This window comes from Protomyctophum parallelum (assembly GCF_964188405.1).
Source record: "Protomyctophum parallelum genome assembly, chromosome: 1".
NCBI lineage: Eukaryota > Metazoa > Chordata > Actinopteri > Myctophiformes > Myctophidae > Protomyctophum > Protomyctophum parallelum.
The window spans coordinates 42345664-42461806 of NC_139697.1; the positions used below are offsets into that span (position 1 = coordinate 42345664).

The 116143-nt window shown below is 42.4% G+C and overlaps 3 protein-coding genes across 9 annotated transcripts; all 3 read right to left on the bottom strand.

Annotated features, from left to right (window-relative positions):
* Positions 1 to 643: 643 nt before the first annotated feature.
* Positions 644 to 35932, bottom strand: LOC310860703 (tropomyosin alpha-1 chain-like). 5 transcript variants are annotated; one of them, XM_083767806.1, is made up of 10 exons: positions 35652 to 35932; positions 31473 to 31598; positions 19867 to 20000; positions 18992 to 19109; positions 17316 to 17386; positions 13936 to 14011; positions 10639 to 10701; positions 8533 to 8602; positions 8114 to 8192; positions 6319 to 6930 (listed from the first exon to the last, which is right to left on the bottom strand). In XM_083767806.1, exons 1-10 carry the CDS (start codon positions 35763 to 35765, stop codon positions 6927 to 6929), a joined length of 855 nt encoding a protein of 284 aa, XP_083623932.1. In that variant the 5' UTR covers positions 35766 to 35932; the 3' UTR covers positions 6319 to 6926. The 5 variants fall into 5 exon arrangements, with proteins under 5 accessions (XP_083623933.1, XP_083623932.1, XP_083623934.1 ...); XM_083767808.1 differs by lacking the exon at positions 13936 to 14011 and adding an exon at positions 16097 to 16172; XM_083767807.1 differs by lacking the exons at positions 6319 to 6930; positions 8114 to 8192 and adding an exon at positions 644 to 2328.
* Positions 35933 to 42460: 6528 nt separating this feature from the next.
* Positions 42461 to 88059, bottom strand: arhgef2a (Rho guanine nucleotide exchange factor (GEF) 2a). 3 transcript variants are annotated; one of them, XM_083777262.1, is made up of 23 exons: positions 87978 to 88059; positions 70848 to 71010; positions 68551 to 68618; positions 67828 to 67891; positions 67565 to 67697; positions 66887 to 66996; positions 65515 to 65658; positions 64192 to 64442; positions 63297 to 63422; positions 61832 to 61949; positions 61432 to 61508; positions 58985 to 59156; positions 58148 to 58224; positions 57543 to 57715; positions 56079 to 56146; positions 54075 to 54263; positions 53392 to 53490; positions 53096 to 53145; positions 52102 to 52143; positions 49988 to 50038; positions 48305 to 48640; positions 47493 to 47649; positions 42461 to 45013 (listed from the first exon to the last, which is right to left on the bottom strand). In XM_083777262.1, the coding sequence occupies exons 1-23, from the start codon at positions 87999 to 88001 to the stop codon at positions 44943 to 44945; spliced, it is 2763 nt and encodes a 920-aa protein (XP_083633388.1). In that variant the 5' UTR covers positions 88002 to 88059; the 3' UTR covers positions 42461 to 44942. The 3 variants fall into 3 exon arrangements, with proteins under 3 accessions (XP_083633388.1, XP_083633387.1, XP_083633386.1); XM_083777261.1 differs by lacking the exon at positions 87978 to 88059 and adding an exon at positions 83491 to 83750 and having other exon boundaries at positions 52102 to 52137; XM_083777260.1 differs by lacking the exon at positions 87978 to 88059 and adding an exon at positions 83491 to 83750.
* A 1206-nt stretch (positions 88060 to 89265) lies between these two features.
* Positions 89266 to 94840, bottom strand: LOC310871051 (uncharacterized protein; the record flags this gene model as incomplete). The annotated part of the gene is made up of 4 exons (XM_083782500.1): positions 89266 to 89303; positions 92537 to 92630; positions 93090 to 93255; positions 94575 to 94840. 4 exons carry the CDS (start codon positions 94838 to 94840, stop codon positions 89266 to 89268), a joined length of 564 nt encoding a protein of 187 aa, XP_083638626.1.
* Between the last annotated feature and the right edge of the window lie 21303 nt (positions 94841 to 116143).

Genomic DNA, 116143 nt, shown 5'->3' on the forward strand with positions numbered 1-116143 from the left:
AATCCTGGGGCACGTTCGGATAGTGCACTGAGCACACTGTGCAATGCAAACTAATAGGCGAGTGCGCTCCGGTGCGGTATTTCCGAACGCACCCCTGGTCTCTAAACTACCTCCCCCTGGCCAGCCGGGTCGCCTGATGGAGGGGAACTGGTTGGAATAACGTGTTCCTTCTACACACTATGTCCGGCCGGGGAAACTCCCCCCTGGTCTGGTGAAAAGAAGCAGCTTGGACTCCTCATGTATAGAAGGAAGCATGAGGTCAGTCCGCTGCCCCCCCCCTGGTTGGCAGAGGAAGTGTAACGCCCAGGATTACATCAGATAATTGACAATGGGTGAAAAAAAATGGTTTGCAAAATCATGGGATAAAAAATATATATAAAAAAGGTCAATGTTTGTCACAATATCTTCATTAACCATCATGACACAAATTATTAAACAAAGAGGACATAGTTGTACAACAGTAAAAATCTTCACTGTGTAAAAAAAGGATAGTGCCAAAGCATGTATTTTTCAGTTCAAACGCTACAAACATGAATCGATGCACTTCCGTGTTACTTTTGACTGACTGACACTGAGCTATATAAAATATGTTAACATATAGAACAGAAGAATGTGCACCATTACACCATATAGTCTATGTATGTTTCAAAAGAAGTATTCATTTATTTTCCATTTGAGGTTAATGAACCACCAAGAACAGAAAACAATGAGTTGATCTGAAGTGTTAAAGATGAACAGAGCAGCATGCAGAGGAGAGAGAGCCCATGTCAACCGAATGAGACACATAAAGCAAAAGGGCTGCTGTGTGATTATGGTCACTGGTAGCCACTTCAAACCAATATAGTGAATATACCATCAAGGAAAAATATAAACATTGCCAGTCCTCAAGATAGGTTAAACAAATGCATTTTTAAACTGCGACATGTTGACATGGTGAACATTCATTGAGTTGGATAACTTAAACGCAAGTATAATATGCCTCCTAACATTATCCTTGTAGTATTAAGCCAAATTAATACTCCGTAGAAAGACGGTATTGCTTGCTGATGCAAATTGATTTCCAAGCTCAGTTTGTGTCAGCAACACTATTGTGCGATCGTCTGTCAATTAACCTTCTAAGGTCCGTACAGACTGGAGGTGTTATTTTGTGCAATGAATTCACGTTTCATTAGTACATCCACAAAGAATGCAGATATTAGGCAGTGATAACAGATTTTATTCAGGACAAGGATGATTTTTCATCACGAATAAAGGCATCAACCTGAATGACGCATTACCTATGTGAATGAGTTTTGATGTAACAAGTATTTGCAACAGATATAGGAACTTGTCATGCCCTGGTGTGCAGCGACCTTCGGGCACAAGGTACACTCAGGGTTAAACTGAAGAAACCCAGGCCTGATATAGTCACCACTATCAATGCTTTACTAATGCGTTCAAATGACCTCAACTCTTCCAAACATCCTGTAGAAAACATAAGGGGGGCTGTGTTCACAGATTTCTTCAAGCTGCCAGCACATTGCTGTCATGCATTTCCATGGTAAAGACTCAGTGGGGCACTCTTCTTACCAGCACAGTGCCTCACGTTTCAGCATTGTCACATTTCAGCATGTTTGACATTGAGGATCGAGCACCGCTCATTAATGTCACATTTGAGCCTGCTGGTCATTAAATTTACTACAACCTAGTCACATGAGTCAGACTGCCTCTCACAATTTTCAAATGTTTCCGTGACAGAGATTGAAGCACGGAATCGCTAATTGAAGCACGGTAAAATGGATGCCCCTCTCCTGACCTCTCCCCGTCGCGCTTCCGTCTCGTCTTTGCGTTCGTGTAGATTCGGTCCGGTCATGACACCACACACGGTATTTTGTCACTGTAACATGCGATTACGGATATTTGGCTCTTCAAAGTAAGTGTTACGCGCGATAAAACCTTGGCAATACGCTATTAATTAATGGCGGCGGAAATTGTGTTAAGAAGCACTGTGGACATGATATCCAAAGTGCTCAAAAACGTACTGTGGAGTGTGGACACAGCCCCTATTAGTGTAGTGTTATTCTTTATGCAACTCTCATCTATCATACAGTATAATCGTGGTGAATTACACCGACCCACTGACCGACAACATTAAAAAACAAGACAGTCAACAGGACATAAAGGACGGGTGGGTTCATTGGGGGGAATTCAGGAGGGTGGGGTTAGTGAGGGGTGGGGTTGTCTCCAACAACATCCACGCATATCATCAGAAGCTGTTGAGTTCGGCCATGGTCTGGTTGAGGTCTTCACTCAGCTTCAAGTTCTCGACCTTGGCGCCTTCCAGCATGTCTGGAAGAGACGGAGTGGTGCATGGAGACAAACGTTCATCTTCAGTCGTCTCAAATATCCCACACAGTGCAAATAAAACCGCATATTTGCCCAGGCTCATCATGTGACATGCAATAGAGATGGAAAGTGTAACAGTCTCGTAGGCTGAAAGTTTGAATCAAAAGTCTTCAGCTATCTCAAATACTCCTATACTCCCCACAATTCGGTGGTTCACTGCCTTGCCCAAGGGAGGTCTGATTGTTGGTCACTCACTTCCCCATCCAGATTTGTCCTACTACTTATCTGGGGAATTGAACCGTGATGTTTCTTTTTGTTCTTTATTGTATTTTCTCAGATTGTGCCCACACAAAATGGCAGCTTCCACTAAACAACTCTGGGAGATGATGAGGTCCTGAGATAAAAGTGAACATATAAAATATCGGTTGACAAAGTCACCACAAGACAGCAGAGCAACTCAAAGCATGGTGCGTGAAGTGTGCATGTGGACTTTTGCGTGTGTACGCTTGCGTGTTCTTGCATGCGTGCATGTGTGAGCGTGCGTGCGAGCCTTTGCATTTACTGGGGGACTTGCCAGCTACCTGTAGCAACCACAACATTTTAATGTGTTGCATCACAGCATGTCATGTTTCATGATGTTTGCTAGTTTCTGTTGCTTTCAGGCTGCTACATGTATGATACCTGATATGCTTACAGCTGAGCAGGGGGCAGAATATCCTACTCAAATATAAGCAAAATTATCTGATTTAGATATTACTCAGGTATAAGTAAGTTAAGTTGAAAGCAACTCAAATAAAACACAGCAAACACAGCTGTTCATTTCATCCCCCCCCCCCCCCCCCCCCCCCCGTTTGTGCCAGGGACCCCCATAAGAGTAGACTTTTCAACAATAGCCGATCTACAAGCTCACAACGTAACATCATGCTGTTGCGGGTCACTTTATTCTTTTTGAAAGAAAAGGTAAAAGCAAAAGTTGACAATGGCCAACTGGTATTGTATAATTTGTATCCGGTATTGCAATTTTGGGCCCACAGCCCGGAAGAAAGTTCATGGGTCGCCCAAAGTGCCTGATACGTGGGCTCGCTATACCGGAGGTAGTCATAGGACACATAAGGGTCACTAATGTTATGTAAAGGAAAGGAAAGGTACTATGTTTACCCAGGGTAACTGGACTAAGCTCAAGAACTTGTTTACAGCCAGGCCCTGCTCATAGAACATTTCATGGTAGAGGTTCAATGCCTTGTCCAAGGGCACTTCAGCGGTGGTAATTTTAACGTGCCGGTCCGGGGGATACGAACTAGCGACCTTCCGATATCAAGACCGCTCCGCAAACCGTTCGGCCACCGCTGCCACCATGTATGTTTGTGTATGCTCTATATAGCCAGGTCCACTTCTAGAAGGACTCAGGAGAAACACACTTCTGGCCTGGGGGAGTATGAGCTTGGTGAGCAATGAGTAGGCGGTGATTTTCTGAGCCTTCTCCATTTCTCATATGGCTCTAAACTATGCACACTCCTCCCTGCCTTCTTTCTCTCATTATCAACTGCTATGTTCTCTTTCTACTGTGCTATTCAGTCCTCTGCCTCTAACCTAATGAAGCGCTTTGCCTCTGTGCTGATGGAAGCTTTGTCACCTACTTACAATTACAGTTTAGGCATTTAGCCTTTCCAGAGCAACTCAATAAGCCAGGGAATTACATACTGTACATAGAATGCACAATGCAGAGAGAACAGTGTAGGCCGTAGGGCCTTAATAAACAAAAAAAACCCTGGTAAAACAAAACTTTAATAAGAAGGTTGACGCTCTCATTTCCCCACCAATCCCAGTGTCTAACTAATCCAATGTGATCCCCCAACATAAATAATCATGACGGTTCTCCTTCTCTCCAGTTGATGTCCTAAAACTAATGACACAGACCAACAGTCTGTGAAAATAGCCAATCTGCAAGCTCAACACATTGAATCGGGATTGGTTGTGAGCTTGTAGATCAGCCATTTATGAAAATCAATTATTGTATTAAAATTGATCATTCTTTTTCACACGTAATATTCACAATACAGACCTTGTCAGACAACTATGAAGGCAGCAAATTAAATCGTTTCTTTAATCTTAATCGAGGCATGAGTTTGTCCTTATTGCGACATTGATTTGAAGACATATCACCCCAGCCCTACAGCCCAGTCTTATACAGGCCTCAGTCATGCTCCATGCTTAATACAGGTCTGTCTGCATGTTCTCCCAACCCTCTAACATCTGCTAAAGAGTAAATTGTATACATTATGGTCACATCCTGAGTGTAACCATTTCAGCATGAAGAAACATTGTCAACTAATCCCTCCCCAGCGATTCTCTCCAAAGTGTGGGGCATATCTTCTTAATCAGAAGTCTTTATGAAAGAGCAGAGCTTCAAACCAAATGTAGCTAGCTAGGCTACTCCTGACATAACAGCATAACTGTAGGTCACCAACTGTCATCAAATGAAAACTTGATTATAAAATATACTAAATGCATGGAAAAACTATTAAGAGTACTTCAGTGGTGGAAAGGGCATTACATTTATTTTCTTAGGTCAAAGTACAGTATCAATACTGCAATGTAAATACAAGTAAAAGTCCATAATTCAAAATGTACTTGAGTAAAAGTACACAAACCATTGGCAGTGACACCAATATGTATCAAAAGTAAGTCCCATTTAAAGTATTCAAATAACAATGTTTTGAAAATAGCAGATCTACGAGTTCACAATGTGTCACAACTCACGATGCAACGAATTGTGAGCTTGTAGATTAGGTATTGTAAGAGCCATTTGAGCCACCATATTGTTTAAGTTTTCATTGTCATTTGTCAATCAAGTTCAGGTTTCCATGGTTACAGGAAGGGTATTTAATACTGGCCCTAATCAGGCGCAGGTGTTGCCAGTAGCAGAGGCAAACCGTTTTTAGACTGTGTTCTGATGACATGTATCCTGTGTGCACCTACAAATAGCCAAAATGTATCCTGGGCTGAAGTGGTTAATGTACCGGTATGTTTTGTAATAATAATCGAAATCTTCAAAGTATCAAATAAATGTAGTGGAGTAAAAGTACAATATTTGGATCTGAGATGTAGAGAAGTAGAAGTAAAAGTATTGGAAAAGGGAAATACTCAAGTAAAGTACAAATAACTTAAACTTGTACTAAAGTACAGTACTTAAGTAAATGTACTTAGTTACTTTCCACCACTGGAGTACTTGTAGTTAAATACTTTCCACCACTGGAGCTAGTTTGTGATATCACAGTATTTCCGATATCCTGTCTGAAAAGACATAATGTCACGTTTTATCTTAACGTCCATGTTTACACATTTCAATATATTTACTATGACTGTGAGACAGATTGTTGTATTTATTTGATGATTTTAGGATAAGTGTGCATTGCAGAAAATTCAAATTATAGTTCTGACTTTCTTTCTTTCTTCAAAAAAGCAATATACAGCTCTGTTTCTTTATAAAAAGGCATCCAGTGTGAAGATTGTAACAGATTCAGTATTCTGGATATCTTATGTAAACTTAATCTTATGTGATGACCATTACGGAGACAGAGAAAGCACAGAGTGTAATAGAGTGTATGGCGGCTATGCGTGTGACATCATCATCATACCCGGAAGTTATGCGGGAACGCCTACTGACTGAACAGAAAAGTCCTATCTGATTGCATTAAACAACGTTAAACTCCCTTTGCCACTGCCCTGGCATTGCCACTCCATTTGCCACCTACAGTGTATGCATGCACATACCCACTATAGTCACATTCATGATGGTTCATCATTGCAAATAGCAAGCACAAAGCTGAGATAAGTGTCACTGCTATTGAAAGAATACACTTAAAATGTAAATAATGAACAGTTATAGTGTATTTATTACTATATTATGTTTTGATTATATGGAACTGTGTGGGCCAACATTAAATTGTGTTTTTGCTTTCAGTTGCGTTGTAAAAATCGATTGAGGCAATCTGGTATTATCAAGTCTTTAGCTAATCAGCAGAAAGAATGAAGTCGGACAGAAAAGCAAGTGAAGACAGATTTAACATTTATAGAGGAGAAGAAGAAGAAGAAGAAGAAGAAGAAGAAGAAGAAGAAGAAGAAGAAGAAGAAGAAGAAGAAGAAGAAGAAGAAGAAGAAGAAGAAGAAGAAGAAGAAGAAGAAGAAGAAGAAGAAGAAGAAGAAGAAGAAGAAGAAGAAGAAGAAGAGTTACATAGAAGACAAAGCAAGAGAGCCTAGATAAGGGAGACAGAACATGATTCACAATCCTTGATGATTTGTACTCGCTTAGGCAAGTATCGGTTGACAAAAACATGGGGCTATGAACAAAAAAGGGTGAAAAAAAGAAAAGAAAGGTGCAACTAAAAAATTACAAGGAGGCCAACTTTAAAGGAGAAAGGCTTTACAAACATTAAAAGGAATGAGCAAAGAAAGACAGAGCAAATTAAAGGGAAAAAAGGCAGAATTGGGGGAAGAGACAAACTGAGAACAGAAATGAAACCAAGATGGAGGATGAGTTCAGTAGCAGAGCTGCGAGTCTTGAAACCATATCTTGAGAGAGTGACACGGCTTCCTGGCTTTTATCTGGAAGTACAGGAGGGTAAAGTAACTAAATCGGTTTACGGTTTTAGCGCGGTTAGGGTCTATGATATCTGGCACACAGCCATGCAATGACGGTGCGTTAAAGTTTTAAAATTAGTCAGTTTGATCTCTGTGACATTAGGCTACATGAACTCAGTAACCAGTCAGAAATCTAAATAGCTGTTGTTGATGTAGAAAGTAGATCGCTGGTTCTCAACATTGGATCTGAGGACCATTAGGAGTCCAAAATTCCAAATAGACCATTAGGTTAGTCTGATGGCAAAATTTACTTTGAAAATTAATTCAACTAAATAAAACCATCTAAACAAAACCATTGTCTAATCTTAACCATCTCTAAACTAATGTGTAAACACAACCATTTTGAACTTTATACCCACAATTAACCACCTCTAACTGAATGTTTAAACATAAACATTTCCATATAAATGTGTATCGTGATTGTACACAGTTGACATACCACTACACAAGTCTTAATGAAGGCCACTGTTTCTACAGTAGACACTAGACAATAAGCTTCCAGATATGGGTGTTCAAAAATGTGTGATGATAGCTGCCTTGGACAGTGCATTACCATGCCGACTATCTACAACTATTATCTACTATTGTGATCTTCTGCAATTTGTTTAATTTGTGAGAGTTTTAAGTGCATCAAAATCACACCAGTATATGAGAGAGAGAGAGAGAGAGAGAGAGAGAGAGACAGACAGAGAGAGACAGAGAGAGAGATTAATGTTGCCATGTCAACACAACAAAAAAGATGCAGCTGTTGGGGCCAAAAACAAACAATTACACTAATATGTATAGTTGCTCACAAGGTATTAAAGAAACACAAACATGTGAGCTGAAGCATTCCACTCAAATCAGATCTAAAAGTGGATTAGTTGAAACAAAGTAGAAAAGTGAAATTAATACTGGATGTTTCACTGCAATGCAAACTGTTTAGTAAAGTGTGCATCTTCCAGTGTATAGCATGCACACACACACACACACACACACACACACACACACACACACACACACACACACACACACACACACACACACACACACACACACACACACACACACACACACACACACACACACACACACACACACACACACACACACACACACACACACACACACACACACACACACACACACACACACACACGGTATTTACATGGAGGTCATATCATTGAGGGCATGGTCCAACTCCTCACTAATGGCTTTGTACTTGAGTTTCTGTGCATAAAGCTCATCTGTGGCACAACCCCAAAGAGGAGAGAAGACAGTGTTGCAAAGAAATAATATTAAAATATAGGTATTAAAAGAAAAGCAATAAAATAAATAATAAATTCCATTGGCTTATAATCTAGTTGTCATTGTTGGCGTATAATCTTCATCTACTTGTTTTATCAGCCACCTGTCTACTTCAGTGTACATAATACACTACACAGTGGTTATTAATAATCTCTTAAAACTGTATAATTGCATTAAACAGTGGAATGGGTGATGAGGATAACACTCTGAAAAGGTGGTTGGAAGGTCTCATCATGAAACTGTGAGGGGAAAAAAAAAGGTACAAAATTAAAATTCTACCTTCCAGATCGTCAATGGTCTTCTCCAGCTTGGCCACAGACCTCTCAGCAAACTCAGCGCGGGTTTCAGCCTAAAGCAGAAAATAAACCAAAGAGTTCAACAGACAACTGTTTGTTGTCTCCACCAGGCCGAAGGCATGTGGGGAGAGTATGTTTTGCACTCCGTCCGTCCGCGTGTCCGTCCGTCCGTCCGTGTGTCCGTCCGTGTGTCCGTCCGTGTGTCCGTGAACAGCTAATCTCGGCCACCGTTAACCCGGTCAATGCCATATTTTGCACACACACTCCCTGGATGCCAACCATGAACCTCTGCCCCAAACTTTCCAGAACGGCCTGTTATAGCGCCACCAGGAGGCCGCTTTGTGCAAAACAAGTTTTTGCACAGTACACCTACAGATTTTGTCCAAACATCACGCAAATTGGTACACAGTCTCTCTAGAGCCACCGTTAACCCGGTCAATGCCATATTTTGCACACACACTCCCTGGATGCCAACCATGAACCTCTGCCCCAAACTTTCCAGAACGGCCTGTTATAGCGCCACCAGGAGGCCGCTTTGTGCAAAACAAGTTTTTGCACAGTACACCTACAGATTTTGTCCAAACATCACGCAAATTGGTACACAGTCTCTCTAGAGCCATTCAACGAAACGGGTCTTTCAGATTTATCAGACTCCATCCTGATTGGTTAAGATTGGCTTCCAAAGTTCACAGGAGTGCTCAGTTTCAAACAAAATGCTGCAAATCATGAACACATCGCGTGATTTCCCTGAAATTGTGCACCCACATTCCCACTAGGCCGAGGACGAAATGCCACATGAACAATTTCAACTCAGCCTCAAGGTGGCGCTATAACTGGCCGAAAAGTGATTTTACCTCTAACTGCACGGATCTGTGGATAACCTGGTGGAGACCTGTGCCCGGAAGGGCACTTTTTCTAGTTTACATTGTATTTTCATACTGTGGAGGTGACATAACTGGTTTCCTAAGCAGTAGGCACCAAGTTTCTTTTGTTTGTTTGTTATGTGGCTGTTCTAGCAACTACAGTACCGTAATCATATTAATTAGACCCATTTGAACTCACATGGGAAATTCAGTTTTCAGCTTCACCCAGCTGATTGCTTCATGCTAAAGTGGTCAGCGTCAGGGGGACGAGCACATAGGGGTTAAAGGGTAAGACCACTTTTTTTGAGGTTTGGGTTGTGTAGTTACTTTGCCATGATGCAACTCCAAATGTGGACAAGAAATTAAAAATAACTGCTCCAGTGATTAGAAATTGATAATTCAAAATATGCTCCTCATTGACTTACATTGTAGCTAAAACAGCTCTCAAAGTCACTCTTTTAGTACGTAAACAAACACAAACAATGTTGATTCAGACAATATAGAGCATCACCAAAACTCATGTGGTTTTATTTTTTCATAAAAATGTTATCTTCCTGTTGATTTGTCCATTTTATTGGGAAGAAAACCCGGACTGGATCCGTGGATCCGGATCCAGATTTTCAAATAGTAAAATCAACAGGAATCTAACATTTTTATGAAAAAATAAAACCACATGAGTTTTGGTGATGCTCTATATTGTCTGATTCAACTTTGTTTGTGTTTGTTTACGTACTAAAAGAGTGACTTTGAGAGCTGTTTTAGCTACAATGTAAGTCAATGAGGAGCATATTTTGAATTATCAATTTCTAATCACTGGAGCAGTATTTGTTTTATTTCTTGTCCACATTTGGAGTTGCATCATGGCAAAGTAACTACACAACCCAAACCTCAAAAAAATCTTGCTCAGAGATACCTTGAGACATTACTGGGGCCGGGAATCGGAACCTGGGACCTTCTGCTTCCTAGGCGGGTTCTCTACCCATTGCATTTAGAGGTCAGAAATATCTGGCAACGCACAGATCTGCACCATCTGGGGTGCACTTTTCTATTCTCTCTACAATCTTCATTTCACAAATCTAATCTTTCATGACACCATTGCTTTTAATAGTTCCCACGCCACATTTAAATGTGCCCCTCCTTTTTCCCCTCCTACCAAATCTTTTCACCAAACATAGCTGATCAGCAAGCTGACTTCACACTTCACGCTGCTTAAGTGGCCCACTCACCTCCTTCAGTTTGTCTGTCAAGATCTTAATCTCCTCCTCATACTTGTCTTCCTTCTGGGAGTACTGTGGGGAGAGAGATGCAAGAGCAATCAGTCTCCTACCAGAGAGAGATCATTCTCCCTCTAGAGACAAGTGTCCTGTGAGAGAGAGAGTTTCTGCCTGTGGTCGAGAGATACGAGAGAGATCAGTCTCCAGATAATCTCTCCCAGACAGACACAATAAGACACTCGACATCAGTCAACGTTGTTGTTTCACACACTCCTTAACACCTCATGCTGAACGGATCAACACTGTCAAATGAGCAACGCAAGGCGTGAGGTCTGACACAGACCTCATGAGCTACACCACACAAAAGATTATCAAAATGATCTAAAATTGTGGTATACATTTTTTGTTTATTTTATTTATACATGTAGATATTTATTTATACATTTAAATGTTTGAATCTTGCCCCTCCCCTCCCCGGTAGAAAACAGCAGACAACATTGACATCTCCAAATTTGGAGCGACGCCCATCTGCACTGTAGTTCACTTCACTCCCAGGAAATGTGTCTCGTTTCAGCAGGCTTTTCTTTTTGAGCCAAATGCGAACGAAAATAAAAGCCTGGGTACAGAGGCTAGTGCCCTAGTAACTCTGTTCCGTAGAATAGACGTGTCTACTGAAGGTATTAACTAATTAAATATTCACCCACCAGCAACGTGTGAAGCAGAGCCACCGTGCTCTCAGAATATACCCAAACAACTGTAGAGCTTTGTTTATGAACAGAACAGATTTGGACCAGCATAATAGGCAGGAATGTTTGCTTAATATGATCATAATACATCATGTTTTCATATTTTCTACTGGAGATCAGGTGAATAACAGACTGGCAAATGACCCAGACATAGTCACTGTTGGGCAGAAGCGTATCTCAATTAATTTTATTATTATTTTGTAATAGTTTATTTCAATAACTGCATGCCCTACTGTATGTTACACTTAGTCGCATGATTGCGTTGCGGAAACGTAGCCAATCTACAAGCTTTTATTTCCGCTATTTTGGAAAACATTTTGAAAGATTTTGCAATTATTTAAATTTGAATATAAAACCCAAATGTCCAAAATCGGGTCACCAAGTTCAAATGGTTAAGTCTGTCTGTGAGTTTTATAAATATTGCACCAAATAACCAATGAAAAGTATTAACAAGAGCTTGTAACTAAAATAATAACACATGATCCATTGGAACACAGGTTATTTCTTTCAATTTCCTGTAAAGTAACAGTTTTGGACACGCAAGGTTTCCACCTGACAGCGACGATATGTGGGAATACTAACGTGCTTTATTTAATTAAATTTGACTGGAGGCTCAGTAAGTAACGGAATGAAAACAAAAGCGAACCTGACATGTACTTGTCCATGTCATAGGGAATCAAAGCAGCTCTGCTCACCCAAGCCAAGGCAATGGCTGAAATCGCCCATGCCCTTAATCCATCGTAAAAGTATCTCCATCACAGACACAGCTGGCATCTGCATCCGTCATGAAACAGTTTGACCTTTTTAGAATCATGGTACAAAGGGCATGCATGGCTAGACTAATGCCTTAATGGTTAACCCATTGAGTAAATAACCACGATTGCAATCAACTCCACTGGAATGAAACCAAACCTAGACAGTAGAGTAGACACCACATCTCCTCTCGTACACAGCCACATCCTCATGTTTAAAACAACAATCTGAAATGTTATTTCAACCAACTCGTATAATGGTAGAGCATGTTAATACAATACAACAACATCTGCCGTGGCTTATTATTACTGAGACACTTAGACCCTTGTGTCCGGTTATTGACCTAAAAGGTTCACAGTGGTGGAATGTACATTTACTCAAATACTGTACTTTTACAGTTAACATTTTTAGGTATCTTTTACTTTACTGGAATATTTCCAATTGTCAGTACGTTTACTTCCAAATATTGTAATTTTACTCCACTACATTTATTAAACATTACAAAACATACATTATAACCACTACAGCCCTATACAATTCAGCCATTTGACAATAGCATACAATGGCTTGTAGATCTATTTTAGATCTATTTTCAAAAGATTTTCTTTTTATTTTTTATATTGATTTGAAAACTTTAAATGGGACATTCTGTATAATGAGCACTTTCACCTTTGGTATTTTAAGTACATTCTGATGTCAATACTTTTGTACTTTTACTCAAGTACATTTTGAATTCTGGACTTTTACTAGAGTATTTCTACATTGCAGTATTCTCACTTTTAAAGTAAAACATTTGAGCACTTTTTCCAAGGTTGACAAGTAGTACAGCCTGAAGCTCATGAGTTCAAAATCAGCAGGGATAATGGCTTGAAAGAGCACTAATGTATGTACAGTATACACGTACACTCGGGTTTGAATCACAGTGGACAATATGGTGATAAATATTGTCGAGGCGATATCTCCACAATATGCCTTTTCAGAGATATCGTAGCCTATATATCGTGATAAGAATCGTGAATGCATATTCTATGTTCTATACGGTTAATTTATATTTCTGTAGAATGGTTTGGTTTGCCAAAGATAATATGTATTTTGGTCTACTCTAAATGGTCCGTTACACCTCGTTCTTTTAGTTTTTGTAGGTGGCTGTACTGTACTAAAGTTGAAAAATAACCATAAAAACCAAAATGAAAAATAATTGTGATAATATTGTGGATCTGTGATACTGCTTGAAAAATATATTATATTTTTCCATATTGCCCACCCCTAGGGGGACGGATTGCACCCAGAGTGTGTCAAAAGCAGACCCTCGAGGACCAATTTTGACCCTGCCAGAGTTAAACGAATACTGAGGATTTGGCCGTGTATTCACACACAAACATCAGGATGTAACAACCTCCCAAGTAGACTCATCATACATACTGTACAGTACAATCATCTCCGAACAACCTTAAAGAAAGATCTCATGGATGTTATATTATTTGTACATTGTACAGAGCAAAATTAATAAGTAGGCATGTAATTCATTAATTCACTCAACTCACTATATGATTCGATCACAATACTAAGATGTAAGTGTATTTTTTACAATACTGGATCTCTTATCCTGTTTTCAATACAGTAGCAAATGACTGGAAACTATTTTTTCATAAGTTCTCTTACAAAGATCCTGTAGTTTCTTCTCTTTGTATTAAATAGATTTATTGGATCGATTTGAATCGATTTACGATAAATCGTTACATGCCTATGAATAAGACATGCTCACGTGCAACCCCTGTCTATGTCACTCAGCCACGCAAAGACCCCCTACCTTCTCAGCCTGGGCTTCCAGAGACTTAAGGTTATTGGTGACGTTTTTCAACTCTTCCTCCAGTTCAGCACATTTACTGGAGTTGGGTGAGGGTGTTTGGGACAGAGGAAGAGGAAGGTAGACAGCATATGATGGAACAACAAGACCGGCAGGACAGACCAAGAGAAACAAGAGAATTCTTATGAGATAAAAGTGAGAGAAAGTGTGTGAGGGAAATGTGGGATATTTATATTCACATATCTTCACAGGGCTGAGAGTTTGAGTCGTAAATTGGAAAACAGCGATATGAGTTGCAGGAAGAAATGAAATCACATTAATGTTTCCAGTGATTGGTGAAAGCAGATTTCAGCCAGCAGTGCCTATTCATAACACAAATAAGCAGCTAGCTTGCTGATATTTAACGAACTTGAGCCACGAGGGCCACCGAGTTGCCGTGGCGAACGTTGTGAAGTTAGATTGAGCCGACTCAGCCCAATAGCACAGAACTGTAAATAATGTCAACCTGATCTCACCCAAACATGGATTGGCAATTCCATACATACACTACTAGTGAAAGCCATGCCTCCGTCGCGGTCAAAACAGTAGTAGTGTAATGTGTACCGATTTTTGAGTTTTCTAGTAGTGTTTGTACGGAATTGCCAATCCGTGTTATTGAGATCGGGCTGGGTGCTAACGTTAGGCTTCCACAGGACATTTTCATCCTGTTAGTATTGTGTAGCAATGCTAAGGTTAGCCACCATCTAGCCGACCCCATTTAAGTTTTAAGTGATATAGTTTGAACAGTCCTGTACAGCACCAATTCAAACAAATAACAAATAACCACGGGAACCCAAATGTAAAACGCTGAAGTATGCCGTATGGCGTATGCAAACAAATCCCAAACGAACAACTCAAGATGCGTCCAAGATAAGCAGGCATGACCCTAATTCATGCGACAGTGTTGTAACAAGCTCTACAAAAATGACTGTGGCACTGGTCGTACAGAAGAAGTTAAGAAGTGCAGTCCTTTAAACACAGTGTTGTTGGACGTGTGGATAAAACGGTAGTCATGCAGAGGCAGGAAGTAAACCATGCAGAGTTCAGAGACATGCAGGATGAGGCTGGGGTCGATGCCCAGTAGGTGGAAAGGGGGTGATGGGGGGAGGTGATGGGGGGAAGGGGTCTTACCCGCAATGTCAGACTTTTCTCCGGTAAGCATTTCTTGCTGATTTCCACATGTGTTTTCCAGTCATACACTGCCCTATCTGACACACATGCATGTTGATCTGTCTCGTAAAGCACTGGTTCTCAACCTTTTTTCAAGTCAAGGACCTTGCAAATGTACTTTATATGGCCTGGGAGTCTTGACCCTCTTCTGAAAAGGTGTCATGCCAGGGACCCCCAGAAGAGAAGATTTATGTTTTGTAAAAAAAAAAATCTAAATTATAAAAAAAAGAAAAAGCATATTCTCAAAGAAAGTCTAAATTTGCAAATTCGTACAAGCTCGCAGCTGTGAGCTTGTATATTTGCTATTTTTGAATAGCCAACACATAAATGGATAGATGGTTTAAAATTATTGTGATGCAGTATTAACTGGTTCTGCCTGGAACCCCCTTGCATTTTAAATAGCGGATATATCTGATTTACAAGCTTACAACGCGCCACGAAGTGATGCATTGTAAGATTGTAAATCTGATATTTCTGCTTCCTTTTTAAGTTGACGATTATGCAAATTTAAGCGATTATCTCAAATAATCGTCAGCTGGCAAAAGGGGCGACCTGGACATGTGGGCCATGTTTCACAACCAAATAACTTAATTTCCCAATACGAACATTTCCCGGCAGTCACATGGAAACTACAAAATAGAATAAATCACAGGCTGTCAGCGGCGTGGGACAATTCCACGGAAATAGCAGTGACGATCCCCTATTATCCGAATCTCAACAACATCAACCATTTTTACTACTTCAGTAACTGCCACAAATGTTGATCAACTGACAGACAGACAGACAGACAGACAGACAGACAGACAGACAGACAGACAGACAGACAGACAGACAGACAGACAGACAGACAGACAGACAGACAGACAGACAGACAGACAGACAGACAGACAGACAGACAGACAGACAGACAGACAGACAGACAGACAGACAGACAGACAGACAGACAGACTTCTACCTTGTCCTCAGACGCTTGCAGGGTCTTCAGTGATTGGTCATAGCCTCTCTGCTCCTCCTCCAACGTCCTGGCTTTGCTGTTAGTGGGGGGACGGGGCCACATCATGCCACGAGGAAGGGGGGTGGGGGGGGGTATTGTATGGGGGTTGTGTCATGCGTTGGAATGCAGGAACGGACCCCCAGGACAGACCCCAGGGCGGGCACAAAAATGCACACACACACACACACACACACACACATGGAAACGATTTTTTTCTTTTTGTTGTTTTGGTTACGGGATACACAACCATTGTTATGCAAATGACATGATAACCCAACATGCTATAGTATTGTGGTTGACCGTGGGAACCGTCCGCCAGGGGCTGGGAGGGGCAGGCAGAGTTCACATGATGTGAGGATCCACTGTGTGTGTAGTGGAGCAGTGGTTCTCAATCATTTTTATGTCAAAGACCAACACATTCATGTATTTGTCTGAAATGTTTTTTTCCTCCTTTTTTTGGCCAGGGACCCCCATTGATGATGTGTGTAAAAACGTTTTCTAAATCTTTCCAAAATATCAGATCTACAAGCTCACAACATGTCACAATGTGATGAGTGTAGATTAGCCATTAGCTAATTTCAAATAGCCGAAGTATAAACTAGGGTTGAAGGGGACAGTAAAGCCCCTTAAGGACCCATGGAGGTCCCTGGACAAACAAGAAACTGCAATGGAGACTGCTGTTAGTAAACATTAAGGTCCATCTAAAAACCAGCCAATGAAGGAGCGTGTGGATGTGTTTAAAACAATACACTTTTCAACCAATACAAAATTGATTGAATATGGACTGCTCATGTGTTCATGTGTTATGGCCTGCTCATGTGTTCCATTATTCAATAAATTGTGATAATTCATTTGCAAGCTGTGTGTTCAGTAGATGTGGTCCCATAGAGGTCACGACCTCTCCGGGACAGCTCTGCACAGAGCGTCGACGGAGCACACGCATTTACATTTCTGGCACATTGTCATAGCGGTACATTTTCCAATTCATGACACTAATAATGTATAGCCCTGAAGTTGTTAATATAATTATATTCCACATCTTATCCTTTCTGGTACAATTTGAAAGGCTTTTTATAGGTTGTTGTATTGTACTTGCAGTAGCTATGTGTATAATTATGATGTTGTGTGCAGTGGTATTGTTGTACTCCGTATGTATGCATTTGTAAGAAGTTGAACTTACGCCTCTGACACCTCCGCTCTCTCTTCTGTGCGTTCCAGCTCACCCTCAACAATAACCAGTTTACGTGCCACCTGCACATGAACAAAACATACCACTCAAAACCGAATAATGTGACATTTCCATGAATATTGCAATAATTGCATGAAATCAAACATTTTTAGAGCTCATTTAAAACAACAGAAGCTGACCAAAGTGCTGTACAAGGTCAAAACAAACAGGCGCCCATCAGACACGTATACATAGTTAAAACACATTATGAGTGCAAATAACAGCCAAAGAGAATATACTGTAGGTGGGTTTTAAGTAAGGATTTGAAAACCTCGGGTAGATCGGATGGGGAGAAGCAGGTCGTTCCAGAGCCTGGAAGCAGCAGCCGCAAAGGCGAGGCCACATCTTGTCTTTTTGCTAGTCTTCAGAACGACCAGTATCAACTTATTGGCAGACCTCAGAGCCCTGCCTGGGGTGTATGGTTCCAGGAGCTCAGAGAGGTATAGGTACAGCGGAGCTAGCCTGTTTAAAGATTTAAAAACTAATAGCCCAGACCCCGGGGGCAGACCAAGGCACAGTTGGAGGGATTACATCGACTCATTGGCCTTGGAACGCCTCAGGATCCCCCAGGAGGAAGTTACTAATGTTGCTCTGGAGAGGGAAGTCTAGAGCTCTCTGGTGGAGCTGTTGCCCCCACGACTCGACTATGGATAAGCGGTGGAAGCCACTGCCGCCCCACACTAGATAAGTGAGTCTGCTAAATGCCTAAATTTGCTAGTTGCAACAGAACTTTAATTCAGTGTTTAAAGTGAAAGTAAAATAATGTTTATGGCTGGGTGATTTTGGTCAAATCGCAAATTTTAAGTATTAATTGACGATTTCAGGAACAAATTATTTCTTTATTTTGTAACTGTAATCATCTACTAACTTCATCCAACAGCCAGGGTGTGTTCGATCAAATAATGCACACATACTAGTATGGAGGCTTTATTTGCTCTTGGCGAGGGAAGGAGGGGTTGATAACTGATATCGGCCCCTGGCACTGACCAGGCAGTAGCTGACCAATCGGTGCAAGCTAAAATAGCACCACGTGATGAACTGTCATGGTGAGCGACCACATTGCGGAAGGAACCATTCATGTCAAACACACGCTGTTCAAACACTGAGTTTCTGTTGACTAAATAAGACAATGAACACGGCATCACGGCATGGATGAAAGATCACCCAAACTTTCATCCATAACCTCAGGCAACAACGAATGTCTGGGTTATGCTATACTGCACTGGTTCCCAAACTAGAACCTAGAATTTATTTAAACATACAGTATGTTGTGCGTCCCTCAATGAAAGGCAGTAGGAAGAGGAATACATGTGATGGTCTGGACAGGTGGGGTGTCTTTGGTAGAGGTTTGTGTTGTTGGTGTCGTGATGAAACTAGTCCATTTGGTCATATATATAATTCTCCTTTGCTCCCTTTCCCCTCATTGCCCAGTGAAGCAGCTCTCAAAGTCACTCTTTTAGCAAACACTAACAAATTAGATTCTATCAATGTACGTACACTATAACATCTCAAAACCCACTATGGCTTTTTGGGCTCGATTTGCGGATCCGGATTTCCAAACTGTGGAATCAATCAGGAAGTTGAGATGTTAGGCTATAATATAATATGCAGAGGGTTTAAAACTTCACCTCCTCATATTTGCGGTCGGCCTCCTCAGCGATGTGTTTGGCCTCCTTTAGCTGGATCTCCTGGAGCTCCATCTTCTCCTCATCTTTCAGGGCCCTGTTCTCAATCACCTTCATCCCCCTGGAAACATACGCACACGCACACACGCGCACACACACACACACACACACACACACACACACACACACACACACACACACACACACACACACACACACACACACACACACACACACACACACACACACACACACACACACACACACGGTCATGAAGACCTGACATTGACTTTAAGCGCCACTAAATCCTCTAGTGTTTGGTCTATGTACAGTGTGAGATGAAAATAACTATGCTGCACGTGGCCTAGGGCTGTCCTCATCTAAACTACTACTTTGACTACTTGTACGGTAGTCATAGGAACTTGACAAATAATTGATTAATTGACCGACACATCTATAAAATTGTGTATGCTGCATATTTACTAATAATTACTTGACTGGCTTTCGAAATTCTAGAAATGATAGAATACTCCTCAACTAAAAGTCTTGGCTAAAACTGACCAAATCGACTACATTTACTACATTTGAAGTTGGTTCAATACGTCCATGACTCGGCTCTCATGCAGTGTCCAAACTACATTTAGAAAAGAAAGAAAATTTTCTGCACAAACAGTTTAATGCTTGGAAACGTTTAGACCAATCTCAAAAGTTTCGGTCAATACTGGTCTTCCTCAACGAAGGACTTTTTTTCTTTCTTTTGATAGATTCACTTTGTCATCAGCGATAGTCGAAATGATGGATGTGCATACCAACCCCTTTTGAACTGGTAACATTTTTACAATGGACAGTCAGAGTACGTTGTCAGAAGGAGAACAGACCTCTCGCTCTCGTCGGCAGCCTTCTCAGCCTCCTCCAGCTTCTGCAGGGCCGTGGCCAGTCTCTCCTGGGCTCTGTCCAACTCCTCCTCTACCAGCTGGATACGTCTGTTCAATGACGCTACCTCCGCCTCAGCCTATACGGTAAGCAACAACATAAACACAATGAACAGAAACTCAATAAACACGCTCCTCTACCAACTGGATGTCTGTTCAGAGTACAGTATGTACAGTTCCCTGCAGGGGCCCTTGACTACCATGGACTGTGCTACAAGGCCCATCAACAGTTACTTAAATGTCAACATTGACATTAAAGGAGAATTCCATACTAGAAGGCTTTTTTACCTTTATTTGTAGTCGTTACGTCACCACCAAAGAGGTCCAGGTGTTATTTTGGGCAAAAGCGTATTATTGCCTATTTCCCCTACCATAAGCCCTCAATGAATTGCATTGCATTGAATTGAATGGGGCAATGGGGTGTTGTGCTAATTCGCTCCATCGCTCAAATAAGCAAATTAGCACAAAAACCCAACCCCCATTGAGGGCTATATTAGGGGAAATAGCCAATAATGCACTTTTGCACAAAATAACACCTGGACCTCTTTGTTGGAGACATAACTACAAATAAAGGTAAGAAAGCCTTCTAAGCATGGAATTCTCCTCATAGTCACTTTGAGCGCTGATGGCCTAGTCAGTGGCTAAGGTGCATGCCACATATCCTCTAAGTCTAATGCAATGACAGTGAGTTGTGCGTTTGATTCCTGAACCCGATGACCTTTGTTGCGTGCCACCCCCATCTCTCTGTCTCTCTCTCTCTATAATATATGCAGAAACCCCCCCCCCCCACAAACAATTTTAAGGACCCACTATCCACTAGTCCACAGACCACCATAACTCTGAGTGTATAAATGTCCCTGTGGGTCCATTTGATAGTCATGACTGCCAGTTAGAGGTATATATTATATATATATGTCCACCAAGACAGTTACTGTCATTATAAGTGTATATCTATCTATGAGGTAATGTTTTATCCCTCGAAATCATGAAGGCAAAGCCAAAGTGCATGTAACAACATTTTTGGACACTTATTTATTTGTCTCCAGAGATGCGTAAGGGTCCGGGTTCAGATCAGATTCTATTACCTTGGATCCTCAGTCTGTTTATCCTTGTGTGAAATACCGTCAAAAAGCCGCTGTCAGAAAGATGTCAACAGAACGTTGTCATTGTTAATTATAGGCAGGGTATTGTTTTTAATGAATACATCAGGTTTACAGGGGTTTGGTGTCATCACCAATCTGTGGTTTAACTAGGCTTCGCGACTAGTATAAATCTAGTAATCGATTCAATGCACTTACGATTTACACAGGAATAGACTGGCGCTCAAATAGGATAAGCTAATTTTTTTGTCCATTACACGACTGTGTAAAATAACTAATCTTTTCGGCAAGTATAATTCGGGCATCAGCTAGTGCAAGAGCCACATCCAGCTCTTAAGCCCTTATATTTTTTTGTTATTCTCCAATTGTACAAATGTATAGCCTTAGCCTAAACACAAAATAAAAAAAGTAGAGTACACCTCCAAATGGATGCAGGATATAACAAATGTGGAGAGCTTTTCACGTACAGTGAGTGAATAGATTATAATGAATGTATCAGAGCAATGTATTAAAAAAATACAAATTACTAAATTAAGCCTATTACACATATTCATAGACCCATTACTAAAGCTGATGTTTTACAGTACCTCCATATTAGGTTCAATTTGGTTTCGCGGCACCATTTTATTAATTTGTTGACTATCCTTTGATAGTAAAGGTTGCCTACCGCTGAGCTAGTGCTATCCAGCAGCAGAGTGAAGTGCAGCCGCACACAGCCATACATGGATGTGGAGCGAGAACCACTGAACTGTACTGTGATCAGTGTGATGGAAACTGTGACACTGCTTGTAAAGTCACTGTGCCTCTACTGTATGAAGGCTCTCTGAAACATTTTACACTGTACATGGCAGGGTGGAAAGGAACTAAGTACATTAACTCAAGGGCTGTTACTCGAGTACAATTTTGAGGTACTTTACCTGAGTGTTTCCATTTCTCAATAAGCCTACTTGATACATCTGTACCCAGTACATACTGTGAATATTGTGCTTTTTTTAATCTAGAAAGTAACCAGTAACTACAAATGATTGTAGTGTTTATTGTTATTACAAAACCAATTACGCCCTATTTTACACTTCCATCTGTTTGAATAGCAGATCTGCACATGGTCACAACGCAATGCGACGACCTTGTGAGCTTGCAGGTCTGCTATTTTCAAAGTATTTTGTGACTTAAGTTTGAACTTTTAGAGAGTATTTCTCTCAGTATATTGTGGTAATTAGTTAAAATAAATAAATAAATAAATAAATCTGAGTACTTCTTCCACTCCCACTGTATTCGAGGGCTCTCTGAATCACTAAATGATTCATAAACGACAGGAAGAAACACCTGGGATGGGGTTTTGCAGACAGGAAATGAAATCACTTCTGGTGATTGAAATGTTTGCGGCCCGAAGGTCTTTCACGTCACCATGCTCATGTACAGAATGCATGTCATGGCTGTCGGGTGGAAAGCTTGTATGTCCAAAACCGTTACTTTTCGGGAAATGAGAGAGAAAAAGTACATGCATCTATCTATCCCCAGAATTCATTTAAAAGTGTGAGGGGTTCAACACAAGTTGAGTGCACGCACGCACACACACTGATGCACTCGTGACCCTTCGCTTGTCATTTTTTGTTTTGTTTTATGAGGACAACACACCAGAGTCAGAGCCCGGTGCCAACAAAAACAAGTTGCATGCGACTGGATATACAGTGATTTTCTGCTGTTGTTAATCTTGGACCACAGTATACGTTCTTCAACTCATCAAGTAATCGCTTCGTTTTTGGATTTTTCTGTCATCAGGAAGGAATGCAACAAAAACATCCAGGCTGGAGCCACTGTGTCAAACTGAAATTAAAACTTTATTAACCACATGAACCCTATAGCATCCCCTATTCAGGGGGTGAAGATATGGTGAAATTATCTGATCTACATACAAGCTCACAACGCGTCACATTGCATTGCGAGCTTGTAGATCAGCTAATTGTAAAAAAAAAAAGTACAGAGCCCTGGGGGATTCCGGTCAATGAAGTAGCCTAGGGTTTAAGTGGATAGTCTAATGTTCTGTTATGTTTGTAATAAGTTAAAGTATATCTTGTTACACTTTGACATGAAGATTGATTGTTTGAATATTTTATTTGACAGAAATGCTAAACAGTACGAGTATAGTCAAATAATACTTTGTCTAAAAGGATTACAGCAAAAAAGTCATTGCGGTCGTGTTTCGAATGAGAGTATGTAATGTTAGTTTATTCATATAGATTATTAAAGTTAAATGGGACGAATTCAACATTTCTTTGGAAAGGAAATCTCAACTCTGACCAAATGAGCGGCGCCCATTCTATCTGTTTTCAGTTATGAAAGTTTGGCATTGTTCTGTCCCGTTACGTCATAGTGCATTTTGATTTGAATGAACTCATAACATCTGCATACTGCTGCATGGATACAGTGTGTGATTGAGATGCATTATGTTTCTGTGGTGAGATAGTCTGGAAATAACACGGCAGGATGAGAGTTATATTAGAGTTTAGACAATTAAAGTCAGTCAGTCAGTCAGTCCGTCACAGACACCAACTACTCTATGATTGGTTTGCCCGCCTGTGCAGAATTTCACACCTGAAGCACTGTCTGAACAGCAGCAGTGTCTAGGCAACAAGGAAGAGCACATTGTCAGTGTTTTTGAATGGGAGATTCTGTAAAGTCAGTAAAAACTGGTTTCGCAACCCTGTTGCTACGACAGACATCCGTACGGCAGACATGGAAGGCATCAATACCTTTCAATACGACTTTGAAACATTATGTCAACTCAAACATTACTTTTCGCTCAGCACCCCAAGTCCTGGATGGCAAGGGTATGCGACCAAGCACCCCATGTCATCAATCAAATGTTACTTCACGTGAATCTAGTCTACAGCATAAATCTTGTTGAGGTGACACTGACCAATTCACCATCATCAGCGTTTCCTATAATTTTGGTTTAGGCACACACCTTTGGTGCGTGTGTGTGTGTGTGTGTGTGTGTGTGTGTGTGTGTGTGTGTGTGTGTGTGTGTGTGTGTGTGTGTGTGTGTGTGTGTGTGTGCGCGTGCGTGTGTGCATGCGTGCGACCTGTGCGTGCGTGCGCTCAGGGCGGGGCTAGACTATGCTTCCCTTCGCACAGTATTGTCAGCTGCTTGAGTCATGAGTGCAAATACATTACGCATGAATAATGACTTACGCTGACAAACTTCCGATACCAAAAGATGAAATTCTACACAGGAACTCCCTCGCTTGGATAAATCTGTATTGTCATGCAAGGCTGCATAATGAGAGGATGCAGGACTGCTTGCAATTTATACACACACACACGCACACGCACGCAGGTTTCTAAACTATATGGACTGTTTAACTACTTCTTAGACCACCTAGCTCCCCGCAACATAGCCGATCTACAAGCTCTTGGATTGGCTATTTTAATAGAAGAGATTTGGACTGTGGAGAGGGAAAATTGGAGGAGGGCGGCTATAGACCCTGGTCAACAGAGTTTAAGGGGTTAACAAGCTCTATGTTATAGGCCGAGTGGAATAGTATAAGAGAGTGGCGACACGCTTTGATCTCATCGCAAAGCGGGTGCCTATGGGCTATAGTTCCAAACACTGGAACTATCCCATTGAGATAGAATGAGCACTTCCGCATTCCATTGTTACAATGGGAGTCAACGCTAGTGCCGCCACTCTCTTACTATTCCACTCGGGTTATAGGGTTTATAGGCAATCATAAAATAGCTGATATTCAAGCTCACGTCACATCATGAATTCATGATGCAATATGTGAGCTCTCAAATCTTGAACTGAACTGTGTTGGGAAAAAGGTGAGTTTTGTTTGGACAAAACCAAATCTGGGAAGTCAAAAGAATACAGAGGCGGGAAAAAAAAGAGGAAAATAAATGCTGAGCAAACATCCTGTCCAATGCTATGTGACCTACAATGGAAGGATATGGAAGGAGGATGGAAGTGACATGAAAAGTGTCAAGACAGTGGCATTACATTACCAGCTGCAGCTGTCAGGGCCATACGTAGATGCATCATGTATGTTTATTTCTATTATTATTTGACAATTTGGCCAATATTTGACCAGGGCCAGATTTAATCACTCCCACTGAGAGGGGGCAGGAGGAAATTGTGGGGGGTGACTTGGCTTCATCACCCAAAGTTTTGGGGTGTGTGTTAAATGCATAGAAAACTATATCAGTAGGCCTAACTACTTTGAAGGAGGGACGGGCAAATCAGGGCAGAGCATTATTCAAGTTGGTCGGCTAGGTGCAGAGTAATCAGAGTCTTTTTATTTTATTTTTTGGGTGATTAAATCGTGTTGGTTTGGTGGTGACAGACTGACAGTTGTAGTAGCATAGTGTTTAAAATAGTTTTAAATATAAGCCTCTAATTTGAAATTCAGGATTTTTTGCACGTCATCATGTTTGATGGGGCAGTCAGGGCATTTAAGGGGCATTGCCTCTGTGCCCATAATTGCCTATATAACTGTCTGGCTCTGTGCTTGACCATGCCAGTTTTATAGTTTGTTGATTACTTTTGATTCAGTAAACCGTTTTTTTTTTTTTAGGAAAGTCATTGTCACTTGACTTAACTGTCGTGTCATCTGATAGCATGTGGGGTGGGGCCGGAGTCTAAATGTTTGGGCTAGGGCCGGCCCCATGGCCATGGGAGTCCCGATGAACCACCAGGGTTATGGGGGACGGGTCCTACCTGTTCCCTGTGTGACTTCTCCTCTTCCAGCAGTCTGGTGAGGTCCTGAGCCCTGTCCTCTGCCGCGTCCGCCTGCTCCTGGAGAACCTTAATCTTCCTCTTCACGGAGTCGATGCTGTTGATTCCTGACATCATGTTTTCTAGCTGTGCGTGCGTGCGTACGTGCCGTGGCCCGTGCTTGCGTGTGTGTGTGTGAGGAGTTGTAGTAGTAAGTAGACGATAACGTTTCAAGCAGCGACGCCCCAAGCAGCGAACAGCGGGGGAGGAGGAGGAGGGCGTGAAGGAGAGTCTCGATCGGTCCCAGATCAAAAGGATGAAGAAGATGAAAAATTGAATAGATTCTTCGGGTTGTCAAAGGCAAGCAAAAGATGAGGAAAATGTTGTTCGGAAGAATGAATAAAGTGAAGTTTTCACAGCCGGTAGCCGGCTTGTTGGAGCTGTAACAAATGTAACGAAAAGGGGCAACAAAGCTGCAAGTTCAGTTCCGAGACTTCCGACAGAACAGTTCAGTTTCCTCTGCGAGTGTCCGGATGATTCGAGTGAAACAGAATTAATTAATCTCTGTGGCTCTCTCTCTCTCTCTCTCTCTCTCTCTCTCTCTCTCTCCCCCCCTCTCTGTCTGTGTGTGTGTGTGTGTGTGTGTGTGTGTGTGTGTGTGTCTCTCTCTCTCTCTCTCTCTCTCTCTCTCTCTCTCTCTCTCTCTCTCTCTCTCTCTCTCTCTCTCTCTCTCTCTCTCTCTCTCTCTCTCTCTCTCTCTCTCTCTCTCTCTCTCTCTCTCTCTCTCTCTCTCCACCCAGTGTTGGCAGAGACAACGCATTGGAATGCGCTGATCTAGGATCTTCCCTGCTGTAGCATTACTTCATCATCTCTACGATTTAGTAACCTACAGGTCTGTAACTCTGCGAGACTGTACAAATTATTATTATTATTATGAATGTAGACCTATTTATTTATTATTAATTTGTTTTTTTCCTCTGGAGTTAACACCCATGCTTCTATTTTGGATTCATTGTTCTCGCCACAGAACCAACAAGTTTATGATGATGATTATGATGATGATGATTCAGCCGGCTTCATGTGGGTTGTTGTTGGTAGGAGAATGACCATAGTAGTAGGGACTGAGCAATCCTCCTGCTGCCATCGATTATAATTCATGGCTGTCATATATGACCCATGTATGTCGTCGTACGACAGTAAAACAGTCGACAATAGTCGATCGGGTAATGTGTTCATTACTTTAATGTTACTTGCAGCTGATTTTAATTAGGCTACTTTATGTGCTGCTTGTACTAGCAGAAACCCTGTGGATGCAGTACAACTCTCTTATGGTCTTAGGGTGACATCTAGTGGTGAAGACAGTCCACTGCAGACACAACACGACCACATAATGGGGTTAATGGGTACGCGCTAGACTAGAGTGACCCGCATCAACATAAAGCAAGGCTTATGTTAACAAATCCTGGTTGAGGAATGGGATGGATCCCGCAGCAAAATGTGTCTAGGTTGGTGCCCAGTATGAGGAGGAGGTGCCCAGCTGTTGTGGCTGCGTAACACTGAGTGTAATTTTTTTAATAAAGTGTAAAAATGACCAATATGTGTAGTCTTTTCTTTATTACTGTGGGAGAGTGCAAAAGGTGACTAACGAACGATAAAAACTATAGGCCTAATACCCGACCAATGTTAAGTTTCCGAACGTTTTGTGAAGAGTATGTATTGTAGCCTACTACCAATACATAGCCCATAGGCTAGTTACCGGTAGAGGTAACAATATTCCTGTTGTAGGCCTAATAACAAAAAGGCTCACAGCAAAAAAGGAAGATTATCTCATTGTTTATATATTTATTTTAATGTAAAATATTTGGGGTACAGTATTCTAATGGTCTGGAGCTTTATTTTATATATTGTTTTATTATTATTCTAAATATCAAACAAGCTTCTTAAAACACATCAAGGCTACTGCAGGCTGCAGTGGCAGGCTGCTGACAGCAGGTGGGAGCAGAGCAACAGCTGACACGTCTCTGAGCTACGAACAATCCTTTTTCATTTGACAGTAAGGAAATGAATTATGAATCCAATGATAACATTTTGAAAAACAGTAGGCCTATTTTAACATGTTTATTTAAAGAGTAATGTAGGCTAATTAGTAATTCGTTTTATTATTAGTCTTATTAAAAGACTGTATACTCTTCCTTTTGATTTTAAAACGTTCAGTGTTCAATATCTCCAGTCTGCAACTTCTAACAGTTTCACAGACCAGCTGGTTCTCAAAGTGGGGTCCTTGGTCCTAGCAAAATTAGGAACAGTTTAAAAACAAATTTTAGCTATTCAAAAATAGGAGATCTACAAGCTTCCAACAACATTGCAATGTGACAGGTAATTTCTTGACATTCTATTCAATGATAGCTGATCTATAAGCAATTTTGAAATATTTGAATACTTCAATGTAGTACTGTAAGTATAGTTATATATTGATACTTTTATGTAAAGTAAAATTTAGTATTGCTACTTTTACTCACAAATGTGATCACACATGTGGCGCAGCGAGGGCATTATTTACAGTATATCAGGCAGATGACGTCTTACGTTGTCATCACCCTAGGCTAAACAAACATTAAAGTCCATAGACTTGGCTAGCACAAATTACATCATAATTTACCCTCAACAAACATTCCGTAGACTTTTGCTGGGACGGGAAATTTATAATTAGGCTCTGACAAACATTAAAAGTTCATAGACGTGGCTGGCCTATGACGTAATTTCAGAAAGCCATGAATTGGAGGGGCGCCTCTCAGAAAGACAGTACTCTTTCCCCCTCTTGTATCTCAACTAGTTCTAAAAGGGGGTCCACTGATGGTGACTAATGATGCTGAATAGCTGCTTGGACACTTACAGAGAAGGATATCAAGTGAGGGAGACTTGAGAGGAGTAACATGTAAGATTAGCTAGAGTTTCTGATCCATGATAATGAATGAGTCTGTATCCATTTCCAAGAGTCATTCTCTTGGAACTCTGTGTTGAATTGGAGACTCAAGGCTTAGAAAGACCAGCCCAGTACAAATTATACTATTCCCGTCCCAGTGCTGGGGATTGACAAGGGCTTTCCAGTGGGAAAACTAAATGTCTGATATTGATAAATTAGATCAGTGGATCTCAGACGTTTTACTCTCAAGGACCCACATAACGCTGAGTGTTTAGCCCCATAACGGTGTAGGATACAGGCCTTGTCAGCCTTCTAAAAACCTTGAGTGGCCCTTGACCCTTGCATTTGACAGACACCCAGATAATGTTAGGATTAGGGTTTCCTAAAACAGCGGGTCGGACCAATTTATATGGGTCGTGTGTAGATATTCTCTTTTTTCGTTTCCTACATGAAAAACAGAAATGATATATATTCCAATTGCTCTCTTTTGGGTCATGAACTCTGTCTGTCTGTCCGTCATTAAAGTAGCCTACATGTATGTGGTCTACACAGCAACATTTGGAAGTGATAATTTTCAGTTAAGAGAGGAATGGCAGCTCAGGACATACTGTAAGTGGGATTCAACCCTCGGAATGTTTATCCGCGTGTGAGCCACTATGACACCGCTGTGTGTGTGTGTGTGTGTGTGTGTGTGTGTGTGTGTGTGTGTGTGTGTGTGTGTGTGTGTGTGTGTGTGTGTGTGTGTGTGTGTGTGTGCAGCATGTGTCCTGATTTTGAACCACTTTCAACTTGCCACCCCTATTTTGGGCATGTTCAAACATCTTCCAAAATGGTCTAAAATGCCACATCTACCTATCTCATGACGAGTCACATTATTGCTTTAAAGGTAATGATATATTGCAACATTATTACTTTTTTTGGACAATTGTAATACTGTAACGGCGTCCCGTTATCAATATGTCCTGTACATGATACTTATACACAGCCACAATTATGGCAACAAGTGTGACTTCTATATGGAGAGGCTGGCATGAATAATTTTATTTTGTATTACCCAAAGGAAATAGCAGCACAGTAAAATGACTGGTCTACTCAGTCATTTCTGTAGCTAACATAAAATATTATTATACAGTTTATACTTAGTTATGATAGTCTTGCAGGATTCAAAAAGAAAAAACAATGCCATCCTGTGAATATTTGAAGAAAATATAATGTCTCATCTTTATCACCCCGATACTGATAATGAAACCTTTGTATTTGTGTTGGAAGTATGTTTTTAATAGAACTACATTATACTGTATTGGATTGTAGCCTATATTCATTTTTCTTCACCCTAGGAACTTTGTAATATCTGACCTGTTGCTATCCTGTTTTCAACCTTGCTCTTCATTCTATCTCTATTCAGCTTAATCCACATATACTGGTCTGGAAACTACAAACGATATAAACCTGTGATATGACAATGACGTTTGTTCAGATTCTACCTTTCCTCACTGCAGAAGGTGGATTAAAACCTGATTTAGTTTTATATGTGCGACATCACAGCTATGAGTAGGCTACAAATCAAGCATCTGACGATAGAGAGACAAAGCTGTCACTATGATGAGAGGAGAGCGATCTTTGTCCCTAAAATGGGCTGGGACCACGGTGAGCTCAATGCCAGGCTGGCTGACGTCGGGACTAAAATAGGGGCTGTGAAGCCCCTCGACAGCTGGTCCATGCAGACTAAACGCACAGACATCTATGGAATCAGAATGGAGTTGTTGATGCTGTTGTTGCAGAGGCCTGTTATGATAGTGTGTCTCATAACATGAGTGCCTGCATACTGAGTTCATGTTAAGTTATATGTTGACAAGGGTGGCTTTCCCCTCTAATATGTTTCTATTCTCCACTTTATTTTATTTCAAGGTCTACAATTTGATATCATTGCTGTCAGTCAGCATTAGCAACCTTGTATCTCTCTATATTTAATTTTTGAGTAATTCAACCTACAGTTTAAGAGGAGATGTGATTTTCAAAAAGTTCTGTCTATAGCAAGTTTCATGTAAATGGGACAGAGTTCCAAACCTTTTGAACTTAGACCTAGGAATAATTCACTCAACTTCCAATGACTGATGAGAATGTAATCTCTACCATGCTGTGTATCTCATGGGGATTTTCTAAACTGCAAAGGGGAAAAATGAGCACAAAAGGATTTGATCCCATACATAATGTGTCACTAGGTAACCAGAAGGGATCCAAAATTAGCACCAGCTGAGCTGTAGTCAGTTGTCATGGTTACAATGTTAGACGTTTTTTTCCACATCACCACAAAAAAGTGCTCCTGGCAGAATTCTCTGCAGCCCCAAGTGCTGCATTATGTAACATACATTATGTAACAACATTAAGGTAAATACATCATAATTTACTGATACTGTAAAATTCATATTAATACCCCCTTCTTCAGGGCTGGGTGACACTACACTGTCCAATCACTCGTATACCTGTATGTCCATTCATAGGATACAGATTGTACATTCAAGCACATATATTCACTCATTTCACTAGTCATAGACTGTACATTATACTTATTAACTGATAAAACATCTCAGTCAGACCAAGTGTCCCCTTTGATCTCCCAATATGAAAGGAAAGTTAGATATTTAGAACATAGCCATGGCCTAATGACAGTGTGCACAAGAAATTTGCCACTGATCGACTGAACAGCACCAAACGTCTTCCGACACACGGTCATACGAACTAGAAGGCTAGAGCCATGCAGGCCGTACAAATGATGACTGAAATGAATTGCTCGGTAGGATGTAGGACTCACATCAGCAGCTTTCTTGTCGGCCACCTCCAGCTTCTCCTGAGCGTCCTTCAGGGCCTCAGAGTATTTGTCCAGCTCATCCTCTGTGCCCTTTAGCTTCTTCTGCATCTGCAGCAGCTCATCTTCATGCTAGACAAAGAGGAAGGTCACAGCGTATCAGAGACATCTGCAGCAGCTCATCTTTATGCTGAGCAACAGAGAGGAAGGTCACAACATATCAGAGACCGTGCACTATACATCTGTTTGGCGAGGGAGTTGGTGTTGTTTTAATTTGTAACCAGGTTGTTTTAGAATCCATCTCAAAAGGTCGAGGTTCGTCATAATGGAAGTGGTCTCTCGTATAACAACTTGGAAACACAACTTTGTGTGTGTGTGTGTGTGTGTGTGTGTGTGTGTGTGTGTGTGAACTGTCGGAGTTAATTCGCTATAGTTTCTTATGAAACGAAACCAGCTCAGTTGCCTTGAAGTTAGAGTGTCCGCCCTGAAACTGGGAGGTCGGGGTTCGATGCCCGGCAGGGTCATACCAAAGACTGTAAAAATGGGACCCAATGTCTCCCTGCTTGGCACTCAGCATCGAGGGTTGGATTCGGTGGTTAGATCAACTACAAATGATTCTGGCGCGCGGCACGGCTGCGACTCACCGCTCCAAGAGATGGGTCAAATGCGGATAACAAATCTCACATACAGCAATGTACTGTATGTGACAATGTGTGATTTATGTAGGACTTTAACATTTTAACCTTTAACCTAACTTGCAAGCCAATCCCCAAGTGAAATGGCATTTTAATTGTAGCCTATGCTTCTTCAAATGTACTCTCACATTCAGACAGGGGCGCTGTCAGCAGCTGACTTGCCAGAAAAAATACAATGCAATGCCAATGATTTCTCTGGCGTCCGGGCTGGAATTTCTTTGTTTCTTAGGCGCAAAAAGGTGAGCTTTTCGCCCATTTCCAAGTCTAGCTTCAGGGAGGCCTTCTGGCCTTGTCATCCTGTTAGAGACCACCATGATAGAAATACCTCATGAAGATTACTATAATGCACTAGGGGGTTCCAATGCGCCTCAAGCCAATTTTAAGCTGGTCCGGTGCATCTCAGGAACAGGACTTGGTATTATGGTCAAAAGGAAGGCACTGTAGCAGACTCGGACAGTTAAAGCCTTAATTTGGCAGGGTGCAAGTAAAAGAGACAACATTTTTGTAACTATAACATCTTTGTCAGGTCATTACTATATAATGCTTTTGTATTCAGGGTCATTCAAACCTTAAAGCCAAAATAAATTAATAGCACCCTAAGTCTCTGATGCTGCTACACGTTACTCGTTGTTTTTAATATGATTTAATTTAGTTTTCTAATTACACGGTCTGCTCTATGAATTATGACTTCAGGCCTTTATTGCTTCATCTATCTTGAAACCATGTCATTTTCATCTACAGTACTCCCATAATTATTAGAATTCTGTCTGTATACTTGATTTGTAGTGTTCCTCCAAGTAGTATGCTATAGTACTGTATAGGTATAGGCTGTGTATAATTGTATGGGGAAATGAAACGGGTAAGGAAACAAGTATACCACCTTCTGGAAACCTGGGACTACAGTTATACACAGCGCCCATGCTAACATACTGTAACTTCTGATAAGCCTTTGATTACTTGGTGAGCTCAACTAGCATCGCAGTGGCCAGAGCTCAAGTACTTCCATCACAGCAATCTGTGTCTCTTTTGTCCAAGTACAGCATGTCTACTTGACTATTAGCCGGAAAAGTCATTGTAGCCCATCGTCAGTTTCTGTTACTGCTGCTGGTTCGGTACGGATTGGAATGAAGAAGGCGAGGACAGAACTTCAAATTTGATAACTTATGCCCTCGCCTCCTACATTTCTATTTACTAATTGAAGGATTGAGCATCTAGTTTGTAGTTTGAATCGTGAGTTCTGCGTTGTATCTAGTTTTCAGTTGGGCCAAGGCCAGATTCAACATTTCACCGCACATGTTAAACAGCCTGGTGTGTACCGTATCATTATGTACATTTAGAAGCTCGACACCTCATGTATTAGCTGGTCAGCCCGATTTACAATACACATTTACAATTTAGGCATAGCAGAAGCTCTCATCCAGAGTGACTGACAAGTGTGAACATGGCCCCTGCCCAAAACAAAGCGGTTCTAAATTTATAGTATAATGGTTTACTTGAAGGTTAATGCAATATGTGTGAATGCTTCTGTCAATCAACGCTTACAGGGCAGTCATGCTTGGAATAATGGCCTAGATTTTATAAATAATATACCATGTGTGGACAATCTCCTGTCTCAAGGGAGATCAGCGATACATCACCCCAACAGACCTACCAATTTTATACTCTGTTGTAAGACGGAAGTCTGTTGTGCCAAAATAGCCACAGCTATTCACAGCCACAGTTCACAATATGACGCGTTGTGAGCAGAAGACAGTGATGGGCAAGTTGCTCAGCATGAGTAAGATGTTATTACACCTTTAAGAAGTAATGATATTACATTATGTATTACTTAATATCAAGAGTAAGAGTAACTACCGGTACAAGTACAATATATATTACTTTTGCTACCAGTCAAGTAATGTACACTGTACGTCTTCATTTTGGGAGAGCTACAAGCTAACATTTAAACGAATGTTGCTATCTGAGCTGTTCTTTTCATACATGTGATAATACATGGTAATCTCCTACTATGGAGTATACATTACAGGCTTAATATAGTCTCTGTCAAAAACAAACAAGATTCATCGTAACTTAGTAACTCAAAGTTATACTTGGATTAAAACTGTAATATAATGCTAGTTACTCTATTACGGTAGTTACTTGGGAAAGTAACAATATTACAGGAAAAACATTGTAATTAAATAATGTCCAACACAGCGTGTGGACTGGCTATTTTTGGCAAGCGACAGAAAGTATGAACTTGGCCGTAGCCTTGAATGCTAGACTGTCCTGGCTTTGGAATGCAAATAGCAGTAAAACACTAGCTGCTACTATAGTCTCATCAACCACACAGCCATGGGTATGCGGTTCGTTTGACCTCGCGACCTTTGGGACGGGCAGTTGGCGCAGACGGTCCTATTCTTGAAACTAGCATTCATCCAGACCATTGTCAGTGACACTATAATAGGTTTCTGAAATGTCCTGGACCGAATTGGGAGAGACAGGTGCAGCCTAGCCCCGATTGAACACTTTTATGTGTCTTCTTCGCACTGGAAAAATTGAAAGTGTGAAAGGGTGCCTTTTAAATGCCAATAGGTTAATATTGGTCCCCCATTGATTAAATGGTATTGCACAGGACCTTCGACAATTGACTGACAATTCAACAAGACTGAAAGAAATGCATATACTTTCTTTTGTTTCATGTTTTGAAACAAATTCAGTATACCGGTAGCAGGATAAGTTTACAAATTATACTTGTAAATTGCGTTGGTTAAAGAACATTTGACCTTTTTCAACTTCATCTCCATTTACAGGACTTCAGAAATGCTCACTAGGATGGCACCATTTCTGTCTAGATGCTCTGTGTTCTCTCTGTTTTAATGTGCCTACCCATGACATTATGGGTGGTCATTAAAGAAAATAATTTGATCAGCACGACAGCTTTGCCCCAAAAAAAATCGAAGACAGAGACCAGATATTCTCAAACTTAAAATGTACCTTTCAAGGATCCCCTGTTTAATAGGCATTAAGCCACGGACCTTTAAATTAAAATTAGATTAAAATAATAAGAACTCTGGAACACCAATCAACGCAATACAATCAGTGTAACTTTAACTCGGAGACAACGCAAATGTACAGTTTCTGATTTACAAATCCTAAATTAGTCAAGGACCCATGGGGTGAGGGGGTTCACCCCGCACTGCTAACCACTGCTAACCACTGGAGATATGGTGTCAACTTATAATGCTCATTGGTGAGAACCAATTATACAAAAGTGAGATTGAAAATGGGCAAAGTGCTCCTTTAAGTCCTAACAAAGCGAGAGCCTCTGCAGATCGTTGAACTGAAGACTCTGCGTGTACTCTGCTGTGTGGATCCATGTCCAGCTACCTGCTGACCAGAACCTATGCATTCGTAAAGAGCTTCGTAAGACAAACTCAGATTGAGGTTAGAAGGAGACCCGACACACTGCTGTCATGTCAGACCCTGATCCCAGACACCCAGGGCCCACCTGCTTGCTCCTCTCCTCGGCCCCTTTCTTGTCCGTTTCGGCCTGTTCCGCCTGGTCCAGAGCGTTCTCCTTGTCCAGCTTCAGCATAAGCATCTTCTTCTTGATGGCCTCCATGGTTGCTGTTTTGGGGGGGTCTTCGGCTGAGTCAAAAAGCGCAAACCGAGAAAAAACAAACTAAGATGGTAGAGAAGCGAGCGAAAGAGGCAGGAGAGATGAGGAGAGCACTGGCGACCCCCAGGACCTTGGAGAGGGAGAGGAGGAGAGTGAAAGGGGAGCAGAGGAGAGACCAAACTCCAACAAGGACAGAGGGAGAGCATTTATATGACAGAGAGGGGAGGGGGCAGGGACACTCCCACTCTAAAGCCCCTCGTCTTCTATCCCCCCCATTTTTAACAGGCACATTGACACTTCGACGCATTAACTTGAATGGCTGTATTCAAGTAATATAATGCAATTTTATATCTTATATACAGTGTATTTCCACACCACACCAACTATAAGGTACACGCACTGCATACACTCATGTATCCAACACTTATTTAAAAATCACACCTGTGTGAACTGAGCGGTGCAACTATACATTTATTGTATAGTTACTGTGTTGTGCTTTGTACTGTACTTTGATTATGTTTGGAAAATATCTTCGAGAAATGACAAAGTTACCGTGTGGGGGGGGGGGTCCTCTGAACATCCAGACCCCCAGGAACGTGCCCAGGGGGCCGGCCCCGGTTGCGACGAGCCTTCCCACGTCTGAAACGGTAGAGAAATGGCAGAGTTACCATGTGGGGGTCCCCGGAACATCCAGACCCCCAGGAACACGCCCAGGGGACAGACACGTACTGTACACATAGCTGCGTAATGGAGCTGAGGCACCGCTCAAAAAGGGCAATATCTCTGCTAATGGCTATAGGTCCTTTAATGTAATGTAATGTCAGCTCTCTCTGCTTCCTATCGTGAGGGTCTTGTTCTCTGCAGCGGGCAGCCCGATTGGCCGAGCCGAACATAAGAGGACAAAACAGACTAAAGAGAGGCAGGTGACAGGAAGTACCGAGACGATGACAAAAGCCATCATAAAATACGCCGGCCGTTTCTATTCCTGTCTTGACACACTGGACTCAAATGACACAGTAGACTTAATACTGTACCTACTGTATATACACAATACTGTACTCTGTACTGTATGCCATTGTATGGTACAGTACTGTATGGTACAGCAATGGTTCTCAAACCTTTCAGGCCGCGACCGCCCAAAATGATATTTTAACTGGGGACCTACAATGTTGTTTTTTTTCTTTCTTATGTACTGTAATACTTGACAATTTGGCAGATTTGGTATTAAAAAGATCTTAAAGTCATTACATTTTATCTTTAGAAATGTGTATATAGTATACCCTATAACATATTGTATGTTGGACTGGTACTGCTGAGTGAGAAAACAATGTTGCACATTAAGCTAATCATCTGGGGACCCCCGGAAAATCATTTGGGGACCCCCAGTTTGGGCACCACTGTGGTACAGCATTGTACAGTCCAATAATAATTATTACAGTTAAGTCCCCACTCCTGTATCTTTGTCACTGTATTTTTACCCACATGTTTTGCTCAGTTTGATACTTGACACATTTCTGAGGCGTGGAATCGAACCTATGACCTTTTATTCCTTCCCAGGCAGCCGCTCTAACCATTCAGCTATGGCAGTACAGTATATTACAATTACAGTATCGTACGGTACAGCATGGCAAGCATTTGAAGTAAGTAGGTAGTTTGTAGTGGCACATTTTCTCTATCAGCAAGGACTAGGGTATCATACCTCTTTGTTTAGACCACTGGGAGATGGATTGACGGGGTGGCTCATCATCACACCTGCTCATGTTGCTCATTGGCAGTGACACAAAACATGAAAGCATGACATGCCTGGTGAAGTAGAAATGAAAAGTGACACTTAATATAAAAGTTGGGTTGTTGTTGAAAATGTACATGATTTATTTTGCACAAAATAGAACCTTGAGTTACCAACATTGTTCCTACGATGGCCTAGTGTTCTTACTTACATTTGAATGAGTTACAGACTGTACACAAGTAGTGAGCAGTCAGTGTATATGTTGCAGCCTCGCCACTGAACACCATGTTATGATTTGTGTGGCTTCATTCACAAACTGTACACAACTGGTGAAGGGTTCCCTAGAACAACTCTACCCTTTCCTGTATTAACAGATGGCTTATCAAACAAAACTAAACTGTAGCCTACTGTATAAGACCATATGATTGGGTCAACCAAAGAAATCACAGTCTTGGGGGACTGTCTGCATGGTGGAAACATGGCAGAAGGAAAAGAAGGGGCAGGTACACAGTTGATTTAAATATAAGGGAAGGGCTGGAGAGGATTGGTGGACCAATGACTGGAGGACCAACCAGTGGTGAGAGGCGGAGTTGACTGTTTATTAACTGATTGAATGAGCTAGACCTGTAGGTGAGAGACAGACAGAGGGCAAAAACAGAGATGAGGAAAAAAGAACATGTCCCACATCAAAACACAACGCCTCAGACACAAACAAAATAATGTTTATGGCTACACAACAAATAAATTAAGCCCTCGAGGATTTCTTACCTCACCGTGCACAGCTCTGTAAACTTTCCCGTGGAAGAGAACTATCATATGTGCATATGTATACATGTTCTGTTGTGAAATAAATCAATAACAAACAAAACGTCAGAGAGGGAACACATTCTGATTCTCAGAACCATTCATGACAAGATCAGAATTCTACACTTCCTGGATAGAAAAACGAAGGTGTTGTGGTCTGTATAAAGCCGTGCACATACACCTCAACATGTTGTAATTCAAACAGAAGTGCCAGTGTTTCCTTCTCTACAGTCAAATACCTGAGCTGGTGTATGAGTGTGAGTCTGCCTGAGAGTGTTCTAAAAAGGGGCCATTTGTACACTCTCAGAGCTGCAGAACTCTGGATTTTACAGAGTAGGTTGGTTGGGTTCCCAGAGGTATCAAATCTGGGTCTGTGGCCAACACGTACGCAAATGGCACTCCTTGAAAAAGGTAGAGAAACCCTGGGCTAGGGTGTCCCGTTTATGTTGCACGTCGAGGAGTAGGGGCCATATATCTGCCCCTTATCACCCCTCCATGTAGTAAATTTAGAAGCAGACTTCGGAGGTATACAGGCCACGCCCACGGGAGAAGATGTTATTGTGAACTGAGCGTTAGTTGAAGGTTGAACAGAGAGGTATTTTTTTAACTAACAGAGGAAACAAAAGACCCTCTGAGTCCATTTGACCAACCCACTGAGGACATAACCTGAGTACTTGTGGCATTACACCGAGGTGAACATTGTGTTATAAATAATTTGTTGTAAATTGACAGGTATAATTACATGAACAGTTGACTATGCAATTCAACGACAGCTGTCCGTTCAGGGAAGGGGTGGGTGTGGCTGTTGAGGAGATCTTCACAGACGCTTCCATTTCACTGTAAAGTTGATAGCTGGAGACTCGGAAGACTGTGTTAAAACACTGACACCTGAAAAGGTTAGCATAGCAGCATAGCTGTTAACGTTAGGTCGAAGGTCAAAGGTCAAGTGCGTCAACACCAAGCTGCAGAGGTCAAACAAAGAGTTAGTTGTGAGATTTCAAGAAAAGGTAGTCATGTGTACATTTATTATGTGCCTTAGACCAATGATTGTGAACCTTTTTTTTGAGGGGCGCTATGCTCTAAGCTCCTATGCTCAGCTTTCCGGGTTTGTAAACACAAACATTGGCTTGTGATTGGCTGATCACCCCATAGCGATGATTTGATTGGCTGAGCAAAGTACATATTGAAGATAAAAGTGGGGGCAGAAAAGAGAAGACGCCAAAAGTGATTGGCCGGAATGACATTTGTGATGATTTGAGTGGTTGAGCACGGAATGTGATGTATGATGTATGATCATAAGAGCGCCCCTCACTTCGCACAGGTGTGATTAATTTTCATACCATTTGTATCTCTGGGATACTAATCTACACATACAATCTTCAGTATGAGTCTATTTGGTCCATTTGATTATCTTAGTCTTTTTCTTTGTCATAAGAATGATATTTCACTGGGCTTGAGCCAGTATTTGATAGCTAAAGCCTACCTCAGGCAATTGCTTTTCATAAACAGCCATAGCAATGGAGAGAGAAACACACACGCACACACACACACACACACACACACACACACACACACAAAGAAGGGAGGAATGTTGATCTGTGTAACCCAAGGCCTGGCCTTCCTTTCACAAGCCTCGTCACCTGGCCCTGCCAACGGTGACCTAGCTGTCCATAATGGGCCTGGTGGCCTAGTGACAGAGGCCGGGGAACAGCGGAGCCCCCAGGTCCACACACTGTAAGTCACTATGCCAGTTATGTACCCCACACCGCCCCACCAGTGATATTAATACACCTCTCTTGGCTGACATTGTCCTCCGGATTAGAATAGGGGACGGATGTTTGAATGTTTGTAAACGAACGCTGGTTAGAGAGTCTATGGACGTTTTCGCAATATAAAACAAAGTGCCCATATACAGTAGCTATATCTAGAAAAATAAAAAGAGCTTAACAATATATTTCTAATAGTCATACAATTTCACAAGTGTCAAGTGTCTTGTTCTTCCAGACATGAGGTTAACTCATTGACGACCGTTGCATCCAATTATACAAAGCCCACATGCAGTGGTGTAAATTAACTAAGTACATTTACTCGAGTAATTTGAGGTATTTGTACTTTACTTGAGTATTTCCAATTTCCAATACTTTTACTTTTGCTCCACTACAATTATTTGAAAACTTTAGTATCTAGTTACTTAGAAAAGATACATGAACCTTAACACTTCAACCCTATATACATTTCAGCTATTTGAATAAATAATACTGTTGGTCATTGGTCAATAGAGGCCCGGCTAAGGCTCATCAACATGTGATTCCAATTTGGGGATGATTGTGTGATGCCGGTGTTCCATTCACGAGCAACGGGGGTGGAGGTTCGCTTTCAACACTTTCGCTTGTAGTTACAGCGAGCCAGCCACTCCAACATAAATCAAACAAACTGCAGCCTTTCAGGTTCCTCCCCCCCCATGTGTTGGCTACAGTGTTATTTTAACTTCATCTATCTGTTATGATCGAGTCGCCATTGTCTGGCTTCTAGCCATGCATTCTATGTATGTATAATTATCCAGTATCCACATATCTGAATATCTTACAGTATCCACATAACCACCTCTATTCTTCTTCCTTTCCTGTAAGGTAGTCCTGCCAATGTTGGGAGCTTGTGCAAAAATGTATTTGTACCCTCTTCTTTATACCTGTGTAAACCTTTGATATTAGGGGAATACTTCTGCCACAGATGTCATGTTTGACCGACTGACCATAAGGCCGTTACCAGGGAATGCAGTGAGACACCATTGTCATGCAGTGTGTCTAGATACGGTAGGCTACCGTAGGGGTGGACATTGGAGGGTCCGTCGCACTCACCTTGTCCGACATTCTTTAGCATTTAATCATGTGGTAAATTAAATACAACACAAAACTTAATCAGACAGTGTGTGGGCACTGGGCAGGAGTGACCTAACAAAGGATTAAGCCATACAGACATGATGCAAAGCGGAGTGCCTATACAACCTTCTTTGCTGTTCTTGTCTAGAATCACTTTAAACGACGGCCTTGCGTTGTTGTTTTCTAATTCTGTGTAATGTTCTGTTATACAATTGTCCTGTTAAACACTTCCAACCTGGTCAGGTGTCTAAATGCTATAAAAAATAAACTCCTTCAAACATGTTTGAATATAGTGAAAACCCATCACATGGTGACACGTTATGAGCTTGTTCGTCGTACAACAAATTAAACAGGGCACAGTGGTTAATTCCTCACCGACTTTAGCCTGGCATTGATCCAAGACTTGATGGCTGTGCTGGTATCAGCGCATTCCTACGGTCCTGTCTGTCAACAGGACATCAGAAGGAGACAGTTAAGTCCATCCAGGCCTGGCGGCTCAGCCAGTGATCTCCTTGTCGGCCCGAGTTAAAATCCGAGTCCCTGGTCTTGTCTCGCATGTCCCTCGTCTCTCTGCCCTTGGTTTCATGTCTCAGTACTCTCTACTATCAGACAGCTGACGATATGTCTATTCAACGTCCTCGCCTCGGTCAGGGGAACAGTCTTGTCTGTAAGTGTCCTTTGCCACACAAGACGTCTCAGTAGGTGAGAATTTTGTCAGTTGTTTTGCTCAGTCATACCGAGCTCAGTATGCTTCTGGAGCCCACTTCATCCTGTAGGTGTGGAGAAACACTGATTTAATGTACACTACGAAGAGAAATATAGACTGGGGCAGACAGACAGAAGGGATGACAGTCCAGCTTTGACTAGCTTTTCAATGCTGCCTATAGCCTACAGATGTTGAAGCAGGTTCAAGCCAAGCAATGCTGGTACACAAACTTAGGCGGTTCGGGCATCTAGTATAAGGATGCCCCCCGACCTGACCTTGAGGATCCGATGGGGGATGGGGGGGGGGGGTTGTATATCTCCACACTGGCCTCGGAATCCCTCAGGAGGAAGTGGCTAAGTTGGGCTCTCTGTTGGAACTGTTATCCCCGCAACCCGATTCTGAATAAGCGGTTGAAATTGGATGGATGGATGTAAGAAATAAGGTTAGTTGCATCCAAATACAGTTATATTGTAAGAAATAAGGCAATTCTATATTGAGGAATAAAATAAAATAACATGGCACAGTCTTGAAAAGATTATTTATTTAGGGTAATTTTCTATTTCACTCCCCCCCCCCCCCCCTGCAATACCTTTGTGTCTCACTAGGGGGGGGGGGGGGGGGGGCACATACCACTCTAATTTGTCCCATACTGTCTTGTTATAAAACAGTAACACCTTAAAAATGAACAAACAAAAGAAAACATACTTTGTAAATTCAGTAATAGTCATTTCGGACTAAGAACTTAATACTTGACTTTATAGCAGTTGAAGACTAGAAGATACTTTATAAACATTTAATTTCTAGTATCACCTCCAGAGGGCGCTAACCAGTTCCAGACAGTTACCTTTGATCTCCTTAGTGATTGGTATACTATACATACAGTACATACTTACGTACATATTCAACAAACAATGAAAAATAAAGTACAAAATACCGGCAGGAAGAAATGCATATCATTAGAAGACACATCATTTATATATTTGGGAAATACAAAATGGCATCTTGTGATTTCTAAAGATCCAAAACAAAACGAAAAAGTATCCTTTCAAGATCAAAAACATGAATAAACTGTAAAGTGAATTATTGACCTTGTATGTGTTATGCGTGCCAGCCTGATACACAGTTAAACCGTAGTGTTAATTTAACTCCAGGAGTGTATGGGTCCATTTGGTTCTATTTACACTGACAAAGTGTACACAACTAAATTGAGTATTTTACTGTGTACGAGTAATTTTGTATTTGGTCATGTTTCAGGCCTTCCAGATCTGAATATTCCACGATCCAACATTTTAGGATGTATTAAACAATAAAAAATCCTAAGTAGCCTATATTCAAGGTCCCTGAAATCATGGCAGTGTTTCCAGTGATGTGACATATTTTAGTAGCAAAGAGGACATGATTGTAACAAATCCTTCTCTTTGGTCTCTTTGAACAACATTATTGAATGTTTTTTTTAACTTTATTATACTAATGCATTATTGCCATGCAGCTGAATTGTTATCTTGTTTCATTGTCTACATGTTTTCAATGTCATTGTTAGCATTTAGCTAATGTAAACAAGTTTGCAACATACTGCATCATGTCACCAAGTAAAACATTTGTTTGGTTCAAGGTTCAGTGTTTACTTGCATACATTGGACTGATAATATAGCTTGAACTGGTCTCAAATTAATTCAGTTGAACTGAATTGATAATGCATCACAAATCAAGAACAGCTAAGAGAATAAATAATCTCTTCAAACTTATATCACAACTTCATCAAAATGAAGTTTCTATATGCTAGTTGTCATTCAACTGTCGTCACAGGTAATTAGTTTGAAATAATATCTTGACACCAGCAGAAATTATGAGTTGCACACATTTCAGACAAATGGATTTAAATACTGCCATCTGTGTTTGGAATTAGAACTTCACCATTTTGTTCCCATCTAGAATATACAATTCAAGAATTTACTTATTTTTTAAGAATTGTTTCTTCTAAAATGTCTTCTACTAAGTAAAATGTCTTTCATTCTATGTACAACTCAAATAATATTTGAAGTCCTCACATATATTTGATCTAAGTGTACTGTATATTGACCTATTGCTGATAATGTTTGATTGCGGTTTACGTAGATAAATGCTCAACATACATAGAGAAGAGAATACATGTTTTTCTATGTGCTTAAATAAAATACAAAATAAATATAAATCATTTACACAATGAACATTAAAAAGGTTTGGATAATCCTAATTTACTGAAATATCAGACGTTCAAGTATCTAAATACCTATTTTGTGTGTGTGTGTGTGTGTGTGTGTGTGTGTGTGTGTGTGTGTGTGTGTGTGCACACGCTGCAAAATATACGCAGCATTTCCAAAACCTTTGTTACAAACTCCAGTCTTCCACATTGGTCCAAGTCTTGGTACAAAATGCATTTGCAGGTAATTCAGACACAGGTAGCTAAGGTTCCGCTACCAGGCTGCTCTTTGTGTTTCTCCCTCTCTTTTGCATAACTCCTCCCCTTCCTGTCACCCACAGACAGGGGGACAGCTCATTGGTGCAACGATTACAACGAAACGGAAGTGGTATGAATCCAGATAATCCACACTGAAGCTGAAGTTAAGGCCACACAGCGCCACGAGTCAAAACATTCAGACTGCCATAAGCCACAGAAATAATCATTCTATACGTGCAGAAAGGTTAAAAGTACTAGTTCCGAAGTCATTGTTTCAAAACAAACAGTTAAGCCTAGTTCAGTGGTTCTTAAAGTGGGGTCCAGGGACCCTCAGGGGTTGTAACACTCTGAGAGTGTTGCAAATAGAACCACATTTGGTTCCATTTGTACACTCTCAGGGTTATGGGAGGGTCTTTGAAATGTAGAAGTTGACACTGCAGCATACTACAAACAAAGCCAAGGCATTTCTCAGCTTGGGCAGGGTTTCATTAGACTCAACAATGTCGTTTTATTGTTATTGACCTGCCAAAGACAAAAGCATATTCTAGATAATTTGAAGTATGCTGCAGCTCTTTGTCTTCTGTAGGAACCATTGTGGGGAGTCTTTGTTTCGAGGGGGGACGTACTAGCAGTGTGACACGGTAGCCTGGCGTTGTTCAGCTCCGTTTTCACTCTCCTCTGGAATATCTTGAAGATCTGGAAACAGGAGACAGTAATTAAAATGTTATTCATTTCTGCAACTTCAATTTACCTCGTTCTAAAATATGTATGCTTTATTTAGATTGGGCAGTGAAAAACAGAAAAGGTTTGGGGACACAAAATATTAATGAAATCCACATGTCACACAAACATACACGATGCAATGCAATATAACTGTACAAACAAAATAACAGGTAACACAATTGCATGATGGCAACGAATGGAGTCTGTTTCCTGTTTCTGCACAAGGAGGGCGAGTGTATTTCAGTTTTTTATACCCAGCACCCTAATCAAGGGAACTTGATTCAGCTGGAGGGGCACTTCCTGACGAGGGAACCTCCCGAGAGCACTTCAAGTCAAGGGACTGGTTTCAGAAAGGGCCATACACACAAATAAAAGTATTCAATCAATCAATCAAAACTAAGGAGTGACATAACAATTTATCATAGTTTGTAACCAAACTACTCAAATTTCATTGTACGACTACTCGCTGGATATAGCGGACCTACAAGCTCACAACACATGAGCCCACAGGCTGGGAATTGCTGGTGTAGATCTGTAGATCTAGGTGTGGATCTTTTTTCTTTTTTTCCCCTAAATCTTTATCCCACAATTTTCGTAACCCAATGTTTTCACCAAGTGTCAATTGTCTAATGTAATTCTGGGCTCTACACTCTCTCTGCAAACCTGGGGAGAGCATGATCTCATGCTTCCTTTAATGCATGAGGAGTCCAAGCTGCTTTTTTTCACATGACAGGGGGGAGTTCCCCCGGTTGGACGTAACGCGTGGAAGGGACACGTTGTTCCAACCAGTTCCTTTCCCCTCCGTCAGGTGCCCCAGCTGGCCAGGGGGAGGCAGTATTAGAGGCTCTATCTATTCTAAACCTTTAGGCCGGATTACACTGTTTATGAAGAAATAACACATTTCATTCTTATTTTGTTTGATGGATGAAGAACAATGTCTCAATTGCAATACTGTATTGTCCCTTCAACCTGATATACTGTACATAGTTTGTGACAATTGCACATAATGATATTGTATTTATGCACATAATGATATTGTATTATCTGCTTGATCTATGCATGTCCTTATATACGTGTGATATGGGGGCATGTAGAAAACTGTGAACCGGCTTTTAAGTCCATAATGAACATTCCTAGCTCACATGAGAGGTAACAGGTCTGATTGAATGTCACCCAACTTTATTAATAGAGGAAGTGACACTGGAGGGAGGGGGAACAAACAAATCCAGGTACCTGGGTGAACAGGACAGAGAGGAGCTCCGTGGCGCCAGATAGGCCTACCGTTTAAATCACTGCACTAAAGTGTTAATGTGTAGTATCTGCAGCCGAGATAAAAGTTTGACAGCGGAAACAGGAACACGCAAGCCTGTTGCTGTCGTTGGATCACGGTCGTTTGGACTTTGGAAGCGGACTCTTCATGCTGTGTGGATTATAGAGACTATAGTGCGCGTGCACGCGGAGAGGAGGACCGACGCGAGTCGCGCGACTGCTATTTTGTTTATTTGAACTTGTTTATTGTTTATATATGATGTTGTGATCCTAAGGGGTTGCTGGGACTCATTTGGGTTTGGAGGGGGTTTGAGTAGTGTTTGATTTCTGTCTTTTCTGTTGTGTAAACTGCGTGTGTATTGATTGCCATTCTGTTTGCTCAACACCATTGCGTGGCTTCTATATAAAATACCACAGAGTTAACCCGACGATCCTGCTGTTTTATTCCTTTAGCGATAATTATCCTTTCAGTGGAAAAGGCCGATTGTTACAAGTTTACATCTAGAATGATTCTGTGAAACCATTTGCATAGTGGAGAGAGAGAGAGAGATAGAGATAACAAGATAGATGAGTGTAACACAGGAAAAACGGAAAGACTTTTCCACCCACACATCTGAGAGAGGGCACTCATTCTCTCGCTCGCTCGCACACACACACACACACACACACACACACACACACACACACACACACACACACACATTGACATTGTGTGCCTCATGGCAAATGTCAATGCCTTATATAAGCAGGTGTGTGTGTGTGTGTGTGTGTGTGTGTGTGTGTGTGTGTGTGTGTGTGTGTGTGTGTGTGGGGGGGGGGGGTACGTCTTTCATTCCTCACTAAGAAGAGTTTGAGATTCTTCATGTTATTTACTGTTATTTTCTTCCTTTGGTTGAGAGAGGCGGGACTGCACTGAAACCCACATCAACACATCCCATAATATACAGAAGTGTGGATGGGTCAGCCTGGGTTTAGCTGGACAGAGAGGGTCTCAGGAGGAGGAGGGGACAGTCCATCGTTGGGGTGAGAGGCGTCCTTGATGATACGAAGTGCATCATAATCCCTATTGTATATAGCAGTACTGATTTGGTATCTGGATGTGCAGTAAGAAGTGAAGTAGAAAGTACAAGTGTGTGTGTGTGTGTGTGTGTGTGTGTGTGTGTGTGTGTGTGTGTGTGCATACCTCTGGGACTCTCAGAGCGCGGGGACTCTTTCCCGTCGTCCTCGTCTGATGTCATGTCCACCTCGCCGTCGCTGCAGTCCTGGAGGCCATCTTCTGATTGGTCGATGGAATCCTGGCTGGCCAATTGCGAGTCGGCGCCATGGCCAAGTTCATTTCTCTGCAACGACAAACATACAAACAATAAAACAAGCAGGACAGTTTTTCCTTAACGATTAAATCTGCATCAGAACTGTAGATTTTTAGAATTCACTCCTTTGCTAGCCTGAGCTAACGTGTTAGGTTTCTGGGTCGCGACTGAGATTTGCGCACGCCCTGATTGGATCCCACCGATCTGTCTGTCAGCCGACGAAAATGAAAGCCAGGTACCGAGGCTACTCCTTTGCTATTCATAATCACACAAAAATGTTGTGTTCGTTGTGTGCTGCTTGTCTGCAGCATGCCTTATCTAACCTACCTATGGTAAGATAAACAAGTGCCTTAAAAGCTATTGCCGTGAGTGCTGGTTTACTTCTCTGTTTAAAATGTGGTGTCTGACCGTGCACCCGGTAAAATGATTAAAGTGAGTGAGACGAGATGGAGTCGTGCATGCTGCCTTCTATTCGATATAATATAATTATGTCATTGTCTTTTTAGAAAAAATTACAAAAACTATTATTTGTTGTAAATGTTTTTTTAGTGTTCAACAATAGAACAATAAACATCTTGACTCAAAATTGTTAGTGTCACCAATTAATCGTCATGTAAAATGTCATAATCGTGATTCGTGACATTTTGGTTCCAACAGATACTCATTTACAAAAAGCCATTCTAACCTCAGAGGAGTGCTCCCCCGCCGTCGTGGCCGAGCCGCTGCTGCTGGCTCTCATGTCTCGGACCTGCCTCTCCAGGTGGGCGCGGGCCCTCTCGCTGTCCTTCAGGCGGCCATCGGACCCCCGGAGCCTCGTCAGCTCCTCCTGCAGCAGGCTGTGCTGCCTCTGGAGCAGATTGAGCTCGCCCATGGGGGACCCGGGCCCCTGTTGTTGCTCGGAGCCCTGGGGCCCCGTGGCGTCACGGGACAGAGAACGCCTCAGACGGCTGGGGGGCGGTTGGGCCGAGGCCTCCGGGTGGAGGCACAGCTCTACGATGGAGTCCTGCTTGATGACCACACCCTGCAGCACACCGGAGATGATGATAGGAGGGAAATAATAACACCTAAACCCATTCTGACCTGAGATCAGATTCATACGAGGTTTCCACTGGACACACACTGGTCTGATGAACCCATTCTGACCCGAGATCAGATTCTAAAAAATGTCAGTCGTTCTTCGATTTTTCAAAAATAGCAGACCTACAAGCTCGTAGCGCGCCACTCGGTGGCGCGCTATGAGCTTGTAGATCTGCTATTTTTCAATAGCTAAAGCATGACATGATGCTAACACCAAAATGGGTCCCCGTTCAGAATGGGTTAACCCATTTAGACCAGGGAACCAAATGTCTTCTAAATCCTGACAGTTTTTTTGAAAAACCCATGTTTCTATGTCAGTGGTTCTCAAACATTTTCATGTCAAGGACCCCCAAGATTATATGTAATTGGCCGCCGACCCCCATCTGAAAGATTTGAGTTAAAAGCGTTGAAAGAATATATATTCAAATATTTGCACTACATTTTCACGCTTTTTCAAAAATAGCAGACCTACAAGCTCGAGCTTGTAGATCTGCTATTTTTCAATAGCTAAAGTACAACATAATTACACTTAAAACACCAAAAGGGGTTCCCGCCCAAAATGGGTTAAAGGACAATTCCGGATTAACCATTGTTTTACATTTAATAACGAGTGGAACAGGTGAAAAGTGACATTCATAGGCTCGTTTACAGAAGCCCCTTTGGGACAAAACACTGTGCATCGTATCTGGACATTATGAAAGACAGATGTGTAGTTTTGTTTTAGTTTTTTCTCAGAACGATCAAAATAAGCGATTTAGCGCATGACCCAGCACCGAGGTGGGCTCTGTTTGGAATGATGTAAACTCGTTATTGGATATAATAACATCAGATTAAGGTACGGACCTTAATCTGATGTTAATCCGGAATTGTCCTTTAAATCAAATCGCATCAAAATAAATGATGCAAGATTAGCTCAGACGCTTACGCGTTTTGGCCTCAGCCTTCCCCAGAGCAGATTAAAAAGTGATACTGTGTACTGTACTGTACAGTAGGTCCCTCTTTTAGACATACACATCATCATCCCCACCTAGGGGTGTAGGGGGGAGGTCCTTGCTTGACACTAGGTTACACCATATCACAGTCACAGTCAGATTAGCAGTTCACAACAATACAGTCAGTTCGCAAAGTCACTGAATAAAAACAGACTATTGTAATAAAACCTCGCGGTCATATGTACTGTATGGGGTATGATTGATTTCATTGGAAGGTACAGTATGCTGTAGGTCTAGAGTCAATAGCAATACTTCCTGTACAGTATATGTCATAAAATGTGATGATGAAAGCCACAAACCTGGAGCGCATGGAGATGAGCGCTGACATTCATCAGCCTCTGGCTGATCTCCTGCAACAAAGATTATTTTATATTAGCTGTTTATTCAAAATGCATTAATTGCATGCTTTAAAAATACTGCAGGCATAATAATAGCTTGTTAAAAACAAATTGTTAAAATATGGAGTCTCCATAATACACAAAGCCACATTGTGTCGGTATTTCTAGGTCTAAAAGGGACATTCATGGAAAGAACAACTAATATGGCACTTTAAAAATCGTCCACACCACAACTATATCGACGAGGATAATGGCGAATGATATCGTTTGGACCACTGTCAGTGATTTCATGAATGACATCAACACTGAAAGCCAATAGAAGGACATCTTGGTCTCACCCACCCACCCTTTAAAATTGTTAAAGGACAACTTTAGTTTTTTTCAACCAAGGTTCATGTTTTAGGTTGTTAATAGAGAAAGTAAAAGATGAGTGTTATTTTTTTTTCATTTGCTGCTTTCTTTAGTTTTAGGGATTTTAGCTGTTTTTGACAGGGGGGCGGGGGCATTCGAGCATGGGGCTAAATATGTATTTCTTTACAAAATGTTATAGTGATTTTATTTTATTTTATTTACTATAGTCCTACTAGACCTCAAGAAATTACATCTGGCCACAGAAGATCACGGGATCTAGTGAATGTGAAGGAGACCTACTGGGGGGAAGCCACACTGTGTCGTAGGCTCAATATGTCAGTTTGTCACATTCAGTAGATCCTGTGATCTTTTGTGGCCAAATGTAATTTATTTGAGTCTAGTAGGACTATAGTAAATAATAAAAAAATAATCGCTATCAAATTTTGTAAAGATATAAATATTTAGCCCTGTGCTCGAATGCCCCCACCCCCCCTGTCAAAAACAGCTAAAATCCATAAAAATATTTATAGTTATCGTGCTTGCTGTGAAGGGCTCTTTACTCTGTAATGCAGTGTGGTATAATTATTTTTGTTCATTCACCACACATTACCATATATTTGCCTAACGTGCACTTTTCCACTGGGTATATGTTAAGAATTGACAGCATGTACATGTGTACATGCTACATAATGTGTATAATATGTATATGTGTACATGCTACATAATGTGTATACAGTATATGTGACGTGTACATGCTACATAATGTGTATATGTGACGTGTACATGCTACATAATGTGTATATGTGACGTGTACATGCTACATAATGTGTATATGTGACGTGTACATGCTACATAATGTGTATATGTGACGTGTACATGCTACATAATGTGTATATGTGACGTGTACATGCTACATAATGTGTATATGTGTACATGCTACATAATGTGTATATGTGTACATGCTACATAATGTGTATATGTGTACATGCTACATAATGTGTATATGTGTACATGCTACATAATGTGTATATGTGTACATGCTACATAATGTGTATATGTGTACATGCTACATAATGTGTATATGAGTACATGCTACATAATGTGTATATGTGTACATGCTACATAATGTGTATATGTGACGTGTACATGCTACATAATGTGTATATGTGTACATGCTACATAATGTGTATATGTGTACATGCTACATAATGTGTATATGTGTACATGCTACATAATGTGTATATGTGTACATGCTACATAATGTGTATATGTGTACATGCTACATAATGTGTATATGTGACGTGTACATGCTACATAATGTGTATATGTGTACATGCTACATAATGTGTATATGTGACGTGTACATGCTACATAATGTGTATATGTGACGTGTACATGCTACATAATGTGTATATGTGTACATGCTACATAATGTGTATATGTGACGTGTACATGCTACATAATGTGTATATGTGTACATGCTACATAATGTGTATATGAGTACATGCTACATAATGTGTATATGTGTACATGCTACATAATGTGTATATGTGACGTGTACATGCTACATAATGTGTATATGTGACGTGTACATGCTACATAATGTGTATATGTGACGTGTACATGCTACATAATGTGTATATGTGTACATGCTACAGTACATAATGTGTATATGTGTACATGCTACATAATGTGTATATGAGTACGAGCATGAATCACTGTACCTCACTGGGGGTCTTGTCTCGACTACCGCTGTGGTCCTGCAACCACAATGTTATAACTGTCAGAAAGACTGCATTTCTGATCATTGATCTCCAAGCTCACACAATGCATCGCAATGCCACGATGCTTCACGATGACACTGCTGATATACAGTAGGCCTACAATAATAATAAGCACTTCAAATATTACAATAACTTCTGCAAAGAGGGATTCACGGAGACGGAGTTGCAGTTTCAGTAAACTAACGAGAGAAGTGTGATTATCTTCTGCTCCGAGCGTCTGACTGCACCAGCCCTGAGGCACGCAGGGGAGAGGGGTGGAGTTAAGAGACTGACTGCACCAACCCTGAGGCACGCAGGGGAGAGGGGTGGAGTTAGGGGCTTTCACAGACAGCCTGAGGCTGCCATGGAGTTGAGAGGTTCTTTCCGAAGCGGTTTTTGATACTACTTCATTTTCATATTTTCAAAACAACACACAGATGTAGAGGGTGTTTAATAGCATTGATTAATAAAAAAAATTAGTCTTATCCTTTTCAAATATTTTCCAATATCAATGAACAATACATCATATGAAAGCTTACATTCTGTAGTTTCATAATGTTGTAAAAATCAGAAAAATGACCATGGCCCTCAATTCGCCATTCACGTTATGCATGTGCATACCGTCTATAGGGTTTAACCCATTCTGAACGGGCACCCATTTTGGTGTTGGCATCATGTTATGCTTTAGCTATTGAAAAATAGCAGATCTACAAGCTCATATCGCGCCACCGAGTGGCGCGATACGAGCTTGTAGGTCTGCTATTTTTGAAAAATCAAAGACACTTTTAGAATCTGATCTCAGGTCAGAATGGGTTAATAATGAAACTGTCAGGATGTAATAGACATTTTTAGAATCTGATCTCAGGTCAGAATGGGTTAAGTAGTTAACAGTATGAGGTATGATGAAAATAATGACTAATATATGTCAGAAACGTCATGTGTATAAAAGGCTGACCTTCACTGCCGGGGACACGTGTGTTCCGTTGACCAACACCTCCTGACCATCTGTATGCACACACACACACACACACACACACGCACACGCACACGCACACGCACACGCACACGCACACGCACACGCACAAGCACGCACACACACACACACACACACACACACACACACAGGTGTGAAACTCTGAGTGTACAACTTTGTACACTCTCAGAGTTTTGGAGGTCCATGAAATCAAATGCCTAAATTGTAATTGTAACATGAAATATTCTGGGGTCCAAAAACAGTGGAAGTGAACTTACTGATCGCTAGCGCCCCCGTGTGGTTGAGGTTGCTGTTGGCGGTGCAAGGCAGAGGGATCTCCAGGTTGGATCCTAGCAGTAGATTACTCAGCCTGTCAACTGAACAACCCACAAGATAAGACACTTAAAAATGAAACAGTTCAGTGAATACTTCCCAAAGACAGACTCTGTACATTTGAACCCATTCTGACCTGAGATCAGATTCATACGAGGTTTCCACTGGACACACGCTGGACACGCAAAAATAGCAGACCTACAAGCTCATATCGCGCCACTCGGTGGCGCGATATGAGCTTGTAGATTTGCTATTTTTCAATAGCTAAAGCATAACATGATGCCGACACCAAAATGGGTGCCCGGTCAGAATGGGTTAAAAGTAAAGGATGTAAAATAGACCCCTGGGGTCACCCAGTTAACAAAGTAGAAGTATAAGATATGCTCTCACTGTGACGATCTTTATTTTTTATGAATGTCATTATAAAGTCATTACAGTATAACATACATTTAAGAAGTCTTTTGGACAAAACCAGGTTAGTCCAAGGCTTTATACCAGGTTTTCCAGTATATTATCCCTCTACACCAAATCTCTGCCGAAAGCAGCCAGTCTACAAACTCACAATGTGTAGAAGACTATAGAGCTTGTATTTCAAGTGGTTCATTTCTCTGTGCCGGTGCGTACTTACCCTCTGCGATGGCGTCCAGTAGGAGCCTCTCGGCGCGGGGTGCCTGGGGGGTGTCGGCCCTGAACAGGTTGCGAGTGTTGGGCGGCAGCGTTACCTCGTGACCCCCCGTGACCTCCACCAGGTCCGAGAAGAGGTTGACCCTCTCCTGTAGCAGCTCCAATACCTCTCGGTCCTTCTGCTGGATGTCACCTACAGAGAGAGGGGGGGGGGGGATTGATTGATTGATTGCATGATTTAATGAATACTTTAACAATGTGCAAAAGGTACAGAGGTACTGGCCCGGGCTGGCCTAGCGGTCCGGGCACCTATAGATGCCTAGTGCCCATTGCGGGTTCGAGTCCCGTACAAGTAAATGTCCGGAATTGGAAATGTGCTTGAGTGAAAGTACAAAGATAGAAGTTTTCAAATATAAAGCTATAAAAACCTTTTGAAAAGGTTTTTTCTTATAGGTCTACAAGCTCACAATGCGTTACAATGTGAGTTTGTATATCGGCTATTTTCAAATGTACTGTATAGGGCTGAAGTGGTTAACAGATTCTATACATAGGACGTCTGAGAACGTCATAAGGATCCCGAAATATTAGTACTATTGACGTGTGAGGACGTCCTAGCGACGTCCCAGCGACGCGGGGCGAGATAAGAATATTCAGAATTTTTCCTATTCTTTTTTTTGGCATTTCGCTTTTCGCTTGCCGTATGCTAACGCTCAGTGCAACTATTAGCTTGTCATTGACTCCCATGTTAGCGCGGCGGAAAGAATGACTCGTATCTCCTAATCCAGGGCGCTCTCCGTGGTGATGAATGGATCGATATGCTGGCGCTTCATTTCTGCTCCTCATCCGTCTCTCCCGCAAAATATGAACGCTTTTTGGAGCGTAAAACAATATATTAAGATGATCGGGGATGTGAGGTCCCTTTGTAAAGTCAACTTTTTAGGCAAGCGTTTCCTGTTTCATGGCTTTCAAAGTAAAAGCGATCAGACAACTCTGGCACTCTATAGCCTTTATTTTGAAGGCACTTCCTGTACTAAACGTGTTGTATATTTTGTAATCCATATCAAATCAAAGTAACTAAAGTACAATATTTACCTCTGAGATGTAGTGGAGTAGATACAAAAGTATTAGAACTACTCAAGTAAAGTGCAAATACCTCAAAAAGTACAAAGGATGCTTGTGTTGGCTGTTGAAAAACAGCAGGTAAACATGCACATGTACAATACATCTGCTACTTTTGGACATTTTTGAAAGATCTTGAACTGCAGGAGTGAGAACTACTGATTTTAGAAGGCATTTGTAGAATGGGCATCAGGTCTTAATGGGTTGATGTAACGGGTTAAAATGAACCAGAATATACGGTAGAGAGGAGAGGCTGAGCATTTTCACCAGGTCTGAGTAGGAGGCAGGATTCACGCGCGCACGCGCACACACACACACACACACACACACACACACACACACACACACACACACACACACACACACACACACACACACACACACACACACACACACACACACACACACACACACACACACACACATGCACGCACACGCACATGCACACAGAGTGTGGGCAGAGTAGAGAGCAGAACAGATGATGGAACAGCCACAGGGGGAAGAGAGAGAGAGAGAGAGAGAGAGAGAGAGAGAATAACACAGTACTACAGTACTTAATGGATTTAATTCGATTCAATTAAATTAGTTTTGGATTTGAAACAATTCTAAACCAATCCTACTAGATTCGATCCAGCGCAATTCATTCCGATCTGTTCCAATTCGAACCGATTTTGATTCAATTGGTCATAATGCCTGTTGTGCGAGTATAGAGAAGACACATGGTGGGAGGACATACTGGATTTAAACTATACTGTACATACTGTACAGTATGTGTGCTCCCCATGACAACTCCCTTTCCCCCACGGGGTCAATGAATGCCCGTCCGTCCGCCCGCCCGTCCGCCCGCCCAGGTCAAAGTGTTCCTTTCATCCAAAGTCTGTCTACTGACCTTTCAGTCTTCTGAGCAGAGCCTTATCCTCAGTCTCTATGAGCGGGAAGTCCTCGCGTGATGGACAGCTATAGAAAACACACATGACAAAACAACAATGTGTCCATAAGGGTTAGATCGGTCGATTGCATGGGTAGCTGAATCCATCGATTGGGGTGCATGGGTACAGTGGCGTGCACAGATAGACACTAGGGGGTGCTAGAGCACCCCCTGCCCTTTTGGCAATGTGCTAAAAAAAAAAAAAAAAAAAAAAAACCTTAATTTGTAGTGTGTGGACCATGCGGTGACATTGATCAAATCTTGATAAAAAAACGCTTCTACTATATTATTTAGGCCCCCCACAATCTAAAGCTATGTTTCTATGTCAGTGGTTCTTCGATTAAAAAATAAATAGCAGACCTACAAGCTCGTAGCGCGCCACTCGGTGGCGCGCTATGAGCTTGTAGATCTGCTATTTTTCAATAGCTAAAGCACCAAAAATGCGCTGCACAAGCAGCCCTTTTTTTTCACTTGAGCACCTGCCCCTCTAAATGTCTGTGCACGCCACTGCATGGGTAGCTAAATCCATGTCTCCACTATTGATATCCCCCCCCCTGCTCATGAATGTTTGTGGCAGGTGGGGATATGTTTCATCCCTGCTTCTGGTCAGACTGAAATTAACTATTTTACTGTTTCATTTTAAAACGGGATGTTCACACTGAACACAATTGGCCATATGTGTATACTGTAGGCCTATATCTAATATACTGTGTACTGTATATTTGACATTTCATGGACCCCCGGCCCTGTACAAGAGAGTACAAATGCCAACAAATTATAGACCCCCCAAGGGTTCAATTCGTTCCATTTGTACATTCCATTCCATTCCAAGTTTTGAGAAGAAGAGAGAGCAGGTTAAACAGGTTAAACAACACTGTACTGTAGCTGTAGCTGTACTGTAGCTGCAGCTCAACTTGGATTGTAGCTTTGTAGATTTTGAAGCAATCTACAAAGATTGCAGACCTACAAGCCCATAGCGCACCACCGAGTGGCGCGCTACGAGCTTGTAGGTCTGCTATTTTTGAAAAATCGTGAAAATATTTATTTCAGAAAACTGGAGGATTTATAAGATTTCTTTTAAAATTTTCGAGGTCAGGCCTAAATGGGTTGGTTTCCATATACTGTATATAATATACCTGTACGATACACCTTTCTGTCGGTTGGACACCTTGTATGACCAAAACGGTTACTTTTCAGGGTACAAAAAATAAATAAAAAAATGGCAAAAGCATTAGATCTACAAGCTCAAAACGCATCGCTTCACGCCACATTTCGAGCTTGCAGATCTGCTACTTTTGATGCTTTCGTGTGACGCTGCAGTGTGATCGAGTAGGGCATTCATTTACGAAAACAGTAAGAATATCTGCCCGACAGTGTGTGTGTGTGTGTGTGTGTGTGTGTGTGTGCATGTGCATGTGGACCCACTTGCTGACGGTGTGCTGGATGAGTCGCATCCATTGGTTCTTGTCGTCCTTGGAGGCGGCGTGGACCTCGTACATCTCCGGAGGGGAGGAGTCACTGATGAGGAACAGGCCTCTGTCCTGGCTGGCGATGTCCCTCACTATGAGATGCTGCAGGGACAGCACCGCTGGCTTGTCCTGGAGACAGGCGCACGCACACACACACACACACACACACACACACACACACACACACACACACACACACACACACACACACACACACACACACACACACACACACACACACACACACACACACACACACACACACACACACACACACACACACACACACACACACACACACACACACACACACACACACACACACACACACACACACACACACACACACACACACACACACACACACTCGTTAGGACGGCTTTGAAGATACCTGAAAATTGCCAAAGCATTGCTGAACTGTGAGTGACTTCGCCATACAACTGTAAAGTAGGAAAGCCCTAACTCCATAAATCTATAACCTCCATTGATTTTATTTTGTTTTAATTGTGTGTGTGCGTGTGCACACGTGCATGCGTGGGCACGTGCGTGCGTGTTTCCTACCAGACATGGGAAGATGTATCTCTGATCTTTCTCCTGCAGGAATACCATGATGTCTGTCATGAGAAGAACCTGCAAATCTACACGCACACGCACACGCACACGCGCACGCGCACACACACACACACACACACACACACACACACACACACACACACACACACACACACACACAGATACTTAGTAAAGATTAACATCCATTTTCACTGTAAAATTGAAGCTGATTAATAGGATCTCCTGATTGGATGAATTTTGTAACCCACCTGAAAATGTATGTTCTGTTTAGGACCCAGCCCATAGGAGTACGTGCAGTGACAAATATCACCCTCCCCCAAACACGACCCATGTGTGTGTGTGTGTGTGTGTGTGTGTGTATATATATATATATGCCATGTTGAACAACATGTCAAATATCGGCTGATGATACCGACATACGGTCGACATATCACTGCTTCAGAGCCAGTGAGGTTGCAGTGTACCTTTCAGTCTGGACCCGGGGGGTCAGTGTACCTTTAACACATTCTGACCTGAGATCAGATTCATACTGAGGTTTCCACTGGACACACACTGGTCTGATTAACCCATTCTGACCTGAGATCAAATTTAAAAAAATGTCAGTCGCTCTTCGATTTTTCAAAAATAGCAGACCTACAAGCTCGTATCGCGCCACTCGGTGGCGCGATATGAGCTTGTAGATCTGCTCATTTTTCGATAGCTAAAGCATGACATGACGCCGACACCAAAATGGGTGCCCGGTCAGAATGGGTTAAGTCTGTATTCAGTGTACAGTATACCTTTCAGTCTGGACCCAGGGGGTCTTCCAGAGCAAAGGACCCTTACCTTTCAGTCTGGACCCGGGGGTCTTCCAGAGCAGGGACCCTTCGTGGACGAGCGACCGGCGGAGCATCTCTCCCGGCCTGAACAGGCTCCCGTCCCGCACCTTGGTCTCCGCCCGCGGATCCAGCCTGGCCTGGATCTCCTGCAGACGCTGAGACTTCTCCAGGTCCACCACCTGTAACCAACAGGTCCACAGCGGAGGTCAGTTTGACACGCACATGTGGTCCCCCCCAATTCGCTTTAACCCATTTTGGGGCGGGAATCCATTTTGGTGTTAGCATTAAGCAATGCTTTTGCTATAGAGCACCGAAGTCTGACGTCACTTTCAGTAGAGGGCGTCAGTCCCCAGGTTCATGTATTTTTTTAGTTGCATTGTAATCCCCATAGGGGGGATTTTAGATCGCTTCATATAACAACTGTGTTTGAAAAATAAACATGTCACCCCGGCCGCTTCACTCATATGGATATGAAGAATCAACTGACTGAGAGAAAACGCTAATGTTACTGCTGCTGAATTAGTTAGATTTTCGCTAGAAGCAGACTGTATCATATATGAGTGACTGACTGTTGCAAACGATACAGAGACACCTCCCTGACAATAACGCCGAGACAGCTTGTTTATTTTTGGACCACAACGCTTATAGTAGACGATATTAAGATCACCCCATGTTATTCTCCATAGAGAAATTACTTCCGCGAAGTAGGGGAATCGAAGGGATGAGTGAGTTACGTCAGGACTTCGGTGCTCTATAGAAAAATAGCAGATCTACAAGCTCATAGCGCGCCACCGAGTGGCGCGCTACGAGCTTGTGGGTCTGCTATTTTTTGAAAAATCCAAGAACCACTGACATAGAAACATAGCTTTTTCAGAAAACTGTTCAGGATGCAGAAGACATTTTTAGAATCTGATCTCGGGTCAGAATGGGTTTAAAGGGGAATACCAACATTTTGCTATGTCATTAAAGGGACACTTCACCCTTTTTGCAAAAAAATATATGTTAATGACGTTTAGAAGCTTTAGAACACTTTCCCGGGGGTCTTTATGTGTGTAATATGTGGTTTTAGATATTTTAGATTGTAGCAGTGAGCCTGGTGTCTCTGATGTCATGGACACTGGGCTCACTTCCTTCCTGGACTACATGTTGTCTTAGTAAGACAGCCCTCCACCTATTCACAAGGAGGAGCAGTGCACCAAATAATTATGGGAATTGTAGTCCAGGAAGGTAGTGAGACCAGTGTCCATGACATCAGAGACACTGTGCTCACTGCTACAATCTAAAATATCTAAAACCACATATTACACACATAAAGACCCCCAGGAAAGTGTTCTAAAGCTTCTAAACGTCATTAACATATATGTTTTTGCAAAAAGGGTGAAGTGTCCCTTTAAACCTTAGAGTTGTTGTGTGGAAATAATAAAAAAGTCCCCCCATTCTGTGTTGCCTAGAACTAGAGGTCTGAAACAAATCTGTAACATTATGAAGTACATCTCAGTGACTTTCTCACTCAACAGTAAATAAACCAACATACGGTATGTAGCCTATACAGGGTATTTGCACATTTCTAAAGTGACAATTTAATGACTTTTAAGACATTTTAAATATCAAATTATTATGAAAGAAAGAGACAAATATTGTGAAAATACGCCTCGCTCTGAGCTTGTAGTTCATAAAAAACATTGAACCAATGGAAAGTATTAAAAAGAACTTTGGCGAAAACCTCCTAATTTCATTGGATCCTTTTTTTTTTTTTTTTTATATTTTTTGTCCCACGATTTTGTAACCCATTTTTCACCCCTGTGTCAATCATCCTGTGATGTGATCCTGGGCTCTACACACCCTCCGCCAACCTAGGGAGAGCAACGGACTTAACTCATGCTTCCTTCATGCTTGAGTGTCCAAGTTGCTCCTTTAAACCTGACAGGGGGGAGTTTCCCTGGTTGGACGTAGCGCATGGAAGGAGCACGTTATTCCAACCAGTTCCTTTCCCCTCCAGCAGGCGTCCCGGCTGGCCAGGGGGAGGCAGTTTAGAGACCAGGATTACTGCATGTTTTTGTGAGGGTACCTACCCTAGGGGACACAGGGAGAACATGCAAACTCCACACAGAAAGGCCCTTTCGCCAACCCCGCCTTCGGGTATGGGCACTGATGACGCGGAGGAGGAAACACGCCGCCAGCACCCACAGCGCCCCGAGCGGGAATCGAACCCAGGACCTTCTAGCTGTGAGGCGACAGCACTACCAACTGTGCCACCGTGCCCCGATCCTTAAACTATCTGTCAAACCAGCTAGCTCCACCCGTTATTATTTTTTTCTTCTTCTCATAAATCATTGCTATTGAACACCCTTTAAGTAAAAAATATTGAACCAATGAAAAGTATTAAAAAGCGCCTCGATAAAAACCTGGTTGGTTTCTTCCAGACAGCAGAGATATATAAAAGTTGAGGCGTACCTGTTGGTCTACTGAAGTAAGGAGTTCTCTGACCAGAGACAGAGCCTGGGCTACTGAGGAGGCCTCCTCCTCGTCATCTGAGAGACAAGAACAGACATGACATGTTGAACACTACTACTATCAGTGGTGGAAAGAAAAGTACTTGCATGTTTTACTTAAGTAAGTATCAATACTGTATCAATACTGCAATGTAGAAATACTCAATACAAGTAAGAGTCTGGAATTCCAAATGTACTTGGTATTGACATCAAAATGTAAAGTACAAAAAGTTAAAGTACTCATTATGCAGAATGCCCCGTTTCAAGATTTCAAAATGAATGTATGAAAACCTTTTGAAATATAGAGAATGTGTTGCATTTAAAGCCCCCTAACTCCATGTGAGTGGAGAGGAGGACCTCACCTTTGGTGTTGTCCAGGATGCGCTGGATGATGACAGGGTACTTGGTAATTCGCTGAGTCACCAGCAGGATGCATTCTGGGACTCCATGGCGCCGCAGCAGGTGACCACGACTCAGCCTCTGACATCGGAAGAGAGGGGCGGGGCAAACGTTTTAGAGCAGAGGTTTTCAACCTTTTTATTTATATCAAGCACCCCCAATTTGATATGCTTTCACTCATGGACCCCCATTTGATTGCGAACGCAGTGAGCCACTTACTATGACAGCAGGGGCTGAGTGTCTGTGTGTGTGTGTGTCACGCTGTGTGGTGTCACGCTGTTACACCACCGGCCCGCCACCAGAGGGCGCAGCTGTGGCACGCACGCACGCACGCACACACACACACACACACACACACACAGGGCGCAGCTGTAGCACACACACAACCACACACACACGAGCTGCGTTCGCTTCACGCGTTTGCGCGTCTTACTTGTAAGATTATTATTATTATTATGGTTAATCTACCTGGGACCCCAATGAATTGAGTACAATACAAAGTGTACTGAGATTGTACAAATGGAACCAAATGCACTGGACCTTGCTGAGAAAAGGTGACCTAAAGGTTAGATGAGCACACTTGTTGCCGGATGGTTGCCGGTTCGATTCCCCGGATGCCAATGGTGTGTTTCCAGTGATTACGCTAGAGGATGATCTTCGTGATGCTAGGTTGCTAGGAGACGGATACAACCGGAATGAACCGGAAGTGATTTTCTTTAATACTTCGTCCGCCTCCAGAAAAAAACATATACTGTATCTCTGATAATTTTTTTGGTGAATTAATAAATACCTGGCAATCAATGTGTTAAGGTGTCCCCAACTAAACGATTTATAGTTTTCACAAAATGTTCCTTCTGTCTGTAACTCTGAGAGGGAACAAATGGACCCAAATGGACCCATGTGGCTCCATTGTACACTTAGATTTAATTTGGGTTCTCAACTTCTCACAGATTGATTCTGTGGGATAATGGATAATGGATATCAAACTGTGGGTCTTTGCAATTAAAATCACTGGTTTAAATGTCCAAACGTCCGTACTATCACCGTCAGGTGGAAATGTATACATTATATTTCAACTCTTTGTTTTTCCATAAATTGTCGTGGCAAAAATAGCAAAAAAGATAGCAGCATAGCATGCTCGTTTCTGCTACTTTTGTCAATGCTTTACTTTTAAAATGAAAGTATGCTTGTTGTTTTTTTTTATAAATATTGAATGAAAGAAAAGTATTAACCCATTCTGACCGGGGACCCATTTTGGTGTCAGCATCATTTTATGCTTTAGCTATTGAAAAATAGCAGATCTACAAGCTCGTATCGCGCCACCGAGTGGCGCGATACGAGCTTGTAGGTCTGCTATTTTTGAACAATCGAAGAACGACTGACATTTTTTTAAAATCTGATCTCAGGTCAGAATGTGTCTTTCTTTACCCGTATAAAACACTGGAACCTCTTGTCCCGGGCCAGCAGCTCCTTGTACTGCTTGACGGCCTTCGGGTGTCGACTGCAGAACTCGGCGTATGTCTTCCTCATCTCGTCTGCACACTGGCCTGAGAACTGACACGCACACAAACAACACTCACTCATGTAAATAACAGAGGCTGGCTTATACTATATAATGGTAAACATAAAGAAATATCACTAAGTGATGTTTGTTTTCACTGTACAATAACCAGGTTTTTCCAAATAGATTTTGCACTTTTGGACAAAATATGGGTAAAAAAAACATCAGACCCAAATGCTGTACTGTAATCATAGACTGTAAAAAATATGGACAAAGCGTTCCCCGGGTCTAACATGGACGTAAAATGAAACCTGTTATTCCTGCACTGTAAGTCACCATCTTTCTAGATCCATTTGGGCCCAGCTGGCCATTGGCTGGCTCCGTTTGGGCCCAGCTGGCCATTGGCTGCCCAGACAACGAGGCGGGACTCCCCCCCTTCTTCTCCAATTGGTTTTTATTTTGACTCGAGTGGGTGGGGACTCCCGATCATAGACTGTAACGGTAGCCACGCCCCTCAGAACATACGCGACTTTATGGTCATTTATTTTATAAATGGTATAATTTTCCAAAAAGAATATTATGACATTAGAAATGAGACTTTAAACTAGTGACTGGAAGCAGAAAGTATTCATGACCATGTTTATTAAGGTAATACAGTCTAGGTGAAGTTGGGCCCAAATACATGGACTTCTATGGGGCTATGGGTTTTTTTTGGGTCCAGTGACAGCGCCACAACAGGCCATTATATGAACTTTCAGGAGTTTCAGGCTTCACAAAATATCTGTCTGACTGCCCCCCTGGTAAGTATACAGTACTTCATACCTGCTCTATTAGCACGTCTCCCAGCTGGTTGATGGTGAAGTTGTACGTGGAGCCTTGCTGCAGGCTGTGGTTCCTCCTCTGCAGCAGCTGGGCCAGGAAGCGGCCGTGCAGCGCCGTCAGCCGGTCCAGGCAGGGGAAGATGGCGTGCACCGCGGCGGGCTCCACGTGCACCTCCTCCAGCATGCCCTGGCGGAACACGCGCTCCATGATGCGCAGCGTCCGCATGTGATGCAGCTCCGTCTGGATCAGCTCTGCGTGAGGAACCAGAGGCACAACGCAACGTCACACACCTTAACCCATTCTGACCTGAGATCAGATTCATACGAGGTTTCCGCCGGACACACACTGGTCTGATGAACCCATTCTGACCTGAGATCAGATTCTAAAAATGTCACAGTCGTTCTTCGATTTTTCAAAAATAGCAGACCTACAAGCTCGTATCGCGCCACTCGGTGGCGCGATATGAGCTTGTAGATCTGCTATTTTTCAATAGCTAAAGCATAACATGATGCCAACACCAAAATGGGTTCCCGTTCAGAACTGGTTTTCAAAAACTTTTTTTCCCCACAAACGTGTAAATAATCTTTTCAGAAACCGTTTAACCCTCTAAGACCTAGCGTTGCTTTTTAGCAACAATTTTATTTTAATTAATTACTAAATTATCATTATTTTTTTCTGTTCTTTTTTCACCTAAATGTCATCGGTGATGTTCATTGCAATGCCATTTCAATGCCATTGGTCATGATATTTGCATATAAATACCCCCACAGAGGCTGAAATTCACACAAATTAAAAATGTCTGGACTGTTTGAACATTCTTTTAACCTGACCTTTACCCTAATAAAAGTAGGTAAAATAATTGTAATATATGTTTTTTTGTGATCATTAGAATGTCTAGAACATGTTTTATTCATTATTGTGAAAGATATCCCCCAAATGTAAATTATTAATTTATTATATTATTATATAATTATTATATAATTATTATACATTTTTCATCAAACTTTTATTTTTTTTATTTTTTTTAACATATTTTTTTTGTCTCAGTCCTAGTAGTACAAAGTAGTAGTACGGTTGAAATCAATTTTTTGCAAGTAGAAATTAATGCGGGTCTTAGAGGGTTAATTGTCATCGCAGTGTGGACTACACTGTGATTGGTCTACGTATATTTGTGGGGCTAGATAGCCTATACGTAATACGTATACTGCCAAATCTATGTTCTAGAGATTGACGGCAGAGGAAAACAACAACAAAAACCATTGCACGGTATAGAGCAGCGGAGGGAAAGTAGGAAAAAGAATACAAAATAAAAATGGCCGTCACCGAAGATGACGTCCTGCCTCTTGATGACGTCTTTGCGGTGCGTCTGCAGGTACTCAGAGTCCACGGCCATGCTCCACGAGTCCACCTCGAAGTCACGCCCCTCGATCTCCAGCTCCTCCAGCATGGACACGTAGTACATCTCCCCTGAGAACACACAACAACAATGGCTGTTTTAACTGACCTGAGATCAGATTCATACGAGGTTTCCACTGGACACACACTGGTCTGATTAACCCATTCTGACCTGAGATCAGATTAAAAAAAATGTCAGTCGTTCTTCGATTTTTCAAAAAATAGCAGACCTACAAGCTCGTATCGCGCCACTCGGTGGCGCGATATGAGCTTGTAGATCTGCTATTTTTCAATAGCTAAAGCATAACATGATGCTGACACCAAAATGGGTGCCCGGTCAGAATGGGTTAACACAATTAGAATAAATAAAGTTTTATGAAAAACCTATGTTTCTATGTCAGTGGTGCTCAACCTTTTTCCATGTCAAGGACCCCCAGAATTATCTGTATTTGGCTGCGGGCCCCCTATCTGAAAATATGTTGTTCCAGGGACACCCCCCCAGAAGCACAAGATTTCTGTTAAAAACATTAGCTCTGAAAGAATATTTATTCAAAGATTTGTTCAAATTTATTCTGATCTGCTATTTTTTTTAAAGCTAAAGTATAACATAATCCTTAAAACACCAAAAGGGGTTCCCGTCCCCATTGAGACCTGAAGCCGATTCTGAATCAGTAGTTCTCAAACTTCCTCAAACCCCCAAAATCATATAGATGTATTTGGTTGCGGAACCCCATCTGAAAATGTTATGTGCCAAGCTCAAGATTTTTCCAAAATGCTCAAAAATAGCGGATGTACAAAAGTGTGCATCACTGCATCGCGGCACAAAGTGACACGATGGGAGCTTGTATATCTGCTATTTTTTGAGAACCACTGTTCTAAACCACTGTTCTAAATCTCTTTCTGAAAAAACTACAGTATGTTGCTATAGCCGAAATTAACACAGATGCTTTCCTTGATTTAATGGCTTCAAACAGTGGTCCTCAAACATTTTCATTAAAGGACCCCCAAATTAATTTACTGTACAGTACTTGGCCAAAATAGTAGATCCACAAGCTCGTATCAAACTTTAACCCATTCGGACTAATTTGGTGTTGGCATCATGTTATGCTTTAGCTATTGAAAAATAGCAGATCTACAAGCTATTTTTGAAAAATCGAAGAGCGACTGACATTTTTTAGAATCTGATCTCAGGTCAGAATGGGTTCATCAGACCAGTGTGTGTCCGGCGGAAACCTCGTATGAATCTGATCTCAGGTCAGAATGGGTTAAGTAGAAAATGTGAGTATAAACGAGGCGTTACCTTCGTCATTGAGGGACTCCATGGACATGGCTCTGTTCCTCACGTTGAGAGAGTCCGTCGACTGAGATAGAATCCTACGCAGTCCCAACGGAGAGTCCTCGTTCAGCTGCCTACAAGCACACACGCACGCACGCACGCGCACACGCACGCACACACACACACACACACACACACACACACACACAGAGAGTTAGGTTTTCATACTACCATTATCTAATATGTAAGTAACAGAAATGATTATGAAACTGTATCAGCAAGTTATATTATATATATATACTGTGGAGAGCCATTCACTTTTGTCTGCCAGTGAGGGGGAGTGAAACAGGAACGTTTTGGTGACAAACACACTCCTCTTGGCTTTAGGCCACTGCTGGCCCCAGTCACCCTGCGATGTTATTGGTGGAGACTAGTGGAAATGAGACTCACCCTGCGATGTTATTGGTGGAGACTAGTGGAAATGAGACTCACCCTGCGATGTTATTGGTGGAGACTAGTGGAAATGAGACTCACCCTGCGATGTTATTGGTGGAGACTAGTGGAAATGTGACTCACCCTGCGATGTTATTGGTGGAGACTAGTGGAAATGTGACTCACCCTGCGATGTTATTGGTGGAGACTAGTGGAAATGAAACTCACCCTGCGATGTTATTGGTGGAGACTAGTGGAAATGAGACTCACCCTGCGATGTTATTGGTGGAGACACTCTTGGATAAGGACAGGCTGGAGCGCCCCCTACGTGAGCCTAGCAGGGACTGACGCAGATTGTCCGAGTGGTAGATGGCTGAACTGGGTCGCTCTCGCATCACTGGGTCTGAACGGGGTCAGAACGTAAACACAGAGTTCAATAATCACAACAGATGACCCGAAAGTTAACACGTCAACGGTGCAACACAGCGATTCCTTTGGAAATCACGGAAAATAAACCGACGTAAATGTCTTACTTTTGTTGCGTAGAGTAACGTTCTGGAGGGTTGAGTTGTTCCTCATCAGGGCCAGCTTGTGTTGCTGTGGAGAGGACAGGTCAGTACACGTACATACATGTTAGACAAGACTTTAGTGGCGTTATGACTCTTTCAACACATTCACCCATTCTGACCTGAGATCAGATTCATACGAGGTTTCCACTGGACACACACTGGTCTGATTAACCCATTCTGACCTGAGATCAGATTCTAAAAATGTCAGTCGCTCTTCGATTTTTCAAAAATAGCAGACCTACAAGCTCGTATCGCGCCACTCGGTGGCGCGATATGAGCTTGTAGGTCTGCTATTTTTCAATAGCTAAAGCACGACATCAAAGCACGACACCAAAATGGGTGCCCGGTCAGAATGGGTTAATTGCCATCGACGCCCCTGGACGTCAGCACCGTGTTTTCAGTCATTGCGCTAAAAGATCGCTCTTCGCCAACGTATGAATGGTTCCATTTCCCAAATTAAGTTTTTGGTCAAAACAATCTTTATCCAATGGCCCATAACTAAAAACAAAGGATGATGGTGGTTACAGCGTGGTCGAGGGCACACGGTGACCACCCTGCATCGGGGCCTATACTACTTGTTACACCGCTGCAGGTATAAACCCCTGAAACATGAATCACGGCGCGATTCGGCTTAGTTCTCGCGGTGGAAAAGGGAGTTGATGAGAGTTTGCTTGGTTTGTGTCTCACCCGTTGTTTCATCTTGTTGCAGTTGGGCAGAGCGTCCCGACAGCGGTTGTGGATGGTGACGTTACAGGCTGCAGAGATGACAGGGGAAAAAAAACATGACTTTGACTTTGTACCGATTGTTACAGGCTGCACACAGAAGACAGCGAAACAAACACGATGTTAGTACAGTCCATTCTGCTCTCTGGAGCACGGTCACACGGTCGCTAAATTCACAGTGACCTCGCCCCCCTCTCTCCACAGCTCTGGTCCAGAGTTAGCGAGTTCTCCCTAACGCTCTGCCCAGGAACTGTGTATTTCCGACAGTGAAGTGAAATGTCTAAGCTAGTAAGAAAAAAGTAATTTGGTCAACAGAAAGAAAGAAAGCCTTATATTTATTAACTTTATTTTCGTGGATCGTCTTCTAATAGCCAAAGTATAAAATTGTGTTAAAATGGTTTGATGCTTTATTCTATTAACTCATTTAGCTGGAACGCCCTCAAGGACACGTGGGAGTGTGCAGACCCCAGTTTGAGAACCAGCTGTGGCCTATAAACTAATGACTCACTCAGTGTTGTCTTTCTGCTGCTTCTGCCTGACCTCATCCACCATGGCACACAGTTACAGATTTCACTTCCTGTTCACAACACTCAAACAGGAAGTCAGCTGCAGGGCAGTCAAATGACTTTCAACCCTTCTCACCGACAAACACCCTTAGATGAAAGCTACAGTAGGCCTGTGTGTGTCGTGTGTGTGTGTGTGTGTGTGTGTGTGTGTGTGTGTTACATGCTTGTGTGTGTTACATGCTTGTATTACTATACTTGTGATGGCCAAATGTCCCCACAAGGTATAGTAATAGAATTTGTGTGGACAATTTTCTCATTATATTCTGGTCTACTCGGTCTGTGTGTCTCAGTGGAGGGCTGTGGAACAGTTCCGAAACCTGCCTATCAGTGGTGTCATCATCGATGGGGAATCCAAGCTAATAGAAATTACAGGCTTTCTATTCCTGGAAAGTCAGTATGCTATAATGGAAGCTATTGTTCTCGCATTAATAAACATCAATGCAAAAAGTGAAATCTTGTTAAAAAAAAAAGAAAGAAAGCCTAATGAGACACATACGAAGTAGAGAATAATCATGCTTGTGTGAAGAGAGTGCCGCATCACTTCTTTATACAAACATCGTACCCTATGTTTGTTTAAAGTGCCCTAAACAAACATTATAAAGTTCATAGACTTGGCTGTACTCTGTTTGTTTTAAGTGCCCTAAACAAACAAGTTTAAAGCTGCCACATGACATCATGTGGGGGGTGCTGGTGTCTACGTCATTATAAGTCCACAGACTTGGCTGCAATATTCTGACTGAACTTCCAAAAGCCAGACGTTGGAGGGGCTAGCGTACCTAAAAGAATCACACCCATGTGAATTGAGGGCCGCTAATATATTAAAGTCTAACCAGGGGGGCAGTCAGACAGATATTTTGTGAAGCCTGAAACTCCTGAAAGTTCATATAATGGCCTGTTGTGGCGCTGTCATTGGACCCAGAAAAACCCATAGCCCCATAGAAGTCCATGTATTTGGGCCCAACTTCACCTAGACTGTATTACCTTAATAAACATGGTCATGAATACTTTCTGCTTCCAGTCACTAGTTTAAAGTCTCATTTCTAATGTCATAATATTCTTTTTGGAAAATTATGGTCCCATTTATTAAAAAAATGACCATAAAGTCGCGCATGTTCTGAGGGGCGTGGCTACCGTTACAATCTATGATCGGGATTCCCCTCCCACTCGAGTCAAAATAAAAACCAACGGAGAAGAAGGGGGGAAGTCCCTCCTCGTGTCTGGGCCAGCCAATGGCCAGCTGGGCCAAAACGGAGCCAGCCAATGGCCAGCTGGGCCCAAACGGATCTAGAAAGATGGCGACTTACAGTGCAGGAATAACAGGCTTCATTTTACGTCCATGTTAGACCCGGGGAACGCTTTGTCCATATTTTTTTACAATCTATGAGTTTAACTCATGTTGCTATGATTAGGTGATGTAATGGTGATGTAAAACAAACGGTGCCAACACAAACATTAAACTCTCTTTATTGTTAACGGCATTTAATGTTTGCGTTAGGGACAAGATGACGTACATTTTCCCTTCATTGTCAATGGCGTTTTTAAAAACAACATTGAACTAAAGTAAAAACAAAATGGTGCCATTTTATGCTGAGCTTTAGTGAAGACCAATTATGTGAAGATATAGGTTGAAAATGGGTGAAGTTCACTACTCAAGTCAAACTACTTAGTTACTGTGGTGGTTGGTGCGCTACTCACTGGGACAGCTGAGGGCCTCCTTGGCGGTGATGCTCTTGTTGCACGCGGTGCACAGCGTGGTTCCAGACACCGTCAGGGAGGTGTAGAGGTGACCGTTGCTGTAGCGCGCCTCCCTCTCCCGAGCCTCCTTTTCCCTCTCCCTCATCCTCTCCTTCTCTTTGTTCTGGTGAAGACAGACACACAGATGATATGTTACCGCGGTTCGCAAAAAAGGCCCGTCTCATTATATTACATAATAATCGCCTGATCGCAATTATGTGAGATAATCGCAATTCATTTTGCAATTAATAATTGGCAGAATCATTTCCATTCACCTGTACTAATTAATCTGCTGAGACGATACACTATGATGCATTGCAACGCAATACATTGCGAGCTTGTAGTTTGTGCCTGACTGTAGGACAAGCTTCACTGGCTTTATTTTAAAACTAATCTTGGGCTTTTCCCAATAAATATGGAAAGCTTGGTTTCTATTTACTGTGCTCAGATCTTACGTATTCACGCAAACACAGAAACTGTTTCCGTATCCGCTCTTGACTGGATCAGCATCTACCACAAAACCGGAGTTATTATAGCCACTTCTGCTAGTCCCATCGTTTGCTTTTTTAGCTTCATCATTAACCCATTCTGACCTGAGATCAGATTCATACCAGGTTTCCGCCGGACACACACTGGTCTGATGAACCCATTCTGACCTGAGATCAGATTAAAAAAAATGTCAGTCGTTCTTTGATTTTTCAAAAATAGCAGACCTACAAGCTCGTATCGCGCCACTCGGTGGCGCGATATGAGCTTGTAGATCTGCTATTTTTCAATAGCTAAAGCATAACACGATGCTGACACCAAAATGGGTGCCCGTTCAGAATGGGTTAAAAGGTAAATGATGAAAGTTGATGAAATGAGTGAGTGTTCAAAAGTCTTGTGTATTTCATTTTGTGGGGCCCCTGCACTTGCAATATCAAATCACGTTTGTAGGGGGAATTGTGCTCGCCTGATTGCATTCAGCATACAGGAAGTAGCCCGCACATACTTCCTCTTTTCAGGCCTGCAGTAGGGAGAGGAAGTTGTTGCTTAAACAAAAGTGGCAAATGGCCGTCGGGGGAATACTGCCAGAGCTGTTAGGACTCCGTTCTGAAAGGTCAACAAGTTAGGGACTGGTCCTTATTTAAATTGGAGTGGGGGTGTTTGATGAGGTCAGTGTCGTGATCTTCATATATGGAGACGGCCATATATGGTGGTGTGACGTGTCACAAGGCATGGCCATATATGGAGGCGTGATGTCACAAGGCGTGAACATATATGGAGGCATGATGTCACAAGGTGTGACCATGATATGGAGGCGTGACCGACCGACTTACCGACTGACGGGAGATACAGATTTTCATGGTAAACTGCAATCACCCTCTGTTTAGTTCCATGGTCAAACATAGCCTAATATTTAGACTAGACTCGTAGATGTATTTTATCAATTTTGACAATTTCAATCTACAACAGTCTCAGGTTGCATTTCCCTGAGGGGGGAGGGGGGACACTAGCTGAGACCTTAGGGCTCCGAACATGTACAAATGCAAAATATAAGAATAAAAATATAATATTACCCTGATGCCCCAAATGTTAGAGAGGCCTATGGGGTGCTTGCGCAATGTTAGTCTGTAGTTTTGTGTTTTAATCCTGTTTGTGACCGAATGAAAAATGTTCTCACTGTTTTACTAACTACAGTATATTCTTCTTATAGTAATCATTGCTATAGAGTGTTGTTCAGTAACAGGAGTCAGGAGTTCTAGCTCTTTAGTAAACAAAAAATACATTTTCAGGCCTGGGATACAAATTGTATCCAATCGGGGTAAGAGAGAACTCAGCATACAGGATAAGCAAGTGAAACTGGAAGTGACGGCACGAATAAATGAGCAGACAGAATTAGAACTGGAACACTGCAAAATGGGTACTCTCTCCTGATTGGCTCACATTTGGCAAACCACTTGTATGTTGTAATGAGCTGGCGAGACGGGGAAATGCCTGTTACCGAACAAACTCTGTAGCAATGACTACTATATCACAATAAAAAAAATAATGACGTCATTTTGCGGGTCCGTCGTCAGCCATTTTGAAAGCGGAAGTAAGAGCGAATCCTGTCCGTCGCTCAATCGGGTCCCCAACTAGCCTATACGAGACGATAATATGCTAACCGGAGCGATGCGCCAGCTTTTTAGTGCCATCCCAAGAGATCATTTCAGAGATACTCCGCTGAAGATCGCGACCATTATGTGAGTCTATGGAGATCGGATGACAGGTTTTTTTTCGACAAACGGGAGTCGTAACCCGTCGCAAGACGGGCTTGGCAGCTAAGAGATAACCTTTTGAACCCGTCAGAAGACGGTTGTGGCAGAAAATCCCCCCAATATTGTGTCGAAAGTAGTCGGTCGACTAGCCTGGCCAAGCCTGCATGATGTCTGGTTGGATCCTATTGGTTCACTGATCTGATCTGTTCCAATTACTACCGATCGACAAGCTCACGGCATCTGAGATGCAGTACAAATAATTGACAAATTGTAATCAACCCAATCAACCACGTACACCCCAGCATCTGTATTGTGACAACGCAACGCGTCGTGAGCTTGTCGATCGGCTGTTGTCAGCGAAAGCTTTCCCCCCCACAATAACAGAAACACCATAGTGTAGACTAGAGCCCTGAGGGACTCCAGTAGTACGAGTACCTCAAACTGCAGATTGGGACGGCGGCCGTAACCGGAGAGGCAGGAGGTCCCAGGTTCGAATCCCCAGCCCTAGCCAATGTGTGGAGGTGTCGCCGAGCAAGGTGCTTAACCCCTAACTACACCGTGAGAAGCATGGAGCTCTACATGGAATATGCCCCGTGGGATAAACTAGGTCTAATTATTAGATGAAGAGTGCTATTCAAGACAGATGATCACATCAATGCATGTGATCGTCTCTGGTTGTAAAAGCAGAAGCCAGTCTGACCACATTCTGACAATAAACCCACTGTTCTCTGTGTGTGTGTGTGGCATACACACACACACTGTGTGCGTGAAGAATTCGAGAAATAGACAATTTTCCTGGTCCTCACAAGAGCAATGGCTGTTTCATGGTTAAAAAAAGATATGAGGCCCAGGCCGTAGCGTAACGGTCTGGGCACCGGACTGGTAATCCAGTCGCAGTGTGCCGCGGGTTCGACTCCCGGACCCGACACGGCCTTTACTGCATGTCATCCCCCCATCTCTCTCCCGTTTCCTGTCAGCCTACTGTCTGTCCCTTCAAAAATCAATAAAAGGCGTAAGCCGCAAAAAAATATCGTACAAAAATAAAATAAAAAAGATATATGAGTTAGAATAGGGTTTAGACAGAGTTAGATCCAACTGATTTAGTTGTGCGCTGGTGTCTTGCACTGAAGCAAGCAACTCGTTGTAACTGTAGATTGCCTATTTCTCAGGCTTACGGTTCAAATGCCCCCATAAACGGCCTCCTATGTTGATGTCCTCAAAAGTGTAGTAATACAAACCTGTGCGTGCATGCGTGTTTGCTTGTGCGTGCGTGCGTGTGTGATGGTTAAATGCTAGCGTCAGGGCTGTTACATAAGGCTCTCTCGTCCGACAAAAATGTCTTTATCTCTGAGTGTGATTGAGGTAACTTATGAGACAGAGAGGCCTGGAGGATTAGACCCAACCTTCAAGGATATCTTCTGTGCTGCTGTGTCTGCGCTGCCTTCAAATTAATAACCAATTAAATACCTAATTGTACAGCGGTGTCGCTAGGCGAAACTAACCGTGACTGTATCTGACAATTTTGCTCACGTAGAGATAGATAGATATACATAAGTGGATGGATGGCTGGATGGATGGATGGATGGAAGGATGGATGACAGACAGACAGACAGACAAGACACTCCTGCAACAGTACAAAAAAACATTTTGTGGGTGAACTACTCCTTTATTATTAAGGGAAATGCACTTGCCATAGGCAGGGGTAAACGGATACATGAGAAGTGGAGTTCTCATAGGAGCCTGCGTACTGCGTAGGGACACATACAAAAACAACAGCACAAATAATACTAAAAGATACAGTAATGAATAGAACAATATCATAGATACTCTACTGTGTGTGTGTGCGTGTGTGTGTGTGTGTGTGTGTGTGTGTGTGTGTGTACAAAGTGCATATGTGTGTGTTTCATTCCAGCATGAGCGTCTCTCGCAATCAGTGATAGCCGGTGGGAAGAGCGGCTTGTGAAAGCGCTTCCTGTTAATTCTGACACTCTCTGCCAGCTCTGCTAACGTCGCTGCTGTTGGGGTAGAAACCTCGCATGTCCAAAATCTGTTCCTCTCAAAATAGCAAAAATACCCGATCTACAAGCTCACCATGTGCCGCTGCCGTGGCACGAGGTGATCTTGTAGATTGCCTATTTTCACTGCTTTCGTGCGACGCTCTTGTATGGTCCACAAAAGTTTAAATATGCAGATACGAGGTTTTTCCACCTGAGAGCGACAGCATGGTAAAGTAGGTGAGAGGTGGAAGCGGTGTCAGACTATCATCCACATCCACACCCGCACACACGCACACACACACACACACACACACACACACACCATACATGTACCACTTTAACGCAGGACCACAGGACCACTTCACCCATCATTCATACAATTGGTCTTCATTAAACCCATTAGAATATGTCACCATTTGTGTCTACTCACTCTGCGTCTCAGAGGAGGGCTGCGGACAGAACATAATCCCACCCACCATCCCAGTGACATCTTTGGTAGGCACTGCTGGCAGGCAGGTTTGATAATTGAAACAAGATTTCAAATGTTTTATTTCTCGTTTTACTTTACCCACAATTTTGTAACCCATTTTTTCACCCTGTGTCAATTATCAAATGTAATCCTGGGCTCTACACACCCTCTGCCAACCCGGGGGAAGAGCAAGGGACTGACCTCATGCTTCCTTCAGTGCATGAGGAGTCCAAGCTGCTTCTTTTCGCCTGACAGGGGGGAGTGTCCCTGGTTTCCGACCAGTTCCTTTCCCCTCCATCAGGCTGGCAGTTTAGAGACCACAATCACTGCATGTTTTCTGTGCTACCTGAGGGGACATGGGGAGAACATGCAAACTCCACACAGATTATTCCTTTATTAATGAAACTGGAAGTACCCTCACTAAAGACGCCGGGACAACGCTCCACACGTCCCAAACTCTTCTCCCTTCTGGCTCCAAAACTGTGGAATGCACTTCCCATTGCAGTCAGAACTGCAGCATCACTCCCAATCTTCCGCCGTAGCCTGAAAACCCACCTTTTCAGACTCCATCATGGCCCATAGCACTTACCCTAACCCCTTAGATAGCATTTCTGTTGGCTTAGATAGCATTTGACACAGACTTATAGCATGTTATGTAGACAGCACTATAATTGTATTGTATATAGTCATAGCACGCCATAGTACATATGTATAGCATAGTAGTGAATATGTATAGTTTATTATGTATAGTGTATGTATAGTTTCACATATAGATATTCCACTGTTACTTTCTTAGCTTACGCATGTTTCATGATAAATGCTTTTATGTGATGTATTCCCATGCATTTGTTCTTGCTTAAATGTAAGTCGCTCTGGATTAAGAGCGTCTGCTAAATGCCTAAATTGTAAATTGTAAATTGTAATGCGAGAACAAATAAAAAATAACAATAATAATAATAATATTATAAAATAAAATAAAATTGTGCTTAAATGTATGCTAACTTTCCAAGAAGAGAAAAACCTACAGTTTCTATTAGCTTGGATTCCCCATCGATGATGGCCAATGTTCTGTTCACCACCAGGTAACTGTAAGTGTCCTTAATGTAAACACTGGTACATGTATACAGTCCGGTAAACAATACAGTCCAAGTTGGTGTGGAGCCATTTAGATCAGTGAAATTTGAATTGTTCTAATAGCCCATCTACAAGCTCACAACATGTTGATGTAGATCGGCCAGTTGAACAATTTTAATGAAGGCAAAGACGTTTAGGTATAAGGGGTTTAGCACTGACGAAAATAGGGCCCTGAGGGCTACATCTCGCGCAACCCTTATCCCTTATCCCTAAACTTATTTGCCATTTTTTTACTATTTTGAAAATCATTTTAAAATTGTTCAACTAGCTGATCTACACGTTGTGAGCTTGTAGATCAGCTATTTGGACTATTTTAAAAGGTTTTTTTAAATAGTAAAAAATGGGAAATAAGTTTATTGATAAGGGGTGGCGCAAGATGTCTCTCAGACCCAAAGATAATAGACCCTAGAATATTTTGTTGTTGTTGGATAAGATTTTGCCCATATAAGAGATAATAGGCAAACGTTGATCAAAATAACAATTATTCTACATTCTCTAATTGTGTAGACTTACAATAATGTAACTCTTGGGAGCATAAAATGAAACCAAATGGTTTCATTTTACACTCTCAAGAGTTAGAGGATCCAGTTGGTTCTCATGCAGCTCTAAATCATTTAGCTCAGGACCACCTGGAACCCACTCAAGGACCACTGGTTGAAAACCAGTGATTCAGATGGACACCTACACCGAAGCTCCACTGCAGCCTTCGGGGCGTCCGCCAGCATCGCGTTAGCATCAACACAGGGCACAGGGAATGCTCCCTTTTTAATCAATAAAGGGTGCTCCACTGCCGACGCTTGCGTTCGGACGGTGTCACCCATTCTCCCCGGTAAAAACAATTATGCTGCCCAAACGCAACGTGACGCAACGCACTCAGTGGCGGGTACAGGCTTTAGTTTAGACATACTAATTGGTCCGACTGTCATTAGACCGACAACCTACCTCAAACCCTAACCTAACGCAAGCACGGGAGCAGCGCATGTTCGACCGTTGTTTACCGCATGTCGGTCCGTTGGTGTGTCTAACCCATTCTGAACGGGCACCCATTTTGGTGTCAGCATCATGTTATGCGTTAGCTATTGAAAAATAGCAGATCTACAAGCTCATATCGCGCCACCGAGTGGCGCGCTACGAGCTTGTAGGTCTGCTATTTTTGAAAAATCGAAGAACGACTGACGCTGTCGGGTATGAACCAATTATCTCCATATTCGAACGTTTTTTTTGTTTTTCACCCGCTTTGAATATTATCAACCGATAATCACCAGTAGGTTACTTATCACACGAATGCAATCGAGCCAGCAGGCTTAGGCTAGCCTGGCGCCTACCGGCAGCGATTAGGAAATGAAGTGAAATTACTGCCGCCGAAGCGAAAAACATTGTGAAACTGACTTACGTGGCTATACGTGATTGACTGAGGTTAGGGTTAGAGTTAGTAATAGTCCTACGCGACCAAAGTCTGAAGTCTCCGCGTTTCTTAATAGCAGCAGCACCAGCAGTAGCAGGAGCCAGCATTGCATTCGAGTGATAAGTGATTATCGGTTGATTTTCATTCGAATCCGCTAGTGTTTTTTTCATAAATGAACGCCCTACTTGATCATACAGCAGTGTCACACAAAAGCGTCAAAAGTAGCAGATCCTTGGCCTGGGCCGTGGCTCAGTGGTCCAGGCACCTTGGCTGGTAATCCAGTCTGGCAGTGTGCCGCGGGTTCGACTCCCGATCCCGACGGCCTTTACTGCATGTCTCCCCCCCCCCCCATCTCTCTCCCTATTTCCTGCAGATCCGCAAGCTTGAAACACGGTGCGAAGCGACGTGTTTAGACAGAGCTTGTCGATTTGTGGCTTTTGCCATTTTTGAATATGAATCCTTGAAAAGTAACAGTTTTGGACAGTTTCCACCGGACAGAGACAATAGATCCGTTAGGACCTGCATAGACCTTATTGTCGTACTGTCGAGGGTCTACTCTTTGTAATGCTGCTGATCCTATGCTGAAAAAAAAACTAAACTCCATCCCTGTTGATCTTTAACCCATTCTGAACGGGCGCCCATTTTGGTGTCAGCATCATGTTATGCTTTAGCTTTTGAAAAATTGCAGATCTACAAGCTCATATCGCGCCACCGAGTGGCGCGATACGAGCTTGTAGGTCTGCTATTTTTTGAAAAATCGAAGAACGACTGACATTTTTAGAATCTGATCTCAGGTCAGAATGGGTTCATCAGACCCAGTGTTTGTCCGGCGGAAACCTCGTATGAATCTGATCTCAGGTCAGAATGGGTTAAAGCAAACTACAAAAAGGTCAACTTACAACCTTACAATTTTGAGCTTGTCATTATAGCTGAAAAGTATATATATATTTTTTTAAATAAGAACAGATTGCTGATTGTCCCTCTAACCTCAATTAGGCCCTTAGGGGCCCCTCAACGCTCAGGGCCGTTTAAGTTTAGCCTGACCGACATATTAAAAACGCACACACACACGCATGCACAGTTGCACACAGACATACTCTGAACGTTGTCTCCGTGTGCACGTGCGTGAGTGTGTATGTACTTTGTCAATCATTGTCGCCGTCGGTCATAAACCTCTTATTTTTTGTGTTTTTCATAAATGATCGCCCTACTTGATCATACTGCAGTGTCACACAAAAGCATCAAAAGTAGCAGATCTGCAAGCTCGAAAGAGGCGCAGACTCCATATCATCTACCATGAAGAATAATTTAGGCATGAGTCACTTCTCTCTCCATCTCTTCCTCTGCTTCTCTCTCTCTGTCTCTCTCTCACTCACTAACTCTCCCCCTCTCTTCCTCTCCCTGTCCTTGGGTCTTCCTCTCCATCCTACGCAGTATTCTTATCCACATGCTCAGTGTACAGTGTTCACCATCCAGCCTGCCACTCCTCTCTGGCTTTATTTCATACCTGGTAATAGTTGTGTAACAAATACAACATAATATAATGGACACAATAAAGTAATACTACTTGTAATAATAAAATGTCATGGAGCACAGAAATCTTCAAGAATAATTGCACGTATCTTCCTATACGTTTTATACAGAATACATCTTTCCTTTTCTTCTTTTAGTTTTGTCTCAATTCCTCCTAATGTTTCAGAGTTTTGTAGATTTACAACAGGGGTGCCCTTAATCAGACCAGTGTGTGTCCAGTGGAAACCTCGTATGAATCTGATCTCAGGTCAGAATGGGATAAGGTAGATCACAAAGGCTGTGCAGGTAGACCACATGACATGCCCGTAAAAGGTAATCATTGCAATAAAGAAATGTGTAAACAAAAATCACAGAACTCAGCTCCCTTCACGGTTCTGTAGTTCTATAGTGCAATGCTTTGTTTTGAAGAGTATTCCTCACAAACGGCAGTAGTATTATAAAGTTACATAAAAGATATGAGAGGCAAAGAACCCGAAAAGACTACCACTTACATACAGAAGGGGAGGGAGGCCTTTTTTCCTCCCACAATTTCCATTTCGATGGTAACTTTTTGGGTCAGTAGATCTTGTTGAGCTGGTCAGTTTAAAAGTAGATCTCACGTCAAAAAAAGTGTGGGCACCCCTGATCTACAAGATCTACAAGCTCACAATGTGTACTCACAAAAATCTTGAAAGTTTGTGCAAATCGTTGAATACTGTGTATATAGCATAGTGGTATTTTAAAAAGCTAACATTATTAACTGGGTCTGTGGACAAACGGATAATTCTGGGGGTCCTTGACATGAAAAGTTTGAGAACCATTGCCATTGCAAAATACTTTAGAAGATGTTTTTAAAGTCGGCCTCAGGTCTAAATGGCTTTGAAGAAACAAAGGGTTCTTACAGTATCCCTAAAATATGTTTTCCTAAAAGAATAAAATAAAGCTGAAGTCATGACAGAAGCATGCTGTCAGTGACCTTACACTGGGTACAGAATGGTGTTATGGACATATTTCCGCATGGTGTAATGTGTATACAATTAGCCTGGTAGCACCATTTGCGTCAGGATAGATTTTCCGCCATTTTGACTTTTCTTCAAAACACACTTTTTGCTCTTCCACCTACAGCTTTTGTGCAAATCTCACAAAGAAACGGTACACATGATTTCTGGACCTATATCGATCTAATCATTTAGCAGACGCTCACTCGCTGTCTGTCAGTCAGAGTACTTCCTTAGCATAGAGCGAGACAGCTGCTCGCTTTCTGCGCCACCTCACAACGCCACGACGCACGGACCGCCTCACGGAACCTAGCGCCGCACAGCCCTGGAAGCAGTTGCTGGTTGGATTCCGTATGGCGGAACGTTCCGCCAGGAGCAGTAAAACTGTTAATCAATGGAGAGCCAAAAGCAATTCCATTTTCATCCGTTTATTGCAAAAACATGCTTTTTGGGGGATACATCTTCTATGATTGCGATAGCATAGCCTACGTGCGCTATAGCGAGACAGGACAATTTCCCCCCAATCAGTAATGTGAACTATTACATCGCATTACCCACACTGTACATAATTTGGTGTTCATATATTCAGAACGGGTAAAGTCTAGTAGTAATACAAATGTGTGTGCGTGCATACATGTGTGCGGGCTGTGCATGCATGTGCGACGTGCGCATGTACGTGTGCATGTGTGTTTGAGTGAGGCCAAGGCCTTCTGAATGTGCCAGAGGAACGAGATAATATCACACCACCAACCCACTGGCATTTCTATAGCAACCGTTGCTATAGTTAAACATGCACGTATGCATACGCGCACGCACACACACACACACGCACAGTCACTGCTACACACATAGAAAGTTGTGTTGATGTGCGACAGGGTTTTGTATTAATCCATTCTGCATTTTATTACTGAGATAGATAGATAGATAGATAGATAGATAGATAGATAGATAGATAGATAGATAGATAGATAGATAGATAGATAGATAGATAGATAGATAGATAGATAGATAGATATATCCAATCATCATCATCATCAACCGCGGTCGAGATCATGGATTCCACAATGCTACGCCAGACTTCCCGGTCCTTCATTGCCACCCCCAGTTCCAGCCTACTGAAGCATGTGTCCCTATAGCGATGACATCAGGGAACGACATCTTTCTACCTCTGGTCCGTCCTGAGGCAGGACTCCAGAGATGAAGGGAAAATATAACCTCATTGTCAGCTCTGTAGCAGTGGCCGGCAAACTGCGCTCTTCTAGATCGGACCAGTGAAGAAACACGGGGAACGTTGCCGTATATTAGATTGTGTTGTGCCCCCCTCCCCCACATCAAACAAAAATGTTTTGTCAAACCATGTGACTTCCATTGGAAATGCATTGGGGGCGGCCATTAAACACGGACAAGACACAAGACAAATGTTGTATGCATGTTGCAACAGTGTGAGTGAGGCCTTAGAGTTACAGACCCATAAGGGTCCATTTGGTTCCATTTGTACACTCTCAGAGTTACAGACCTGTAAGGGTCCAACTCCATTTGGTTCCATTTGGAGACTCTCAGTAACATACCCATAGGGTATTTGGTTCTTAACAATCAATCACTTATCTGGGGGACCCCATGGAATCTCCTGGAGAACCCCTGGGGTCCGCATGGTGGAAGCTTTACTAGAAAATACACTTTTACACAGTAAATAATAGAGTTAAACCAACACTGACTGAAGAGGGCAGCCTGTGAGGGCAGTGTTTAGATTCTTTGTGGATACTCCACTAGGGTAAATCCATTAGGGTTGGTTGTCATTATCATATTCCATTAATAAAATTAATTAATTAAATGAAAATCATCAAAGGTTCCATTACAATAAGCCTTACTGCTTCCCATTAAGTGTTATCACGGAATAAACATATCTTTGAGGGTCGCTAGCCCCGTCAAAGCATAGCTTTCTGAAATTACGCCATGTGGCAGCCAAGTCTATGGACATGTAATGTTTGTTTAAAGACAAATGAAAAATAACCGGTTGCCAGCCTAGTCTATGGACTTTGTTGTTTGTTTAGGGCAGTAAATGACAACGTAAAACCTCATCTGGATGATATAAATACATAAATATTCTGAACTTTTAATGAATAATAAAATCCTAAACGATACCCACCCCTAAAAGCCATGGTGGAGAGGTTGCCTCATGGGCTACTTGCGGTGACTTGTACTTCTCCTTTCTTGTGCAAACCTTCATCTCTGCTGTTTCTGGTGAATCAATTATGTTTTTCATCTATCGTATCTTATCTATCGTTCATCTTCACTCAGCTTAAAATATGTCATGTTAACTAAGCGTTAAACGCTTACAAATTAAGACTAAAGGCTATTTTGCACAGTTATTTATGAGTAAGTTACATCATTAATTCATCACAAATAGTTTGACACGTAGTAGCATCTCTTGCTCTCTCTCTCTCTCTCTCTCTCTCTCTGCTCAGGTCAACAGGTCTTATGCTTTGTGCTAAAACTCACACTGGAAGCCATTTAACATCAAGTAGGATAATGAACAAAGTATCTGTCACCTCTCAAGAGTTCTCTGTTAACCCTCCGTTATGCTCCAATACCATACATACTGTACTCCCATACTTCCAAAAATAGCAGATCTACAATTTCACAAGGCATACAGGTGGTGAGCTTGTAGATCTGCTATTTTCAGCCAGCGATACTGTCACGCGACGGACTATAAATCAAGTTTTTATCCCACAGCCAGAAGTTTGTCATCATGAGTAATGTATTAGTTTGAAATACTATTACTACTACTACTACTAATAATACTACTAATAATAATAATTATTATTATTATTAATCTAATGGTCACTCACCCTCAAAGTGATCTCTCTCATTCTCTCCTGTCGGTTTTTGTTCATATCCCCAGCTCTGGACATGATGAATATTGTTTATTCCTCTTTCTTCCTGTTCTTATTGTTCTTCCTTTAAGGACCAAATATCCCAAAATGTGTTTCTTCTTCTCCTGGCTATATTATATTCTAGCAGTAAACTTCAGTGTAAAGGGTTTGTAGAGCTGCTGCCAGTCAGACTGACACGCAGGGTGGATATTATTACTCAACGCTTTGGTTGGTTCCTCTCTCTCTGCTCTCTGTCGACGAGAGTTTGCGCAACATACTGCTACACACTAATACAGGAAATATAACCACACCCCCCATCCCTGTCTCTCTCTCTCTCTCTCTCTCTCTCTCGCACACACACACACACACACACACACACACACACACACACACACACACACACACACACACACACACACACACACACACACACACACACACACACACACACACACACACACACACACACACACACACACACACACACACACACACACACACAGATTTGTAGGGTTAGAAAATGTGGAACATAACATTTTCAGATTGTAGTTTTGGCATCCTCTACTGTGCGGTACATGACTGTGAGATCAACTATTTCCTATTGTGTATGTGTAACAGTTTGCCAAGAATAGCTGGAGATTCTAATGTTTAAACATTTTATGGAGGGCACTAGCCCCTCCAACATCTGGCTTTGGGGAATTACAGGCAGCCAAGTCTATTGACTTTTTGAGGGGCGCTTTGAGGGACTTTTTGGGGGGAGCTAGCCACTTCAACTTTCGGAATAACGCCATGTGGCAGCCAAGGCTATGGACATTAATGTTTGTTTAGAGTATGAGGTTTGTTTAAGGGAGTGAGCCCCCCTCACTTCACACAAGTGTGATTTTTAAATTAGCACCCTGTGTTTAACCCATTCTGACCGGGCACCCATTTTGGTGTCGGCATCATGTTATGCTTTAGCTATTGAAAAATAGCAGATCTACAAGCTCATATCGCGCCACCGAGTGGCGCGATACGAGCTTGTAGGTCTGCTATTTTTTGAAAAATCGAAGAGCGACTGACATTTCTAGAATCTGATCTCAGGTCAGAATGGGTCCATCAGACCAGTGTGTGTCCGGCGGAAACCTCGTATTAATCTGATCTCAGGTCAGAATGTGTTTAAGAATGCCTGTCTGCCTGTGTCCCTCCCTTCTATATGCCCATGTATGGAGACCTGTCTGTATCTGTCTGATAAAGCAGGGCATTCATTTCAACATTATAAATATGGAGGTATAGGTACAAGGTTTCTGCCCGACGACAGGAGATGTGAAACGGACAGATTGCGCTGTGGGCGAGCGTTTACACGGAGCACATCACAATCTCCACTTCTTCCTCCCACTCCTCCCTGCCTCCATCAAATCCCTGTTCCTCCCACGATGGATGGCACTGAGCATTAGTTTACAATTTACAATGTAGCTCTTTATCCATAGCAACTTGCAATAAGCAAGGTAAACATGTACAATGCATGAGACAGTGCAGCAGCGCGTCCGTAACTAAGGACAGTGATTCCCAAGGACCCTTCGGTTTTATATGCAATTGTCACTTTAGAAAAGCGCAAATACCCGGTATACACTGTACGTTAGGTTTTTTTTGTGCATAAAGCAAATCATCTGACCTGCCCAAAATGTTTTGGGGACCAACCTGGGGGGTCACGACCCACAGTTTGAGAACCACTGACATCACCAAGAGTGAACTGAGAGACAGATATTTGACATTAGGCTACAGTGTGACATCAGAGCAAAGGGGATGGTCAACCACTTCACTACCACAATGTTTTCTCCAGAACGGACGGGTGTACTGTATTTGTTGAGACACTAGGTCGCAGATTACTATGAAAACCTGCAAAACCTGTCAGTCCGTTAGTCCATCACGCCACCATATATGGGCGTCAGTCCGTCACACCTCGTGACACGTCACGCCACCAAATATGGCCATCAGTCCGTCACTCCTCGTGACACGCTCGGCCGTCTCCAGATATGAAGATCACGACACTGACCTCATCAAACCCTTGATAGCCATACATGGAGAAGACTGGGTCATCACCTAGATCAGCATGGAGCCGGCCAGCAACACTCAAGACACGCTCCATATATGGCCAGTACAGAATTCATTCCATATGTTGATCTGACCCCCCCATGCCAAAGCGCCAGCGCTCGCCCAGCAGTCTGCCGTCACCCAGGCGGATGCGTGCACGCGACCTCACCGCTTCTCGCACTCAGGGCGTCTTACTTGTATGTGTGTGTGTGTGTGTGTGTGTGTGTGTGTGTGTGTGTGTGTGTGTGTGTGTGTGTGTGTAGATTGTAGAACATGTTTCACTTCCCCTTCAGTGCTGTTTTAGTGGCAAGAAAGATTCAGTACAATATTCAAAAAGATTAAAAAAGATTCAGGTTCAGGGTGCATGTGTGTGTGCGTTCTTGCGTGTGAGTAAGTGCGTGCATGCACAAGAGAGAGAGAGAGAGAGAGAGAGAGAGAGAGAGAGAGAGAGAGAGAGAGAGCGTCACTGTGTTAATTTGCTGTAGCTGCACTATTGAAGTATGCATGTAATGTATACCCAGACACACATACAGTAAAGTGCTCAGTGTTAACTGAAGGGTCATGTGGACTGTCAGAGTGCAGGCATTTTCACTGTACAGTGTACTAGTGTAGGCGTCTCTCCAGAGCCAGATAATGGACAGGTACAGTATGGATGTCTAACTGCACAACAACACACACACCACACCACAACACAAGACAATACAACACAACACAAATGTACAGAGAAACGTTCACTTGTAGTTGACTATAGTTGACCAGGCGTATCTATACTTTGACTGTAGTACTAGGGTTGAGTACTTTGTCCACCGCTGGTCCCGTCACATCAAACAGGCGCTGGATGGTCAGATCTTTGTTACCCATTTGACACGTGTGTGATTACGGTAAGCGTTGTTTTTGCATCGAAGAAAAGTTCTACACGCGTATAAATGCATAACCCATTCTGACCTGAGATCAGATTCATACGAGGTTTCCGCCGGACACACACTGGTCTGCTGAACCCATTCTGACCTGAGATCAGATAAAAAAAAATGTCACAGTCGTTCTTCGATTTTTCAAAAATAGCAGACCTACAAGCTCGTATCGCGCCACTCGGTGGCGCGATATGAGCTTGTAGATCTGCTATTTTTCAATAGCTAAAGCATAACATGATGCCAACACCAAAATGGGTGCCCGGTCAGAATGGGATAATGGCAAAAATCCAAAATCATTCATAATTTTGATTATGAATGAGCTGCACTGAAGCGAATAAATACAGCACATTGCCTCTAGCAGCCATCGACAAAAACCTTTTGTTTTGTGTCATTAATAAAACACACAATAAAACTAGAGGAAAGATATGTATTAGGTGCCTACTGTATATCCAACAGCATGGTTTCAATGAAAACAGGCTACTATTTACAATTAGCATATGAAGACAGTGACAAATGCGTCAAATTTCCCAGATTTCATATGTTTAGGGTGTTTGTGTAAACAGTAAAAGACTGCATACCCCGGGTATGCCCGGGGTATGCAGTCTATTTACGTATTGAATCCATTTATTTATTATTGGTTATAAATGTATGTTCTCTTTGACATGCTTCTTTAGCTGTTTTCTTAACACTTTCTGGGAAACAACACAACCTCAGCGGCAGCGGTGGCTGAACGGTTTGCGGAGGGGTCTTGATATCGTGAAGGTCGCTATAGTTCGTATCACCGGACCGGCACGTTAAAATTACCACCGATCAAGTGCCCTTGGACAGGGCATTGAACCTCTACCATGAAATGTTCTATATGAGCAGGGCCTGGCTGTAAACAAGTTCTTGAGCTTAGTCCAGTTACCCTGGGTAAACATCAAAAATGAAGCCTGTTATTCCTTGCACTGTAAGTCGCCATCTTTCTAGATCCGTTTGGGCCCAGCTGGCCATTGGCTGGCCCAGACAACGAGGCGGGACTTCCCCCCTTCTTCTCCGTTGGTTTTTATTTTGACTCGAGTGGGAGGGGAATCCCGATCATAGACTGTAACGGTAGCCACGCCCCTCAGAACATACGCGACTTTATGGTCTTTTTTTTAATTAATGGGACCATAATTTTCCAAAAAGAATATTATGACATTAGAAATGAGACTTTAAACTAGTGACTGGAAGCAGAAAGTATTCATGACCATGTTTATTAAGGTAATACAGTCTAGGTGAAGTTGGGCCCAAATACATGGACTTCTATGGGGCAATGGTTTTTTTGGGCCCAATGACAGCGCCACAACAGGCCATTATATGAACTACGATTTCCTTAGTGGCTTCACAAAATATCTGTCTGACTGCCCCCCTGGGTAAACATAGTACCTTTCCTTTCCTTTCCTTACCTGTAAACCGGTGATTTGCAATAACGCTGATCCAGATTGTGAACGTGAACCGTACCTTGTGTGACGTCCTGCCCGCCATCTTGCGCAGGAAGCTGAACGTTCGCACCAGAGGGCTGTCGCTGTCCCCCTTCCCGTCCTCGCTGTGGTCACTGTCCACACTGCGTGGAGACGCACGGAGCACACACAGGTCACCCAAAGACATTTACCATCGTGGGAGTACCCAAACGTAACCCAAAACACAAAAGTGCCCAATAATGCTACTACCAACGTGTGTGTGTGCTTGGTTGTATTTGTGAGTACCTTTGTGTTGTTGTGGGCAATTTGGGGTATTTTGGGGCTACCTTTGGGGAGTTGTGGGTATTTGGGGTACCTTTGGGTTGTTGTGGGTATTTGGGGTACCTTTGGGTTGTTGTGGGTATTTGGGGTACCTTTGGGTATACTTTTAACCCATTTTGACCTGAGATCAGATTCATACGAGGTTTCCACTGGACACACACTGGTCTGATGAACCCATTCTGACCTGAGATCAGATTCTAAAAATGTCGATATGAGCTTGTAGATCTGCTATTTTTCAATAGCTAAAGCATGACATGATGCCAACACCAAAATGGGTGCCCGGTCAGAATGGGTTAAGTACCTTTGGGTAGTTTGAGGGGTATTTGGGGTACTTTTGGGTAGTTTTGGGTAGTTTTAGGTATGTCTTTGTGTACTTTTAGGTAATTTTGGGTAGCTTTGGTGGGGGTACTTGTTTTGGGTGTGAGTGATTACTATGAACTTATGGGGAGTGATGGAATGCTATCTCCATACTGTCGCAATATTCACCATTTTCATAAATATTTTGTTTCATTCTTGCTTCATCATACGACAGTGTTGTGCAGAAGTAGTGGAAATAGCAGATGTACAAGCTCATAGAACTTGCACATGTGTTACTTTCACTATATTGAAATACAACAGTCCATCTATAATAATATGCCCAAAATATTGACGCCAGGTTGAAAGTGGTTAAGTGTGTGGGTGGTTTCATATATTGTACAGTACAGTACAGTATAATAAAGCTGTACTGCGTAAACAAAGATATCAGGCATGGGTCTGGCTCTTCTCTACAGCATATCGAGGAGGTTCTTCGCTTCAAAAATAGCGGTCGACCAACCAATGGTGGTTGGTTGACACTAAAACACTACTTTGAGGCACTACATTGTTCTCTCTGCACTATATGTGACAATTTACCTTGTTGTTTATTGACTAAAAGTTCAAGCTTTTTCTAATCTCTCACTCTGTATAAATAACAATATTTTTTACTGTCATTGTAAATGTCACTGTCATAGAATAATGATTTACTGTGCTCACCTCTGAGTGGATCCTCCGAGTTGAGGCAGGTTCTCTGAAACGACATAAGAAGACAACAACACTCAACAATGAGCTCAGCCGTGTACTCACATGTTTTGCTTAAGTGAAAGTAGCAATACCACAAAATAAACATACTCTGTTACAGATAAAAGTCCAGTATTCAAAATTGTACTTTGGTAAAAGTAGATTTGCTTGTAGATCCTCTTTTTTTTATAATTGACCTACAAGCTATTGTCAAATGGACAAAGTATAAAATAAAACTAAATCTGCAAAGTAACTTGAAACTAAAGCTGTCACACAAAACAAGTACAATATTGGCCTCTGAGATGTAGTGGACTAGATCTAGAAAATGGAAATACTTACAGTAAAGTACAAAGGTACCTCATCTACAGTACTTGAGTAAATGTACTTTCTAGCACTATAGAGTAACAGGACAGATTAACATCACCAACATCATGTTCAAATCACAGCACGTACGACAGCAAGAAAGCCGTACATTATGACTGGACTTTATCGTAAATATAGCTGTCTATATACAGTAGCTGACCTACTACAACCTCACAACACGTCATGCAGAGTGACAAATTGTGAGCTTGTAGATCGGCTGTTTTTTGGTGCACGGCAAGTGGTACGACGGGGCATCTATTTGGCATAACGCTGCACTGGTTCTCACCACTGGGTCCGGGAGCCCACTAGGGATCAAAATGGACCCTTTACGGGTCTGTAACTCTGAGAGTGTGCAAATGGAACCTAACGAATACAGGTCTGTAAATTTGGTTCGTTTCACACGCTCTCTGAGTTAAATCAACACTGGTGGTTACTTCAATTTACAGTGTAGATGGAGGGGGGGGGGGGTTCCAACAGATATCAAATGGTATCAAATGGGGGTCCGCGGCCTAAACTGGGGGTCCTGGAAAAGAAAATAAAAAGTTTGAGAGTCACTGACCTAATGCTCATTCGAAGGCCGCCGCGTTTTCTTCAACCGAAGCCAAGCGTATACGATTGCATAAAAACAGACCGTTCCGAAAGTGACGTCACGTGAGTTTAATTAATTAAGGTGGTGCAGGTCTGTACAAATTAAGCCTCATCGCTGTGGTGAAAAAGGCAGACTGCACAAAGAATTTAAAGAGAGAGAGAGAGAGAGAGAGAGAGAGAGGAGTATGGGATTGAGAGGTTGCTGAGATAGAAGTGGGAGCTTTGCAGGGCTGCTGTGCTGCCAGGGCCAAGGCAGAACAAACACAGGAAGATGACTTCCGCATTGCTGCGCACACACACACACACGCGCACACACACACACACACACACACACACACACACACACACACACACACAGACACAGACACACACACACAAACACACACACACACACACACACACACACACACACACACACACAAACACAGACACAGACACAGACACAGACACACACACACACGCGCACACACACACGCACACATAGACACTACACACCAGTGTATTACTGTACTTGTGGGGACGTCGTTTTAGGACGGCATGGAAAATGGCTGAAAATAGCCCCAAAATAACAGATCTACAAACTAACAAAATAACAGATCTACAAACACGTCGCAGCGGCTATTTTCCGGTGAACTATACACTGCTACGAATCTAAGCATAAATCCAGCATAACTTTAAGCCAGACCCTTAAAACTAACCTTGAAATACTATCTAATCCTAATCCAAATTCCAACCTGCATGTTTTCCCAATTGTAAGCCTAACAGTCACAGTATTGTTGAAACAAGACAACCATTTCTCTTGTCAGGACCAAGAAAATGGTCCTCACAATGTCTTTTTCTGCTATACTTGTGCGGACATTTGACCCTCACCAGTATAGTAACACATGTAGCCACACACACACACACACACACACACATGCACAGTCGCACACGCACACGCACACACACACACACACACACACACACACACACACACAGTAAGAAAACAGTGTGACACAAACAGAAAGGGAGTTGAGAGGAGGCTTGGTACTCAAGTTCCCCAGACACAGTTTGTAACACAGTATGTAACTGGCTATTTCTGATAACAAGCTGTTTTCTGAAACTCACGTGTGTGTGTGTGTGTGTGTGTGTGTGTGTGTGTGTGTGTGTGTGTGTGTGTGTGTGTGTGTGTGTGTGTGTGTGTGTGTGTGTGTGTGTGTGTGTGCGTGTGCGTGCGTGCGTGCGTGTGCGTGCGTGTGTGAGTCCATGCGCGCTTGCTTGAGTCTTATCTTTTGCCAGAAGAAGGGGGGGAGGTTGGGAACCACATAGAGTATTTGCTCATTAACAGAAGAAGGGGGGGGGGGGGGGGGGGGTTGGGTACAGGGGGTTTCCCCATCTCTTTAGTAAACAGATTTAGGTCAGGATACCAATTTCATCCAATTAGGAGGAGAGAGAACTCATACCTGGATAGAAGATAAACAAGTAGAATTTGAAGTAATTAAAAGAAGTAACCACCTTAAAAGAATATATACAAATTTTTGCCCCAAAATATCACTTTTAATGTTTACCAGTAAGGGAACATATTAATATCGATTAATGTGTCTCGTCAATTAACGTGTCTCCTCGCACTCTTATGTCATTTTATGATGGCATATAGTACTGTTTTTATTAATGATTTATTTATGGGATGTGAGTGGAATACTAGACCAGACAGGTTTATGTGTCACATGCAATTACCAGGTTGAGCCAGCAGGGGGACTCTTATTTTGTCTAGCAGGCACACTTAACCACTTTCAATCTGGCAAACCTGTTTTGTCCATGTTTTATAGGTGAACATTTTTAGAAATGTTCATTTCAAGATTTATTTTGCCAAAACTTGCCAATCTAGATCAGTTATTTTGGCTACTGTTGCATGACACTGTTATACAGCAGAGTATAAAATGGATCCTAAATGTATGTAAAACATAAGAAATATGAAATATGTAGATACAAGATTTATGTCTGACAGTGACGAAAAATAGTAGCTGGATTGTCATGGAATTTCAATTTACTTCCCACCACCAGCATCCCAGATCAACCCCATGGCCTATCCTCTAGCACCACCTTGAGGCCAAAATACATATTCAAAATGTAATGGGTGAAACTGGCTGAGTGTATTCATGGTCCACAGCAGTGTTAACTTATTATAGTTAATATTGAAATCACAAAATGAAAGAGAGAGTGAATGTAGGCTTTTCAGCGGTGTGTGTGCTCATTGGAATGTTGTGTTCACCATCTCATCATCTTATAATAAATAAACGATGAGCGTCCTACCGTAGCAGTGTGAGCGGGGGCGGGGGCGTCGACGGGACCCGTCCGAGGCCATGGGGTCTACGTTGAGGCTGGGGGCAGACGAACTCCAGCCCAGCTGAATGGAACGCAGTAGCATATTATTGATAAGCCTGCAGTATATAAGCGAGTCTACAAGCGCTGTGAGCTTGTAGATCGGCTATTTTCTGAGCGAGATAACCACGGCGCCGCGCCAAGCATAAAATGACTTGTAGTTCTACTGCATCTCCACTCCACTAGTACTTCCCTAAAAATTTTGTCTATTTTGTATTATTTGTACAATTAGTCATGGTTTTTGTCATCATTGCTTATTTTTATTTCGATTTTCAGTCAATGAAAAATCACAAATCAGAGCTCTGATGACGTAAATCGGCAAACGATTTACGTCATCAGTGCTCTGAACAAACTAAAACATCCCATAGACTGTCTTATGAGGTAATCTCCAAAAGCCATACATTGGAGGAGCTGGCGCCTCAAAAAATGTATTCGACTAACATTTTTCATCATGGTTTTGGTCGACAAAATGAACACGGCTCACCTCCATTCTGGCGTAAAGCTGGGGGTCCATGGCCGTCTCCTCCTCCGTCAGGGAGGATAAGGAGCCTTCATGTGGGGGCAGGAGGCCCCGGGACCTCCTTCCTTTTCCCAGCGTGGAGCCCATCACCTTCTCCATCTCCTCTGGGTCCAGGTTCTCCAAACTCACACTGACACACACACACACACACACACACACACACACACACACACACACACACGCACACACACACACACACACACACACACACACACACACACACACACACACACAAGAATCTTGTTCAAATGTAATCTAGATCACCCACTTCAGATGTTATCTACCGATAATAACTAATGCTCCTTATCAGACCATGCAATGGAGCAATATAGATACATACTGCCTACGAGTACTGTAGGTGACTAGGAAACGTGAAAATACAGTTGCAAAAGCAAAACCAACGTGAAACTACGCTATACAACAATACATTTTCACTGTAGGTATGTTTACTTACGTGGCTGGTTAAGATTGAGATTAGGGTTAGGGGTAGTAATAGGGTTAGTAGTCGGACAACGCGACTAACGCGACGTAGATCAATGGACAATGGCTGACAACAATGTCAATATGTAGGAAATGTGACTGTCCATACTGGCTACATTGCATCTTGATAAGGGCTGATGATGACGGCCATTAAATCGTCATTCGAAACCGTACTAAAAACACACATCTAACCCATTAAAACCAGGAAATCACCCGTGTCATTTTTTTAAACAATTTTATAAGTTTGTATGCTATTCAAAACTAGCAGATAAACAAGCTAATTTGTGCAGCACTATGACCTTGTAGATCTGCTATTTTAGAAAAATCTTGAACATTTGTGCAAATCTTTGAATATGCTTCATTGACTATTGATATTACAATTGTATTACTACATTGATATTATTATTGATATTAATATTTTCACAAGCAAATCTTGGTACTATAACTGAAAAACGCTAACGTTACCGCCGCCAAATTAATAATGAATGATATTGTAAACGATACAGAGCCACCTCCCTAACAATAGCGCAGGGACAATTTATTTATTTCTGGACCACAATTCTTATACGAGACGATTCTAAGATGATCTGATGTTATTCTCAATAGAGAAAGTACTTGCGTGACCAAGGGGATGAACGAGTGACATAAGGACCTCGGCACTCTATTGCCGCTTATCCCATTCTGACCGGGCACCCATTTTGGTGTCAGCATCATGTTATGCTTTAGCTATTGAAAAATAGCAGATCTACAAGCTCATAGCGCGCCACCGAGTGGCGCGATACGAGCTTGTAGGTCTGCTATTTTTGAAAAATCGAAGAGCGACTGACATTTTTAGAATCTGATCTCAGGTCAGAATGGGTTAATCAGACCAGTGTGTGTCCGGCGGAAACCTCGTATGAATCTGATCTCAGGTCAGAATGGGGTTCATATCCAATGGAAACACTAGAGCAGACCAAACCTCAAGCCTACCTGTAGTTGTCGGCGTCGCATGGCGCCTCGAGTTGCTGCGGCCCCGGCACGGCCCCGGGCTCCCAGCTGTGTCTCCTCCAGGGGTCCAAGTGTCTGAGGTGACGCGTGGCCGCAGAGCGCCGCCGTATCACGGGGGCCGTCGGCGGCGAGAGGCCTCCTGGGGAGAGCGGAGGGGACGGCACAGGGAGGACGGGTGGCGCTGGGGGTGGGACCACCAGGTCGGGGACGGGACCGGGGGTCGACGAGGGTGGGGAAACCGTCTGCATCTTAAAGGGGACAAAAACGAAATCATGAAAACTAGAATTCGAAAAAGTTCTTACTTAACTGAAATTAAAATGAAAAATATGCAGGGTTTTACAAAAAAGCATTAACTAGCCGAAATTGTATCGTGTACTAAGACCAAATTAACGGAAACGATAGAACATTCTGCCTTTAAATATTCAAAAATAGTAATTCTACTATTTTTTGTTGTTGTTGGAAAAAAAGAAAATGAACTAAACTATGTTATGTATGTGGCCCATTAGTTATGGGACCTTTAAAGACTTCCGCCAAGGAAGTTCGCCGTACAGAATTAATTTTTGTTTGTTTATTATATAGGCTAGCATTACATCCTCTTTCTATCGTCTCTAGCCCTGAGGAGGAACCACCCGGTACGGTTGAAACCGCCCGTCATCTCTGTGTGAGCTTTGACTTTGATACACCCTTAGTTATCAATGAAGCCTTTTCATCCACTTTCTTTCTCTCTGTAGATGCGTCTGTAAATAAGACTCCTGTTTCCATTGTGAACGGCAGTGTGGTGTTTCACTTTACATAAACATGAAGTTACTTACTATTATAGCTGAGCAGTGGTGGAACGTTACAAAAGTACATTTATTTAGGCTACTTAAACTCTAGACCAGTGGTTTTCAACCAGTGGTCTGGGGACCACCAGTGGTCCTTGAGGGGGTTCCAGGTGGTCCCCAGCTAAAAGATGGAGAGTTGGTAAACAAATGGACCGTTATAGATATTTAACTCTTGTTAAACATCTGCATTACTTAATTTACAAGAAGTCTACACTATTAGAGAATGTAGAAATTGTCAGCAGTATAGATTTAATACCAGTAGGGGGCAGCATTGAACCGGAGCACACATTGCACACTTGCCCATAAACAACAATAAATATGAGCAGGAATGTTTCAGCATGGAAGATACATAATACATTTATATCACTGCCTCTCAAACTGGGGTCCGGGGACCCCCAGGGGTCCTTGCGGGGGTTCCAGGGGGGGGTCCCCAGAAAAATCTAATAATAATATATAGCATCAAAATCAGTTTAACCACTTTAACCCTATTGTATATTTAAAAATAGATGATCTATACAAGCTCACAACGCATAGCAATAGGACGCGTTGTGAGCTTGTAGATCTGCTATTATAAATATTAGTATTTTTTAATTCATTATTTTTAATATATTTTAAAGATTTTAACAACACGTCTTCCCTGACACTACTATTTTCAGATGGAGGTCTGCGGCCAAATTATGTAATTAATTTGGCGTTCCTTGTCATGAAAACATTTGAGAATCACTGATGTATATCAGTTAATAACTAGAAGAATGTAATTTTTTCTGTGTTGTCCCTCATTTAGGGAAGAACACAGAGGAATTACAAGCCATTTATCTTTGTGGGGGGGATCATAAACAACGATGACATTCTTCCCAGAATGTTTAGTCATGTTCCTGGCCGTTGTGGACAAAGTAGTCTACTCAATTCCAGTACTTGAATCAAAGTATACTGTAGATACTTCTGAACAGTTTAAAATTGCTGTCAAATGTGTACATGAGTACATTCTTAAAATAGTATAAATACTTGAACCCCAGCAGCATGCCGCCGATGCTAGGGGGAACGTTTGCCAGAAATAGCCAATCTACAAGCTCACTAATTAGAGTTAGTTGCCATGGCAATCAATTGCCTCATTTGGGCTACGGCCAGAGCCTTTTCTGGTGGTTCTGGACAACCGCCTGTCGTCCAGTCGACTCGATGCCAGACACTGCACTCCCTCGGGTCATCTGCGACACACGAGTGTGACGAATTTGAAGTCAGCGGGGCGAATGGTTCTCGAGTTACGTGGATTACAGACGTACATACGTACAGAGATTCAGTGTATTTATTGTAAGATGCATTGCTGTAGTCAGTGTCACAATAGTGCAAATTCTTGATCTACAAGCAAAACACTGGTCACTTCCTAGAAATGTAGTCAGTGTTTGCTTTTGAAATGTTTCGGAGTGAAAGCCATAAGCTTCCAAGAACTTGATACTAAAAAGGTACGGTGCTCACGTAATTGTAATTCATTACGGTCCACCACTGTGTTTGAGACATAGCTGTCTTGTAAATGGTTAACGAGGCCATTCATATCCTTTATGAGCTTAAATTGTTATTGCTTTATTGCAAACACTGACTGGATTGCATCATTGCAGGGGCCCCAACCTCCCAGTGACCTGTGAGATAGCGGAGAGCAGAGGAAGTAAAAGTGCCTCAATATTGTACCTAAACTTGTAACTTTGCCATGTGTGTTTACATAACAAAACGATAAATACATGTTTTTTCCCATCATTATCACCGTTATGCCATGCTCAGTCATCAGACAGAGCAGTGTGTTTAGTGGTTCCTGCAAAAACACACTGCCGTCTTGGTGTTTTCACTGTTTTTGTATATTTTGTATATATATATATATATATATATATATATATATATTGTTATACAAACACAGGGGAAAGTTACATACTGTAGCATACCTTTAAGTACAGTACTTACTTTTGGACCAGTGGTTATTAAGTCCCCAGCTGTCAGCTCTATCACAATTTATGGGCAGTTGAGCAATTCATTGGAGCTGGGGTTGCATGTTGTAGCTCTTTAAATCCCCAGTTTATAAAGTCCAAAGTATGTCACACTATCATGAATGACGGTCCCTCTGCTTTACTTTAGCCACGTTAACGCTGGCGTCCCTACAGGGCATGCCATTTAATGAAAGCTCATAACGCGTCACATCGCAAGTCAACTAGACGTGACATGATGTGAGAGACAGCGGTTCTGGTTGAGACATTAAATTGATATTGCTGTGATCGTCTTTTCATTGAAGTTTCAATGTTTGATTTTTGTCACCTGGAATGAAATCAGGAATGAAAACAAAACATCTAGGTGAAAGTATGGCAGAGCTGAGATTAGACCAGACTTCCTCTCTCTCTCTCTCTCTCTGTCTGTGTCAGGGCTGATGTCACGCCTACCTAGTGGTGACGTCATCCCATCCTTTTATAAGGCATTTCGCCAGCACAAGTTCTCTGTCCGATTATCATTTCATAAATAGTCTGTTTGAGAATCTAAACTAAGCCTTGCAACTTAAGCTTTCTTAACTTGCCCATTTAGCCAAAGATATCGCCAAGACCTAACTCCCAATTATACCGGCGGGTCAGCACTTTCCGCTCCTGTGACGAAGAACCTCTACCACCCTTACAGTATGATCAGACCTAGATGTGGTCGCAGCGGATGACCATTACTTCAGATTCATCCAAAGTTGGATTTTCCCAAGGCATAGTTTTACTGAGGTTACATTTAGGAATAAGGTTAGGTTTAGGCATAGTTTTACTGAGGTTACATTTAGGAATAAGGTTAGGTTTAGGCATATTTTTTACTGAGGTTACGTTTAGGAATACCTTGCGCCGACCGTTCTGAGGTCCTTGGTCATAAATAAAGTATTCCTCTAGGCTAGGGTCAAAGGTGAAGACATCAACCACAACATCTGGTGTAGGACTATTAGCTGTCTAAGATGTAAAGATGTATTGATGCCACGGCGGGGAATTCAGTCGCCACAGGCCGGACAGCAGTTAAGTTACAGATACAGAGTAAGTAAGACTGAAGTGTAGGATACAGCAGATACAGGAATTACATCACAAAAGGCACCATCCATAATGAAGCAACAATATACATTAGTACTATACACCTGTACAATGCCCTGCACTAAGTAGTAGTATACAGGGCCGTGCAGAAGTGTCTGCTGACCTTTGTAAAAATTGTCATTTTTGTTTTGTATTTGTTGATGACGTGTTAGTGTTATTTTTGGTTGATTCATTGAATTACATATAGGACCACAATGGAAACAATTACATCTGAGCACAATGGAAACAGGTCCTCTCAGGACTCTTTTTTTAGCCTTAAATGTCAGATTGTACCACATGCTGTATACATTTCTCACTATTACAGTATTCAATCAATCAATCAATCAATCAAACCTGTACAATACCCTGCAACAGGCAGCAGTATACACCTGTACAATAACTGAGTATGCAGAACAACAAACACAAAGTCACAGTGTCATCGCAGTATCTTGCTCAAAGAGCACAATCAAATCTGTAAAAACACACTTGTATACGTGTGGTGGGGGGGGGCTCAGAGTGCTCCCACTAAGGAAAGTAGGCTTTCTAATGACACAACCCGTCTTTGTTTTGGTAAGTAGCAAAAACGTTCTTTTTATTTACGCTAAAGACGAGAGGCTGGTCTGCATCATAGACTGTAAAAAATATGGACAAAGCGTTCCCCGGGTCTAACATGGACGTGAATTCCTGTTATTCCTGCACTGTAAGTCGCCATCTTTCTAGATCCGTTTGGGCCCAGCTGGCCATTGGCTGGCTCCGTTTGGGCCCAGCTGGCCATTGGCTGCCCAGACAACGAGGCGGGACTTCCCCCCTTCTTCTCCGTTGGTTTTTATTTTGACTTGAGTGGGTGGGGAATCCCGATCATAGACTGTAACGGTAGCCACGCCCCTCAGAACATACGCGACTTTATGGTCATTTATTTTATAAATGGGACCATAATTTTCCAAAAAGAATATTATGACATTAGAAATGAGACTTTAAACTAGTGACTGGAAGCAGAAATGACCATGTTTATTAAGGTAATACAGTCTAGGTGAAGTTGGGCCCAAATACATGGACTTCTATGGGGCTATGGGGTTTTTTGGGTCCAGTGACAGCGCCACAACAGGCCATTATATGAACTTTCAGGAGTTTCAGGCTTCACAAAATATCTGTCTGACTGCCCCCCTGGTCTGCATTCATGTGAGCGGCGGTAACATTTACCTCAAAATGTTATAATGGACGATTAACTTTTCAGGGAAAGTAGAAAGAACATGGCCTGTAGTACTTGCCCAATACTATAGCTTGTAATGCAGAAGAAAACAAACACACATTCATTTTTAGTGTCCTTACAGTGTCCCGCCCCCAGCTTTGACGACAAACTCAAGAGGTTTGCATTATGACATCATTTTCAATTCTAGACATTTCTGATCACATGTGCCGGATGCCACAACTATACAGTACAGTTTAACCTATGAATGCACAGTCAAATCATCAGTGATGAGGACCATTGGTTCCATGTGTACAATGTACATGCAAGATTTTGTAGTATTTCACAATTACATGCATGCATGCTTGCGTGTGTACATCTGCGTGTGTTGACAGGCCGGATCTAATCCACATGTCTCTGGATAAGTGTAGGTTTTCCGCCCCAACGTATGTAAACACTGCCTAGATAAGATTGCTGGAAAGTAACTGAATACCCGTCCCGTACTCAAGTACTGTATTTCAGTGTTAAAGGAGAAGTTCCCCCAAAAATTGTCTATCAATTACACTTTGTTTTGGTAATTTCTTTTTTGTTTTTTTCGCATTCCTGAGCCAATAATTGGTCATCAGTCAATAGGAGACTCAGTAGAAGACTCCTAAGCCAAATTCCAATACCGCAACTTTCACACTCGCTCACTCCCCTCGCTCCTTAGCTCCGCCCCCAGCGAGGAGGAGAGGATTCGATACGAGGACAGAGTAGTGGAGTGGATTTGCCTCTAGAATCGGAATGTAATACACTGTCATTTCAAAGCGACGGCACATTCCGCGATCACTTATGACGTGACATGTATCAATTCAATTCAATTCAATTCAAAGGGCTTTATTGGCATGGAAAACATACATTTACATTGCCAAAGCAAAAGTGGTAGAACAATACAGTGTCACACAGCTGGATCACTGGAACTCCGAACCCAGCGCCGTACAGTCTACAGAATAGACAATTCATCATTTTGTGCATGTAACCAAAGTCAATTGTGTATGGTAACATGTGCAAGGCTATCCTGAAATAATGAATAAGCGCCAGGATGCGCACACTTTTATATTATATGAGGGAATTCCCCCTCGTTCCTTTTTGCTCGTATAAATCCCCCCCCTCCTCCTCCCACGGTCTTTGCAAATAACGGACACTATAACAGGAATTGTCTCTCTGACTTACATATTCAGTTCAAACTTCAGTCCACATATAAATAAATAGATTTTTGTCACCGTCATTCATAGCAGCACAGAGAGAAATTCATAGCTTTTGAGGTGCGCACAATATAGCCTATATAGCCTATGTACTTACTTTTATTATGCTTATATCACATAATACAATAAAGCCAATGGCTTGTTGTGGTCCTTTCACTTTCACATACTGTATGTAGGCTATAAATACGCTACTTTATCATTCTGAAGCTCTATTAATTCAGTGAAAATGTGTCTCTTCAACAAGCAGCAAAGCTTTTTAGTTTAATGTGTCTGCGTGTGTGCGTGCATGTGTGTGTTGGGTCAGCCGCAGCGGCCGGCAGCGCTAGTGTATGGGGGGTGGGGGGGGTGCATAGTATCGGGTTTCAAGCAGTGTTTTCTGTGCCACACGTGGAGGAGGAGGACTTATGTCACTGGAGAAAGAAAAAAACATGTACACGTGATGCAGAAATCGCCGCAAGGAGACAAAATACACCAACCGAGCCTGCACCTGATGTACACTCGCTCTATGCGGTCTCTGAGAGCCCACTCGGCTCCTCCACTCGGCTCCACTCGCCTCCTCGATGGAGCACATAACAAATTGGATCGTTAAACATTTCCGGGTCAAGCTGGAATGACCCGAGTGACCGAGTGGGAGTGAGCGAGTGGCCGAGATTTTGTAGCACCCAGCCAAGGCCCAGCCCACAACAGCCATGCCAATCAGGCTCAGCCCTATAGAGCGTCGCAGTCCCTCCCCCTTTCAGAACGACGAGTGGCCCAGGAAATGAATCGCAATGCATTTTTCCCATGGGCTTTTCTTAAAGGTTTTATGACATTCATTTTATGACCTCAATTACACCCAAAAAACCTGAACTTTGAACATTCAGTGGATTTTCTGTGGTCTGAAGTTTTCTTTGGGGTTTGGAAGCCTTTTGAGCTACAATGAAAACAGGCAACACAGTGAAAACAGTGACATCTGCTGGCAAATCCCATTGACATATATGTTTGAGCCAGAAAACCCCAGATCACAGAAAATCTACTGAATGTTAAAAGTTCATGTTTTTTGGGTGCAATTGAGATTAGAAAACCTAAAAAAATAAGAACAATTCCAAGACCTTTTTTTTAATGTCACAATCCCTTTAAAGTATTTATTTAAAGACGGTTACGCCGCGGACAAAGCCAACTCGGATCGTGACAAATCATGACAATGAACACAATATTTTGGGCCGATCAAATCATTAGAAAGAAGAAAATAAAGGCAGGAGACAACACTATTTGTTTTGTTTTTCTTCTTATAAATTATTTGATCGGCCCAAAACATAGTGTTCATTGTCATGATTTGTCACGATCCGAGTTGTCTTTGTCCGCGGCGTAACCGTCTTTAAATAAATACTTTAACCCATTCTGAACGAGAACCCATTTTGGTGTTAGCATCATGTTATGCTTTAGCTATTGAAAAATAGCAGATCTACAAGCTCATAGCGCGCCACTCGGTGGCGCGCTATGAGCTTGTAGATCTGCTATTTTTGAAAAATCGAAGAACGACTGACATTTTTAGAATCTGATCTCAGGTCAGAATGGGTTAATCAGACCAGTGTGTGTCCAGTGGAAACCTCGTATGAATCTGATCTCAGGTCAGAATGGGTTAAGAAAAGCCTATGGGAAAAATGCATTGCGATTCATTTCCTGGGCCACTGGTCGTTCTGAAAGGGGGAGGGACTGCGACGCTCTATTGGCCCGACAGGTTGTGCGTTGGTCTGGCGAGTGGAAGACTGGGGTTCAATCCCGCTTTTAGTCGACTAAATCAACTGTAGATTTAGTTGACTAAAATCTTATGATATTTTAAGTCAACTAAAAGATTACTAAAATGTGATGTAAAACTAGCGTTGAACTTTATTCAAAAGACTATCACAGACAAACTAAATAAAAATTTGTTGTCAAAATCAACACAGCTGTGTTATACTTTCACCTGCAACTCCACTACATCTCAGAGGTAAATGTACTTTTTTACTCCACTACAATCATTTGAAAACTTTAGTTACAACAAGTTTACTTACGTATATTTGGATTATTATTTAAAAACGTACATTAACCACTTATAATTAACCACTATCATTTACACTTGAAAATAGCTGATCTACATGCTCACAACGTGTCACAGCATGGACACATTGTGAGCGTGTAGATCAGCTATTTTCTTTAGTATGTTGTTGATGCCAATACTTTTGTACTTTTTCTGTACTCAAGTAACGTTTGGCATGTAGAACTTTTTATACAGTGGTATCATGAGTACTTCTCCCAGCCCTGGTGCCACTGTATGTAAACAGTTGGTAGATAAGACAGAGTTGCACAGATAAAGTGCAGAATGGTACAACTAACTCACGCCCTGTTGGGGAGTCAAACATTCCAAAGCATCCATCCTTCCTCCCATGCAGGCATCAGCGTCGCCAAGTCCGCTAATTATAAGCGACGATGGGCATGTTTTCCTGTAAAGTCGCTTGTAAATATTGAAAGTTGCGGGTAGCGGATATTTAATCGGCTATAGATCCGTTGGTGATCTGCAAACTCACAACGTGTTGAAAGCTTGTAGATCTGCTATTCTCTAAAAATAGCAGACAGATTACAATACAAATCTTGTTGGGGGTCCCTGGCACAAAATATTTTATGACAGGGGGGGTTTGTGGCCAAATACATATACATTTTCAATACTTTCTTTGACATGAAAATGTTTGAGAACCACTGCTCTAAAAATAAGGCAATAAAGTTTGACTGGCCTGTCCTAGTCTCTAATTTTGGGGCTTGTTTTCACAGACCTGGTTGCTTGTTTCTATCACAAATTCTGGCAACACTGGCAGGCAAGCAGCCTTCTACAACCACCTACTGTAAACACACACACACACACACACACACACAGAGTACCGCATAAAAACATGAGGCAATCAGTTTCCCCTTATATGGGAATTTTCATATAAAGATAATCTATAACTTGTTGCAGACAAGAAAACGAAGAAATCTATAAAATGTGTCACATAATATCAATCAGTTCAGAATTGGGGAAAATGTGCAGAGCATGCGAATGGACCCGCGGTCTTTGCTCCAGGGGGCTTTTGTTTCGCTCCGCATTAGCTCGTGTGCAGCGTGTCCGAAACACGGAGCAAACACACACATGCATGCTACGCAGCCGTTTATAATTATGTGCGCAGCATGTCTCTGTCTGTTTCTGCACAGCGACCATAGGCAGCGACCCTACTATACCTGCTCCAACAAGTGTTGCGCTCAATTAAAAATCCCTCCACTCCGATCGTAGTTCTCAAAAACTCCTCTGCCCAATTCATCTGACGCACCTGCCTGCCATCAACTCATCAAACCTCACAGAATTTACACCCTGCTTTTTGCTCCATCTACCTCCTCTACACCTGCACTTATTGAATAAATACATTTTAACCTTGACTTCTGTGCATGCTCGGCTCCAGCATGAATTGACTGAGGGGGCAGTTGAAAATGGCGAGGGAGCACACATCAGTTTTATATAGTAAAACAACATGAGGGGGCAGAATTTGCAACTGAGGGCGCAAGGCCCACTCTGGCACCCGTGGTGCCGGGCCTGCTTCTGTGTAAAGTCTCTGCATTTGGGTTCACCAGCCTGCTTATCATGGCAGAAAAGTGCATATGCTCCTTACGATGTGACTATTTACCTATTGATTTAGTTCATGTTTATTCTGATATTGCACATGCAAATCGCAGAGTCTGCCAAATGCCTAAATTGTAATTACTGTACAATTTAATCTAGCCACAAGCAACTCAGAGATGCTCTCTGCATCTAAGTTGCAACACAGCCAATTCATGAAACAGAAAAGTCTCCCTTGAAAAACAATATACTTAGTACTCAAAATCATTGCACACACCTGCACGGAAAGCTTGGGTTATCCTCTTTGTGTCAAGTATTTTGTTTCATAAAAATGCCATCCATCCATGTCAATAAACTCGATGCAACCATGATATTCGCTGTGTTTGAGTTTGGAAGAACTCATTTGAAATCACTCCAGGTCCTGCATAGCCTAAGCTAGGCCCAATATGTTCCCTCAGCACTACACTCATTCTGTAGCTCCGAGATGAGGTCACACCCACGGTACCTCCCACCGCGGATCAGAAACGGCGCATGTTTCCACAAGGAACGCTTCTGACCCTTTTCTGCACAATTAAACCAAAAATCCACAACCGATTTAAACGCTCGTTTAAAGGGATTGTGACATTAAAAAAAAGGTTTTGGAATTGTTTTTAGGTTTTCTAATCTCAATTGCACCCAAAACTGAACTTTGATGAACTTTTAACATTCAGTAGATTTTCTGTGATCTGGGGTTTTCTGGCTCAAACAGGTGCTCTGATTTGCCGGCAGTAAGTGACATCACTTACTGCAAATCCCATATATGTCAATGGGATTTGCCAGCAGATGTCACTGTTTCACTGTGTTGCCCGTTTTCATTGTAGCTCAAAAGGCCCCAAAAACCCCAAAGAAAACTTCAGACCACAGAAAATCCACTGAATGTTCAAAGTTCAGGTTTTTTGGGTGTAATTGAGGTCATAAAACCTAAAAGAAAAAAGAAAAAGAAATGAAAATGAATGTCATAAAACCTTTAACCGTTTACACTTGGATTTTCTTGGCCATTCCTAAATTTAAATTAGTTTAGCACGCTAGTAGCCCTTCACTTTTTGGATTAATTGTGCAGAAAAGGGTAAGAAGCGTTCCTTGTGGAAACATGCGCCGTTTCTGAACCACGGTGGGAGGTGCCGTGGGAAGTAGTCCTTTAAGTACAGTACTTGAGTATAGGCTACATTTACTTAGTTATTTACACCACTTTTTCTTTACAGAAACAAGCAGGATAACCCAAGCTGTCCGTTTATGAAACATTGGGGAGCTTATCATCGTTTAATACAATCAGACTTTTCATGAATTGGCTGTCAACAGAGTCGGAGTGTGTTGCAACTTGGATGCAGATAGCATCCAAGTTGCTTGAGGCTGCTAACTCCCAATTCAAACATGGAAATAAATATGAATCAGTGGCCACTGAACTGGCCACTGATTGCAACATTGGCCACGCATGCACACACGACACGTATGCGACTATGCGCCATGCACACACAGATTTATATTAGTATACATGTGAGGACATCATTTTAGGTGTGTGTAACTGTGTATAATAGGCTTAATAGCTGAAAATAGCCAAAATATAGCAGATCTACAAGCTCACAATTTCTAGGCAATTGTGTGACATCGCCACTAACCCCATAAAACCTAACTTCTAAATATCTGACCCTAACCCCTTCTGAATCGTTTTACCTTTGTCTAAGCAACAAACAAATAAATAAATGAATGAATAAATGAATGAATGAATGAATGAATGAATGAATGAATGAATGAATGAATGAATGAATGAATGAATAAATACAATTAAACATTTAACGACAGATAACAGCCGCTTCTTTTCCCCTTGTGAGGACCAGGATAATGGTCCTTACTGTCTATATCTCAAATTGGTCCTCACAAGTATAGTAATACAAGCACACTCGCACACAAGCTCGCGCACTGCGCACAAACGGACGCATGCACGGATTGCACGCACACACGTGCACACACACACACACACACACACACACACACACACACACACACACACACACACACACACACACTTGACCTCTGGGCCTGCTGCGCTGGTCCATTGTGTGCAGTGTTTGTTCAGTGGTTCTGAACTGGGCCCGCATAAAGGAAACAGTGACATGATCCAGCCCTGAGAGGTGTGACCTGACCGCCGTGTGACTCATCCAGCACGAGGAAACCTCCACAAGAACAACACTTCCCTCCTTCACCTCTGAGTCTCTGATCACTGCTGGAAGAAGAACTCACAGGTTTGGACTTCAGTAGTGATACCAGTGGACAAACGCTGTGTTACGAGTGAAGGCCCTGCATTCACAATCTTACGTAACCTCTTAAAGCCCCATCATGGTTGACCAGAATTCCTCAGGGCTCTGTACTATTGTATTTTATTTAGTTTCCACTTGTTGTGGGGACAGCTTTCACTGAAAATAGCCGATCGCGCGATTGCAACGCGTTTGCGAGCTTGTCGATCTGCCATTTTCTGCAAAAGCTTTCCCCAAAATACGGATGCTGGGGTTCAAAAAAATATCTTACGAGTAAAAGCCCTGCATTCACAATCTTACTAAAAGGACCACTTCACCCATTTTCAAGCTATCTTCATATAATTGGTCCTCACTGATGCGACTGTTGTGAGCGAGGTCTGCATGTGCGACACCATCGCGGGACAAAGCATAAATTATACTTGATGGGCTGCAGGTGCACGTGCAGCCATGCACAAACTGCTGCCGTGATCATGAGTGCACCTCCCGTTCTTATGACAGCGAATGTAGGTGTGGTTTTGAGGACAACTGCTTTGAATTGCTATTATTGTTCACATACAACAGAAACCAATGGATTATATATTTCAAAAGTGAGAGATCACAATCAAAATCCTAATCATTCTCCCTCCACACTGGGAGAAAAACAGCATCTGAAAGTTTGATGGGGCATTTTTTTACACGTGAGTGCAGTTAGAACTTTTCCAATTGCATCTTATGAGAGGTGGGGTTCTTGTGCTTCCAGCCTGCTCGCGCCATCCGCGCATGCTGGTGCTTATCAGTGTGATGTCGTCTGATAAGGCGTCTATAGAAGCCATGGTTCTTGCATTAAAAAGAAATCACACGTGTGTGACGTGAGGTGCGCTCTTATCATCATACAGTACAGTACATCATCACATTCTGGCCAATCACAACTGGTGTCCTCAATTTTCTGTCCTCACTTTTTGTCCTCAATACGTACGTTGCTCGCCCAATCAAATCATCTCAATTCCGTGCTCAGCCAATCAAATCATCGCTATGAGGTACACAAAAACACACAAAGCTGGGCATAGGAGGGGCCGGCGCCACCTGAACAAATACAAAAAAGACCAAACCTGCCTACCGATGATGTCGAGAGAGAGACATGTTAGAGACTACCCTGTTTCTCTCTCCTAATTGAATTGCCAGCATGCATGAATCCCCAGTTGGACAGGGAACTACCCATAGATCCGAAGTCCCGTTAGTCCGAACATGCACTGCTCCCGTGCTTGCGGTTAGGTTTAGGTTTGCTCCCGTGCTTGCGGTTAGGTTTAGGTTAGGGTTAGAGATAGGGATTGTAATTTCGGAACAATGAACCTTCTAACTAATGACACGGCACCGTTGGACATGCGGTTGAGGGCATACTGTCCCGTGTCCCCCCACCTGTCGTCCCCAGTGTCCCCAGAAGGAATTACTGCTGTCCCCAATCAGCTTCCCACAACTTTCAGCATGTGGACCACATCAATTGGCGAGCGCACTTTTTATGGCACGGAGGCTGGCCATCTACTGTATATCACTGTTTCTCAGAATGTGTCATTTCAAGGACCCCCAGTTTGATATGCAATCATGCATTAGGCCACACACCCCCATTTGATGCCTTTTTTTATGAATGAGGTCATACATGACTGATGTCATGTCACACAGGCACGTCACCATGAAGTCTGAGATCCACAATGGAGCCACAGCCACACCCGCTCCCATGTGGATCCACATGATTCCATTTTTATTTTTATCTCTTTTTTTATAGTGCGCCGGCAACCTTGGCACTTTGTGTTCCGCTGAGTAACTTCTGTCCATCCTCCACCTTATTGTTCTGACAAAAGCCCCCCGGTCCATGAGAATGACTCATGAGCAGGTTTGGATGTCACGACCTCTGAGGCAACTGGTTGAAACTGTTGCTGTGCCTCGAGCACCAAACGACAACTAACCTCACGTCACCAGGCTTTTCCGTGCGGTGGAAACATGTGTCAACTGATGGTGTGATACAGTCTAAGGCAAGCCTCCAGTGATTTCCAACCTGTGGGCCAGGGCCCACTGGGTGGGTATCTGGGATATTGCAATTGGGCACTCAAATAGCCTAATTTCCAAAACACCAGGATGTTCATGATAATCTATCATATCGATCCTATTACATGAATCCTATTACAAAAATCACACCTGTGTGAAGTGAGGGGCGCTCTCATCATCGTACATCATCATGCATCATCTCATACTGGACAAGATTTCTCAGTGGTGTGTTCTTTTTCTACCAATCAAAAATGTGACAAATAAATAAATCAAATAGTACACCCTCTGTAACCAGTACCACAAGAATTAGGTGAAGGAAGAATGTGCACTCCAATCACCTTTTTCAGTATAGTGTCCAAGCACTTCGATGTGAAGTGGAATAATTATGGTATACAGTATACCGCCTGAAAAACCCTAGACTGCAACACTGGTTCTTCCTTAGCCTACTGCATGGGGCGGGAGTGTTTCACACTGATTGGTCCAGCGGACTGACCTACAGACGGACTACAGCAGTGAAAACATAATCCCTCGCCTACGGCCGCTCTGGCCTTGCAGTTGCAGTCACAACAGACTGAGATTGCCATTTTTTTGTCCTGTCATGTTTCATGACGTCACTGTCTCCCATCCATCACTCGTCTAAAAACCTTCAAAACAATCGCCTTCCTCTCAAACTCAAACACCTTCCTGTCGATCCCTTTTGTCTTGTCTTTGCCTTTTATGTACTGAAAGCTGCTTTTCACTGTGGCTCTCTTTGTGTGTGTGTGTGTGTGTGTGTGTGTGTGTGTGTGTGTGTGTGTGTGTGTGTGTGTGTGTGTGTGTGTGTGTGTGTGTGTGTGTGTGTACATAAACTATGAAGTACAGTGTTGAAGAATGTCCATGTAGGGGTCAGATTACACACTGGCCCCTGTAGGGAGATTGGGTGACGTTTGTGTGTGTTTGGAGCGATGAAGGCACTGGTTGTTAGGGAGGCTCCCATATGATCAGAACCAGAGAGAGAGAGAGAGAGAGAGAGAGAGAGAGGGAGGGAGGGAGGGAGAAAGAATAGCCAATGTATAAGTGGTTCAACTGATTTTGATGCACAATTAACTAGGAGACTGGGGACCCCCTGGGACCCCCTGGAACCCCCTAAGTGTAATGAGTTTGCATGCTTTTTTGATAACAAAATCTTTAACATTAGAGCTGATATTTTGAATGGTGCTGTTGCTAGTGCAAACCTTCAAACAGCAGCTAACGGTCCCAGGGTAGATCTCTCCAGGGGGAGCCTATTATCGTTTTGCGCAATTGATGAAGACGAACTCCGCAAAACCATATCACAGATGACATCTTCCTCCTGTTCATTGGATACAATTCCCACCACCTTTCTCAAAGAGGTCTTAGACAGTGTGATTGGAGATATCCTAAAAATTGTAAACAGCTCTCTACAGACAGGCGTCTTCCCAGACTCTCTGAAGACGGCCGTAGTCAGGCCCCTACTAAAGAAACATAATCTGGATCCCTCTGTTTTGGGTAACTATCGACCCATTTCGAATCTGCCCTTTCTGGGCAAGGTTTTGGAGAAATGCATCTCTCATCAATTGGACGTATTTCTACAGAGCAATGATGTGCACAACAAATTCCAATCTGGCTTTAGGAAAAATCATAGCACAGAAACTGCCCTTGTAAAAGTAATGAATGATCTTAGGGTGTCTGCTGACAAGAAACATGTATCCGTTCTCCTACTGCTAGATTTAACGGCTGCATTTGACACGATTGATCATTCAATTTTAATACAGCGTCTGGAGCACTGGATAGGCCTGTCTGGTACGGCCCTGTCCTGGTTCTCCTCCTACCTTTCAAACAGAAGTTACTTTGTCAATCTAGCCGAGTTTGACTCAGACAAACACGACATCAGTTCTGGTGTCCCACAAGGCTCGATTCTTGGTCCTCTGCTGTTCTCCTTGTACATTCTGCCATTGGGTGAACTCATTACCAATCACGGAGTCAATTTTCATTTCTATGCTGATGATACCCAACTATATCTTGCTGTGGCCCCAGACGATCCCTGTGCTTTGGACCCGCTGTTGACCTGTCTGTCTGGCATCAAGTGTTGGATGAGTGAGAACTTTCTCAAACTGAATGAGGATAAGACGGAAGTTCTCATAATCGGTTCTAGCGAGCAAAGAGAATCAATAATTGGCAGACTTGGCAACCTGACTGTAGAAGGTAACAGTACAGTAAAGAACCTGGGGGTTATTATTGATTCTGAATTGAATTTTAATTCACACATTAATCATGTTACCAAGATTGCTTTTTTTCACCTTAGAAATATTGCACGGATCAGATCCTATTTGTCCTTGGACGATGCAAAAACGCTAATCCACGCCTTTGTTTTTTCTCGGCTTGACTACTGCAATGCACTCTTTTCAGGACTCCCTAAGAAAGCGACTGACAGATTACAACTTGTCCAAAATGCAGCAGCTAGAGTTTTAACTAGAACTAGGATGAGAGAACATATTACTCCAGTTTTGGCATCACTGCACTGGCTTCCGGTTGTTTTCAGGATTGACTTTAAAATTCTGTTACTTGTCTATAAAGCTCTCAATGGTCTCGCACCTCCGTACCTCCGTGACTGCCTACCTAGATATGTCCCTAGCCGCCCCCTCAGGTCCTCCAACGCTGGCCTACTTGAAGTGCCTAAAGGTATGTGCACAAAAAAGTACGGTGAGGCAGCTTTTTGCTTCTATGGCCCAACAGCCTGGAATAAACTTCCATTCGAGCTCAGACACGCACCATCTGTAGACATTTTTAAATCTCAACTCAAGACTCACCTCTTCACCCTTGCTTTTAGTTGAGTTTTATTTATTTATTTTATGTGTTTTTATTTATTTTATGTTCTTATATTCGGTTTTGTTCTCTGCTATTGTTCTATCATTTTAACTACTTGTGTTTTATTGTATTTTATTTTTGTGTCCTGCCCTGTGAAGCACTTTGAGCTGCATTTTATGTATGAAAAGTGCTATACAAATAAAGTTTATTATTATTATTATTAAGGACCCCTGGGGGTTAGGTTACCGCACCCCACTTTGAGAACCATTGACCTACTGTAGGTGAACAGGGTGACACTAATTGTATTAACAAAAACATCACTTACACCTCCTTTAAGTGGTAAAGTGTTTGTGTTGGTGTTCACGAGACTTTCACAATTCCCAAAGTGCCTTTGAATTAGTCAAATGACATAACATGCACATATTTTGGCCGTGCACCCCGTTACCTCCTGAGCTAGCACGACACCCCCCCCCCCCCCCCCCCAACACTCAGTCTTGTTGTATTTGGCCGAGAATTATACATTTTTATGGCAAATAATCACAGAATGTCACTGCACTGAGATACATGCAGCTGCTATACTCCCACAGCTGCTCTATACATCTCCTTACAACAGTGTTTTACCAGATTTTGCCGTTTGTGTTAAATAACACCATAAAACCGCCATTCAAAAAATTCCACCCCGAGGCGCTCTTATCCTCATACATCAGCCCATCAAATCACCACATTCCGTGCTAGTACAAACACAAACACGGCTACAAACAAACAAGTGCTCAAACACACCAGGTGTTTTAAAGACATAATCACTGATAATCAGGGTATTTACGAGCTTAGTGGAACTTTTTTTTACAGTTTACATTTTCTGTCACATGCTGTGTGTCTTCAAAAGCACGGACTATAAATATCTATCAGGGGTGAAATAATTACAATGTAGACAAAGACGAAACTGAGCGGTCTGCTGTATTCCACATTACAATGATATGTGAATGTCCCCCTGTCTGTCTATGCTGTCCTACTCAGCGGAGGCACACTGTCGCGCGTGGTTGCGCACGTTTTCAGCTGCGCACAGTTTTTAGACAGCTGGTGGATGGAAAAGAAGCTCCACCTCCGCTCCCGACTGACCCGACGGACAGCTTCCCGGACGCACTCTCCTCCGCGTCAGTCGGGCGTGGAGCCGGTGGAGCTTCTTTTCCATCCACCAGCTGTCTAAAAACTGTGCGCAGCTGCTGTGCGCAGCCGAAAACGTGCGCGACAGTCTGCTTGCAGCCAGTGTCTGTCTCTATCTCTCCTCCCCCACTGTCTGTAATTGATTGAAAATTGTATTAACAGTAGTCAGTATGCAGAATGGGTACATTTCAAACGAAAGCACAAGTCAATACAAACAGGGTCCACCATTTTCAATTCATCAGAACATTTATAGACGTACAAATATAGACTTCTATAAAGAAAATCGTCATAGAAAGGAAGTAAATAGGGAAAAACATATACAGTACAGTAAGGGGAAAGGGGGTGTGAGGGGGGACTCTGACTTTATTCACGGGGCCAGTTTTTTTTTTTATTGCAGCCGTCCGTAAGTGCCCTTTGAGAGTCAAGGGATTCACATGTCTTAATGACTGTTGGTAGGGCATTCCACATTTTGGTGGCATAGGAGCGAAATGTATTTAGTCCCTTGTTTGAGCCGAATCTGGGTTGCACATGGTTTGTTGAACCCCCTCTAGGGTGTGGACTTTGTTGACATTAAGGAAGTATTTAGACAGGTACATGGGTATCTTGGGTGGTGTAGCGAATCTTATGTACCAGACCCATTGCAAGATGCTGTACTCTGTTGTCAACCCGAAGCCATTCCAGTCTGTCAAAATGGGCAGGGGTGAGGTGGGTTCGGGAAGTGAGGCCAGTCTGGAGCCTTGTTTTAAGGGGCTCTACTTGGTACCAAGAGAGGTGCATGCATAGTCGGAGAAACCTTGTACAAGGGTTCCTGTTAAGAGTCTTCAAGGTGTTTTTGTTGACCAGTGGGGAGATCCTGTACAGAAATGTCTTTGGTTGACTTTTTTGATTATGTTGGTGGCCATCTTATCACCTGAAAGATTTCCTTCAGGATATATACTATACTATAGTACTATATACTATTTGATCCAAAGAGAATGGATTCAGTTTTTCCCAGGTGTAAAGATACAGTAGTTTGTTATCAGCGAGCCAGGTGCATATTCTACCGAGTTCAGAGCAGAGGGCCTTTTAAACTCGCAGTTTGTTCCTGTCTGAGACCAGCAGTGCAAAGTCATCTGCGAGCAGGAACAAGTTGCAGTCACAAGCTGTCATGTCGTTTACATATATTAGGAACAGTAAAGCCCCTAGTATGCTTGCTTGTGGAACGCCACAGCTCACTGAGAGGGGGGGTGGACACTGGACAGTGTTCCGTTCAACTCCACCATCTGTTCTCTCCCCTCCAGGTAAGATTGCATCCAGCTCACTGATGATGATTACCAGTTTAATCTATGTATGTCTCTGCTGTCCTATGGTCTGTCAATCTGTATGTCTGGCTGGCCATGTTGAAACCGTTTTTGGTTTAAAAAGCAGGTGGCTTGAGCTCATCCAGTTCCTGGCTGGTGCTGGACTAAGGTAAATACAGTGAAGAGAAGAAAGTCCGCACACAGGTTTGCTCCAATTGTGTTTTCTTTTATTTAAAACACCATAAGTTATAAGACACGACATTTCGGCCGCGCCAAAACGTCGTGTCTTATAACTTATGGTGTTTTAGATAAAATAAAATTGCACAACATATCACATATAATAGTATAATAGTACGATTTCCAAAACCACAGAGACGCTCGTCTGACTTGTCTCATATGTATCACAATGTCTATATTATAGGCTATAACATTGATGGCCTATAATAATCGCACAGCCTATTTCCATCACTGACAGCATCAGCACTGTTTTGTCTCCTCTCTACACTGTGATTGTCTACATTCCAAACAGGCATGTAGAAGGAATGCAAAGGAAGTTGGGAACTGCAATGGGAGAATTTCATATCCAGCAGCTCACCTGCAGGACATAGCCTATGTCTTGTCTCAACATGACACACACACACACACCTGCCTACGGGCAACAAACAGGCAAGTGAGGCAACCATGAACACAGCCTTTCTCTGGTCAACTCTGAAATGGTGGAAATTGTATGGTCTGGCTGTCCTGCAAACATTTATTTATTCTTAAAGTGTCATTAACTCCATATGACAACAATAGGCTATGTTGCTCTGTAGGCAGCCCATATGGAAATGCATTTTATTTGTTGGGGGAGTGGCTTTGCTTTTTTGAGAAAACTGCAGTTTCTTCAGACTTTCTAGTTCTGTTCAACCAGTTCGTTGTTTAGCCTAGAATCCAGGGTAGTACATATTTCTATTAATTCCACTTTTACTTTATGGTTTCATGTCTCCATGTAGTTGGATTTCATTAAGACGGAAAATTGAATCAGTTTGTCACAAAAAGTATCGGGACGTGCAGGTTAAGCAGATGCGGCTGCGTCATCTTCACATAACGTGCAACTATAACTCAGACTGAGTTAGAGAACAGACAGACTAGAGTAGAAGATATTTGGTACGGTACCCGAACGGAACCCTTTCTTACCTTAATTATTCCTTTGAGAAGACACCTGGGGAAATCCTTGCACCGTTTCAAATAGTTCCACAGACGACAATCCCACAGTAAAAGTAGCCTATAACTTTACTAAACACAACACACTCCTCGTGAAGAGAAGGGAATCTCCTGTCTAGAGTCTCTAGACACTCCTACATGTCACTGTAAAATCCTCAGCGTTCTTTTAACTCAGGTGTGCAAATGATAACAAATGCACCCTAGAGAGGGATTTGGTATAATTTGACACTGAGGTGGAGATGTGGAGACGTTATCACTTTGTTCTTATAATTTACGTTATTAACGTTTAAAGACTTTCTAATTGGCTTTTGTGCATTATGTTTTTCCCCCAGCTGTAGGCCTATAGCTAAGTCTAATACAAAAAAAGAAGATAACTTGCCTGGGAACCACGCGAGGCTAAAAAAGATAACTTGCATGTAGTGCATTGCATTTTGCAATGTGTCTCAATAGTGTCAAACTCTGAAGAAAATGTGAGAACTCGTTTAATGTACTGTTATAGTTCTGTTTTGATTCCAAGCTAAATGTATGCAGACGGTCCCTCAAATGTAGGCTGAAATGTTATCCACCTGCGCCATCTAGTGACACAACAGGGCCAGCAGGGCCAAGTTGGTTATGGTTGTTTCTTGCAGTGGTGGTGGGATTGTTTGATAGTAAGGATGGATGGCTTGATTGATTTAATACTTTAACAGTTCGCAAAAATAAAAATAAATAAATAAATATATTTTTTAAATATAAGATGTTCCTGGAAGCTTTGTCATTGGTCGAAAGAAACCTGGTCGAATTTACTAACCAATCAGGAAGTAACAATTTACAATTTAGGCATTTAGCAGACGCTCTTAATCCAGAGCGACAAAGTAAACAGG

Coding starts and splice junctions, on each gene's coding strand:
- LOC310860703 (XM_083767807.1), bottom strand. CDS start 35,765: ATGGAGGCCATCAAGAAGAAGATGCTTATGCTGAAGCTGGACAAGGAG. Junction 20,001..31,472: donor CCGACAAGAAAGCTGCTGAT/GTGAGTCCTACA, acceptor CTTACCGTATAG/GCTGAGGCGGAGGTAGCGTC. Junction 19,110..19,866: donor GCTGCCGACGAGAGCGAGAG/GTCTGTTCTCCT, acceptor GTATGTTTCCAG/GGGGATGAAGGTGATTGAGA.
- arhgef2a (XM_083777260.1), bottom strand. CDS start 83,553: ATGTCCAGAGCTGGGGATATGAACAAAAACCGACAGGAGAGAATGAGA. Junction 47,650..48,304: donor CGGGGGAGCACTCCTCTGAG/GTTAGAATGGCT, acceptor TTGTCGTTGCAG/AGAAATGAACTTGGCCATGG. Junction 45,014..47,492: donor GCGCTCTGAGAGTCCCAGAG/GTATGCACACAC, acceptor TCCTGTTTCCAG/ATCTTCAAGATATTCCAGAG.